A 107,659-nucleotide genomic window follows, 5' to 3' on the forward strand; every position below is an offset into this window, starting at 1 on the left:
TGCCTTTGCTCCCGCACAGCGCGCACTCAACTCCAGGATAGGCCGTTCTCTTAAAATACCTCATAGGCAACTGGAGGAAAAGCAGATGTCTCCTTTTTTTTTTTTTTTTTGGTCTAATTTAGGAGGAAGGATATGTTGAGTATTATATGTTCGCTTGCTTCTCCTCATTCGATTCTTTTTGCTTTTTTGGCTTTTGCAGACAGGCATGTCGTTTCTGCACTTTTACCCTGAGCAGGTTTAACAAAAATTAATTCAGAACTGAAAGTCACGTTGTCACCATCTATTTGTATAAGTTATCTTAATAGATACACAAATAGATTTTTTTTTATTTGTGTGTGTGTGTGTATTTATACATGTCTGTATGTTATACACTTATGGACATATACATGTACACAAACCTCATGTTTACACATATCTCCACACACTGATACATTTCTTGAAATGGTATGCAATGGACATTCATACTATTCCAGCAGTTTAAATGAATTTGTTGGCACTTTTTCGTCTACTTTCATGCTATAGACACACTCATTTCTTTCTACAGATTTCTTTCCATCATAATACCTAACTTGGAACCAAATTCTTTTATAAAATGTTTATAAATTCCCCTCAACTACCGAGTGAAGTTTACTTTAGCTGGCACAGATTCACCTGTTTCCATTGAATTTAATAGAGCTATATGTGCCAAAGAACATTAACTAAGAAGATGATGATTTGTTTATAGGAGGAAGTGCACATAGTTACTTGAGTTGTAAAATTTTTGTTAATTGCGTCTCTTTTTAAACGTACACGTAAGTACAGTCTCATTTAAAATAGGCAAAGGAATGTAGATGTTTCTAGCTACAGATTAGTAGACCACTTTTAAATGTGACAGTTTAACTCTGAGTGGTCCCAGAGTTTTGTACCTCGCAGTAAAGTCCTAGATTAGGAAGGCAGTGGTCTAGGAGTGGTCTGCTTAATCTTTTTTTTTTTTTTTTTCTCCCCTGGACAGCAACATCTGAAACCCAGTTGATAAGATTTGCTATTCAGGTATGAATTCAGGTCCTTCTTAAAGTGCAATTAGGAGGAGCTAAAACGATAGGATTATGGTATTTACTCCATAAAAACAACAATTGCAGTCATAAGAAAGGGATAGCAAGGGACAATTTTGCTGTTAGGATTCAGTTTTTAGGCTCTATGGCTAATTTATAAGAAATTAATAACATTGCTGGGTTCAGACAGATACTTCTCACCAGGTATTCTAAAGGGATAAAAATATGAAATTATTGAACCACTATCTTATTTAACCATTTCTGGCAGTTGTACCAGAAGACAGAAGACAACAAATGAGATAGCAGTCTTGCCCAATGCTCCAGGAGCACCAGCACAGCTTAGTTACTGGAAAGACATTCTTCACAAACCTAGTAGTCTCTAAAAAACTGTGTGAGAACAAGAATAAGGGTGATTTGGCTTATATAGTGCACCTGGTTTTCTAAAAAGCCTTACACAAGGTCCTCACTAAGAGCTTTCAGAGAAACTAAACAGTCGTGAAATGGCAAAAGAGGCTCTTTTGGATTAATAGCTACTAGCAAGGTCCATCAAGGACATAATTGTCCAGTTGAGATCTCTGTTCAGGAAATCTTTACAATGGCAATTGCTGTACTTGGGATGCAAAGCTATTGCTGCCTGCTTAACCCTTGTTTATGCTCTTTCCTGAAACATTTGCTATTTGCTTCTGTCAGGGGCATGATTTTGCACTGTAAGACTTTTGCTCTGACACAGTGCAGCCTTTCTGATATTCTCACCTAAGCATAAAATTATATACTGAGAAATTAAAAGTATCTTTACTTTCCTCCTTTTAATGGTAAACTGGCTCTTCCTCAGGTAGTATACTATTTTTTACTTACAAATAGCACAATTTCCACATCAATAGCTTCTTTTATGAAAGGTACCAAACTTATTAAAAAAGAAAAGAATCCTTGTTGCTCTTTTCTTTTAATTGTTGCAGAACAACATAGAGGCCAATGCAGAAATACATTTGTCTTACTGTTTTTAGAAGGCTCTGGGGAAGTGAACTTGCTTTCTGCAGTTTGATAGGTTTTGATGAGTGGTCTCCTCTGCAGCTGGCAACAACCCCTGAATCCAAGAGCTGCATTTATGTGGGTAAAACAAGAGGATTGAACATGAGGAAGCTTCGGACTTGAACTCTGCATCTCTAACAGCTCCTGTATGAGAGGGCAAAACTGTCCGAGCCAGCTTTTGTAAAGGCTCCTCAACAGCTTCTTTCCTTGCATGACCATATGAGCTAGTGGGAGATTCAGGTATAGAAGCAAGCAGTCCTATTCCTTAAACACACTTGTAAGGAGAAAAGATTTATGTCCCTGTACAAAATGTTCAAATTGATCTTTCAGTCTATTAAGCTGTCATTCATTATGATCTCTAGGGAAGTCGTAATGGTTCACTGCTATTTTTGGGGGGTGGAACAAATTGCCTGTGTCCAAATATGACCTAACAGTAAAATAAATCAGGGAGATACTGGTCAGTGCTTTCAAGGAAGTAAATATTCAGAATCCCTTGACTCAATATGTAGATGCCTAAACCAAATGTAAGTCCAATTTCATTAGCTTCACAAAACTTACTGATTCATTGGACCTCCAGCTATCAGACCATTGTGGCCACCCAGAAATCATGACTAATTTTAAGTCCCTACTTTCACGAAGTTTTGAGAAAAAAAGCTAAGAGCCATAATTAAATTTTAACAGTTGATTATTTGTGATGCCAGGCAACTTATCTTATGGAATCCAAGGCTAAACTGGGTTAGTACTCTGAAAGAAACCAGCCGCCCTGGACAACATAAATCTCCTCCTGCCTTTGTATGGCTCTTGCTTGACAGGCTGGCTTGAAGAACAGTATTTTGCTACTAAACCTAAGTTTCATCATTCAAGGCATTCTGCACTAGAGTAATGGTTTTGGAACACTCGCTTTATAAAAATGATGGAAAAGCCACTGATTGGAAGTGTTCAGAAGCATTAGTATTTCTAAGATTGCTTTCGAATGTTTTCAGCATTTATTTCTTCTTTATGCATACGAAAACAAGCACAACAACTTGGTTTTTTACATCTGATTCATTACACTGCATGTGAAAGTTTGTTATTGTGAATAACGCAGGAATCTCATCAATTTTCCTTTATTTTAACAGGCATTCTTTAAGTAGGGTCACAACTTATTTCACTGCATTTAAATACTACTGAGGGGTGAAAGCACAACCCTTCCCTTGGAATAGAGAGTCAACCGGACAGTTACAGGCAGGATCTCCAAGAAAGGTTCCACTTCCACAGATCTGAGCAAAAGCTCACAAGGGAACACAAGAACAATGTTTTTTTCAGGTACTAAATTGTGACCTACAACCACCCTTGACAGTCAAACATTGACCCAGAAGACATTACCACGAAAAGTAAGTACTAGCAGGTTTTGAGGTTAAATGCATTTGAGATATTTACTTCAATACAAATAAGCTGTAGTTCTTGACTCCCCGGTTGCAGAGTTTTCCTGGATAATATTCTGGCCAATCTACATCACTTTGAAACCTACCATTTTATTAAAAAGAAGGCTTTTATTTGCAGGGATAAACACTTTCTTATTTTTAAAATCATTTTAAGTTTTGTCTTCGGACTGTTGCTTTACATTTATTTGATTTTGTAACTGTGACAAATGATTCTTCCTCTCCTTGAAGCACTTATGGTAAAGACGGACATTGGTCACATATCCTATGGTGCTAGTGCTATCAGGAAGTGTTTATGCAGGGTGTTGTGAATTCAAAATGTCCCCTGTAATATTCGCTTTCTGCATGTAAAAATTCTGATCTCTGAAGACAAGGAAAGGGATTCTGACCATGCAGGAGTTTAGGTGAGGTCTATCTAGTCTACTACCATAAATATGGCAATAATTTTTATTCATTGCTACTAGCAGAAGCTGATATTTCTTTCTCATCCCGGTTGCAGATTGGTTTATTGTAACCTAAGGCAGGAGGGAGAATTACAGTGATTTTTATTTCTCTACCACCATCAATTGCTCTCCTTGTTTCAGACTAGTGCAATTGAAGTTCTGCTGTTTCATCTATCTCACATAAGTGAATTAGAAACATCGATTCTATAAGCCATTAGTGGCCTATTACAGAAATATTATCTGGTCTAGATTTGCCTTCTTAGGTTTCCTAAGTTTTCTCAGCGTGACACTATGGCAAATTTGCTTGATCTGTTCTGATATTTTATGTAAATACATTTATTTTGTACAGATATCCCTTCAGTTCCAAACTGAAAAGTATTTTTCTTATCTTGTCTCTTGACTTTCATGGCTGCTCAACTTTTACTATGTGCCATTGGCGATGTGTAGCAACTATATTGCAAATGTATTGATCTAAAGAAAATACTACCTAGTCTCTGGGACTTTAAAGCTCTAGCTTGAGGCGACTTGGAGCGCCTCATGCTCTCCAGAAAGAGCAGTAGGGAACAGGAGGGTGAGGAGGGCCCACTGCTAACGCCTCATTGTGCCCTCGTGCTAATGCCTTGTAGGGACAGCTTGTCCCTAGCAGCCAGACCATTCCATGCCTGTCTTGATATGAACCCGTTAGTGTTGAACAAGATTAACTCTTGCTTTGACCCCAGGGCATAGCTAAAGCTTAAGCAGTTAGACCTGAGTTGTGCTGTTTCCTGGGGATACTGGCACCAATGCTTCATGCTTTTCAGCAGACTCTAAGTGTTTCTGGAGTGTCCCCAACCAGCACTGTAAACAAAGTAATTTGGCACAGGTCAAGCAGGTTACACATAGCAGTTGTCTATCTTCATGTAGCAAACGTGTGTTCCATGGACAGTCAATGCCTTATAAAAGAGGCAGTGAGATTTCCTGCCAGCCCTGCTTGATGAGTCAGAGTTTAGAGACAAAGATGTTGTTCCTGCCTGCTATTCAGATGGGAAGAGTGTGCTCTAAGCTAGTCAACAACAGAGGCTGATTTCACTTTTTATCATCCAAGAAACAGAATAAAATGTAATTTTTCTTCTTTCCGAGGTGGTATATTTCAAATACTGGAAGTCCAAGGGGGCAGTTCTGAGGGACATCAGTGGAAATTTTATGGGATGAGAATGGTGACTGAGAAAGGTTCAAGCAGTGCTGAGGTGGGTGGGGAGAATGGCTGGGAAGAGTCAGAGCATTTCAAAGGTTGCTGCCTCTTTCTTCACCACACCTGCCTTCCTCCCACCCGCCTCAATAACTGCCGTTTTCTAAAGCCTATCTGGCCTTTTCAGAGTCCTATTTTCTACTTCCAGAATAGCATTCAGACTCCTGCTCTTCTTTTTCCTTCTATTCTCCTCTCCTTTCCCTGGCAGTTTTCCATGCAGTAATTTGAAGCTAGAGTAATTTTGGTCAGAAAGGCTGGTGGGGTCATCTGGTCCAACTCTCTGCTCAAAGCAGAGAGAACTTCAACATTACATTAGCTTGCTCAGGGTTGTGTCCAGAAAGGCTCTGCAATCTCCAAGGATGGATCCCTGGAGCATGGAACCTTCTCTGGGCACCTGCTTCTTTGTCTGACCATGCCCGTTGCAAATAATTTTCCCCTTTTATCTTGTCCAAATGTCCCTTGTTACAACTTGTGGCAGTTGTCTCGTGTGCTATCCCTGTGCATACCTGGGAAGAGCCTGGAGCTGTCTCCTCTATTCATACCCACTGCTCAGCGGGGGACAGCAGTTAGGTTTCTCCTCAGCTTCCCTTTCCCCTGGCTGAACAAACCCAGCTACCTCAGCCTCTTCTCGCATGTCCCGTTCTGGCCAGCAGGGCCACTCTCTGCACGTACAGCTCTCTCTCCACCATTTCCACATCTCCCCTCAGAGATGTCTTCCTGAACTCTCACTGAAGAGTCTTGCCAAAGCCCTTCCTCTGTGACATGGTGGTAGATGGCTCACACTAACAGTGATATCAGCTAAATTCTTCACTCTGGCTGAGTGATTAATGGGAACCTTTGGTAGAAAGGCTTTACATACTTGTAAAATAAAATTGCAACATCAGTACCCCTCACTTCCAGCTGCTGGAAGGAGCTATGTCATTTCTTTATTTTCACCTCCTATAAAAGAATCACTGGGGACAACAGTGGAGAGGATTTTTATGATATTATAAACATTACAGCTAGGGAGCTGTAACAAAGTGTATTTTATTTATATCAGACTTACCAATGTAGAAAGAACAAGTGGGAGCTGAAAGATGTATAAGGTTGGTCTTTCATTTTCCTTAACTGTATAGGATTTTTTTTTTTTTGCAGTGTGAGAAGTCATCTGGACTTTTGTCAGATGTTTCCTGTGTCCCGACCCTGAAAGAATAGTCCTCATGCTCTTAGTATGGGCCCAAATAGCAAAAGGCTTCCCTTCCTGTTGGTGTTCCTGTAGACAACAGAATCTACAGCTGCAGGCTTTTATAGTGTCATGAAGAGCAGGGGGAGAACACAGAATCAGGAAGAGAAACTTAATAGAAAGTCAATGAAGAGAGGAGGTGGCAGGACACTTCCCCAGGAAGCAGCTGTGGACTGCTCTTTTTCTGCTCTTCTCCTAATCTGCTGCCTGTGTCATGTGAAGGCATCAGCCTAGAGCAGGAGCAGCTTCAGATGCCTCAGACCTAAGGTGCCTGTTGCTGGTTTAACATATGCAGGTTCATCTCACCTGCTCTCCACTTCCATTTTTTATCCTTCCAGCTATGGTTCATACCCAGAAAGGAACTCACCCATCACCCATCAATGCAAGTTGGATCTATAATATTCTGTAGACTTGCTCTGTATATGTAAGTGCTGTATTAGTGCTTCTAATAAAGTTAAGCAGTCCTGTCTGTAATTCCTCTTTTTTTTTCTACCATAAATCTCTGATCATTCATTATTGTTCTTAGAGGTTCTCATTAATTTCATTGTCCTGAATTAAAAGTCACTATCCAGGGTCCATTCTCCTGCATACGTTAGGGGGCCAGAAACAAGTCATCTATCTCTTGCAATGTGCCAAAACAAAGACTATTGCAAAGCTTCCTTAATCCTTTCCTCCATGCTCTGCCTAAGATTACCACCTGCTTTCCTGAGCTCCCCTGCGTACTCAGCAAGAGGGTGGCAGTCATTCCACAGCGTAATCCCCACGGCGCCCAAGTTTTTTTCATTGGTAAAACATGGAGTGTGGGGGTGAATGGGATCTAACCTGCAGCACCTCAGTGCGAGGACTCCAAGCCTCAGGGAAGCTTTCGCTGTGTTGTGCTTCCGGAGATAGGTGAGCTCCTTGCTGTACCTGGGATCATGGGGAACAAAAGTTGGCAGCAGGTGGGATGACTCTTGCTTTGAACGTTGAAGTGGTTCCTCCTAATGAACCACTGTTCACTTTGAAGTGAGCATCCTAATCTGTAATAATCAGCAGCCTGCACAGACTGATACATTTTTTTTTGCATATCAATATATACCATATATTTATATATAAAATATAAGCATCAGGCCAATATAAATATGTTAAATCTATGATTCACGTTTTTATAATATTTTTATAAAAACAATTTACAATGTTACATCTGTTTAGTTATGGATAGACATCATTCTGGATCCCAAGTAATTTTTCAACATCCCATTTAGAAGAAAGTATTTTCCTGTGCAAGCAGGATAAACGCTGAACCTTGCTGAAAATAGTGCTTATAAATGGCACATCTTCTTAAAGAAAGGGCCACAGGTAGCCAAGCTAAAGAGGCTGAGAACCATTTTAAAGTTCATTCTGCCATTTTTGTGTCAGGACTTGATCTGTCATTACTAGAAAAACTGTTTTTAAACCTGAAAACAGAAAAGGAAAAAGGTTATTCCTCGAAACTTGCATGCTCTGGTGAATCAAAAGAACTATCCCCAGGGAGCAAACTATAGATCCTTTGTACTCCTATACTGGCACATCAATGACCACTGCATAGGGATTTTGTGGATGGGAGTCTTAGGGCAGTAATGCCTCCTTAATTTGCACTGTTTGATCTAGAAGGGAACAGAAACCTAGATGAAATAAGAATACGCGGTGAATATGGAGGAGAAATACCTACAAAAATGTATATCTGAACAGCTCAACATAAGCTGACTTCACTTAGTTTTTGCTGGGCCTGTTTCATACCAAATCTTTTATTTTAAGTTTCTGAGAGTTGTAGCATTGCCTTGTTACCCTCTTAATGTTTAATAGCAAAATAATTACAAGGTTAAAATACATTTATACCTCCTTAGAAATTCCTTAAAATGAAGGGAAAACAGTGGAAATTACATCTTGACATCAGCATTTTTAAGTTTTTGCTTTTTTGTTTGTTGTTTTTATGAATAAAAGGTTCTCATCCTTTCATTTAGAATATTGGTCTGTGCTCTAATATGTTCAAAAAACATTTTGGAAAGTATTTTTTTCTTTTATTAAAAGTTTGAACAAAAAGTACTTTATTTCTTGCTACCAATCTTTGTTTTTTTTTTTTTTTTGGCCTTTAGGTTTTCATTAAAAAACATAATATCCCCAAACTTATAATTTGTACATCATTTTCAGATTACCAAAAAAACATGAAAATCTTCAATGAAAGTAAATGTATGGGTTAAGGTTGTTATACTCTCTAGCTCATGGAAGCTGAAAAGGCAACAGTATAAAATATGAGAGTTGAATCTCTGCTTTTGTATGCTTTATTTATGCCTTTAACTTTTCCAGTATTTACACTCCATGGGACTCATTAAATCAGAATTCATGGAAAACCAGAAAAGGATTCATCGTGTAGCTGGTTGCAATCAGTAAAGTGTTCTCTAGCATTATATTTGAAACCATATTTCAACATTGCAGTAGCAGCTGTTGGAGTGTCTGCGGGTGTGCTCCCCATCCATTTCCATACACTGTGAAACCTGCAATGGTAGATCTTACTTCTCCAGAGGTAAAAAAATGTATTCTACTGACTAATTAGAGGAAATGTGTTTTAGGGATTATAGGAATGAAAAAAATCTCAGACTATCTTCTATATGATGATGACTTTCCCTTTGTGCACTCTACAATAAAGAAGGTCTATACTGTTGGTAGGTTATCGTGGCAGGATCTTCATATTAAATCTTAGTTATGGAGAGCCCGCAGGCATTATTCCTGCGGTGATCCACCTTTTGTGTCCTTTTCACAGCAGTGGAAAGAATGCACACAGCGATGCTGCTGTGGCACCATAAAAATCTGTGACTGAAGGAGAACACTCATTTGTTTTAACCTGGTTCTACGTAAGGATACGATTTCTAATTGGTATCATCTGACCACCTCCAGCTGTTATTTGAATACGACCTTTTTTTGAATTGTTTCCATGGTTTTGATTGGAAATTCCACACTCTCAGGCAAAGACATTTCATTTTTACTTCCTAAAAATTCATATCTTTTCCCAGCCCTTTCCTTATAGTCTTTCTGATGGCTAGTTCTTGCTCAAACTGCCTGTTTCTAAACTGAACACATCCCATTTAACCTCCACCATTAATCTCTACCCTGTCATCTCATTACCTGGTATAATGTTTTGCAGCTCCGAATCTACCATGATCATTCTCTTAATGATTTTCTCAATTATTAATATTCCCGTTTTACAGAAGCCCAAAGAGTTTCACACAAGGTTACTCAAGAGGGGCAACCCTTATCTTCTGATTCATAGTCTATACCCTAAACATGTTCTCTCTCATATTTTCTAAGCAAAAATCAAAACAAAACAAAAACACAAAAAACCCTCTAGTTTTCCCAGTATTTTCACATAATTATAAATCAGACTGAGACAATAAACACAAAGTTAAGAACTTTAATCTTCAATGCTGCTTAAATTAGAGATTAATTTTATAAAGAGATGAGGGTTATTTTGGAGAGGAAAAGATCTTTTTAAAGCTGAGATCACTTAATGAGGGAGCAAGAATAAGACTACAGGTGATCAGTCAAACTGCCTGACAACTGAATTATAAAGATTAATGATGCAATGATGTTGGCAAGACACTTTTGAGAAACTAATTCATAGATTCACTGAATGGTGAATACGTAGTAGCAGTCTGGTTGGTAAAGCTAACTTGATGCACTCCAAAGAGTTGATTAATTCTGAGAAGTTCTTTCATTGAACATTTTTTCAGTGCCTTTCTTTGAGACAAAATGTCCTTTCACCCTCTTCAGAACTGCCTTTTGCTGCTTGTGCCCTCTCCCTGGAGACTTCTCTACATCAGCCATGAAACAAATACCTCCCAGAAAGACAGGGAAAGTTTATTACTGCTTACATCACCCCACATTTAGTGGCCTCTCCATTTGAAATGGGAACCCAAATTCAAGTCCATTCAATTTTTTCAAATTTTGACTATCGATTAGTTACATTATTTGGAATATTTTTATTCCAAAATACTCATATTCTGAATAAAAATTAATAGAGTTAATAGAAATTACTTAATAGAAAATGGTGAGATTTGATGGTTGTTATAATTGCAATTCTCAAATTCCCTTATGATGTGCAGCTAACACAGTGTCCTAATGCTGGATAAAGCTGGACACCTTAGCACAGCATTCTTTTAGCTGGGACTGGTATTCTGAAAGTGTTAGCGTTCCAAAGTCCTGATAAGTTACAGTCAGTTGAAAAAGAAGGCATTACTTGTTTGGCTAATATATATACACACATATATGTATACATATGTGTGTACATATACATATATATATATATATATATATATATATATATAAAAATTTTATAACACAATTATAGAAGTATCAAAAAGATGAAAAGTTATGTTAGAAATAAGACCGGACAGAGACACCCCAGCAGCCTGTGTACTTGCCACGCAAACATATGGAAAGACTCTCCAGTTACTGGATCAGGAAATGTGCAGATCTGTGCTCTCGGGATTTTAAGAGAATTGGGCATTGTAGCTATTCTAGCCTCGCTGTTGCAGCTGGCTCTCTGCCTGACGAGCGCTCCTCACCACTGATGAAGTTAATCTGATGTCATGGGTGCTGGATGACTGTGCTTACTCTCAGACCGTGTTTGCTAGGTCTTAGGTTCCCATATATGCTTTCTGTAGGCAGGAATCCTGGAGATGCCCCAGTGCTACTTGCATTTCTGTAGCTTGAGCAGCATGTGCTTGTGACAGTCACGTCCTTTTAGCAGGTGGGCAGGTTTGAGGGAGAGGTCAAACATCCTTGGACAAAGGAAGTGCTCAAGGGGACAGGATGGATGTTGTGAATGCGTTGTGAGTTTCGAAATGAGAAAAATTGAGACTGTTCTTGGCATTGCAACTGTTGTTTCTCAGTTCTCTGCCCTGTTAACACATTTCCTCAGTAAGCACAACTCCTTCTCACCATCTGGTAGGGTTGCTTCCGATAGGACAATGTCCCAGCACCACATTTGCAGTTGGGTCAAGTAGTGTCTTCATTTCATATGATCAACAGCTAGCTCGGGACAAGTGAAAAATATTTAGACAGGAATTCATGCAGTGTGCAACACTGCTGCCACAGCCAGCGTTAGCAATTCTGAAAGGTGGAATGCCTTTAATCACAAGCACCTTGCAGACAACCATACAAGTAAATGGCTCCATCTTACTTGTACCTTGCCAATAGCATGAGGAAAAATAAATAAATAAAGATACATGTGAAAGGAACTGGACCATTCCAGGAGCTTTTGGAGCAAAATCTGATGCCCCAGAAATTAGGAATTGTGTATCTCTCAATAGAGTTGACTTGATAAATAATTTCCATCAACATAGGGCCTGGAGTCACTGAAAAAAATGAAATAATGTACACTGAAGTGTACTAAGTAATTATTTCACAAAACATTTTTTTTCTCACTGTTCAAAAACAAACAGTTTGCAATTTTCTGAGACCTGCATCATAACTTGCCTCATGCTGCAAAGCTCATCCATCAGGGGACATCTAATGGCCTTGCAGTTTTTCTGCACTGCTTCAGTTACCCTAGGAACTTGCAGTTGCACAGTGCAAGGAACCAGTGCTTTCACTTTAAATGCTAATGCAGAAGCTGCAAATTTCTTCCTGGTAAAGGGCTATGTCTGAACATACTTCTTCCTGTAATGTACAGCTCTGCACAGTCAACCCCAGCTCTAGAGGACTCTCCCTGTCACGTAAGTCAAGCCCATAGAGATGGCTGCAATACAGCAGAGCTTGACTGGAGCCCATGGTTTCATGATACTGCTGTGGAAATACTAACCAGTTTCTATGGCCCAGTCTTCCCCTCATTTGCTGCTCCAGTTAGTAGCCTAACTCCACAAGTGCTGGACAACTGAGGAGATCTGTGGAGCTGATCGGGATCATCTATGAGTGTGGGGCAGGGAGAGGAGGAGAGGGGCTGTAGAAACCCTTATGTCTGTGATGCTGCCAAAGCCTTCATACCATGAAATCATGGTCTCCACAGCCTACATTTCAGGTGCAACACTGTAGTAATACGATATTAGGAGTTGAATGGCACAAAATAGTTTTTCTTTTTTATGAGCCAGTATGGAATGTTGCTTCTTTTTAGAAGTCCATCAAGTTATTTCTGAGACTAGTCTCTGTCTTCCTTGCCTGCTTGGGAATGAACTTGGAGCTCTGTTGCTGTGGTGTATCATTCTGAACAAAAGTTTGGGTATTTACTGATCTGAGATAAAGATATCTCATCCCTGCCTTAAATGTGAGATATGGCAAAACATGGAAAGGAGCAGAGCTGGGAGAATAATAGTGAATACATTCCAGATCTCTGTATTTTTGAACTTTCTTTCACATTTTCATAGTTTCACCCCAGCTACTTCTAGGGTTAGGTTGTTTTTTTTGTTTGTTTGTTTTTGGTCTTTTTTAGTGATATTTCTTCGCATACTGCGTTGCTTTATGAAATAGTCAGCTAAGCATTAATCACCACTTACACTGTCATTTTGGCTATGGTTGACATGTATTAATGTGCACCTCAGGGTACACACATCTGGCGGTGACAGTCATTTCTTAATTGACTGTGACTTTTAACGAGCTACAAACCCAGCAGTCTATGCAAGGGTTTTACAAATAACTGCATTTGTTGCAAGTGTCTCTAATTTTTTGGTAGCAAGGATCAAACAAAAATGTGCTGACTTCGCAATAGCTGCTGCAGGTTGCAGGGCAGGACAAATTGTGCCAGTGAATCCCTGTGGGTTCCTCATTCACCAAAGTTATACCTTGAGTCGATAAATGCAACCTCCCAATTCCGAGTACTTTATAACCGCTCTCCAATGCATCATCTGCATGTGCCTATTCATCGCACTCCTGACGTACAAGATAAACCAGCTTGATTTGTCCTCTGTCTTCTCAGCAATTTTTAGAGAGGAATACCTTTGATGGCATCACCTCCGTGCTGTTGCTAAAGCTATGCGGGCACCTCCACGGAGAATGTGTAAGAATCGCTCACACTCACTTTGAAAGCGGGAAGAGACTTCAAAGGGAAGTGTGTGGCTGCACTATGAAGGAAATGAGGATGACCGAAATGATTAGGCACAAGTCAACTATATGCATATATGATACTCAAAAATGCAGCTTAACACTGTGGATGGACCTCTCCTGATTCTTTTGGTTCTGTTTCTAGCAAGTCTTTGTCTGCGAATGCTTGCTGAAGCAACGACCCTTTCTTTATTTTGCGTTCTGATTGCCATTGTTTACGTTTCTTTGCAAGTGTTGAAGATCTAACACAGAGCAGGATCGGGGACCCTGTGGAAATCAGTCATATAGAGAGAGGCTTGGCAAGAACAGTAATAGATGCAGAGGAAAATTGCGAGAAGGAAGCAAACAATCTAAATGAAGGCAACTTGCAATATGAATATCAAAAGCAAATTGGTTTGGAAATGGAAGTACAGCACACTTGGAATTAATATAGAGTCATTCTAGGCCTGGCATGATTCATACAGCGCCAACAGGCTCTACAGTTTGCATCAATATCTGTGTTTCAATACAGTTTTGTAATCAGGCTATTGAAATGCTCTGATCCTTTCATGACTGTGCGGCAGCACGGAGATGAGGAGAAGTGGGAGGCAAGAGCTGGAGGGCTGCAGGGCACATCTCACATGCAACCTGTCAGGGCCAACTGCAGACTGAAAAAAGCAACATCTCTGCTCAAGCTCCCGCTTTGTCATTCTGATACAAACACTCATTTTAGCTGCAGATCCTCTGGGCAGACATTTCTGAAGCTAGGCAATGTGATCTCCTCTCCTAAGAATGCTTGATTCAAAGCACATATATTGCTGTCAGTTGTGCTTCAGGTCACAGAGAGACGCGATGCGTGATGTTAGATCACAGAAGGCAGAACTCTTGGGTCTGGAAGTTGGCATGTATTTGGATGCATACCCAGAATCTCCAAAGCTTGGGGTTTTTTTGCTTCACACCAGCTTTAAACTTCAGTGGAAGCAGCACTCCTCTCGTGCTGGAGGCTGATATGGCTGGAGGCAATTCCCTGGTTTTGATCAACTTGGGGGTATGACAGTAACAAGAAAAAGATGTTACCACTTAGAATAGTCGTTCTGTACCAACTAGAAAATGCTTATGTTGTTAGTAATTTAATGAAAATGACTGCTAAATGAAAAAAAAAATCCCAATATTCATACTGAAAACTCTTTTCCCTGCTACATTCTCCCCTAGCTTTCTGAAGGTCTTCAAAGCCTGAGCTTTCCTCAAGGAAGTAGGTAGATTTCAGGCCATAGAAGGGTAGGGAGCTGGAATACCGGTGATAAACTTGAACTTGTTTTTCTGTTTCTGGAGCATATTACAAATGTTGTTGCTCTTTATCATTTATTAGAGACCCCAAGTTATGCATAATTGGAAATCTGTATTTTTTTGCACCATTGCACTTGATGGATTTTTCTTCATAAATTTGCATTTTGCACCTGTTTATGACTTTGGTCTCTACATACTTCTTTGACTGTGAGGAATAAACTGTTTAATAATGTTCTGCGTGGAAAAGTGACTGTTTTTTTTTTTTTTTTTTCATTCCACACCTCCTGTCAGAAAATTTCATTCAGTGCCCACTTTTCTGTGCTGTGAGGCAGAAATTGCATCTGGGCCATTTGATTTAAAATCCTTTCATAGGGTTTTTAAGTAGTTATTAACTTTTCTCATTACGAGATAGTTAGGTTTCTTTTTCAGTCTTTCCTAAAAGACCTTGCCAGAAGCATTAAGGATATTTAAAAAGATATCGGGTCGACTGGATCATTTATATATGAAGGAGCTTGATGAATCTTTCAGGGAGCTCCAGCAGACTGAGAGGCACGGTTTCCTTCCACAAACACTAGATTGATGTTTCCTTATTAGTTCATATGCCAACAAATAGTATTCTTTAGGATATTTTTACATAGATTTCCTCAGATACAAGTTCCTTGTGGAGCCCTTTTCAAAATTTTCTACCTTCCATTTCTATGCATTCAAAACTTATTTATATGAGAAGATTACACTACGGTGTAAACTTAGTAGATCAATATTTAAAATCTCACTTCCTTAGCAACTTCTGGATGCGTATGATTTATGAGATGAATTATGATTTGTGCCTGTTGATTTTATTATTCATTTTATTTGTTCAAGCTATTTTTTAAATTCCATCCATTCAAGGTGAGGTGATGCTTCAGGTCTTTATGCAGAAAGAGTGAGTAATGAACAGTGCATCAAAGACTTGAGTGAGCTTCTCTTTCATGACCTGCTTTGTGATCCTTTTACACCTCGATCATCTATCAGCTCTGCAAAGCTTCCTAGTTCTTAATATCTAATAAAAATTTTCAGTAGTAATTTTTATACTTGCCTATAGCAAGCTATTCCTCAAAACCTTTGTTTATAGTTTTAATTTCACCTTGTCTGTGTTTATGTTGCACTTGAGCTCCTTTGTTTAGGCACAACTTCCACTTTTTGAAAAATGCCTTTTTAAACTTCAAGTAATTTATTTTATTCTGTTCTTTAACTATATCGGCTTCTTTTTTTAGTCCTCCAAGAATCTTCTTTTCTGGTAAGATATATTCATTTATTCTGACCCTTTAAGATGATGTTTCTAGCAAGGGCAAAATGTCAGCTTTTAAAATCCACATTTTGAGACACAGAGAAAGAGTTCAGAAGCCTTTACCGAGGCAAGACTCTGAACTCAGTTTAAAAGACTGAAGGTTTTGATATGTCATGGCCTGTGGTTGGATCTCATGGCTCAGGAGCACGTGGGTGGTTTTGCACCGCTGTCCCATCGTTCCCAAGGGGGTTCCCTGTCCTCCATCCTCTGGATGCCACCAGCCCATGCCTGTCCCACCAGGGAAACACCACAGGCAGGCAGCAAAATAATCCTGACTTGCCTGTATGCAGTGCGGGTGCCTTCTGAGCTGGCTGATTGGAGAAATTGTACATGGAACAAGTGAGGGTCACAGGACCAGGAAGGATCAGGGCCTCTGAATCCACTCCCCTGCTTCAACAAGCAGCAGGAAAACACAACCCTTTTCTTAGGTTTAGCAAGTGGAATTTAAAAACAGTCATCTGAAGTGCTTTCCTCACTGGGTTGTTTCTTACGATAACAAGCCATGGCATTAGAAAATTGCTCGGGATTTAATCTTTCATTGTTTTCCACCAGAAAGATCCAACAGTATGTATGCTATAACATAAATTAAAAAAGGTTTGACATGAAAATATTATTAAAGTGCATTATGATTTTTTTTCCTAACCTTCCAGATGTCTAAAAATACAGAAATTGCTCAAAGTTACAGCATCAGAAGTTTCCCAGTGAGCAATAAAATCTGTTTTTCAAGTGGCATTGATTTTGCAACAGGGAGGGAAGTAAACTGAAAATAAATCAAAGAAATAACTGTGTATAATAAAGAAAAGGAAGAGAATCGCTGTTGGCAGCTCTTGGTGGAATGCTCCATGCTTTGGTTGAGACATGCCTACTGCAAAAAATAAGTTGATCCCAGCTGTTGGGAAAATAACCTTCCACTACTGAGTATCACGGATGTGCTGCTCTACGGAAAAGGCTTTTCTCTTAGGACAGTGGTGAGAACAACGCACATCCATTCGGAAGAAGACCTTGTTCTAGAGCGACCATCTCACCTATGGGCATCGATGTTTCTTCCAGGCACATGAGTGGAGTCTGGTCCAGAAGAGATGGCCAAAGTGCCTTACACCAAAAAATACACCTTAAACGCAGCCTCCGCGCAGCAGGCACTGGCTAGGGGAGGCAGGAGGCGAGACGTGTCCTGCACTGTCTTGGAAAATATATGGCCACTACAGATGTCTGAAGGTTGCTTGTAGGTTTAATGTAGGCTGGCTTTTCCTCACCCAGATGGGCTACGAAGATGTCAGGGCTTTCTGGTATTCTTAGTATGCTGAGTTCAGGAGTACGTTTTGGCACCATATCTGTAGTGGGGATATACACAGTGCTTGAGCATTTTCTTCTCTTTCCTCGTGTGTCGTCACAGGAACAACGCTCTGTAAGCAAAGAGCCTGCTGACGTCCAGTTCCAGGAGTTGAAGGACCTAAATCTACACAGGAATGTTACCTCCATGTAAGAGTCATTGCAGGTTCACTCTTCGGAATAATTTTTTTGGATAATCCTGATATGGGAAGACTTTTGCTATTTATTGCTATCATTAGACTGAAAATAGAGACCTTTTTTTTTTTTTTTTGTGAAATCAAACCATATGTCCAAATTATAAAATGTATGACAAAGAGTAAGTATTAAACAACGAGATACAATAAATCATATTCTAAGAAGAAATATTTTTGAAAGAATATTTTACAGCAATATTTTGTTTGGAGTGAGTCCAAACAAGAGTTCTATAATAAAAATGTAAAATGATCAACTACCTAAGCTATCCTCTGAGCTATTAGGTGTTTTAAGTTTCCATGGCAAAAACTGTAATACTATAGCTGAAATAGTCCTGACAGTAGACCTGAAGAATTCTACGTGATTCCAGAAAAAAATATTATGGTAAATAAAGACCTATTTTGGAAACATTGAAAAGTCCACGTGTGAGATCCAGTTTTAGATGAATCTGTCCAGTTCTCTGAATATTGGGTATAAACAGAAAAGTGCTTTTAATGTTCCCTTATCATTTGGTTATAGCCGGATCAGGTAAGTGGCAGTATGTCTCAGATAAACCAGTATCACTTGTAGTGAGCTTTTCAAATCAGTCTAAGGGTATTTCAAAGCAAATAGTCTAGAGTCCTGTTGATGCAGTGTAAAAAACAAACAAGCATACAAACCAAAACAGTCAAAAGTCAATGCCTGATGTTTCTGTATCTCATAGAAAGTTTTAAAAGAGCACGATACAATCCATCTGGTTTTACTACCCCAGGATGGCATTGGGCCTCCACACGCTCTGAGAGGCCAGAACTTAACTATAGTGTTTTCACTGAAATGCAACAATTAGACCCAGCACATCCTCTGTTGCTCACAGGGCATCATTTGAGGAGAAAACAAAACAAAACAAATCAAGCAAGCAAACAAACAAAACCAAAAAACCCCACAAGACCGTCTGATTTCAGGCCCTGGCTGAATTTCCAAGTCTCCGTGTAAAGGCCGTTCCGGGGGCGGCGGTGGCCAAGTTCTTCAGTCGTGTTTGTGCAGACGTCAGGGCTCGCAGCCAGCTGGGTGCCCCGCGGCTCCATCATCGGGTCTCCGGCCTCTCCCACTGCGTCACCCGCCGGGATTTGCCGGGGGCTCCTGGGATCAGGCGGGGGGATCCCCGGGCGCTATTTTCTTGCTGGAACGGCTGGACGGGGAGCAGAGGGGCAGGGACAGGGAGACAGCAACTGCAGCCGATTTTAAATAATATAAATAAGAAAGAAAAATAAGTGATAAAAATAAATAGGTACAAATATAAAAATAATAAAGTAAATAACAATATAAATAAATAAATAAACAAATGAAACAAGCAGGCAGAGGGGTGAAAGCTGAGGAGGAGCGGCCGGGAGGGGGCAGGACGCGGCGGGGGCCGCGCGCGCTGCGGGGCGGCGCGTGGGGCGGCGTCGCGCCCCGCCGCCCCCGCGTGGGCTCCGCGGGCGGCAGCGCCGCGAGAGGCGGCCCGGGGGGGTCTCGGCTCGGCTCGGCTCGGCCCGGCTCGGCTCAGCGCGCGGAGAGGCCGCCTCGCAGCGCGGAGGCCGCGGAGGCCGCGCCGCGGTGCTGCCCGCGCGTGTCCGCGGCGCCTGCTGGCAGGTAGGTCCGCGCGGCGACACGTCCGTGGGTAGCGCGGGGGCCCCGCGGAGCGCCCCGCGGCGCCGCTGGTGGATGCGGTTCCTGCGCGAAAGTTTAACACGTGCGCGGGGAAAGCGCCGGGAGAGCCGCCCGGGGCGCGAGGGCAGCGGGAGTCCCGCGGTGCGCGGAGGGGCGCGCGGGGCTGCCCCGGCCGCGGGCTCTCCGCTCCCGAATCGCGTCTCGGGTGTCGGTGGGTTGGGGGAACGGAGAGAACTGGCGAGCGGAGAAGACACAGCGGCCTGCGGCGTTCACCTGGCAGCGCTGCGCAGCGCCCCTGAAAGGAACCTCTGCAAAGTAAGTTACCTGCCTGAAGTCCTGCGTTAAAGTTGCATGGAAAGTGTAATAACCCTATATACTAACGTGTAGCTTATTGATGCAAAAGATGTTCCTGCAAAAAGCAGTTGAAAAACGTTGTAGAGTTTCATCTTGTCCTGATTGCAGGAAATGTCTTTATATTTCAGCCCCTCACAGGATAGAATCTTTTTTTTTTTTTTCTGGTGGCAGCAAAATGACAGGTAGTAGGAAAGACAGTCATTTTCCTAATTCGGCTATGATGGATACACCTCTGTCCTTGTTAAAAAGTTTCTTGTAGACTTAGAAAAGCAGGCAAGAAGTAAAACAGTGTTCAAAATACTCCTGAAATGATACTCAGAGTCGTCTACAGCCTGCTGTTTGCCTCATTAGTAGAGATCCACCCAATTTTTAGAGGTTTGGATTTTGAAAAACAGGGAGACATTAGTCATTCCTCCAGTCTCCTTTGCTGGTAGGTTTAATCCAAGAATTATGAATGTGAAAATATTCAGGGCATATTGACCTACACAGTATAACGTCATCACCTTTTGTAGCTGGTCAAAGCAGTTTGGCTGAAACGTTTAAACAGATCAGAGACCCTGAAAACAGCTGAAGTAAAGATCATGGTTTGCATCATTTATCTTTGTTTCCCGAAGATGTCTCAAGGATGAACGTGCTCTGTTGTTTGTCTGTTTGCTCCAGTTGGTAGCATTCCCTGTGAAAGTGAACGTCTTCACTGGATAGGTTGAATGCCTGTCCTGTGATGTCCATGAAATGTTGCTCGGTCATTGATAAAACCTGCTTTTATGAAAGTAAAATAAACTGAAGCTTCCTCAGGAATAACCAAAGAACTTCTAAAAGCAATGACTTGACTGAATGACAGCAAGGCTTGTTTAGTTCTATACATTAGTTTGGAATTGCACCCTGTGGGACCAGGGTATGTACCCAGAGGACTAGTCCACTTTATTTCAGTTTAGACATGTTACAACACTTACAAATTCAATCAAAGAAGCTTAATGTGCACCAGTCAGTATGCTGAAAATAAAAGGTTCAGAAAATTATGACAAATTTAAAAATACTGATACAAATTGTGAAACAGAGAGCTAGAAAGCAGGTCATGTTGTCAGTCTGCCAGGGAGTGCAAAATTATTCCCTTGTATCCATTTATTTATCTTTCCAGATTGCATTTTGAGTTAGTATAGTGAGTATCATTAACAAACCATTCATAACCCACCTGATTACTTTGATTATTATTCTTTTCTATGCCTGAGGAGAAAATCAGTGAGGAATTCTTGCTTTTCTTATATCCATCAACTCACAGCTCACTCTCACGGGAGACTGTACATTCCCTTAACAGGGCCCTACAGGGCTTTCTGCTGGGCATTACTGGTTTGTCCTTCTGCTCCAGGACCTAACTTAATGCTCTGGATATGGCTCCCTCTTGACTGGTTTTGGGGGAAAGTGAGGGAAATGTCCATGTCTTGATGGCCAGAGTCTTCACTCACTACAGAGTCTCCCTAAGACATTCCTTATTCTCTTTATTTAAGCAATCTTGTGAGTGCTGAAACAACTGGGGATTTAGAAGTGAGCAACAGAGTTAGCTTACAGGGAAATGAGTTATCAGTATATTATTTCAGATTTCTCAAATGCCAGTAATTATCACAGTATCACGGTGACTCAACTCTTTTGAATTATCTCTGGCCGTGACTTATCTTCAGAAGATGCATAATGAAACTGTGGCCTTCTGGGGAACAAGGCAGCACAAACGAGGATCAGACACGAGCAGTGTAATAATCAGCCTGCTTGCTGATAACTTGATTTATTCCAGTTTGCCATCTGGTTTAGTCATTGGGACCCATGGGATTGTTTTGTTCGTGGCATGGTTACCTGCACTGGAAGGGGAGAAGTTCGAAAATAAAGCCAGCCTGTCTTCTCTGGTACAAATATTGGAGTGGACAAACATCTGTGTTGCAATGAATGAAAATTGTGGCGTTTAGATTTTCACAAGGACATGGAGATCATTCAGATTTTCGGTATTGCCTACAAATATGGCTTAGTAAAAAAAAACCTAGAAAGTTAGGAACAATCTGTTTGTGAAAAGCTGCAAAATCTGGCTTTCTTCACATGAAACAATGTGTTTTGCACTTGACTCAATAATAATTCTGCTTTTAAAAATCTTTTTCCATTTGAAATTTCTGTCATTTCTTTCTTCCCCTCTTTCCTCACTACCTTATTTTTTGACCCATTTCCCATGGAGATGAAGCCTGAATATTCGTCCTGTCCGTCTGATAGCTCCCCTCCTTTTTAACTTTTTGCCCCAGGGGATCAATTTCAACTGATTTAAATAGAAGAGTGGAGATCGCAAAGCTCTGAAATTTGCACAGAGCTCACGGCTGCTGGCGGCCAAGGAGATGAGAGAGATGCTGTTGATGTCCCCACTGAGGGAGAGCTGTAGCAAGCATTCAGTTATTAGACATCAGAAAATCCATGCGGGTGCTCCATAGGGTGCCAAGCCTCATAGCTTCTGCTCCTCACAAGCTCCGTGATTATATTTTTCAATTGCTCTGCTCCTTGGGAGTGCAGTCTTGGAGGTTTTGATCATGCCTCTTCTCCCCAGAGTCAGCTCAAAATAAATTCTAATTTGTCAGAGGTGTTTCTGATAATGAGATATTATATAAACGCTGTTATGGCTCAGCTTTGCAAACTGACCTGCTGCTTTCCTAGCCCATAATTCAATACTTTGAGATACCAGGTGAGAGTTGACACCTGCAGTAGCCTTTTATATTTATATATATATATATATATATATATATATGCTCAGCACAAACACCTGGTATGTGGGGTCACTGTAAAATTTACATTTTTCTACAAATAATTTTTGAATTTTCTTTACAAGTTTGTTTTCAGCTGTCACTACAGCTGCCTTCCAGACTTTCTCTTCTGCTTTCTCTTCACAAATTAATGTAACTGCTGGGATAGGGGAAACAGGAAAATGTATTTTGAGTTTATCTAGCCTTTAAGTACGTTAGGTTTATTGTCTTTTAACCAATGATCATTATTCTTGGTATTTGTTCTGCTACAGAACTGAAGTTAAGAGCTGAATTTATGGTGTATTTACGGATAATTGTCTTGTCTTACTCTTTCCTTGCCCTTTGAACATGAATGCCAACACAGTACTTCCCTTTCTCTTCTCTTTCAGTACTTCCCTAGATAATGGCTTTGAATTATTTTCTTGGACTTTAAAAAAACACTTTAATAGTATAGTAAAGTGGCTTCCTAGTTTTCTCCTGTTATAGAAATCGTATCAGCTGCTCACTGGCTAGGCGTGATACATATATCTATTAAACCAGTTTACTCAAGTGTTTAGTGGTTAATGTTAATTAGTTTTTGTTCATCTGCATTAAAGTTAAGCTCTCCATATTTTAGATATGGTTTAAATATTAAAATCTGCCTTGTGCACTAAACATAGGGTGCTAGCCTTGCTTCTACAGGGATTAAATTTGAATTTATTCTCCTAGTTTATACTAGCAAGAGGAGGAATGAGACCCATAAAAATGATTTTTTTTAACTCCGTGAAGAAGAACAGATGCTCATGTAGCCTCTTGCACTTACATGGAGATGCACCACCTTCCTTCTCCTTCTCAAGGAGCCAGAGCTCTGCAGAGCTGCCCGCTCGAGCCGCACAGCGCTCCTCTCCGCTCGCCTTCTAAGCTGTGCCCAGACGTGCTGTTCCTGGTGCCTCTCAGCTGGGTTAAGCAGTCGCTGCCTGCAGCTGCGTTTCACCCTCCTCCCGTCACGCAGAAGTTACTGTGCCCTCCGAAACGCGTGCAAGCAGCCTGCTCCAGTCAAAATGGGGCTTGAAGGACATTACAGATCCCAGCCAGGAAAAGCAGTTAATTTGAGTCATTTTGACAGATGCGGTAGGGTGTGAAAACGCATGCAGTTCTGTTGGCAAGTTGGAGAGGGGCAGTAAGGTCTGGCGGAGAAAGGAAGACAGGCTGAGGGCAGGAGCCCCGTAGCTGGAGGCTGGGATGTGAAAGCAGCTGGCCTTGGCTTGGTCGGCTGCAGCCAGAGCGGCACATCTGCCCACGAGAACATATCAACGAGGGGAGACAACCATTTTACTAAACTGGTGAGATCTTCACTGTGCGTGGGAGAATATGTAACCCTGGGGCAATCTTTGCCTGTGAAGCTGCGTCAGAGGCGCCTGGATAAGGCATTTAGACAGGAGGTATCTGGGTAGAACAGTGCCAGCTAGTTTGCCCTAATGTTGTAAGTGCCTAGGCATTTTTTTCCATGTGTTTTCTTTAATATGTAGTGCAATTTTTTTTCCTTTCTGATCTCAGAGATACTGATAATGCTGTGCTAGGTCATGCTGCAAGGACACAGTTCTTAATTAATAAAAATCTATCATTTTGTTGTGCTGTGCTTATGAGAATCCCAGGGAAGCAATTACATATCAGGGAGTGCTTCCTTATTTGTTTCTTTTTTATCCTGATTAGCAGTATTGGCAGCATACCTAAAGCTAGCAACGCATAATGTTTTCTCTCTGTTGGCTGATACATTACCTTTCCCCTTTCTGCCCACATATTCCATGAAAGAAGTGAAGGTGAAGTAGGTTTGCATGACACAATAGTGTTTATGTTTGCAAATCTGAACACCTGCTAATGTAAAACAGATGAGCAATTTATGCTGCTTTCTAGCCTTCATAGGCAAATAGGCTGAGCTATCTTTTGTTGGCCTTTTCTTAATTACCTTTGAAAGCCATTTGACAGAAATCTGAGGAAACCACTGATTTGTCAACAGGCTCCCAAATAAACTGAAAATACATATAGAAATGCAAGTGTAGAGTTGTAGCATGCCCTTGGAAGAAATGCTGCTGCATTCAACTCCTTTTGAGTAAAGACAACCCCTTCTTGAGTCAAGATATCTGGTTAGGAGTCAGACTGGCTTAACAGAATTCAACTACGCTTGAAGAGAAACTAACAGGTCACTAGAAACGTGCATTAAAATGAACATTTCTAGAGAGGCAAAACCAAGTGTCTTTATGTCGTCAGATGGAGCAGGCTGAATTGTTAAAGGTTAGACCATTAAGGTGCTCTTCACAGTATATTTTTTGTTAATTATGAATTCAAAATGTTTAGCAGTGGCTGTGGGATAGGTCTTAAAAGAAAATGAACTCTCAACAATGAAAATGAGGAAGACCAGGAAGGAAGTTTCAGTTTGTGTATCTAGAACCTTGCCTAGTATTAGTTCTTTCCATTGTACCTTTGGGACCGTATGGCACTAAAGCATGCAGGTTTTTGCCATGACCTAATATAACATATACTGAGTAGGAAACCACCTGGAGTCATCATAGGGAGTATTTACTTGGAGTCTGCATGGATGAGACTATACGCATATATACGACAGAAAATAACCGAAGTGCGGTTATCTTGTGATTTCTGTGTGCAGTGACTGAAGCTGAGATACCAGGCAGGTGTAAATAAAATCCACATGACAGCACACTCTGGTCCAGCTTTTTGGTCCAGGCTTGACACTTCCTTTACATTAAATTCACTTTTACCTGGTTCTGAGTCATGTGGGTTTTGTGCAACTCTGAGAACCTCACCATTGATATTAGGGGTTCCTTCATTACAGAGCATCTGCCCAGGCAGAACCCCAGCTTCTTGCCTCTGTCACAAGTTTCATACTAAGGGAAGTGCTCTGCAACATCCAGGTGTGCAATGCCATAAAAGTTATCATTAGGGTGAGTATAACTCGCTACCTCTGCCCCATCAACAACAGCTCTAGCTCTTGGGCTGTATGTGCTTGGCAATTTGTATCTACAGAGCTGAATCTCAGAGTGTTTGTGTTAAAACCACTGTTGGTAAGATACGGCCTGTAAGTACATGGAGAGCTTAGAAGGTGTTTTCTGTCTCTTGTGGGTAGGTTTGGGTTTAATATGAGGAATAAAGGAAGCAGAAGAAAGAAAAATACCTAAAAAATCCATCCGAGGGGACAGGCAGTTCTGAAAATAGTATTTTGAAATGTAACTAGAAATACCCCTGTGGTACCAAGTGTGCCTAAAACCTGGGGCCTATCTCTGTATTTCTCAGGGCTTACCCAGCTGTGACTAGCTGTGTTAGATCTGGCAGATGATATGACAAGACATTAACATATGGTTCTTCAGATTAATTTAAAGCCAGCATTCAGTGGGAGTGCTGGAGCTTTCCAGCTCTATAAACTGTTCCATTTTTAGGGAAACCACTCTGGAACTGAGGAACAGAACGTAGCCCCGTGCTTCTGTTATCAGATCTTGCAGAGATTAAATGGGATGGCCTTATAGAGGATGAAAGATTTATTTGCTGAAAGGAACAGAACAGGATCTGAGCATCCGTGATACAGATGTTCGCTGTTCAGTAACTTCTGTGCCCAAAGCTCTGAATGGTTTATCTTTTGTTAGTTGTATTCAGCGAATTCTATCCCTTCCTCTATCTGTTACTTTGTTTTTGGTTAGGAAAGGTGTTTTGATGCATGAAATTAATTGACAGAACAACTTAGTTATGTGAATTAACAATTTTTTCCCTCATCTCTAATTAAGTCTGAGTTAAATGCAAGTGCAAAATCAAAACTGTAGCATTGCAAGCTAGAGTGAAACATGTCCAAAAATAAAAAAGACCCCTGGAGATCTTGATACCAGGAGACATGTTGCCCCCCGAGCTGAAAAGGGGAGTTGATTCCTGGAGCTCCTTTGATTCTGCATTTGACCGTGCTTGGTACCATATCATCCTTTATCAAATTAATTCCACTTAAAGAAATGAGAGGTGATTACTAACTAAAATACACCTATCATATTGAAAGGTTCAAACAAAATACTATCAAGTGAATAAGGTCCTAGTTTAGCACATTGTTTTTGTTTTCAAATAGAAAAGAAAGAAAAAAATCTCAAGAAGCTGTGTTTCTTTAAATCATGCAGGATCTAGAGATCTGTCCAGTCAATCCATTTTATAATCTGTAAAGTTTTGTCCAACTGTGAGATAAGGTGACACACTGGCTTAGCCACACTCCTGCCTGCAGAAGAGCCACACAGCAGTAAAGCTCCATCCCCGAAGAGCCCGGATGATGCTGTGGAGTTCACAAGGGGCGTCAGTTTGAGGCACCTTTTATCTCTTTTACAGGGAAAGCCCTGTAAAATAAAATGCAGTGTCCTCCAGAGCAAAAACCTCTAGAGTATCAAGATCAAGGGGTGGAGCTCTGGCCCTGTGTAGGGAGGGAGGCAGAAAGGCTGGGGCCTGACAGCCACGAGGAGAGACGGTGGCAGGAGCCTTCCCATAGCTATGGGCAAATGATCCCGGATGGGGGCCACACTCTTCTCGCGGGTGCCAGACAGAGAATAACTAAACTGAGCTAAAACAAGAGGTGTTTGAATGGGATGTGCGGACGAGCCTTGTCTCCACACAAGAACGGGCCAGCCGTGGAGCAATTGCTCTGAGAGACTAAAGCAAAGTCAGTGGCAGTACTTTTAATAATAAATAATACATATTTGCAACAGCATACTGGCTGGCCATCCCTGTCTTAAAAAAAATCTAATAGAATCTGTTTCAAATAGGGTTGCAAATTCATTAAAAAATCAGTTATGTAACATCATTTATAACCATGCTGCATGTGCTATGTTCCAGTCTTCCAGCCTGATTCAAATAGCTGCAGCTTTCGTTGACCTAAGAAAAGCTTTCTCCAAGGTGCAGTATAGTATTATAAATGTGTAGGGATTTCTGTAAACACCCGTTTCACTTCAGTGTTAGCACTTGTTCAGCATTGAAAATGAAAAGCTAATCCTATTGCTTTCTTGTACGCAGGCATCGTTTATAACGGTATGATGCTGAGGTTTTAAAGAAAAGGCCCTCCACAGGGATAGGCGTTCTTTAATGTCTCCTTTTGTTTTTCTTGGAAATCTCAACTATCAGAAATTCTGCACCACAGTTTTGATGTTCTCTTTAAATGTCTGTGGAGAAGAACTGGAGTGCAGTGAAACCTAATGATAATGAAGTCCCTGGAGAAGGCAGTCACGCACCAATTTGTTTATTAAGGCTGTAGGTTGCTCTTTTTTTTCTTCTTCCTGTCTTTGAAGTCAAATAAAAGCAATTGCTTCTAAAACAGAGAGGCTCTCGCTTAAGCAAACACCAAGCAAAAACCTCCTCTCGCTGTTGTCAGAGTTGTTTCCTAAGCAGTGATTAAACACTTTCTCTGGAGCAGTGTACGAGTGAGTTTGCATTAACATGGTGGTGCTTTCAGCCACCCCCTCACTCTTTCCCAACATTACTCAGAAACTGTCACTAAAGGTGCGTGCTGTTTACCTCAGGAGCGCTTAAAACTGCTTAAGAAAGATAAGAATGTGAGGGCTAGAGGAATGTATTTTTTCCCTTTCTTCTTGAACTTTAATTTGTTTGCTGGAAAGCTGGAGTTGTGAAATGAATTGAGCCGAATAATAAAACAAATCTCCCTCCTGCTTACGGTTGGAAACATTTTGTTATTGATGTGTCCTCCCTTGCATGTGCAGGACTCATCACGTGGAGGCAGAGTACTGCGCCTTTAGGGAGAGCGCTTGCTGGGACGAAGGAGACGGCTTTTGCTGCTATGAACCTGGTCGTTTTAGTTCTTTCTTTTGAAGAGACTGTATGCACTCCCCATGCAGTTCCGTCTATTAATGGATTAAGTCACTTTTATGTAACTTCTTTAGTTCCAGATTCTCACTGCTGTACGAAATAGCGCTTAAAGGTAAATAGAATAAATGGGATGACTGTTTCACAGATTTTCCAGTACAGTCAGTTTATGGTTTTGGAAGTTTCCTTTTTTAGCAAGTTTTGAAAGTAAAAGAAATAAATATTCATTACCTTTACTGATTATTAAAATCACTCCAAATGTTAAGCTACTTGTCATATTCTCATTTAAGTGGAGACAGTCACTTGTTTGGAGTGAACTCTAACAATTCATATGTCTTACCATGGAAATTACATCTTATTACAGAAACTTGGTTGTTTTGAATGGACCTCTTAAAACATTCAACTGTTTATCCACTGCATTAATTGACTAGTTAACAAGCCAGCCTTTGTAAAGAGTTAAATTATGTCATACAAAAGAGTGAACAAATGAATTTGGAGTGCCTCTTTAGAAAGAAGCAGTAATTGGTGCATCTAAAGAGTGCATCTAAAGCTGTCCTATTTTGCTAGTTTACAGTGAGTGATGTCTGTCATGTCTTCCTTGTGATTCTGAATTCCAAAAAGTATCAATTAAAAATTCACACTCTAATGATCTTAAAGGTTGCTTGCTCTTTAAATTTATAGAAATCGTAGAACTTGAAGTTTGATGGCTTAGAAATAAATAAAAAATTATATGCTGGGAAAACTGAAGGATGGGATTCAGAGATGTACGTCTTTTTTTTTTTTTTAAGGAATATTTTTAAAATAATTACTTGATCATTTCTTATTTCTTATTATTTCTTATTGTTCTAATATTTGAACTATAAGTTCCCTAAGCATATATTCTGAAATGAAATAGCCATGTATTCGTTTCTTTTTGTGTTTCATTTCTGTACTTTTTGTTAGAATTTTGCTGCCTAAAACTTAGGGGAAAAATGCGAGATTAGAGGTGGATCAAAGCGTATTTTTATAAAGGGTAATTGAGATATTGTATTGCACAGCTTCTCTGTTCCCCAGTGTAACTATGTCTTGGCTCCATTTGATTTAAACCACTAAAATGGAGAGATTTCCAAGCCAGACCCTTATGTAGGCCTGTTTTGAATAGGGTAGGGATTAATGCATTTGTTCTTGTACTATGCCTTGTATGAGAACTGGAAAACTGAGATAACAGGTGTTATTGTATTCTCTAAAATGAAGGACATTTCCTGAGACTTCAGTTTTCTTGCTAAGTCTTTCCAATGTCGTTATTTCATAAATCAGGACAAGTGGGACTGACAATTTCAGCTTCCATCTGATGTGAGACATTTGATGTATAAATGGCAGGTGATTATTTAATTGTATGTATAACAAATGAGGCACTCTAGCAGTTTAGGCTTAGAAAAAGAGGAGCCCATCAAAAATGAGACATAATTAACATTTGACATTAAATTCCCCCAAAATTGAGATATCTGTTCAAATATCTTACCAGGAACTGGTTCCAATCTATCATGTCCAAAGAACTCTTACTAAGTGCAAATAATACTGATACACTCCATTCTTCTGTTCTGTTGATGAGATGTAGTAAGACATTTGGAAAGGCTGTAAAATTGTATTTATATATCAGAATTCAGTGTATACAGAAATGGTGTTGAAATTTCCATCAGGTCTATTTACAAATAACACTGGACCTGAGCTGATAGATGGATTTTGTTCCTTTCAGTGCCATCCCAAAATGCTCCATAAGAAAATTAGCCAGTCTGGACAACTAAACAAAATATGCAGAGAATAAGATTGAGTTCTGATTTTCTGGTGTCCACATCAATCTTCTACATATTTTGGGGCAAAGCCTTGAAAGCAGACATGGAGTGTTTTTTTTTTTTTTTTGATAGTGACCTTTTAAAGGCATAATCTCATGAGAGAGAGGGTAGGGGTTCAAAATCACGAGTATAGATGCTTCACTGCTAAATGGAACGTGATAAGAGAGAAGATGCAAAACCACAGGCAGTATGGGGTCTAAAAAATGCCCCCTGTATTTGGAAAGGTGCTTGTGCAGTTTTGGCAGGAGAGCAACAGCCAGCACGGCAAGTACTCTTATCTTCTGAGGGTTCAGACCTGTTCTGGGATTGTTTGGAGGAGCAAATCTCTGGTGGGGGTACGTGGTTAAACTGAAGAAGGAATGAATATTACAGTGTGAAAGTCTGCTGTCAGTGTGTGAGCTTCAAAAATTATCAACAAAATACACATATGGAGCAGAGCATCTGCAAGGTACAGAGGCTTTTTTGAGTAAAGAACATAGCAGACACACTCTGTTCTCCAGTTTCCATCTCTTCGTCTTCTTTTCCATTTGTGTTTCTGAGTTTAGTAAGGATGGGTGAGGAGGAGGGGAAGCTCAGACAGTGACACTGGGACTTGAGAGAAGAGACCTGCACCATTTTGTTTGCAAATGGAAGCTGCAGATGAACAACAATAATGTGTTATATTAATTATGCAGTGTGGGTTAAATGAGTGGACAGTGAGGTGGATTGAGAACTGGCTGGATGGCAGAGCCCAGAGGGTTGTGATAAACGGGTCTGACTAGCTGCACATCTGTGGCCAGTGGTGTCTCCCACTGGGCCCAGTGCTGTTCAACTTGTCCATCAATGACTTGGACGAGGACACAGAGTGCACCCTGAGCAAGTTTGCAGATGACCAAACTGGGAGGAGTGGCTGACACTCCCGAGCGCTGTGCTGCCATTCAGAGAGACCTTGACAGGATGGAGAGTTGGGCAGAGAGGAACCTCATGAGGTTCAACAAGGACAAGTGCAGGGTCCTGCACGTGGGGAGGAATAACCCCAGGCACCAGTACAGATTAGGGGTTGACCTGCTGGAAACCAGCTCCGCGGAGAGGGATTGGGGAGTCCTGGCTGACAACAGGTTAACCATGAGTCAGCAATGTGCCCTCCTGGCCAAGAACGCCAATGGGATCCTGGCCTGCATCAGGAGGAGCGTTGCCAGCAGGTGGAGGGAGGGGATCCTGCCCCTCTCCTCAGCTCTGGTGAGGCCGCACCTGGAGTATTGGGTGCAGTTCTGGGCTCCCCAGTGCAAGAAGGACATTGAGCTTCTAGAGAGGGTCCATCGGAGAGCCACAAAGGTGATTAAGGGACTGGAGTAGCTATTGTATGAGGAAAGACTAAGCGAGCTGGGCCTGTTTAGCTTGGAGAAGAGAAGACTGAGAGTGAATCTTATCAAAATGTACAAATACCTGAGGGGAGAATGTAAAGAGGATGGGGCCAAACTCTTCTTGATGGTGGCCAGCAATAAGACATTGGTAATGGGTACAAATTGAAACACAGGAAATTCCATCTCCATGTGAGGAAGAACTTCTTTCCTATGAGGGTGACAGAGCCCTGGAACAGGCTGCCCAGAGAGGCTGTGGAGTCTCCTTCTCTGGAAATCTTCAAAATCTGCCTGGATGTCACCCTGTGCCACGTGCTGTAGGTGTCCCTGCTTGAGCAAGGCAATCCAGTCTCAACCCTTCCAATCTATCTCAACCATTCTGTGAGTCTGTAGTTATGGCGAGGGCTGACACTGCAGAGAAAGTCATTTCCAGAAACATCTTTGGAACTGTAGTTCCAAAGGGAAATGCCAGCCTGCATTAACCTGCTTCTTAGTATTTGTTGTTCAACTGTGACATCTGAAATGATATTTTTCTAGGCAAAAGCATAGCTTTTAACTCTGATAAACATTCAATAGTCAGTTGTTGAGGTTCCAAACTGTATGTTTAAACTGTGAACAAAGTATTGGACGGAAAAAAAAGTATCATTAGTTCTATGGCATTTGCTTTCCAGAGGAAATTGTACCCTCCTTTTTTTTTTTTTTTTTTTTTTCTTCCCTCAAATCATGCCGCATTCAGTAACAAATTGCTGCTGTGCTTTGTAGGATGTTCGGATTCTGGTGTGCTGAAAAGCATACAGCAAATGGACAGAATCTATCAGGATGGAAAACACCGTCACTGTGACAGGTCAGCAAAGATGCTCAGGAAAGAAGGCCTGAAGACCATGGGTAGGGCAGGAGAAATGTCCTCTGTGTTGCCTGAGAGCTTTGTACGATGGCTTGGACAACAGAAGTTCATCATGCAGAGCACAGAAGTGAAATAAAAGGTCAGTTAGCAAAGACTGGGTTTTGAAGAGAAGTCATTGTCAGCATGTGGAGGCCTAATGTCATCGAAGTTCTTTGCAATAGCAAAAGGCCCCCAAAATTCCACTTAGTCGTCTGAGGCCTGAGAAGGCATCTGCTTGTCACATTAATGTAATCATGTGTTTGGGGAGCCATGGCAAGTGTCTCCATGCAGGCTATTTCCTTCTTCAAGGTAGAGGACTTCCCTCTTCTCTGTTAAAAAAAAAATGTATGGATGCTATAAAAATACCAAGGTTAGAACATTTCCTCTGGCCATAAATTTCCCACAGAAAAATCCATCTTCAACAGTTTAGTGCTGAACTGATGCAATTGCTTGGATTTAATAAAGTTTATTAAAGTATCTTTAGAAGAAGACTGAGTAAAACTGCACTGGTATTTTGCACAATTTTGTACTGTAGATGTAGTACCAAACTGCACTGTATCAGGCTTCCTCTGTTTTGATAGTGAGCACTGTTAATCTCTTCCCCACGATTCAGGAATAACTTAAATGCTACAGAGTACCGTTTCTGGGCAGAATGTTTCATACAATGCTGTACCTGGAAAGTCAATCTGTATGACCAGAAAATAGTAAGCTAACATGGGAATCTGGAGGACAGGTAATTTCAGCTATCAGATGTACCTGCCTTTTCCTATCCACTAACTTGTTAAAGATCTAGCATGTCAAAAATTTGTCACTAAACTTTGCTCTGATTCAGCAATGCCTATTGAGATATGTTGGAACTGGTATAGAACTTAATATTGGGGAATGGTGCAGATTAAAAAATAGCAGATCAAAAGAGCTTTTTAACCACACGCTGATTACTTTTAATTCAGAAATTAATTTAAACCCTTCTTTCTCTCTATCACCACTTGATTTTTGGGCAGGCATTTTTCATATATCCACTAGATTTTTGGATCTGTGTATTTATATTTCTAAATTAGATTAGTGAGAGCAGCACTTAATTCAGAATGGGCTTCAACAAATCCTGTATGTAGTCTCTTTCTAACCAACATAGGCAGAACTTTTCTGCCCAGAATACCAGGCCTTGAATAGGGTGGGTGACCTGAATTACTCTCCAGGCCCAGTCTAATCAGAAGGGACCTGCTTACAATTTCTAACTCTTGTTCCTTTCATCCTTCCATCAGGTTACTTTCTTATGGTAACCCAAGTGATATTGTCTGTCTCTTCCTGTGAAGGATAAAAGATCTGCTGAGGAGCAGCCCTGAGGAAAGAGATGAGTTTAACTACCTTATCAATGCTGTCTTGGGGCACAGCGCGTGTCAGAGACCCACCTTTGACTTGTCACCTTTTGCCTGGCGTCCAGGTGGACGACGGGGAATAATTTCACCATGACACGTGGTTTATGGCAGCTGACACTCAGTGTGGCTGTGCTGTCTCCATGTATCCTCTCCCACTGCTCCACGAGGGCAGTCGCCGGCCTGGCTGGACCCAATGCTGAGGCATTTGGTGACAGAGGAGATTCCTTTGTCCCACACTCCCAGGCAGAGCCTTGCACCCACAGAAGCTTCTAGTTACTTAAAAATATCCAGATGTCACCTTGATACAGTAAAAAAAGAGCCTCATTTTCCACATCCAAGAGCATCGGACATGGGGAGCAAGGTCTGCAACTTTCTGTCTCCTGCTCATCCCATGTCACCTGTTGAGCATCCACACAGGTGACTTCAGCCTCACTCTCCCTCCTCAGCCTAGTGGTATCTCCAGCACTTAAGGCGCAGGCACTAGCCTTGCCTTGCTGCACCTGCCTTTGAACTGATCTCCAGCCTGCTGGTGAGCAGTGTCTGTCCTGTAAAGCAGACCACCAATGCGTGTATGTGCACACAATTCCGGGTTGACATCTATATCCTGTAGCATTTCTGAGAATCAAACAGGACAATGCTACCTTCTAAGCTGTGAAACTAAACTTTCAAAATGCAGAACACACAGCAGAGTCACCAAGAGAGCTTCCTGAAGAATCGAAGAATTTATTTTCTTTAAAGAGGCAAATGAGTGACATATTCTGGATGCAGTTGTGCCAAGCAGTGATAATGGAAAATCATTGTTTTGTGAAGAAGTTTATGATTCCAAAAACATTTTGTGGCACAGATGTAAAACATTTTGCACAATGCAAGTGTTCTGCCATCCCACTGACAGTGCTCCATTATTCACTTGATATATTTTTCCCTGCAGTTATTTCCATTGAACTATTTCAGGTCACTTTTAGTAAGCAACCTGAAACCACAATCTAATAAACACAGACCTGCTAGATATATAGGTTCAGCATCCTTTCTTGCTATATAAAGCCTCAAGAAGGCTAATGGTATATTCTGTATATTTGATTTTTATATATCTAGAGACATTCACAATTTAAAATATAATTTCTGCCTACATTGATTTAAAAAAAAGTGTTAATTTTCAATTCATTCATTGTCCTTTTACAAAGTTATTTTTTGTCCATGTCAGTTTTTGATATATAGTACCATTTATTCAGCCTCCAGTTCTGTAGTTGAGAGAGGGTTGCAGGTTACTGCAAATAGTTTATTTGCAGACGCTGCTTCTCTTTTCTTTATACAGATGCAATTTTCGTGTGTACATTTACATGCTCAGCTCCCAGATGTGTACAAAATGCTCATCTCTGCAGAAGCAAATATTAGCTTACAAAATTTGGCGAGCACAATGACGGAGTGGACAATATAAGACTGGCTGATTAATGCATTCTAAGATGAGCCTGTGTTAGAGGTAACCTCAGCAATAAGCACAACAGTTTGACCCATATTTGTCTTGTGGAAGAGTAGCTTTTGCATTTTTAGCAGGTATGGTACTACTGCTAAATACCTGTTGTCTCCTCTTCTTCACACTGCCCTAGGAATTCTCTGGAGAAATAAATATTTAATAAGGACAAATAGTGAAAGAAAGCTCAGCATCTCATACAAGAAATTGGCTGTACAGCTTTCACGCACTTAGTGGGAATAGGCCTGCTTGAATTGCTATGTATGAATAATTTTCTTCTGTTGAATAAAATCTCAAAAGGAACATCTGAATACAGAAGACTTTGAGTTCCTCCATTTATATGAGGTCTGTCCTGCTCTGTGCAGGAGTATTTCTATTAGCTTTTTATGCATTCCTTTGGAAGCAGTGCATCTTTTGAAGAATTTGTTAGCAGGTTTTTCAGGAACAGTTTTATGCCTCAAGAGATTCTTTTAGCCAGCTTAATCTCACAGTTCATCAAGGGTTAAGGCATGGACCACCCAGGATTTGAAGGTGAAGATTCATTTTGCTGCCTGTCTGCTTTTTTGAGCTTGAGCGTAGAAAAGGGCTTCTGCCATAATTCAGAGTATCATCTGCTCTAAATGGTGCCCAGGCACATTAGATTCCTAAATAGAGCACGGTGGTACACTGGCGCGGCCACTTCTTTGGTTATATTGCCCTCTGCATCAAGGGTGAATAGATGAAATATGTAGGTCTGCCTCTGTGTTTCTGCAAAGGTGCATGAGTCTCCCTCTTCAGTGTCTATCTCCAACGTATGCTTTCTGCCATGTGTAGGAATTGTATTTGCTTGTACTTAGGAGCATGCATTTCCCTTACGAGGCAAATCTGCATAGCATGTAGCACATGGGGTGACAAGAATGAACGTTCCAGCATTTATACGTGTCTTAGGGTCTTGCCATGCATGGTACAATTCGTAGATCACCTTGCTTGAAAGTAGAAGCTACCTGGTTACCCTTATGATCCTCACAAGAGTAAGCTTCAGCCGAAGCTCTTCCTCTTGTTCATTTGGAGAGTTCTTCAGCTGAGGAGATGCCCGGTGGACAAGGGTTCTGAAAGCCAAATGCCTTTAGGAATATCATAATCCCCAGGTCTCTCACTGCTTTGAAATCATATATATTATATGTAATATATACATTACATACAATATATACGGTCTGTGTGCGTGTATACATGCATACATATGCGTGTATATATATACATATAGTTTATTCAAAGACTTCTAGTCACTGCATAGTTTGTATTCAGTCCATTTTTTTCCCCTTGAGTAGCAGTAACCATAAATGAATATACCTTTTCCAAAAACGTACGTTTTTACTTCCTATTCTTCTTGTCAAGTAATCTTTCTTCAGGATACTCACTATCTCCTAAGGAGCTGAAAGGCAAATCTTTTCAGTGATTTTACTAGATGTTCTGACTGTCTTTCTGGTTGGTTCTATTATGAATAAAGTGGACTGTGCATAAACACATTCTTTCTTAAAGCTCCCAGTATGGTTGTTAATGCTCTGCATATGTAAGAGAGAGATGGACCAAGAAAAATAAATGGCGAATTAAAGCAGAGTTATGTTTGCTTATAGACTGCTTAAAAGCTTCCTAACTAGTCTGCCATCAGATGAACTGTATACATATAAGACAGAAAAGAGGGAATACCGTTATAAAGCCTGAGGTCAGGTTTCATAGTCCACTAAATCCAGGGATGATCCTTAATGATAACAAATGTGATATCCTCTGATACAAAGCATGCCAAGGCTTCCTCCCATCGTTTTATTCGGGTATTTGGGATTTGACTGTTGTGGAGTAGCATGTTGTCAGTCAACCCAACACAATAGGTTTTTGTGCCAACCACTTCAGGTGAGGTGAAGATGCAGTGATAAAGTGACATCAAATGTGAGAGGGGAAAAATCTTTATGCTTGAGACAAGGCAATATGTGGTGGATTCAGCAATGAATCTGCACACAGAACAGTAATTTTCAAACACACTTGGTTCTCTTCAGACTTATTATCAAAGTCATGGTTCTTCTGCCACTAACATCAGTGGCACTTAGTGCTTTTTTTTTTTTTTGTCTGCATGAAAATGTAAATACTGTTTTTATGAAGGAAGAGCTGAACAGTTACATGCCCCAACTGGTAGCAAGAAGAAGTCTTGCAGAAATTGGGCAGGAAGTTGCTTTAAACCTCTCGTAAAAAAGTCTCTTTTGTGGATGAAGCTTCATGGAGCATGCAGAGACTAAGCCAGGCTTAACAGCTCCTTCATTCTCTCACCTGGCCCTTGCAGCAATGCTCTTGCTCCAGGGACAGCCAAGGGCTCTCACCTGAGGGAAGCACCTGGGCTGCAGCTGAGTCTTGCCTGTATGCTGCAAAAGCAAAGATTAAAGAAGACTCCTTAACTCCTCTTCTGCTGCCTCCCCTACACATCCTTAAGGGGTCAGACATGCTTTATGGTCTGTCACTGGGACCTCCTTCTCCCTTGCCTGCCAGATGACACTGAGCCTTTGGCAAGCCCTGGTGTGTCAGCTACTTGTCTCAGCTGAATTTGCTAAGTGACCCCAAGCTGCTGTTAAATGGGCTTTGGCCTTTCTAATCATAGTTTTCTTAAAAAGGTATTTCGTTTTGGAAGTGCTGACTCAGCTCTCACACCATGCTGATAGCTTTATTTATGGCAGGTACAGCGTGTAAATTGTCATGTCTTGATGGCCCAATGTTGGTAGTGTCTCTATGGGCAGGAAAGCAGGTGGTGTTTCTTTGGGGCATTTGACTTTTAAATTTCCTCAGAATCACCTTGCTTTGAAGAGCTGCTTTGGGAATTGATTGCTCCTGGTGTTGCCCTTTCAGAAGGACAACCTGCAGGACTGCAGGGCTGTCCCTGCAGCCACCAGCAAGCTGCAGTGTTTCAGGGGTGATCAGGATGCAAAAAGCTGGATGATCATCTCTTCATACTTGGCAAAACTTTCCATTCTACTGCTCAAGCAGAGTTCAGCATAAGTGGAGAGGTCACACAATTTCAACAGGAACAAGAAATTGATAATCTTACGCTCTTTTACTGATTGAGCTTTTTCAATCTCTAGAGCTCTTTTTCATTCTCTAATGCTTCTTTGCAATCAAAAGCCTAACTGAATGAACAGTTAATAGAGTCCTTTCCCATTTTCACTTGAAAGCTGCAGTGTTTTATTAGCCCAAAATACTCTTGTACTTTTCCACTTCCAGATTCTGCTTTTTGCCTCACCAAAATCACCAGACCCATTTCACTTCTCTTTGCCACAGGAGGAACTTGTCCTTCCCCTCCAAAGGGGTTTGCTGTGGGGCTGGCTAGGGTGATCTTGTACACTCAGCTTCTGGAGAAGGAAATCAGAACTAATGCTTTATTTGACCTCTTCTCTTGTTTAGACGCTTGATGTTCTGCTTTGTCATAGCTCATAGCAGTAAACACCTCAAACTAGGCACCTCTGCATGCTGTGGTGTGCCACTCGTCAGCCGTCCAAGGAGGAACAGCTTTACCTAAATCAGTGTTGACTAAATGACTTGGACTGTGCTTTGGTGTGGAAGGGGAAGGAAGTTTTATGTTTGCTTTGAACTTACTTAGTGGCAATTTCATCTGTGGAGGGGATGTTACTTTTTTAAAAAAAATTAATTTGTCTTCCACAGTGTAAGAAGAGTTATACTGCGCCATAGGCAGCATCTTTGTGTTTAATAGCTCTTGATAGATTTTGCTTTTCTTATTTTTTCCATGACTTTCTTCACATTATGACTTCCTTCCTAGGCCCTTCAATTACTTTTGTATATTAAACCCAGTTCTTAGGTGCAGGGTGGATTTGTCACAGACATACAGAAATTGTTAGAAAATTGCTCCTTAAAGCCCCCTGCATAACATAAGCAAGTTTGGTCTTGAAAAACTGTCATGATTTGTTGCTTACTGATTCTGGGGCACACTGGAAGGGCTAGGATAATGTGTAGTGGAATGCAAAACCTGATTTGAGCATGCATAGGGATTTGCAGGCATTTGTGACAGAGATCCTGGCCAAGGGAAGTATAATGACATCTGGAAGGGCAGCCCCAGGCTTTCTGAGGCTAAACCTCGTTGCTGCTATGTTCTTCCTTCCCTGGCCTTGCAAGTGCTACCTCCTCATCACCTCTGCCAGCTTCAAAATGGGTCTGTCTGCCTGTTTGTCCCTGCCCCAGCTGTAGCCATTGCCTTCCCCTTTGCTCCAGGCAAGAGGGACACAGCAGGGTACACAGCCCCGATAGCAAGAGCATTGCTCATGGGGCTGTCATCTCACAGAGCAGTGGTTAAGTGAGGTAGGGGGTTATGTGCAGGGAACGCCTTTCAAATCACCCAGATACCCTTTTGATTTCAGCAGGTATATCTATAGATATCACAGAGAAAATAAAAACTGCAAGATGCAGCACCAGAAGAAACAAGTTGGTTTTTAAGTTCCATTGAGAGAAATACAGAAATCCTTAATATGTTGTCTGAAGATTGGAAGAAAACAGATATTCACAAAATCTCCTGACCTTGTATAATTAAAATTAAAACATAATCAATGAAGGTGATTTCTACACTGTGTCATTCAGCTTGAGTTCTCAGAGCCAACTCATATTTCAGAACTGGATATTCACCAGTCCTGGAAATCAATAAGTAATTCTGCAGGCACTTACAGCGACAATTTTGAAGGGAAGGACTTTTACTTAGGACACCTTAATGCAGTCTGACTTGTTTTTAAAAATCAGTTTCCTTTGCTGAAGGAAGGTTCTTTGGAGCGCTCATTCCTGAATGTTTGGAGCAGATTTTAAATATTCCAAGAATTTAAGGTATTTATCCATATGCAGTAATAACCCTGGGTATTAAAAGGGGAGGGTTTTCTCTGTGTTTTCTCTCTTCCTTGATTTTTTTTCTTGAAAGTAGTAAAACAGTCCTACACAAGTTGGCTTACACAAGTTATTGGTAGAAGAAAGCACTACATCCATAAGTAGATACATCTTAAGCATAAGGTTAACTTGCCAATTAGCTATAGACCACTTTTTAAATTTGATAAAAGTAGAACTCATGAAATGTCATTTTTATTTATTTCACTGCAGATAATGCTTGCCACAGGTTATGTAGCTTAATCATTTACAACATGGAATCAGAAATAAAATTAACCTCCTCATGTATCTCTGTGTCTGGGTACGCTAAAATGTGCAAATTGATGAGGTGCATACATTTTTGAAAGATATATGTCTTGAAGGCATGTTTTCAATGTGGAAATCAAGCCTGCCAGTATCCTTCAAGCTCAGCATGACCTATATAAGGAGGATTAAGTGCTCATACATCCTCTCAGAGCTCAGAGTTGTCTTACTGAAGGCTGAGTTATTCCCTAGTAGTCCAGCTCTATAAAAATTAGACCCCAAGTCCTAACCAGCATCTAAGATCATGGCAAGTCTCCCGCTGACTTCAGGCTAAGTTGGTTCAATACTCAACCCATGTTCAATTCACATCTTTATTTTTTAACCAGAACACCTATTTTTACTCCAATTATGAGTGCCTTTCCATATATAAAGCACATTATTAGCACTGTCATAGGCTACGTGTTTCTGTGTGTGATGGGACAGAGCTGTGTCCTCTGAATGGCTTTTCTGCAGTCCGTACTACAGACAAGAAACAGATGCTGGGTGATAAATGTCTGGAGATGGTTCCCCCATTACCCAAAAATGTGTGGGAGCTGGTGGTTATTATGCCTTAGTCAGGATTCTGATGTGCTCTGAAACAGGAACATGAACAAAAGTCAGAGGAACAGCCATAATATGACATTTCTTTCTTTTTGTTGATATGTCAGTAACCTTTTATAGTTATGTTAAGAATGGCTGGGAAAGACAAGTCTACCTTGGTAAACAGTAGCAGATGAGTGTCTGGAGAATATACTGATATTTGGCATGACTTTTCTGTGATACATAAATCAAACATCTGGGTCCTTAAATCCTTAAAGTATTTGTCATTAGACAGCTTTCAGTAGAAGTCACATTCAAATCCCCTGGAAGTTTCATTTTACTTCGAATAGGTCAAATCATTTGAGAAAGGACAACAGTCAGCATGGGGGATGGAGGAGGGCTCCTGAGCTGTGTACACCGAAGGTCTAAAGAAGGAAACCGGCTGTATGAAGAGGGCTGTCCCTACCACCTTAGAGTGGGTAAAGCAAAGGGGCCCATTTGCCTCCTCCTGTTTTGGAAAGAAAGCTGCTGTCAGGGATAAATTGCTGAAATACTTTGCTGGTGCAGGACAGTATTAGGCAGTAGTGGTTGCTTTTGCATTTCACAGCTAGTAAGTAGTGGCCATTCAGGCTAAATTCCAGATCAACGAGTAACATAAATTTTCTCTTAGGAGACATGTGTGTTTCCAGTTGTTTTTGAGTGGTTGCATTTGAACAACCTCAGGCTGTGCCAGAGCAATGGACTAAGTCTGTGCTCTTCTTCCTCACTGCTGAAGAATGTTGTTTTTGATGTTTTCAAGTTTGATTAAAAACAAACACACCAAAATTGCAGTACAGCATCAACCTCATCTATCACAGTATGAAGACAAAATCTGTTAGAGAATCCAGGCGTTATCTTTGCTTTTTGCTCTTTTCTGAGGTGCAGAAAGAGGAGGGGAAAAGCTATCCAATGCTTTTAGGAGTCAGTACTGAGAGACTTGAGTTGTTCTGGGCTAGGGAGATGAAATCTTTAACAGGTATCAGGGATGCCATTTTGAATCTGAAAGAGTATAACTCAGAAGACAGACTTTCTAACTTGTTTTTCTTGTTTGTTCTGCTGTTCTGTGTTTGATTTTATGAGCCAAAGTTTTGTCATTCTATTTTCATTTCTTTTATAGGCTTACCAGAGTCACCACAATTTCGCAGAAGTACAAAAGGAAGCTGTGTTTTAAAGCACAGTGTTTTTGTATTCATTGTTGTATAAATAAATCTTTAGACTGCTATTCATTACAGTTGCTTATACTCCACAGGGTCTGGGGATAGCAAATGATTCACAGTGTACAAGTGCTTGCATAACGAATGTATTCCTGAAGGAACACGCTTCCCAGAAGGCACATGTGATGCTCACTCTGGTAGTTGGTATCTCAGGCTCATGTACATAAGGACAGTAAAGGCAGGCAGCCAACAAATATCTTTTGCACACATTTCTAAACCACAGTGCTAACAACTTCTCCAGCTCTGCCACTTCAACTGCCCAAGGGTGAAAGGCACCTGTGATTGCAATGTCAGCAAAAGCCCAGGAATGTCTGCTAGGGAAGCTAGTGAGAATATTCATAAGTTTTTTGACCTTGATACCATGACCCTTGCTCTATGAATGAATATGGAAAACAAATGAACCATCACCCTGATGAGTGTGATGCAGTACTATATTGCAGTGCTGTATGCCCTGACCAGGGTTTCCCTGGTAAAGATGCCTTCCAGAATGAACTGCACATTAAGTAGTGATTTATGGCAAAACTTGTCCAGGGCAAGGGTGGACTATCTTTGTGTGTCTCACCACATCTGGTATGTTGCTGCCTTTAAAGTAATCATTTGGGAAGTGTGGGTTTTGTTTTAGTTCTTTCTCGCAGATTGGTAAAAGCACAGGAGGCCATTTAGTAACTTTTGAATCATTAAATTGCCATTACTGGAGTCCATTCCCCTGTCAAGCCAATCTTTAATGCCATTTAATGGGAAATATTTGTTGGAGATGCAGCTGAACTAATCTAACTTCCATATTCTTGTAAAGTAGGTTTAAAGTCCAGCTTTCGTTATCCAACTCCATGACCACTATTTATAACACCAGAAGTGTTATCAATAGCACAAACACCTGTTATAGTTGTTAGGAGGTGTGACAGCATCGTGGAGGAGCCATTGCAAAGCTTCATTTGTGCAAAAGAACTGCTGTGATGATAGCTTTGCACCAAATTGGCATTTCGTCTTTAAAAATGTGTTACATTTTCTGCCACAAATGTTTACATATAATCAATTCCATTTACTTTTCTAAATTCAAAACAGCATGCATCTTAGTTCTCTTCATATTCCAACTTTTGCTTCTGGAACATACTGCAAGACAGAGGCCAATATTACACTAAAGTAAGACGGAATCAACATTTATATTTATCCAGGCAAAACAAATATTCTTTCTCTTTTATGATTTGAATTTTTCACTGGTGATATTAGATGCAAAACAATACTATCAGCTGTCTTAAATGAGTCATAATCACCAGTTACTGCACTTCCTTTATTACAAGACTTCATCATAACATTCTTCTTGAAATGAAGGGAGTACTAAGGTTCTTGGTACTTGGTTCCAGTCGCTATCTAAGTGATCATCGAAGATTTAAGAAGTTATTTGGTCTTGGATATGGCAAGTTTTCTGGCAATAAACTGGGGAAGCATATTCTTGCTGTATCCCAGGGTACAGTCGTTCAGCTTAGCTCAGTTTAGGTGCACCTGAGCACTTTAATGAGTTTACAAAACATGGTGTCATTGCCTCCTTAGACTGATACGGTATCTACTCCTGTTGTTTTCCTCTCCATGATGCTCAAAGAATTTCCAAGCAAATGTTCATTGTCATGATGGCAGTTGTATATCCAGCTATTGTCAGTCTATGTAATCAAAACAGAATTTGCAAATTCAGTGGTTCTCCTGTTCTGAAATCCTCTTTAATAAATGAGAGATTCTGAAATTGTCAGAATGAACAGTCTATAGTTATGACTTATTTGAAAAATAAAACAAAACAAATGTAGATGTAATAGAAGATGACAAAGACAGAAACCACTTGAGCAGAAGCAGTCATTTTCAAGGAAAAATTAAGTGGTAGAAATTGAAATAGTGAAAGCAGTGATAATTTGGGATACGATCAAGTAGGCAATACTGAAACTATCTTGGAAATAGTTGTGTGTCTGTTAAACCCTGTAGTGGGGGTTATACAAGTACAGCAGCAGGCCCAGCACAGAGAGCCCACAGGCTGCTCAGATGAAGCTGAAGAAATGAACTGAGCTGAAAAAAACCCTCAAAACCCAGAGACTTCCTCAACTGTTCAACTGCTCGGTGTGTCGGGAGGGTGCGTGGCAGGTTTTACTTTTGAAGATGGGGTGTATAGGAAGGGCAGGCTTCCCTCAAAAGGAAGTGCAAAAATCAATTCCTTAACCATACTCTTCTCCATTTTTTTTTCCACATGTAAAGAAATGCAACTCCAATCAAATTTGTCTGAAGATTGGGAAAAAAACATATAGTGAAAGAGATAGCCAAACTTCTAATTTTTTTAACATTTGAGAGGAAATCTGGTGTCCTGGGTAGATGCAAAGGCATGGAGGTGGGAAGTTTTATTTTTTATTTCAGCAGTCAACCATGATTATATTCTCAGAAGTTATGCTTAATGCTGTGGGGAAAAAAGCAGGGCATCCTTTACATGCCAGCTTTACTTTATTGTCTGCCACTTTTCTTTATTTTCTTACTTTTCTTTATTTTCCATCAAATTTTAAACTGTAGTGTTTAAAAGTAGAAGAATAGGATTATATGGAGAGAATTTAAAGTGAGAAGATTATAATGTGCAATTTCCATTTTTGCTATAAGGAAGAATTTTCTTCGTAGCAAAGAGAAACCTCTTTTCTCTTTGGGATATGGGATGGATATGGGAGCCATCTGCAGTTTTTCAGCCTGCCGCTTCTTTAAAAAGATGTTTTCCAGATGGATTGGTATCAGGTGTGCAGTGCCATGTGATTTAGGTGTTGCTATGGCAACAACTCCTTTTAGATAGGATGACAGAGACTATAATTACACTTAAAAAATGCTGTGCCCAGTGTGATAACCTTCAGGAAATAAGCCATAGCCTCACTCAGACCTAGGTCTATCTGTGTGGCTTCCCAGGATGGTTGCTGCAAGCCGCACATTACACACGGCTGCTGGAGGAAGATTTTCCTGCCCTGTCCCATTCAGTGTGACACATAGACTTAGATCAGCTCTACCAGCGTAGGCGGACAGACTAGATCCTTTCTCCTGCCCTCCCTGCCCAGCAACTTTCTCATGTAACAGCAAAACAGGAGAGCTACTGAAGGCCCACGTAGTCGAGTTCCAGCTGCCCTAGCTAGAACGAGAGGCACATTGGGAGCCCAACTTAAATGCCTCTATGTACACGCACGCAGCGTGGGGAATAAACAAGGGAACTGGAGATGTGTGTGCAGTTGCAGGGCCATGATCTCACTGCAATTACTGAGACATGGTGGGACAGCTGTAATGACTGGAACGTGGCCATGGATGGCTTTAGGCTTTTTAGGAAGGGCTGGCCTGGCAGGCAAGGTGGTGGAGTTGCTCTTTATGTGAGACAGCAACTGGAATGTATGGAGCTCAGCATAGGGGAGGACGAAGCGCAAACCAAGAGCCGGTGGGTGAGGATTCAAGGGCAGGCCAACTGGGGCAACACTGTGGTGGGTGTTTACTACAGGCCTCCTGACCAGGGAGAGGAAGTGGATGAGGCCTTCTACAGGCAGCTGCAAGTAGCCTCATCATCACAGGCCCTGGTCCTTCTAGGAGACTTCCACCATGCTGATGTCTGCTGCGCTGACCACACAGCTAGGAGCAGACAGTCCAGGAGGTCCCTGCAGAACATTGCAGATAGCTTCCTGATGCAGGTGGTTGATGAGCCAACAAGAGGAGGGGCGCTGCTAGACCTGATACTAACCAACAGAGATGGTCAGTGGGAAGTGTGAAGACCAGGGGCAGTCTTGGCTGCAGTGACCATGAGACGCTGGAGTTCACAATCCTGTGTGGAGGAAGCTGGACAAAAGTAGGATTGCAGCCCTGGACTTCAAGAGAGATAACTTTGACCTCTTCAGGGAGCTCCTTAGAGGAGGGGGCAGGGTCCTAGAAGGAAAGGAGGTCCAGGAGAGTTGGCTAATATTCAAACACCGCTTTCTCCAAGCTCAGGATCGGTGCATTCCTACAAGGAGTCGAGCAAGGCGGGCAGAAGACCTGCGTGAATGAGCAAGGAGCTGTTGGGTAAACTTAAAGAGAAAAAGAGCACATAGATAATGTGGAAGAAGGGCCAGACCACATAGGAACATTGTCAAGAGAAGGCAGAGTCACCTTTTTTGCTTCTTTCTTTACTGCTGAGCCTGTTCCCCATGAACTACAGAGCCCAGACACAAGAGAGAAAACCGAGAGAGGAAGACTTTCCACTGGTCAAGGGGGATTGCTTAGGCAAACTGGACACCTATAAATCTATTGCCTGTGAACAGCAATGTTTGCTTTGCTTCTGGACCAGCATCTTTGTGATCAGCCTATGGACAATGGCACACCCCAGCCTTTGTCTCTACCTTCCACAAATCTCACAGCAGTATTTAAAATGAAATGACTTAAAATTCAAAGTGCTGCTTGCTCAATTTTTGTATTTCACCAATCCTAACACTGCAACTGCATATTTATCTTTTCACAGTGCAGACAGTAACAACATTACATTTGCTCCTGTGCTTTTGCAGAATTAGGCCCACCAATTAGCTGATGCTCTGCTCAATGATGCTTATGTTGTTTGACCTTTTGTCTATCACAGTCTGTAGATTCCTGGGGTTTTGCCTCAGACCAAGTAATTTCGCAGTTGACATGAAGAATAATAAGTTCTGCAAAATGTATTAGCGTGAGGTCTGCATTGGTAAGGAAAGAGGAGGTTTGCTGAGGAGCTGGGGAATGATGACATGGGTTCAAGGTCAAAAGGGACGGGGCCAAAGCAGCAGCACCTTTCTGCCCCAATTCCTCTGTTGTAGTTAAAGCTTCGGAGGAGGAGGAAGGAGCCCCACACTCAGTCCTCCTAGGCAGTCCGTAGGCAGGATAGTGGTATGAGTAGCAAAGTGAATCCTGTTTTGTCACAGCTTGCTGTGTCTTTACTCTTTCAGACCCCTCAGAGGTTCTGGGCTCTAGGCCATGTTTGCGGAACATACCCGCAGGAACAGAAACTAGTGTATCAGGTAGTTAGAGGAGGTCAGATAGCAAAGAAATGTCTAGTGTTTGTTAGAGAAAATGTTAATGGAGTTTGATAAAGGAAGTAAAACCTTCTAAGTACCTTAGATCTTGCAAATTTCTACTGTTTAGTGGCTCTTGATCTTTTAAGTTGCTAAATCCATAGAAGTCAAAAATACTCGACGCATTTTGGCGTTTAGTCTGGAAACCTGACTATTTCGACCTGTAATGTACTGGTGGTCTCTCTTAAGCCTTCAAGTGATATTTTGAAAAATTAAATTAGAAAATAAGATTGAATAATCTATAATGGACTCAGTTTTAAAGAGTGTCTAAGTATGTGCATGCAGCTATAAAAATTAAACACTTGACTGATCATTCTGATAAACTGGAGCTATGTGGTGTAATGGTTGATAGTGCTGCAGTTTTGGAGTTCAAGCATCGCTTGATTGTATAGTGCAGTGCATGTATTGATTTGCCATTATCCACTATTGTATTGGAGATGTTCTTTACTAGGTAGAAGGCGGGCTCTACTACAATAAATAAATGTTAAATAATTAAAAGTGAGTAAAATTAGTAGTCTTTCAACTCAGTTTTGGTATGTCCTCAGTCTGTTAAGTATGTGCCCATCTTCTGTGTTCAGAAGCCAGGACTGGAGGACTGCAGCAGTCAAATTCTCAAAATGATTTTTCTCCCATTGACTCTGAATGATGCTTGCCAATGAATTTGCAGGCAGTGAGCTGTAAGGAACATTTCAAAATATGGAAACAAAACGATGTGTAATACAGGAATCAAATAGTTTGAAAAATTCCATATCAAAACTAGAAATCAGATTTCTTCATGCAATGCAGCGAAGAGCACAAACACTGATATGAAGAATGATTGAAATCTGAGGAATGGTAAATAAGAGCAAAAACTCTATTTGATAAAAGGATGTCAAGGATGTCAATTGGTTGCTTTGCATCTACCTGTGTTAAAGAGACTGGAAAATACCAGCTAAGGCTACTACAGATAGGAAAGTCAAACGCTGTATTGTTTGGCTTAAAAGTGCAATTTTCCTTACATGAGAAAACTGTGTCACAGAAAGTCATTTAACTTACTAATTATTGCATAATTCTTTGCATATCTACTCCCGATATCTTGATTTCTTGCTCCTCTACAGGAAAAGGATTTTCTTTCTGCTTTCCCTGTATTCCTCTAAGCAATAGAAGCACAGGACCAAAAAAAAAATCTGAAAACCAAATTCAGCGCCAGCCCCATTCAGAGTAACAAGGTTAATCTTTCTGATGCCTAACTTAAGTACCACATACTTTATCTCTCTGCATATCTCATAACCTAACAGGAATCTACGACTATGCCCAGTTTCAAAAAAATAGACATTCTCTGAATACCGAGTCCTGCTGGTTCAGACACTTGAAGGCTCCTCACCTTCTTTTACACTCATTGGAGTGTTTGGAAGGGTATATACCTGGAAACACCAGGTAATTCACCTTCTCACCCTGCTTTGTGCATTGCCACATGAAGTTAAACATGGCTTAGCAGAGTGTGCTGGCAGCAAGAAAGGCCAAGGGGATACTGGGCTGTGGTTTTTTGACTGCATCTGGAAGTTTGTGTCCAGTGTTGCTGTCCCTAGCCCGCTTCGCCACCCCCTTACCCTGCATTTCAAGAAGGATCTTGATAAATTAGAGCAGGAGAGCCTCCAACAGTTGGGGCTGGAGTTTTGTCAAATGAGGAGAGGCTGAGGGGCTGGGGCTTGATCAGCTTGGGTAAGTATTTGGGGGCCCTCAAAGCAGGTTTTTCATGGTTTGTCATGGTTCTCAAAGTTACAGGACAGTGTACTCTGTGTAACCAACTTTATTTGCACAAGCTCATTAGGTAAAAAACAAACAAGGGCTTTGTCTCTTCTTGGTAGACCAGCATAAATTGTTAATTCTCTAATGACTTAATTTATTCATTTGCTAATTCATGTACTTATGAGCAAAACAACTACCTAAGGAGCAGTGAAACTGCTCACCCTTCCTCCTCCATCACAATGTGGACGTCCCCTGAATTATGCCCGGAAGCACAAGGGCCTCAGCAATCCAGGTGGATCCTCTTCAAAGGCTATTGGGGAGAATCACAGGATGGTTCTGTTTGGAAGGGAGCAGATGTATTTGCACCTTCCAGCTCAGACATTTGGTCTATACCATCCCTATTGGTTACTTCTTACTGGGTAAGAACTTTCTTAAATCTGGAGAGCTTGGGTTTTATCAGGTCTTAAAAGCAGTTACATATAAACTGCAAGGGTCGCAGATGTGGTTCTTTCTGTTCTTGAATATCTGGCATTCATGTTGCTCTAGCTTTGCCTAATGGTTCGGCTCCCAGCATAAACTAGGTCTGCATGAGGCGTGTTACATTCAACTCCTGAGCAGGAGTTGAGTAAACAGCCACACCTATCCACACCTAGGAAAGGTGACTGAGAAGAGGGAGCCAGGAGGACAAGAGATAATGGTCATAAACTGGAGCATGACAGGGCAGTTTTAGACTTGGCATAAAGAAAAGCTTTTTCCCCACGAAACAGGTTGTCCAGGGAGCTAGTGGAATCTCCATCCATGGAGATATTGAAAATCCATCTGGAAAAAGCCTTGAGCAGCCTGGGAAGAATTCAGTGTTAACCTTGCTTTGAGCAGGAGTTTGGAGAAGATGACCTCCTGAGAAACCTTCCAACCTGAATTATTCTATGATTTTATATCACCAGGTTTTCAGTCTTACTTCATCCTATGCTTGTAGCTCTATCCCAGACACCTCTCCTGGCTGGATATCCTGTGCCATCCTTGCAGACCTATGAGTAGCGCACAATATCATTGCTGTTCTTCACCAAGAGAGCCTTGCCATGATGGAAAGCATGGCCTTTTTGAGATGTTAAAGACTATTTGGGAAAAAATGACCTTGTTTTCATTATGGAGTTCCTTAACCAGGATTTGTAGGCTGTCCAAACAAGAAAATATTTGCTTTCCTTTTATGCTGCCACCTGTTTTCTTTAGCATGGCATTCTGTTGTTTTGAACATTGCTACAAATCTGGAAGCTAGCTTTAACTTCTTGTAATGACAGCTAGCAAGAAGCCAGAGTGATAATTAGCAGGAAGGCAGAACTGCATTCCAAAAAACATCTACATTTCCCTGGATTGGTTTAGTATAAGAAAAAAAAAAGTTTTATTTCTGCTATGACAAGTGAAGAAATGATATCATCTAGTTTTATAGCCTCAAATTTGTACAAAAAACTTGTACACAGCCCAAAATAAATTGGAACAATTTCTGAGAGCAGAAACAGGAAATCCGCCAAAGATGATGAATGCATGTTTGTTTTTACAAAAAAAAAGAAAAAAAAAAGAAGGAAAAAAAAAACATATTGAAAGAAACTTTTAAGCCTCATAGACCAAAAACTGTAGCCACTGGAAAGATCAATCTGTGTAAAATCCTGCCTCAATAGAGAAGCCCTTGATAAAGTAAAAAAAGTGTTTCTTGTTTCTTGCCCAGCCGCCACTTCTACAGATTGTCCACCGGTGTTCATAGCGACACACTCTGTGGCCTTGTAAATCTGTAATTTACAGTTTACACTGTGTGTCTGGAAGATGATTTTGACCCATGCTAGAAGTGTAAATTATTGGTTTCCACATCCTTGCCTCTTCCATTTACTCCTATCTGAACAAAACTCATTTTGTTGACCTGTTTTCCCTATTAGATGGGTGCTTGCTTCTTTCCTAGGAGACTGACATTTGGAAGCAAGTATCAGCAGATCATGGCCTGCTGAAGAGAGTATCTACCAGAGTCTGCTTCCCTGCAGACCTTTCTTGGTGTCTTATCTGTTTGTTAAGCATTTGGCAAGGTCAAATAAGAGACTTTGCTTTGTTTTAATTAGACTTTTGATTTGTCCCAGAAGAAGTGACCCTAATTCATTTTGATATGCTGAACTCTTTTTGGAACACTAGACAGGAACTAGTTTGAACTTGTTAGTTGGACTAGTTTTTCCTAATTATATTACTTCTTCACTTCCCCTCCTCAGCTGACTTCAAGAAAAAAGTCAGAAAACTTATGCCTAACTTTCTGTGGCAAGGGAGTCAGAATCCATGTAGAATGGGGAGACACAATGACAGCATAAGAAGGACCCATGAATAGTCTGAAATAATGATTTGATTAATAAAATAATGTGAAATAAAGTTAGGAAAATTGCGAATTTCTTTCTTTTTCTAAAAGGGACAAAAAGGTCAGATTTATAATGTGGACTGGTGTCATATAAAGCTTCTAAAATCGTGATGAAGTTGATTAAGTATGTACCAAAGAGACTGTCTTAAGGCCAATGTTAAATCTTTGATAATGCTTCTTTTTGTATAAAATGTTAATTTTGGAACTAAAATTTGGTAGATTCTTCTAGAATAAGGAGAACGAGGAGTTCCTCCCTGGAAATACAAAGACCTCAACTTGGAAATGGGGAAGAATCATCAGTCTCTTCAATCAAAAGCCTCTTTTTATAATCCACTTATATGTGCATTGAGAAATGTTAATCAAGTCATTGCTGTTTTCTTAGAAATTGCTAAGACCTGACCAATTTAAATTTCAGTGATTAACTTGGAATTGAGAATTTCACTCCAAAAAGTCACATGAACAAGCATTTGTAGGGGTTGGGTAAATAGAGTTTCTGTCGATTAAGAGATGGACCTTCTTTGATGCATGAAAAAGTACTTGTGGGCATCAGTTTAGACTTTGTAGTGTGCTGATCCAGCTCTTAAAGTCTGTGCCACTTGTCAGTTTGGGAATAGAGATATGAGATACAGGTGACAGAGAAATGCTAAACACAGAAAATAATGCTCAGAATTTACAAAGGTAAGTACCTAGTTATCCTCTATTTATTTATTTTAGACATGTAAGTGATCAGTTTTTCTGCATTTCAGTGTTTCTAACAGCCTAACCTCTTACATTTTTTCCTAGGACTCTGATTCCAATGATCCTGACAGATGCGTGTAGAGCATTTGAAATTCACTGAAGGCTGGCATGACATTTTCCTGGGTTTAGTTGCATAAGAACCATCTAAAAATTCTTCCGGAGTAACTAATCACTGTCTGACAAATCCAAATAATATGTGTAATTGAAAACTGACTCTTCAGCTTCCTTTTAATCCTATTCCTTTATTTGCAGTAACTCTTCACAAGCACGGGCATATTCTAATAAACAATACCTTAGGGAGACGAGAAAAATGGAATTGCAAGTTATAGTGAGACAATAAGTAGCAAGTAGAGGCAATGATACCTGTCCTTAGTATGTGTTGGTCTTGGTGTCCTTAGTATGTGTTGGCTGTGTTGTGATTGATCTCATCTGCTTTCGCTTACAGAAGTAGGTAGATATGTAAGTTTTGTTGCAACTGTTGTCCCTAAGACATCTAGACAGCTCACTGAGATCCTCTTCAGTATCAGTATCTCGCTAATGTAATATTTGCAAAGCAAGGAAAAATGTCTTTCAGAGAAATAATCAGCAGTTTCTTGAAGCACGGTCAATGCTTCTAGTGTCAAGTCAGACTTAAATAAACATCTAGTGCTTCATTTAATTCCATTTTGGGTTTAATTGTGTTTGTTTTAGCCCTGACAGCTCAGTGCTGTGAATGTTTGTTAACCAATTAGTTGGAAGTTGATTAGACAAGAGGGCAGGCGAGAATTCAAGGTTTGTGGGAACAAAGTGGGCACTGCCATTAAGGTAGTCATTTGGAAATGTGGAAGTTGTGAATGTTGGACTGTCTTCAAAGGCTTTTCTTCATTTACATGAAATAATTATTGCCTATATTACAGAAGTAATCTTTCAATTTTGAGCATAGTATTTTTCCTCCAGATTTCAAGTGTGGCATGACTGATGCCAGTCCTGCCCCCAGCTCCAGTGATTTCTTTTATTTATTTCCTCAAAGAGCACATTGCGTTAGAGACTTAAGTATAGCAAACTTAGGTTGACCTCAGTAAGGGTAGAATTTCAGTTACAATACTTCCATTCTCTCCTGCACAATGGAAGGTGCTGTTGCTCTGCTTTATCTCTTTCTTAGCGGTCAGAGCACTCTGCCAGGAGATAGCAGCTCAAGGCAGCTTTTCTGCAGTTGGTAGGTGTTCCCCTCTGGACATGTTTTCAAAAGGAGGGCTGAGTGCTGCTTTGTGGCTTGAAGGAATCATGGCAGAGGAGATGATTTCTTCATCTGCTGGAATGAGAGGTGAGTAGCTGGAGGCACTTCCTGGCAATCCAGAGCAAGGAAAAGATTCTACCTGTGGGTAGGATCCTTAGCCATGCCCTTCTCCTAAGTATTATCTTTTTAGATACTTCCAGATGGCTCCTCTTTCATATATGAGATCTAGTGGTTGAACCAATTTTCTGGAGCATTAAACTTGGTAGAGGGTGCTTTGGCATCTACTACTGCAGTTTGGATTCTTTCTGTTTTTCAGGACTTGTACCTAAACTGAGGGTGTCCTGTCACCCATCTTACATGTATGTGTGCCCTTGGCTGGGGAGGGAAGAAGAATCCTATCCCAGGTGCTATGAAGTGCAGGTATGTGAAACAAGAGGCCACATGATCTCCAGGGACAGTAGTATACCATCATCATGACAGTCTACTCAACGCTTAACTTTCCACATAGCTGCTCACAGTAACCTTGAATCCGTCTCTATTCACTTTAGAGAGAAGGAATTTTGCATGAGCCTTAGTGTGAACCTGAACAGTTCCATATCTAGTGGCAACCTCAGAAGTTTTCAACCCTTATGCTGTAGCTTTAATAACTATGATAACAGTATTTAGAGATTAGAAGGAAAGAATCTTGATGACATATATCCTCAGACACCCGTGAGGGATCTTGATCTCCGCAGAAGTATCCACAACTAATAATACATAAAATAAATTAAAAAGGTCCTGAAACGTGAAATATGTAAGCATTTCATTTATAAAACTGTGTTGTGGACATTAATGCAATATTTCCTGGTATAATTCAATTAAAAGCTTTGCACAAAATGACTTGGTTCACCCGAAAAAAAAAATTAGTTTGGACCAGAAGTTGAAATTCAAAATTCTCCATGTAGCTGAGATTACTAATTTCAGTGAACTCAATTTGAGAAAACCTTTTTTTATATAGTAAAAAAGATAAATAAATAGAACTTTTTACTATAAAATTCATTGAGGAAAGGTCTCAGCATTAATATTATTTGAGAAATAAATTTAATAAAATGAGAAATTGTTTCTGAATGACATGTCAGAATAGGCTTTCCACAACGTAAACATTACATTGCTAGGAGCAGTAAATGCTCTCACTGCTGCAAGATCAGTGAAGTTTTTCTGAGTTTACAGATAATAATCTGTACTGGGCAAACTTTCTCTGAAACATCATGCTGCATATTAGGAAGCTGTTAGATCAGTAGCTCATCAGGCACCAAGCCACTTGTCCAAAGTGTGAAAATGTGGCTGCTGAGTCACGCTTTTAGAGGCTGCAATTACAGCTCAGAAGATCTATCCTTTAGCTGGCGCAAACAGAAACCCTGGGGAGCTGCAAGGATGTATTTTATATATATACTTTTTGAACTTTAAATTAAAAAAGAGAGAACTGATCAGCAGACCTTTTGTATGTGCATGTTGTTTTCTGCCTCTCCTCAGCACTTCGGTACCTATAAAGCAGCTAAAATAAAGACACAAAATGTCAGGTTTGAAAGGGCATGTGTGAGAAAGCATTTTGGGCTAAGGATGTGGTTCAGAGCACTGACTGTGCCAGAAGTTTGTCCAGTAATATATCAGCCGAGGCAAAACAACATGATTCTTTGGACTTTAGAGGCGAGCAGCAGATTCTGAATGAGAGAAGATTTGCAATTTTGTGCTGCCCTAATGATGTCGGGCATGATTTATTGAAGGGAGAGGAAAAAGAAGGAATGAAAAGAGGCTGGAAAGGCGAATGAGGCTGTAGCCATTACGTTAACCCATGCGCCTTGTGTGAGTGCATCCACATGATTGAGCCACGTGCTTCCCTTTCCTGCCTCTGCATCACAGCTGTGTGAGACCCTGATAACGTTTGCTCTCTCCCTGCGCTTGCACTAGTCTCTTCAGATGCTGATTCTTAATTAGGCTCCCCTTCTGCTTCAACTTTCCCAACTCTACTTGTAGAATAAATGAAGCATATCTTGTAACCAGTAGCCAAGGATTGCTCTGCCCTTGAAGTTTTCTGGGTTATGTTAATTAAATACAACCAATAAAATAGGCATAATCAACAAGCACAAGAAGAAAACTAATTTTACAAAACCCTAAAAGCTTCAGGGAAGGTTGCAGTTTCTTTCCTGTAAAATTATGCATTTTTTATTGTATCAGTTACCATTTGAAAAATGTTGAGGATGAAGGTTGAGAAATGGCACTATTAACTTGACAGCATTTTGAAATCCAGTGGTCTCTCCATAATGAGCTGACATTTACTTCAAAATGCTGATCTTTGTTTTATTATCCTACTAACTTTATGGAGAGTAATTGTCTCTAACTAGTGTGTGTTGAACAGCTGGGTGATTTCTGAGTCCTTTGCAAAATTCATGCTATGTTTCATGAAGTATTGCATAAACGTACAGAGGAGAGAGTGTTCATCCAAGAGAAAATATGGGGAAGAGAACATTATATGGGACAGGCATTGAACTGTTGGATAGGTCAGCATAGACTTTAGCATGGTTTCATACTATACCCAAGCAAGTACATAGATGATTTCAAAATTAAACTAATAAAAATTACTTAAACAAGTTATTTAATTTTTTTCCTCTTCTTTTTATGTCTAGCTTAAACATTTGAAATAGAGATGACAGTGCAAAAAAGGACGATATATCTAGGCAAGATATATTCTGCTAACTGACTTTTTGATTCCGCTGACTTCCACTAAAATGTCCCATTTTACACAAGCTCCTTTCACTTCAGTAACAAAATAACTGGATGGCGTGAACAGCATGTGAGCTGTGATCTCAGCTGTCCTGGTGTACGTGCAGAGGAACTTGACTCTTGTGACACTGCTCTGGATTTACAACAGTAAGATTTTGCTCAGCTTGAGTCCTCTGTGTTTGAAGAAACCTATCCAATGGCAAATAAAAACACTTCTTTCTCCCAGCCCTCTACTTGTGGATGACTGGTCCTTGAAAAATGTCAAGTAGAGGCTTTCTTGAGCTTGTACAAAACATTTGAGTTACTTCCTTGACTAAGAAGATCATTTTTCTTCAGTGTTCTTTTTTTCTTTTTTTTTTCCTGCTGACGTAGTTTGCACAGAAAGGCCTTTTTTATTTGTATAGTTTCAAGTTGTTTGTTTCAGCTTTGTAGATTTTTAAAAGCAGAAAGGATTTTCTGGTAGAAGTTTGCTTTTCTAATAGTAGTGTGTCTGCAAGTTATTTTTGAGGAGATGTTGGGAGCCAGAGCTGCCGTTACCTTCCTGGACGTTCCTCTCTGCTAACAGCTCCAGAAGCAGCTTTCTCATTGAGTTCACATCCAGAAAGACCATGCAGTGGGACCAAAAGCACCTGCCTGAACCAATGAACTTTTACGTACCCCTCATGTAGGAGAGGGAGGGACAAAAATGGGCCAAACTGGCCAACTGGCTGCAGTAGGTGACACACTTTCCTGCAGGCCCGTCCGTTCTCCATGCAAAACAGCTGAACGCTAATACAAAATGAAACAGCATGGTTATTTCCAGGTTACCTTCTTGACTGCTGAACAACTCAGTATGTATAGATGCTCAAATATTAGGTGTGTTGTAAAGATGTTCTGCAAGTTGAGTGGGAAATATTTTTTATCTCATGCAAATGTGAAAGCACTTTTTTATGCAATAGTGTCATCATGATTGGTTATGGACAGGTTCTGTGTTACAGCTTCTGGTAGCAGAACAGCCCCTGCCTTTGGATAGCCCCAGCTTGCTTTCTTACCCAGGGTCCTGCAACCTCTGTGGTGACTGTAGCAGCACAGCTCACACAGAGAGTCCTTCTGCTTTGCTAGGGAGAGTTCACTCTAAGGCACTGTTGTTAAGGACTGAGGCCACAAAGCTTGTTTTTATACCAGAAATGCCCTAAATGGAAACACTGAAGTACAGGAATCTGCCTGTGGGACTTGTGCTTCTGTATGTGAATGCATAGTTTATTTAGCTGTTGGAAATGTGCTCAAGTTTTGTTTCTGTTGTGGCAACAATTCAGCTTTCCTGTGGCATTTTGCTGTGGTCAGCTGAAAGACAGACATTGAGATCATATTCCAGTTGCTTTTCCATATCTCTAGTACTCCTCAACCTCCTTTTGCTGTCTTGTAAGTGGTTTTTTTCTTAGGCTCTTACTCATCTGCTATATTCTACCAATTGTGCTATTCAGTTTAGGGTGTTGTTTAAACTATCTTACAAGATTTCATAATCACGTTTCATTTCCCATGAACTTTAAAGTTAAGCATGTCTGCACACTGCTCTCAACAAACAAAGCAAAACGAAAAACATTCTTTTATTTAAAGGTATTCTTTGCCTTGCTGACCTTATCCTGTTTGCTGGGCTTTCGCACGCTCAGAAGTTGTCTTTGCTTTTCTAGGCCATCTGAAACACTAGAGTAAGAAATTTCATGGTTTAATAAATTAGGTTAGATAGTTGTTTTTTGGGTTTTTTTTTAATTACCTGGAGCGTATATGTTCAAACTTGGTCTTTTGGCTGCAACTGTTGGCTCTTCACCAGAAGACTGGCCTCTGCCCTGTGCGTGCAGAGTCGGGTGCAGTTTCTCTGCAGGTTGCATCTTCCTTCTGCAGAGAGGAAGCGTGATTCACGGGGCGAAATGGGGCAGAGCCACTCTTCATGGGGACCTTCAAATGCAGAGTGCCAAGCCTGCATTTGGAAATAAATGCAGCATACATACAGCTTGGTGAAAGGTTGGATCTTTTGGACTGCTTCTAAGAAAATTCAGAATAATTTCTGCATTTTTGAGAAAAGAAAAAGAGGTAGGAATAAAGCAAACCTTTCAATAGGTTATTTTTAAAGTGAACTATAAAAATGTAATAAAAAAGATCACAGAAAAATGTTTCCTATGGACACTATGGTGTCAGGAGTTGTTTTAGAAAAAAGTGATCATCTGCAGAAAGATCTGCCACCATCCGCTATTGCAGATTAATGGGACACTCAAAAGAGGAAGTGCAGGGGGATTTGCTCTGTTCCAATGTTAAGTGGAGTTTAGAAGAGAAAAGTATATCTCTCTAAAGATAGCCTTTCAATAGGAAAGCATGGCAAGCATCATTCGTATTTTTGTTTTTGACCTTTCAAGGATACAGGTCTTAATGCAGAAATAAGTGGCAGCATATAAAAAAAAGTAAAATTTTTGAGTACTATAACAGTATTAACAGGATCCCCATAGATTTTTAAGTGTAACTTAGGGTAATTTCCAGGGTTTTGTTTTGAAAAGCTCAGCCCAATACTTAAGCAACAAAAACTCCCATGGAATTTCCATTAAGTAGTGCAATTTGGTTTGTGTGTTTGTGGGGAAGATGTAGCTTTGTAGAATGTCCTCCAGAAATGCTTTTATGCTGGTTCCAGCCTGTCTAAAAGCAGGAATATCAGTCTACAAAAAGATTGGCTCACTGATAATGGCTATCTATTTTCCTCCTCTTCCTGTCTGTGGTTTATAAGACAGAATGGGGAAATATCCACTTGTGAGAGATTTGCATGAAAAAAAAAGGAGAGAGATTAATTTACATTGCTGGGTGTCAGGATGTAATATGATTATGCTGGCAAAGCTAAAAAAGAAAATCTTCAGAGCTCATAGAAATTTTAGAGGAGGTCATGAGCTTTAGAGGAGGTCATTGCAGATGGAGAAAAAAAAAATGTTTCTGAGCGCTGAGCAGTTCCTGAACTCACATTTTAACACAGGTATACATTTAACACAGGTATACATGCTGGCCAAAGCATGTGGAGGCTACAAATATTAAGAGTAGCTTGTGGTGGTAGTTTAATATAAAAGGTTGTGCATAGAGGAATAAAAACTTCGAAAAATTATTCTTAGCCTCAACCCTAAATTGGTTTTTGCAAGAGCCTCTTTCCTCAGCACCGAGGTGCCGTCAGCACAGGGATGGGGAAGGCAGTTGTTGTGGTCTGGGATATTAGGACAGAAGAGGTAAAAAAAGAGGAGAGAAAGTCCTTGGCACAGGATTCTAGGAAGAGGGGATGCAGGGCTGACATTGCATCCCTTGGGAAGCAAGGAGGGAATTGATTTGGGAGGATTCCCGCTCTCCTGCACAGCCTCTGTGGCTGGCAGGTCAGACCAGCTTGGCCAAAGCGCAAAGTGGAAACGCAGAGGAACCTGTCTGGGATAGAGACGAGCAAGACCTGGGGTGTCCCGGTCTCCTAACGCTTTAGGAAATATCTTGCTTGTTCCTTTTGCTGCTCCTTGTGAAATAATTGCTGAGTTTGATAGGGCAAAATTAAGCTCATCTCTAATTCAGAATATAGCAGCCAAAACTGCTAAAAATAAAAAGCCAATGAAATAGAAAGCTTATTGTTAAACTTTTAAACCAAGGAAGCAAGTGCCTGTCAACTAATGTTATTTGTAGGACAGGACATTAGTCTTACTGTCAGTGTCATAAAATGAGACGTGACTGTTCCTTCTCTCTCTTACATGCTGTTCCCCACCCCTCCACCTTTCCTTAAGCTTCGATGGCCCACGTCGACTAAGCGAGTTAAACAGAAGTACTGCGCTTGGTTGCATTCCAGCTAAAAAAATAGCTTCAAGGATTTTGTTGTACTTGAATCAAGGCATTTATGAAAAAGAAACTTTTTTTTCTTTTCTCCTTTTCCTCTTATAAATGATGCTGTTTGCACTGGTTGTTTTCACAGCCTTATCATCATTTGAGATATATATTTTTTCTTGGTTCTTTTTTAGAGCATTTACTGAGGTGTTTTGATAGTAGGGAATGTTTACTGGAGGATCATTTACCCAAATGGAAAAGGCTCTTTGAAAGTAATCTACATTAATGAGGGCTATTTATAATTGAATTAATTACAAATACACTAGTAATTCAACTACGTGGAGATTATTTGACTGTCAGCCGAGTACATGGCTTGGAAATGACTGTTTAGTTTGTAGGTGGCTGTGCTTGGACAACAGGACATGTTTGGAGGTAGGGATTTGTTTTCAACTTTTACAAAGTCAACAAAGGTGACTTTTTGTGAGTTATTTTCCCCCCTTGCCTAGTAGGCACAGGGAAACAATAAAATCGTTACTTAAGTATATTTTACCAGCATTTTGACTGAAATACATCTATTTTACTAAAATAATCTATGACTGAAGCTTTAAGATCAAAAAGCTGTTTAATGTTCTCAAGTAAGAGCACTGGGAGGTAATAGAAATGATTCATACCTTCATAAAATGGAAGTATATTGAAAAGTTAAAGAAATTAAACCAAAAAAAATGCCAGGTATAATTCCACTGACTTGTTCGGGCTTAGAAATGGTATGATTTTTGCCTATTAGGCCTATTAGGCCTAGGGAAAAAGAGAGAGACTCTGAGATGGTACAAAAGTCAGGAAGGTTTATAAATTACTCTGATCAATTGTATTGATTCAGCAAAGACAGAGGAAACAAATGGAGTCATCTAAAAACAGGAAGGCAGGAGCAAGTAGAATACTGCAGTTAAACCCTTCAACTAAAGGATGAAATACATCCAGAAAAGGTTATGGGGACGAAGTTCTTAGTGTGTAACGTGGCTAATCATGTAGTGTATTTGTTTCTGTCACTAGTCCTCTAGAGATTGTGAGTTCATGGGTATTTTTTTTATTTATTTGAAATTCTGTTTCATGTGTGCTATTCAGTGGAGCAGGGTAGATCAGACCTATTTCCAGAAAAATTAGGGACGTGGTGCTCTAAATATTTGTGCTCCTGTATTCTCTATCATGTGGAAAATTTAGATACATTTTTCTCACAATTTTTAAATGTTCTGGCAGATAAGTAAATCTGAGAGTTGTCTTATTCTGATATTTCGCATCTGCACACATGCATAAACCCCGTGAGATGTCTCTATTAAAATTCAGCCATTTGTTTCTAGTGCAGGCAAAGAACCAAGGAATTGTGCTGGCGGATGTCTGATCCACGGGAGACAATCCTCATCTCCAGGTCTGAGTGGGACAAATCTGACTCAGTGATCACTAAAGAGTCAACACTAAGTGAACACCAGAAAGCACATTTCTAGTTCTATCTCCTTTCTTTATTAGCAAACTTGAATGGAAGGAAGAAGCCTTTCAATTATAGCTTGATTCAAACAGGTTTTGCATGTGATTGTTAAACATGTGCATAGCATTCACTCCTGAGAGTGAAGCCCATTCACTCATCTAGGTAAAGTTATATATATGCATAACTGCAGGTTCAAAATCTGAATTTACCGTATCGGTATATTTCAGTGGGTTGTAATTGATTGAATTAGTTTTTTTACTTGTAATGTAAAATATTCTGCATATATAATTGCAAAGCCTTGTGAATCAAGGTCATTATTTAGTATAAATTATAAGGCTTAAAGGAAGACCCATTTCTAAAATCTCAGTCTGTTTTCTTGTGTGAGTAGATGAGGCAGATTTTTCTATTTGTAATTTCATTAACATCAAGATTGAACACGTATGCTTCAGGGAGTATGAGCAGAGTGGAATTGTATTAGAATAAACATGATGAATGTAGGAAAACAAAATGAAAAAATGATTAATTTCATATTCATGTTGAAAAACTTTTGTATGTATGTGAAGCAAAAATATGTGCTATAAAATATATATTTGCATATATAAAAAGTATATATTCAACATGCAGAGCAGAAGAAGGAGGATGGGGTTGAGGGATCCAGCTGTAAAAGATAAGTTTAGAACACAATGCAGAAAAGTAGTAGAACATAAATTCCACAAATGCAGCCTTATGTCCTCCTTATTTTTCCTTTTTGTCAGTGTTGAAGTCACCAAGATGCCAAGCACAGCAGTAGGAAACTTTGGTAGCTCATAAAGGGATGATTCAGTGCAACACAGTGACTTGCAGTCCGGAGTTAGTTGAACTTACATTATATTAGAATATACGTGTCAAATAGCTGTTTTTTGTTGGGACTCACTTGGAAGTTGTCAGACTGCTGTGAAAATCCCAGTGAGAATCCCTCTGAGAAAAGGCTGAGCCGAAATGATTTTGTAGAACTTTCCAGCGCCTTTGAGACTAAAGACATGGTGAAGACAATGGTTTTAGAGAAAATATCTTCTAATAGTTAGAAAAATGTAATTGGAAAAAAAATGGACAAACTTTTGAGTATACCAACTCTGCTCCAGGTTAACATAGCTTTATAGGATTGTTCCCCAATAGCTCACTTTCATATTTGCAAAATCAAAGACCTTTTACTGCACTTGAGCTAATAGAATAATATTTTATTAACTAACTAAACATTTATTGCATCCTGCAAACACGGTTTGCATTCCAACATCCTATCCACTGAGTAATGCCAAACAAAGTATTTTCTTTTATATTTCCAGAAGCATTTGTGAGTGAGCTAGAAGATTAGTTCAGGAAAACTGGATCATTTGGAGGGTAATAGAAGCAACTGAAGCAAGACATGGAATAAATAATTATGGAGGGAAATAACTGGGCAGAGACGTCACAACAAAACAAAGATCTTGTGTTGCCTGAAACCATGGGAAACCTTTAAATAGGGGAGAGTTTTGGGTGAAATGCTGGAGGATGGTGGCAGAATCTCCTAGCACCTATCAGGCTGGTAGTTGCCTAGTGCGAATAGGGTAGAATAGGTACTTGCAACAACAGTAGACATTATTCATGTGTTCAAAGTTGTCAACAGCTTTGCTTTTCAAGCTGGTTATTAGGGAAGCCAGTCAAATAATACAGAGCTGAGGAGTGTTAGATTTAGAAACTCTCTTATGACAGTGACAAGCAGGCTTTGCTGCAGCTTGCTGGCCTAAAGAAAATAAAATTAACCATGTACTTTGATTGCTCAGTGAGGGTAGGGGATTTATTTGACTTGGTTTTAAAAGCTATATTCAGACCTGCATGAGTAATTAGTAATGAGCTGCTAATTTTCACTTCATTTTTAGGTGTTTAGGTTTGTTTGTTTTCTTTAGGACTGGTTGCTGTGAGTAATTCTTGGTCTACAGATAGAGATGTTTCTTGCATGTGTTTGGCAGGATGCAAACCAGAATATAGAAGAAGAAAAAAAAAGTTTTGCTCCAACTTAAAAGAGAGAATTGGTTTTTGGATGTGGTTACACTTTATCTCTTCTGAATGGTTCAGCAGACATTAAACAGCAAAACAGGAGAGACTATTCTCTCCTGTTTTACAGCAAAGAAACACTAGGAATTTGACTGCACAATTAGCTAAGCAATAGGGTTTCCATATCACTAAAGTGCAATTGAGTCTGCCCCTTAAGAGAATCTGAAAGCCTGCATAGAGCAAGCAAGGCTCTTTGGGAGCGATTCAGGACAATCTGGGGTTGATTCTAGCACATTGTATATTCACCAGTGTACGTTAAACTGTGTTTAAGCCAATATGAATCTGCCAAAAGAAATTTCCCTGAGTTTCACTAGAAAACAAAGAGCTAAATTTCACTTTATCTATTTTTAAGTGCTTATAAACCAATTAAATCAGTTCTTCATATTTTTGCTGTTATTTTTCAAAAAGTTAAAAATACAGCTAAAATACAGGAAGGAGAATCATACAAATAAGATGTAATATCTTAAAAATATAATTATGGAATATTATCTGGCCATGACAAAGATAATAAAATCAAAAATCAGCTTTCATTTACTTAGCTAAAACAATAGAGTGCTTCCGAGAGCTTCTCCGTGTTTCTTAATTAGATGGTCGGATATTTTAAGGACTGAGGGACTTGGGAAGGTGCCTGGTGCCGGTGACACGTGGCTGCTGCTGGCTGCCAGGCTGCTGTCACCTACCGGCGTGAGCTGCTGCGGGGCCTGCGGGCCTCGCGCTGGCGATGGAGCCCGTTCTCCAAGGCTCCCTGCGCCCCTGGGAGGCTGCCGGAGGCCTGGAGCAGGGCTCTGCTGCCTCAGGAGCTGCGGGCAGGGAGGGGTGAGGCCCGTCGGGGCAGGAGCTCGTGCTGCACCCGCTCGTTCCCTGCGGAGCCACGCGCGGTTCTGTAGGAGTCCGTCTGTGCTCCGGCACAAAGGCTGGGCGCAGTTCAACAAGGCTTGGCTGCTAATCCAATCCCAATCTACTGGGAGAGGTCCGCAGTGCCCCTTCACTCTGCCCATCCAAATTGGTCTCCTGAGATGGTCCCCAAAATTTATCATGGCTCTCCCTCTCTGCCTCCCACTTGCTGTCCAAATAAGCTCCTTTTTATGTGATTCCTTTCTGTTGTCTCAATAAGGTTCCAGAGCTCTCTTTTTCTCCGGGATCTTTCTTCCTCTGGGGCAGACCCTCAGTTAGTCTCGTCTTCTCTTTGCCTAGAAGCAGTTTCAGACCCCAGTGCCTCTCCCCTTGCACTCCCTGACTTGCAGTTCTTCGTGCCAACACATTCCCGCTGGGTGCCCTTGGTGACTCCTGCTCTTCTCTAGGAATTCCCAGGCGGATCTCAGCTCCTAGGGACCTCCCTGTCCATCCTGGTGTGCTCTGATTCACTCTGGCTTTGGTGGAAATGTTCCTCAGTCATCTCAGTAAGGTCACGAGTAGACTAGGGCATTCTCCATTAAGAGAATTTGGGTGCATATGTGTGCTTATTATGTGCTTAGGATCATCCTATTCTTAGATACATGTGCTAAATTATAAACGAAACTTCTCTCAGTTGCCTTTTATACTGCACTGCACTAAGTGCCTTATTGGAGTGCATAATGTGAGTGGACTAAAACATGTCACAAGCAGTTTGCTCTCTCAGCCTCTTCCTCTTTCTTCCTCTGCAGAAGTATTTTTTTTCTGCAGAAAGAGCAAGCAGAGATCTAAATTACTGTCAGACTCCACTGAAGGATACGGTAATGACATAAGCGTATACCAGATTGCATAGCTATTTATTTATCCAGGAAATGTTCCTGGGATTCTGGAGCAACATGTATCAAAGGAGAGAGAAAAAAAAAAGCATTTTCATTCTTGCTTCTTGCTCAAATAATTCACAACACAGAGAGGACAAGGATATTGGAGAGCACGAAGTAAAGAGCCTGTGGTAAATTAGCTAGATAGAAAGAAATAATTCCTAAATTACTCCTCAAGCATCTTCCTGCGGGTAGGCAAGCTTCTCTTGGACATCAGCCTGGACATAATTTTCATTGGAAGAGTGGGGCTTTGTGGCTGAACTTAAAGCATACTGCATATATGTGGGAACAGCAGATACCTACACACCAATATACCACAGCAAGTGAAAACTCTGCGAGGATGAATGGCCAAAATATAGGAGGAGGAATTTGGTTTGACTTTTTTCCATGGAGCTTCAATTCTTATTCCATAGTAGGGGACAAATATGATTTCTTTCCAGCATAGTTGATGCATCAGACTTTTCTTGATGCTGCAGTGCATTTCCTGTGGAGGAAGCTTGTGGCTATCGCTGCTCTTGTCAGCTGGAGGCGCTGGAATGTGACTTGCTTTCTTGCCGGGTATTGACTGCCTTCAACTGGTGGCACTTCATTTATTACTTGCTGCAGATAACTTCTGATTCAGTCGTCTGTATCATGACCTTTTCCTTTCTTTCCCTTCTTTTCTTTCACAGTTGGAAATCTGTATCATTACTTGGTACCGTTATTAGTTTTGTAATATCTTCTTCTGTGAATCAGAGCACTGTATGTACTTGCTGTCAAACACAGCTCACAGTAGACTTGTTTTGTTCTGTATATCAATAAACCTCTTAAATAATGCCACTCTTACAGACCACTCTTAAAGAATGCAAGGACAAGATTTATCTAGAAATTCTGTTGCATCAAGGACTCAAACTGACCCTTCCAGGTTGTATTCTACAGCTTTGCCCAGCTTTTGGATTCTCTGCCTCAAACTGTTGAGCATCTGGGCAACATGATCAAGGTCTTGGACTTCGTTCAATGCTTCTGAGATCTCCAAGGCAGGGAATAGAGGAATGGTGCAGTCATGGTATCCCAAGTTGACCAATTTGGGACTAAGTGATAAAAAGTACTGAAAATTGTGTAGGAAAGTCATTTTTGCATCTAGTGATTTTACCAGTGAGGCAAAGGTAAAGTGGGTCACATACCCAGAGCAGAAGAACAAAGTAAGGAAATAGATACTTGCCGACGTTGGGAAGAAACAAACTTTCAAATGTCATCCCAAGAACATCACATGATATATGTACTATAGCATCCCAGGCTGAGACAGAATGTATAGAAGGACTCAGACATGCTCCTGCATTGTAGATTCCCTAAGACAGGATGTGTGGGGAAACAGCTCAGGAATTGCTGAACCAACTTGAGGTGGAGAGACCATCTCACTAGCTGCTGGAAAACCAAATGATCTTTCTGATATGAAAAAGGATTTCATATTCAACTTTAGAAATGTATCAGAAACAGTAAAGCTGGGGAATCTGTTTTTTTCCTGAGTACTTCTCTTTTAACTTTCATTAGCTGTATTGCTTGGCAATTACTATGAAATGTGTGGTCCTGTATATTAAGTGCAAACACAGTAAAATCTCCTGTATTTGATTATAAAATTGGCATAGACCACTTGCTTATGTTTCTGTGTGATTCCCGGTACTAGGCTTATAAGTATGTTACAAATTTTATTCATATGTAATGCGTAACAGTGATTTTCTCACAAAAACTGTTGTGCAAGTGCCCAACGTAGGGTTAGTCTCTGCAGCAGTCTCTGGAATGCATTCCTTAAAGACATGAACATGTGCGTTTTTTTTCCTTTTAAGTGGTCCAGGACCATTTCAGAAGAAAACACGAGGATTATGTAAGCCTGTATAATGAGAATGTTATAATTCTAGCTGGCATTTTTAGGAAGAGGAAGCAAAGGCATCGGGAAGTAGCTGCAGCATAAGAGGATATGAAAGCACAGCAACTGCAAGGAGATGTGGTTTTCACTGCAGTTGCACTGTGGGAAGCATCTCATAAAGTAAGTTGTCAGATGACATTACTTGGAAACTTGTAGGCTTTTGGGGGGAAAAGAGCTTGAAGAGCACTGTTACTGCTTACAAATGAAAAAAGATTTTTTTTTTCTGAATAAAGATGTTTAAATTAAGTTGACAATACAGTAACAGACCATCAAGACACAAATTCAGTCTGTCTGGTTGGAACAGTCTCATTTTGCCATTCTGTTTTTCCAGTGTTTGTGAGAGGTGCATTATTTAGTTTGTTCTTACTAATGGGCCTTCAGAAGAAAACTGGGTTTGGAAAGTGTAAGTTTCTCGCTGATAGTGCAGACACAGGCTATTCATAAGAGCTAAGAGAGAACTTTCTGAAAGGACAGAAGTATCTTGAGCAGCAAGGAGTGATGTGTTTGGTCTTTCCACCTTCTGCACGGAGTGGCAGCAATACTAGTGTCAGGAACCTCTTGACATTTCCTGAGGAAATGTTTGTCCTTCCAAGCAGAACAACAGCAGTATTTTGTCTCTGTATACGACAGAAAAAAGACCAGAAGAAAAAAGAGATTTCACAAATACGTACAGTGGTGATTTATATACTTCCTAATAGATCGGGGAAGGGAGAGACAGCACTGACATTTAGTGTGGACTGTGGCAGCAGTTACAGCTGAGAGCTGTGAAACACTCTTCTTCCCAATCCTCAGCAAAACCATCGTGCTAGTTTCCAGAGCCTTATTTGTTCTCTGCCTTTGTCATTTACTTTAAATAATTTTTTATCAGCTGTATGACTCATTTTCTCCCAAGAGGCAAAAAACAGTAGCTTGTATGTCGTTGTTTTGTCTGAAGACACTTCTTTAAATGTCACATAGATACACTAATCGCTTTTTATTTTTGGTTGGAACTGACTGTTTCCTTCTCCCTCATATATGGGGGGCAGGATCTGTTGTGCAGTCCTTGGTCCAACAGCATTTCCAGGTGGCTGTATGACATAAACTTAGTACCCCCCACCACCACTGAGCACCATGTCATGGCCCAGTAGTGGGGTACAAAACCAGCCTGTTCCTATGGAGTAGCCATGCAGTAGTATTTGGGCTACCTTTTGTAATTTATCACACCTGTCAAAGTCTTTGGTCTCGTGTTTTAGTAGGAGAGGTTTTTGTGGGAAGTTCATCTGTCTTCCTACTGCTGACCCTCTGCAAGAGTCTTCTTCCTCACCTGACCCCATTTCTTACCTGGTCCTCCCCTCTCTTGCCTTTGGGCTGCCTGCTTTTTGCTACTGAAAAAGAAACAGGGAAGTAGGGAGTCTTCTGCTTGAGAAATCTGTCACTCTTCTTTTAGAACTATGTACTGTCTCCAGTCTGATGAGCAGTGATGAGGGAAGAAAATGACAACAATAATTTGGGAAGTTGAGAGAGGCAACTACATGCTGGCACTGGCAAGATGTAACCCTCTTTAACTTGGATAAGTCTTAAGTGAAATATGTTCAGTGAAGCTGACGGAGATGTTGCCAGCAGGAGGACTGGAACTGGGAAAACAGATGCTATGAGCACTGTGATTATTATTTAGTCTGTAAGAAAGCATGAAAAATGCTAGACATAAAACATGTGAGAAGATGCCAGCCTCAAAAAAAGATATCTATTTGCTGATAGAAATGATTAAAAAAAATAAAGCTAGAAAACAGATGAAGAGTGCAGGAGCTCTGCACCCTTACCTGGGTAGAGGCCTTAGAAATACTATTGCAAGACAGAACAGACTTCTTACAACATTAAAGAAATAAGTATGTTTTATATATAGTACAGTAATGACTTATTCTGAATATGGACTGTCATATGTTGGAGGGAAGGAATAGTTCCAAAATGGACTTAAGTTTTGATATGTAATGTCATTTCTAAGCCTGCTGGAATAACCCCTCTTCTTTCAAATAATCCTAGAGAACATCCTATGTCCCCCCCACTTAAAAAGTGTCCTAGCTCAGCGGCTGGCACGTAACTTTGAACTCAGTGCTCAGCCTCAGTTATCAACACAAAGATGAAAAGGTAATGGCAACTACTAAATATAAAAGAATAGCATCTACTCAGTATAAAAGGATAGTGCCCTTTTATTATTTTTAGATAGTACATTTGACTTGTGGCTACCGGATTGATGGCTAATGGCGGGGTGATTTCCTCTCTGACAAATGTCCCATGATTTGTCTCTGCACAATCTCTTAATCAAATACGTAACTCGGGATTCAAGTACATGAAAGCATGCCCGACTGTGTCCTTCACTGTCTTTCAAAGTGGCCTAATATTATGCAGTGAAGGGAGATTACATCATGGGGGAAAGAAATGGGCTAGAGAGAAAGGTCCTCAGCTTCGCACAAGTCTTTGGTGGGTTGTGATACCAGGGTCTGTTCGTTGTAGACCTTTACATGAGTAAGAGTCAGGTCAGAACAGGATTGTCCCACTGAACTGCAGAACCCCAAAATGCAGCAACTTCAACAGTGCTGGGAGCAGGGGCTGGCAGCTGCACCAAGCAGAGGAAGGCCCTGGGTAGTTTCTGTTCTGTTCAGTAGAATATACAGTCTTTTTACGTGCTCTTGTGTTAATGTAGGGAACTATACTTAGCACAACTACAACGAATACAAACACCCACAAAACGCTATGGGCCAGGGTCTGTACATTTTGATTCATTCCGCTTATTTTTGGTATATCCTGTCACCTATTTTAATGAATACATTATAGAATGCTATATCTAAACTGGAATATCAGAACTCATCTTGTATATTTTCTCAGAAGTGGAATTTTCTAGAATGTCCACTTACAGTTTTTACAGTTCTACTGCTTATGGAAAAGGTTTCTTTTGACTTGGTCTGACTGCTTTCATGTGGGGTTGAAACCAGGTCCTTAGGTCAGAACTTTCAGTTACTGATTTCAGTTTAAAAAAGTGCTTTATTTACATGTTCAAGTCATCCTTCAGACTTGCAGATTTTATTCATGCTTTTGTTTCCTGGCAAGAAACGTTAGTGCATTTAGAGATATAAAGAAGATTTAAGATTATTTCAGCTGGAACGAGACAGTGGGTAGTAAGTTTAAGAGAGAAAAGAAGAATGTTCTTTTTGGTTGAAACACATGGTCAGCATCACAGTCAAAGCTCTGCCCAAGAAATAAGAGCACTAATATTTCTGTATCTTGTAAACATTCCATAAAGATGATTGTATGGCATTTTGCTTCATAAATGAAGAAAACTAAAATAATTGAGGCTTTTCTTAACATGTCTTCTTTGAAGTATGGCCACTTATCAATCACCAGCTGATAGTCTATCAGATGAATTTCCAGCCCTGTCTCTGTCCCTTCCTGTGTAAAGTACTGACCTCTTTTACACGAAGGAACAGCACTTGGGTTCTCACGTTAAGACCCACACACATACATGGCAGGAAAATATTTTTAATTGAGCAATTCATGTCTAATTACTGGAAATGACTCTTTTAACTACCAGAAATTATTATGTATAATTCTTCTAGGACTTTTTTTTTTGTGATTCTTAATAACACAGTCACTAATTGCAGTTTTCCCAGATTATCTGTGTGGCTTCATGCAGCCAAGCACTACTACTGCCTCCTCCTACAGGTGTTCTCATTTCAGCTGCTGCCCTGGGGTGTGAATCCCGCACACACACCTGTGTCTCATCCAAAAACCATTTTAGTCTGCTTGGGTCTTACCATTCAATTCAGTGGGCTTTGCAACAGGCATAGAGTGAATTGAGTACTGTTGGTTCTGTTATTTCTGGGATTAAATTATTTATTAGGGAAAAAAAGTCGCATGCACAAGCTGAGGGTAAGATAAGCCAACAAGGTATTTCTGTAAGAATAGAGGAAGAAGATGACTTCCTATTTTCAGGATAAAGAAGTGTTATGGAGATTTTTGTTCTTAGTTATCTGAGAAGACTCTTTTGCATAATTTACTCCCCTGTGGAAGGATTTTGTTTCAGCCTAAACAAGCTTCATAGTAAAGAAAATGTGCTACTTCTCAGAGACAAGGTGATCAAGTTTCAGTTCCCATCCAAGTGATTATCTGGCACAAGCCTTTAAAATGAGCGAGGAAGGGTCAGGTCAAAAAAGACGTACAAGTGTCTGTTAGAAAGGTCCGTGGCTGACTATTTACAGGCTTCTTGTAGGCAAAGAGCAATTCACGCTGTTAGTCAGTGTTTGTGCTGGCATGCAGGTGCAGATGGAAACATAAGAAATGCAGAAGGATTCTTTTTTGCTTTTTTTTTTTTTTCTTTCCTGGAGCAGAGATGAAGCTTTGGCTCCCCATAGTGCACTATGTGACATTTACCAATAAAAGACCTACTGGGCAAAGCCCATGGCTGCTGTATTGTGGAGCAGGTGATTAGCATAGCTCTTGAAGAAGCACTTCATGTTTCATGCCAGGCTACAGCTGTTTGCTTTTTATCTTTGTTCTGTATGCAGATGCTGCTATGAGGAAAGAAGTCAGCAATGACTGATGTGGAGCCTGTGGTCACAGATTTTGCAGCCTCGGGAAGGGCAGGACGCCGGAACGCCCTGCCGGATATTCTGGGCTCTCCTGCTGGTGCAGGGACTTCAGACCTGCCGCACAAGCTGGCCGAGCTCTCCGTTTCAGAAGGTAACGCCTGCGTGCTCGTCAGCCAGACATTCCTATGCAATCATCCTTTGCTTTCTGCTTAAGACGTGGACAACTGATGACAATGCTAATATTTCTCATCCAGGTTAAATTCAACATTCCAAAGCAGCTATCACACGTACATCTTAATGAGACATGGTAGTTTTATCCCAGACCGAGTCTGTTGTGCCCACCCTCACATTCAGCGTTGAGGAGGCTGGAGAACGTGTGTTGGGAACTGAATTCCAGTTGCAATGAACAAGCAGCTGCAGTGTTACCCTGATGGGCAGCTGGTTAAGCCATCACTCTAACAATAAAGTAGAGTCTTCTTAGCACAAAACAGCAAGCTCTGTTGTTAATCCCATTCCAGCTGCCATCCCAGCTCAGGTATATAAATTAAGAGTATCCTAGAGGCTGTGCTGACTTAACCCGCTATTAGGCTTCCAACAGGGCAGCTGAGGGCCGTGTTGTATTTCACCATGCCCAGGTCTCTATATTAGTCCAGTAATGGGTTGTGGTTATTGACTTAGGTCCAGTCAACACTAGGTTTACACTGAGTTCTTTTAACTTTCAAGGGCATTTTAGATATGACTCTTTCCACTGCTCAAATGAAGTGGATCAAAAAAAATCTGATCTCTAATGCCTATGAAATGGGAATTATAGGCCGACCCTTCATATGTGTTGCCCCCCACTTTCAGGTTCTGATTTGTAAATAACTTTCTCTCTTGTGCTGTCGCTGTTGCTGCTCTGATGAATCTCACTGCGACCGATCTCCCACTTCCAACAGCAGCAGTGATGTGAGGGTGGTGCCGTGGGGGAGGCAGAGAGGATGACCCAGGCATCTGAGCTGGAAGTAGGTTATAGAAGAGATTCCCAGGCTGCAAAGGTGCATATCCTGTTCGCATGTGGGTCCGCTGCAGATCAGTTACTTGATGCAGTTAGAGGATGTGGAGTGTAGCTTCCTAAAGCACCATAAATGTTGAGAGGGATTGCGTATTGCTTAGACTACAAGCTAGTGGAAGAGAGCAGGCAGCAGCAGCGCATCCAGGAGGAGTGACAGATTCACTACCTGCTGGCCTGAACCCAAGAAAGAGAGGAAAAAACAAGAATCAGAAAGGGTACTGGGAGGAGGCAATATTGTTGCCCAGGAGAAGGGCAACAACGTAGGAAGGAGAGAAGAGGGCAGAGGGAGATACAAAGTGAAAATGAGAAAGATAGCATGGATGGTCTAATCTGCTTGGGCATGGAACTGCTGAGCCGTAGGAAGGGTGACTGGAAATCTGGGAGGACAAGCGCCGTGCCCGAGTCCCTGCAAGGCAGTGCTCAGCCCTGGGAGTCCAGAGGCAATGAAGCCAAGTTCATCCATCTTGGCTTTGAAGGGGACATTCTCCTTAGGAACTTGGAAAGTTTATCCCTGCAGGTCCGCTCATTCTTGTGCATGTGACTGGAGCACTGAAAATCCACTCCAATTATAGAGAATCACTTACATTTAATGTTTTTATTTCCGTTTCCAAACAGCTCTTTCACCTGGCACAGCTTGTACACAGTGACCAAGGGTCAGATTCCAGCAGGAGAGAACTGCTTCCTTTCCAAAAGGGGGAGGCAGGCTGGAACCGAGAATGTTATTAGTATCAAGGACTGTGGAAATAAAGCTCTTAAATTAACCGCTCCGACCCATTGAAACATTAGTTTCTGTATTACATAAAACTAACCTTCATATTGTTTAAAGCAGTGAACCTTGAGGGAGACGCACATAACCATGTTAAACAAAGCACAACAGATAAAACAGCTGTTGATAAGTTTTTCATGTTTGTTTCATTTTGACCTCTGGAAAGTTTAGTTGAAAAGAATATAGCTTTCAGTGCATGGAAAATTTCTGTCTTCAATCTCTTTTTCCCCCCCAGATAAAAATAAACATGGAAGAGTTGAAAGAAATGTTACGGCACAGCATAAAATACGTACTTAGCCTTCCAGACAGAATAACCCTCCTCTCCTGGTGCCTATTCAGTGCCTTATGAGGAAGAAATAAAACACAGCTACAACAGTTTGAGAAAAATGTACTTTTTTAACAAATATAAAGACCAGCATTGGATTTGAAGAGCAATATAGAGCATGGAATTATCCTTTGCTTTTGTCAAGGGCAAATAGCTGTACCAGGGCATGTCTAGAAGGAGCAGTTTCTGTTACCAGCAATTCCCAGCAGTCATAATAGGAAGCGTATAGAGGATGCAGGTCAGCCCACTGTGACTACTGGGCACCTGAGCAGCAACTCAGGTGTTTTGGTTGGGAATGGGGAATTTCACAAGTATCAAATGGGGATCAAAAGTATCATAGCTCCATCTTGTTGTAAGTTAAATTGTCAATGAGACAGCAACCGAATCTTCAACAAACTGGAAGGAAAGTCTGGAGACTTAAATACTGTAACTGTGAAACAGTTTGTGAAATATTTGTTATTTTAACAGGTAAGTTTTTTTTTTCTGTTCATGGTTGTAACAATAAGTCATTAAAAAAAAAAGGAAAAAAAAAAGTTGTTTCCAACCAATGAGTTTGGAGGTTGGATAAATGAGAAAAATGAAGGAAGAAAGAAATGTAGTGAATGTAGTTCTATAAAGCATGCCTGATACTGTTCTGTTCTCAGGGATCTAGCTAAGGTTGTGGGAAATGCTGTGGAGGACTCTTCCCATCTTGGTTCAGACTTAACTAATGGTCATTGGGTCATACATTTCCCTTCTTGCGGAGATGTCCCTGTCCTAGTGAAAGGCTTGGAACAGGATGTGCTAATATCTTCTGTCTGGCATGAAAGAGGAGACTGCATATATTCTTTATTAATATACACAGATCTTAGCTCTGTGATATAAATTGCTATGTACTATAAAAGTCACGCCAAATTAATGTTCTCACTGTGAGGTACAGGAGGGATTTTGGCACTAGCTATTTATCTCAGAGCCTAAATTCAAAATTAAGACCTTGGGGGTCCTGTCTGCATCCACTGATGTCTAAATTTTAAAGGCCTGAAACTTTTCAAATGTGATCCTGTGGGATGCTTTATAGAGGAGCCACACTGAACTGTTGGTCTTGCTGGTGATCAGAAGGTTAAAGAGGAGTCTGCAAAAAGTTTGTCAGCAGAAAGAGTTGGTCACACTGGCCTCCCACTACCACCAGTGGATGTGGTAATCCACTGTTAATCAGCTGTTCTGTCGATTAAATTCTGTTATTGCCTGGACTTTTCTGAATAACTGCATCTTTCCAGATCTTGATACACTCAGCAGTTTGGTACTTGTGGCGCATGTATGCACTATCAAGTGTGAGGTTACATTTCCTCTAACAAACTATGTTTTCCTCTATCCTGTCTCCAAAGCTCCCGTTATATTAGACCAAGATACATAATTCTTTTGCCTGTTCATGGTGTTTTATGGCAAGACCCTGGGAAAAAAAGTGTTGAAAAAGTGCCCCTTAGAGTATGAATAGTAAGGTGGATAAGACCTGAAGGACAGCATAACTGGATGCACTGAGCAAACCTTTTCTTGCCACCAGAAGACACAGACTGTCACACTTTGGTACAGAAAATGTTCTGGTAGCATTGGTAATGCCATGTGGGACTGGAAGATATTGTGAAAATGATTATTTCACTCACTAGTCCTGCGAACATTCCAGTCCAATCTGTGGAAGAGTGAACTTCCAAAGAAGAACAAAAAAAAAAAAAAAAAAACCCTTCAACTTGTGAAGACAAGGTGAATTCTCCTAGGCATTTCATGGCCAAGAAGGACAATGCACCTGAAACAGAGCAATGCATAAAACTGAATATAATAATAGAAAGTTTTCTCCCATCTGATTCCACTACCAAATGCTCATTGATCAGTATGTGCAAGGAGCACACAAATCAGCACCAACAGGACATGGCTTTTGGAAGATGTTTGTGCAAGTTCTTTATCTTTTAGTTTAAAAGCACTTTCCAAAGCACTTATTGTAGCAATAAAGAGCTGATCCAAACAGTAATCATTAGTAAACCTAAATATTTAGCTGCAATTAGAATGCTGTGAGAATTTTTGTGGTATATATATTTTATTCTGTCTTTTTTAGATGAAGGAGCAGAGGGTGGAGAGGTATCGCCATCCAAAGCATCGCTGGAAAGTCAAGAGTCAGGAGGAAAGAGCAGTGATTCCTAACACCTAAGGACTTGCTGGATTAATGAAACCCATCAACAGACTTTCTAGAGTTTCTCCGTATCACCAGTTCTGAAGTGTGGTAGCAACACAGAAAACATTTTACATCATACTTGTATCTAGATGACATTAACATGGAACTAATGATTTTTTTTCTACAGTAGTCCATCATAAACAATGTTCTACAAATCTAAATGCAATGAGAACTAAAGAATGTATCTGTTGTTTGGGTTTTTTTTTAATAGTTGTAATACTCATCCTAAACAGTCTTCTTTGGTAGTTTCAAAGAGTATAGTTAGCAGATGTGCCAAGTAATGGCTGCTTCAGAATAAAATTTCTATTTCGTAATTTTCCAAAGCAACTTTTTTCTCTCTAACACATAGGTATATTCACTCTTCACCTTAAGATGATATTAAGTATGTATTAAATTACAGAAAACCATCTGTAATTTATTTCTTGAGATTTTTGTTCTCTTTAGGGATATATAGATAGGGTAAAGAAATAAAATATCTTTTTTTTTCTCTCAACTCCTGATTGCAAAAGGTTTTGTATTACTACTTAATCCAGCAGTGTATGTTTTTAACCTCTCTTGCATTTATTCAATTATGCAGACCATCTCAGTTCTCCCATTCCCAGCAGTCTTGCTGCTTCCATCATTTCTGTTCTCAAGCTTAATATTGTAGCTGTTTATGTGTATCTAAAATAAAAGTCACATTTATAAATGACTAAAATTGTTTAATCTCACAGTGGGAAATAAACAGCTATCCTCTTTTCTGCCTTCTGTTGAATCTTTGATGTCTCTCCTTTATGACAAGACTCAAAGCCCTGTAGTTTATAAGTGTATTTCACCTGGTTTGGGTTTATTGTTTGCTCCTGATGGAAACATTTCAGTCACTGTGTTTTTTACAAAGATGTTTTTAAACAAAGCGTCTTTTCCCTCTGCTAAAGACCTTGATTTGTTACAGTGGTCATGCTGCTGAGAGTGCTCAGCATTCATCCCTCGGGTGCGGGAGACCTAGGGTTCACGTGCAGATCTGGCCCTTCACAGCAGCCTGAGGCAGCAGCTTCCTGAAACTTAACCAACATTGGCAGGGTGGTCTTTTCACTTGACCACTCAGTCTCTCCACTGGATTGTAGCCAGCTGGAGGAAGCATCTCTCATAGTTATGTTCCCTGTAGTCCATCTGTAAAGAACTTGTGCATTTATAGCTTGAGGAGAGCTTGTAAGAGGCTACCATTAATACTGTGCATTTATACATGGGTTGTTTTTTACGGACTATTCAGTAAAGATTTCATCCAACTGTTCTCACCTCTTATCTTTACTCATGCAACATGTGCAACATCCCAGACTTACTTCCAAGTTTAAAAAGGTCAAATAGCCTCTTCTACTGGAACAAAACAGGTGGCTTAGGAGGACTGAGGGACTGAACTAACTCACATGGGAGGACCGGGGTTGAAAACCACAGTGGAGAGGTATTCAGTGTATCTACACTACACATTCTTGTGGGTGCAGTCCTATTGCCAGTCCTTTGTTGAACCTTGGTGCATAAATCATAGAATCATTATGGCTGGAAAAGACCTTCAAGAGCATCAAGTTCAACTCTTAAGCCCTTCAACACCCTGCCTGCTAAACCATGTCCCTAAGCACTTCATCTACACATTTCTTAACACTGCCAGGGATGGTGATTCCACCTCTTCCCTGGGCACCTGTTCTTCCAATGCCTGGACATTCTTTCTGTGTAGAGGTATTTTCCTAATATCTAACTTGCATCTCCCCTGGCGCAATTTGAGACCATTTCTTCTTACACTAATCGGGAGGTATTCGGGAAAAGAGATCAACCCCACGCCTCACCACAACCTCCTTTCAGATAATTATAGAGTGATAAGGTCTCCCCTCTCTTCTCCAGACTAAATAATCCCAGCTCCCTCAGAAGCTCTGCATAAAGTAGATCCTTATATAAGCCTGATACAAGCCAGGAGGCCGTTGGTCCTCTAGGCCGCCTAGTCACACTGCTGGCTCATGTTCGGCCAGATGTTGACCAACACCCCCAGATCCTTTTCTGCCACACAGCTCTCCAGCCGCTCTGCTGAGCCACTCTCTGAGAAGTTGTGGAGTCTCCTCTGGAGATCTTCAAAACCTGCCTGGATGCTACCCTGTGCCACGTGCTCTAGGTGTCCCTGCTTGAGCAGAGGCGTTGAACTAGATGATCTCTAGAGGTCTCTTCCAGTCTCAACCATTCTGTGATTAAAGAGGATCAGCCCTAACACCACATAGCCCTCTGGGGAACACTGCTCATGACTGGTCACCAGCTGGATTTAACTCCATTCACCACCACTCTTTGGGCTCGGCCATCCAGCCTTTTCTTCACCCAGCAGAGTATACCTGTGTAAGCCATGAGCTGCCAGCTTCTCCAGGAGAAGGCAGTGGGAGATGGCGTCAAAGGCCTTACTGAAGTATAAGTAGACCACGTTCACAGCCTTTTTCCTCATGCAGTAGGTGGGTCACCTGGTCAAAGAAGGACATCAGGTTGGTCAGGGAGGCAGTCCCCTGGTTGGTGATTGCCTTCCAGATGATCTGCTCCATAACTTTCCTCCATATCAAGCACAGGCTGACAGGCCTGGAAAAGAAGCTTCCTTGATCAGAAATTGAACCCAGGCCTCAGCGGTGAGAACACTGAATCCTGACCACCAGGAATCTCCATATGTTTCTAAATTGGGCCTAGCAGTTAAAAAAAAGATTATATGGATATATGTTATATGGACAAAAAGCCAAAAGTTCTTCATGTTTACCATACAGTCCAGAATACCTTGAAACATAATTTAAAAGAAATTGGTATTGTTATACTAACTATATATGGATGTAGTAAATGCATGATAATAAATGACAGGCCATTTGCCATTACTGATGCACCATCCATTTCAGCATTTGAGGTTCACAGTTTGTATAGAGACCATTTATTTAAATAATACTTGGCTACTGCTATAGAAGAATCATGTATCAAACTATTATCTGATGCTTTTGCTATTTTCAGTTTTCACTCCAGCATATTCATAGTTGTGTCGTGATAACCTACTGTCTGACATCAGAGACAGGGAATGCTATATCCTTCATTATCACACCTATATTGTGAGAAGTCATACAGTCACAACTCAGCTAGTAAATATGACAATAATCGAAGTCATAACCTTCAGGACATTAGTTAGGAACAACACAACTGTGGCTAGAAGATTTTTAAATTATACTTTGTGCATCACACACAGAAAGAAGAGTACTGCAAGATTTAGAAAATTATTTAGGATTGCTGTGTTGCATCAGCTGCTGCGCTGTGTTTGATAAAACCCATGAAAAGGAATATAGAGAAGTGCCAGTAAGCGCCAGATGTTTCTCCATCAGTTTGGCACAGGCCATGTTTGCTGTGCTCGGGAAGCATGAACCCCAGACCCAGTGTGCATTCGTCTGGGTCCACACACCCCTCAGAGCTACACAGACCAACAGGGCTGCAGTTACTTGCCCCAAAGTAGCTTGGGTAGAAATACTAAGCGCTTAACTGTCCTGCCACCTAGTGGGATCTTCAGCGTGCCGGGAAGCTCATGAAAAAGCATAAAGGGCATCAGTTGTTTAACATATCTCATCAGCCTAAGAGCAAAAGCAAAGAGGGTGACAGTTGACGCTTCTAGCACAAGACCATTTGTAGCTCACATGAGACCCTTGCTTCAAGGCTTTTGCTAAGGGTCCAGTTACGGCACTAGCTGTGCTGTACCTCAGCGGCTCTGTAAAATCAGAAAGTTAGGGGATCACAAACAAAATGAAGCTCCAGTGATTTATGTATGCTTGAGAAAATAATCCCAGCTACAAATTCCCAGCTGCATAGTGCTGTTATCAGTAGGTACACAGCTCTCCTTCCCACTCTCTCTCCTTCTGCACATTGGCCTCATTGTTTTCTTGCATAGTCAGCAAGAGTGCATGACATTTCCAGTTCAAGGGCGTGAAAACTCACCGCAGCTGTATGTGCAAAGGAAGGATACTGAGTTTATGAGTACCACAGGGGCAGTCCTGACTTGTAAACTCTCTTAGAAACCAGGTGTCTTAAGTCTAGATTGCAGTGCATTCAAGTTTAAATCCCTGCTCTGCAGTCTGGATTACGGTGTCAATACCACAATAAATGACTGGTTTGTTTGTTTTGGGGGGGGGGGGAGGGTTGTATTTTGTTTTGTTGTTTTTGCATTCTCACAGCTTCACCTTCCCCAGTTGAAGCTTTGAAGCTGTGCTGCTCTGCAAAATAACTAGCACTACCTTTGAGATTTTACTTTGGTTTTGCTTTCCCCCTTCTGTCTGGTGGGGGCCAGCGAGTGTCCCAAAACGATCAGGGAGTGCCTGAAGACACCTAGCAACGCCCACGGTCTCTCCTGTGCTTGTCCTGCGCCACTGCAGAGCTGTAGATCTCTGGCTTTTAAAGACAAGTCTTACATTTTCTGACTGGTTATACAAAGCATGCGTACTGTATTTTTTTTTTCCTTTGGATTAAACGCATACTCCGCAATTTCCTGCCATTTCCAGGGCAGGAGCGGCTGCCGGGCACAAGATGGCGCCCGCGCCCGGCCAACGGTCGCGCCCTGCGCGCGTCCTCTCGCCCCGTGCCGCGCAGCGCCTTCAGTTACAGCAACTTCGGGCTCCCTTCGGCGACGAAGCGAAACGCAGCGCGGCGGCGAGGAAGCCGGGGCAGGAACGGCCCGGCTCCCGCCGAGGCCGAGGAGCCGCTCTCGGCCCGCAGGGGTGGGAGTCAGCGCGCCGCCCGCCCGCCCTTGCTAGTTAAAACGGGAAGCCATCACCCAAACGCATTTTAAGCCGGGAAGATTTCCCTGCGTTTGCAAAGCAGAGCCGTGGCGGTGGTGGGCAGGTGGAGGGTTGTGATGTGCTGCCCACCCATTCCTGCCCAGCAGCCCACAGTAGCTTAGTGCTTTAAGTGTCTAATGCAGGAAACTAACCTCTGATTGCCGCCACGCTCAGTGAAATGAGGGGGCAGAAGGGCAACCGTGCACCCACTGAAAGGGCCACAGAAACCCATGAAGAGGATGGCGTGCCACTGCATGCCACAGCTGTGTCTCCTAAGTCCTGGGAGTGGAAAAGAAGAAAGGAACAGCATGTGACCAGGCAATTAAAGATGGTGTTGCAACCTAAAGTGCAGAAACAAATTTCTTCCAGGCATGTTCTTTTGACTGCCCTTTGAACTCTTGGCTTTGCAGCTTCTTTTTCTTTCATATTTGGACTGTCTTTAGTGGGAATTCCTAGGTGTGTTATAAAGGAAAAATTAAAATGCTGATGTTTAAGGAAGAGTGTGAGGATGGGGAAGATGAAGAACAGTGAGAAGGGGTTGTGTCGCATGTTTCCTCTGCACAGCCCTGGGTAATTTTACCATGACAGCAGAGCTAGTGTCAGCAAAAAGAAGTGACCCTCCTGCCTGCTCAGCTGCTTCTGCCCCTTTGCTGGCTGCAGCACACGTCTCCTGTGACACTGCGTTTCAAAGGTGCTTTTAGAGGCCTTGTTTAACTATTACGAGATTAGATAAGGACTTTGCAATAAGTAATAACAATAATCCTTGCTCTGGATTATGTTTACCACCTCCACGTTTAAGGGAAAGTCTTTTGAAACATGGGCACACATGGATGGATGGAATTAAAGGAATAGTGGTTGCCTCTATACTTTCTCGCTAGCACTTGTTACAGTTCAGTCCAGGATGTGAATCCAGTGGCTGTCCAGACAGGAACTACATCCCTACTCTCTTTTCCTTATATACCTGCATCTTTTGCCAGAGTGGAGTCTGGATTTAACAAAAACATGAAGCCACACTCAAGAAGTTGGATATATTTTCAGGTTTCCCAGTTTAGACTTGCCTGTTGTGACTGTCTCATGTGATTTCTTGCCTAATACGGGATATGGAACTTCTCTGAATTACTTCCTGCATCTTGTCTAATAGCTTGTGGTTGTTTAGTGTATTTTACAATTTGCAGGAACAAAAAGTCTACTAAGGCACACTGAAAATTGTTCTAGCAATTAAGTCTCCTCACAGCTAATGCACACTTCATTTTTAATATAAACTTCTCTAGGCTTAACTTCTAGTCGGGAGAGTTTTCATATCTTCATATCTGGACTGGTGAGTCCACTCTGATTTCTCCTTCTCACTGATTGTCCAAAGAGCAGAGGTGACTGAAGTTGTCCCCAAGCTTATCTTGTTACTATTTAAAGCTGGTAATGCACTATCTTAGCCCTACAAAGAGATAAATTGCTCTACAATTATGCGTTCCAGGACATATATGCATTTAGACTCACGAAGACTCAGAAGTGACTCAACACTTTTTCGCACACCACGTGCACAGGAAGGGTGTGATTATGGCTGCACTCTGTGAATGGCCTGACAAGCTAGGTGTGTAATTCCAGATCATCCAGCATGAGGTGGCATTTCAAAAGCATCTCTGCCTAATCTGCGTGAGACATCTTTCCATTAGCAGTAAGATCCTAAATTCATAACCTAACTAAAACACTAATCAAGAGTGTGGAATGCAGAAATGTCCAAGGGGTGCGTGAGCGCTTCCTCGCACCCCTTGCGAGTTTAGGAGTTTGTGAAAAGGGAATTGCACCAGGCACGAGATTCCAGTTCAGAGGAGACAAATCCCACATGAACACATTTCAAGTGTCATGTGAGGACACAGTTTGGATTTTAGTGAGCTGTGATTCTGTCCTATCAGCCCTTAGCTGGACGGAGCAGACAGGGACTCAGAATTTGTTCAAATGCAGGTTGTTAATGGGGCCGATTATTGCTTTGTGTCTGTTTTCCAAATTTAGTAATTACTCGCTTAAATTTTTAATTCAGTCAAAAATTATTTTGCTTTTTTTATCTAAATCTCAGCTGATTCTGGTTGTGATTGCAGGGTATTAAGCAAATAAGAAACTTCACTGTGGACAAACAAATGTACATTGAGTTATTCTAAAAATTTCTTAAATGCGACCCCTCAGAACTGTATTTTGTTATACTGCAAGGATCTAGTTTGAGAGTGATTACGCTGAAGACGAAATAGTCTCACTTAGTAATTCTTATACAGCCTCCATAGCATATTTTAGGATAATCAAAGGAGAAAAGGACATTTAGACATCACTTGGATCTTTAATACTGTGCAAGTTCTGATTGATGGTGATAAAAATCTCCCCTTTTGTTATAACCTAAAATCCTTGTGCCCTGTAGTACTAACACTCTAATTACACTGCTCTGAACACCAAATCTACACAAATCTTCCAGAATCAGTTGCAAGACATCTGATCTCCGTAAACCTATGTGCTATTTATTCTTCTCTTTATGTACATAAAGATTGTTTTAACTTGATGTGCTCAGCTTATTTATATGCCAAGTTTCTGTCAGAGTTATTATTGCCCAGAAAATAGTTGGTTATTTGAAGACTATTTCTTTCTTTCTCAGTGTGTGACTACATTTGCCAAGGTGAAATTCTGAGAGTCTGGAGAGCTGTTGTCTTGATTGATTTTACAATTACTGCACAGCCATTGTAAGTGATACTTAATATTATGTAAAATGTAACACTTCTGTTACTTTTTTTTTTTTTTTTTTGAGTACAAAAGAAAATAAAGGCAAACATTAAAATAACTAAAGGACTAATAGTACAAAGTTAAAATGATTGCATCTTCAGTAAGTAGAGCTGGCAACCAGGAAAGTAGCTGGCCAGGAAAGCAGTGCAGCCTAATTCTTAAAGACGAGCCTCAGACTTTGGAGTCCTTGAAAGAGTAGCTATAGTAACAATAGATCATAACAACTGCCAAAATACCTTAAGAAGCAGAGAAGACCCTGGAGGTATTTAGTAGCATTTGCTTCCTTCTTTAACGCATTGTAGTCCAGCTTTCCTAGCGGCTTGTCTGATCACAATAAAGGTCTGCTAGTTCGGATTTGTCTTCGTATTCATATTAGGAGGGCAGTCAGGACCCTCCTAATCTCGCATCGCACCGATTTGTAACCTAAGGGAGAGTCTGCAGGAATGAAGGGCACAGTAACAGACCACTCTGTTTTCACTAGTTATCAAGAGGCACCAGAATTAAATTTTAACTAATGCTCTGACATTAGCAAGTCCTGGTCTAAGGTATGCCTTGCTCTTAGAAGGCTCTGGTGTGAATGTGCCCCCTCTGCTCCTGCCTGCACTACCTCACAGGGGTGACTACCTGTCACAGGGTCTTCAGCTCCAGCAAAGCCTCTCCCGTGGCACTGAGGCAGCCCAAACTTCATCTGCACCACTGCTACCTAGGTAGGACCACTCCACACCACTCGTGCACCCGCACCAGTGCTTTCTCCCTGAGATACTCATCACCTTTGCTTAAACTAGGATTTTTAAACAGCAGCCTGTCAATAGACTAAACCTATTATTTTCTACAACTCACCAAGAATACTGAAATAGTTTATTAGTGGGTTTGACAAATGTCTTGGATAACTAGAGGACATTTTACATGTAATTTTAGTCGAGGACTTTCTACTGACTTTTTTGAAATTAGATTTTTCTGCAACACCAAGAAATCACAGCCCTAAAATAACATCATCCCATCTAACACAATAGCAACCAAAATCTGGCCATTTCTGTATTACATTGAGCTGCACTGAGATTTACAGCAGGGATGCAAAACTGGTTAAAATGTCCTGAGAATACCATAGTCTGTTGTCCGTAATGGAGGAAATGTCTTTTCAGCTACACATTATTTTTAGGTTAGTTAATTCAAAAGTAATGTGTGTTGCATGTTTCAATATACAATGAGAATCTTAACAGATTGTATTTTCAAAAGTCACATGGGTAAAATTTCCAGTGTGCCTTCAGGACCCTGAATCACTTTTGGTCTTTCAGCAGGGTTTAATATCTAAAATGCTTTTGAGTGAAATCAGGAAATTAGACTTTGGTGTCACTTCAATTCTTCGTCACATACATGGGTGCAGGATGCTCTGCATTTGTACAGTTTAGGTTTTCTATTGATCCATCTTCAGTTTTGTATGAGTAATGGTTGCTGAAGTAACAGTGTAACCATGTTCCTAATCCCCATTAGCATCCTGTGTTGATATCTCACTGATATTACCCCCGTTAAAGCAGCATACTCTGTATTTTTTTCTGAAGAGCCCAATTATAGAAGGTGTGCTTGAAGTCTTGCATAGCAGAAAGAAATCTGAAATGGATATTGACAAAGACAAAAGGAGAGACAAAGTGTGTGCCACTGTCCTGAATGCACTGTATTTTAATCTAATTTGAAGCATATTTTTTTTTTGTCCCAGGATTCCTTATTTAGTCCTATAACTTGTTATAGTCCTTGTTAATCAGGAACAGATGTTACACAAGAAAAATGGAGTTAGTTTTACTTAAACAATAGAAACATTTGAATAATGGAGTTATCACTAAATTATATGATAGTATAGTATCCACTTAGCTAGTGATCAATCTCTACAAAAGCTAATATTTTATTTCTGGATGGGTTTAATTGAAGGGCAAATGTGCCCATCCTGCTCTGGATCTACAGAGGTACACAGTAGAATGATAAATCTGACTTCAAACACCAGTCTCACCAATTTCACTGCATTTGCATAAGTAAAGTATTAAGCCCTCGGTGACGGGCCATACTGATTAGATTCTCATCAGTTCCCAACATTGATTATGAGTAATCCGCATGAGAGAGTTTCTTGGTCAATATGACAGGAGGCTAGGAGCCATTTTGTGCTGCCCAAGTCTTTCACAAATGCATTATTTTTTCAAAGAGTGACACGTAAAAAGAATGGAAAAAAGCCTGAGGCCAAGAGCCTTGTTGTCTGTATGCCGGAGGGCATGAGAAGGCAGGAATATAATGGGTGGGAAAATGTAACTAAAAGCAACTTTGTGTTTTGTATTCAAAAGCAGAAGGCTAGAGCAGACCCACATGCACCCTGGATGGCCTTTGGAAGCAAGAATTATCTATTACACTGTGCTGTCTTGCCACAGCCAAAACTCAAGCTCATCTCTGAGCAGCAAACTAAAATTCTTGCCAGACACTGCTATCACACTGCTGTTCTGGTGAGCAAAGCATTTGCATAGCTCAAAAAGATGATTTGTACTAGCTGCTGACGTTAGCACAGCTCTCACATAAGGAGCAAATACAGGCCATGAGATGCAGTGGAAACCATTGCTGTCACCTACAAAGGTGTTGGCAATGGAGCACTTCCTAGTGCTCATTTATCCTGCTCCCAATTCATCACTAACAGAGAAAGCTGGGAGCTCACCATCATAAAACCTGGTGTGATGACCAGGGCAGTCTAAGCAGCAGAAGGAACATGGTCAGCCCGTTTTACATCCAAAGCATGGTGTAAAGTGTTAGGGAGTATATTTTGTTTAAGATTATGTACCTCTGCTAACTAGGTATGTTCAGAAATCCAGGTAGAATTAAGCCATAAATGTAGGCGTGAAGGCTTAAATTGTGAAAAATCCTGAAGCAGCTACCTCCCAAGGCCAGGCTAGAAGAAGGTGTAAGACAGACATGTCTTTAAGGAATCCAGCTCCCAGCAGTGAAGTTAATTCAGGAGTTTGACCACACAAAGTCCATGAAGCTGGTACTAAGTAATATGACCCACTGAGTGCAGAGAGCAAAGAGCTCTCCCAGCACTGTGTGCCCACATGAGGATCTGCACCAGGAGGATCAGCAGAGGCTCCAGGATACCCACAGATAATATTTATATAAATAGTGAATTAACTCCATGCTGTCCATACTGGGCCATAAGACATGGACAGTTCAGGAAGATATTGGTAAAACCATTTAGGAATGGTGCATAGCAGGGGAACTAGATGAGTGTGTAGGTCAGTTTGCCTGTACTCAGCTGCCTGGATGGCAGTGGTGAAGCTCTGCAAGGCCATGACTGCAGTGGCGAACGTGCCTACCAGTGGTGAACATCGTTAACTTCTCGAGAATGTAGCTGTGTTGAGAAAACACAGTTTCCAAACTGAACTGGGGTCACTAGTAGTATCTGTGCACAATGTCAGTTCCATATGCATATTTTGGAGATGATCCATGAATGGATATTTTGAAGGCATGGCATTTATTTTTACTGGGAAAAAAAAAAAAAAAAAGACTTGTTTCCTTCCAGACTTATGAAAAAAACATTGGGGGGCTGCTATTTCAAGTGGTCTCCTGGATTTCTGAGCACTAGACAAGGTCTCTCAGAAATACAGATCAGAAAAGCAGCTTGACATAAATGGAGCAGCTGCAGGAGGGCACAGACGACCATCAACATTTTATGTGTTTGTCTGCACTTCAAAGACTGTGGATGGCAAGTGAGGTTAAAGAGAAATAGGTGCATTAGTCCATATCCCTAGTTAGGTTACCAAAGCTATGTTGAGAAGAATGAAATTATATCCTTGGCAGGAAAGAGCGGTTAGGTCTTTCTGAGGAAAAATCAAAGGGTAGCCTATTAAAATAATAACCAAGCAGAAGCATTCATTGCTCTACACTCAAAGAGAGTGATATACTGAAAGGGCCTGAAGGAAATGCAAATGACAGTCAAACTCAACTAAAAACATTAAGCAAATTATTTACACTTCTATTTATAGATAGACCAGGTAGAAAAATTGCTGAGGTTTGCTCCTAAGTTACAGAAAACCCTTTTTACTCAGTTCCTGAGCTTTGCTGTGAGAGCTGAAGAGCCAGATTGGTGCTTATGGAATCTGTCCAAGCCTTGGGTCTGGTAGAGCTGACATTGAGGCTTGAGACAGAGCCGGGCTGCTTTCCGAAAAACACTCAAGAGACAAGGTCACTACCTTGAGTCTTGAATGAATTTCAAAGAACAATGTAACAAAAACGTGCCCCCTCTGTCAGAAATAAAAAAAAATCATATAGCTGAAATAGTTTTTAGGCTCTTTATCTTTTCTGAGTTTCTGAATGCTGCCTGTTTTGGAGGCAAGAGCTAATCTGCAGTCAGCAACAGCACATGGGAAATCCAGGCAGCGTTGGGATAAATGCCATGGGATGGCAGGGGAGTGTGAGCTCCTCCAGTACCAAACTGTTCGCAGAGGTCTTCACGGGAAAGCATTTAGAGAAGGCTCACGTGCTTGGCCGCCGTGGTGGGACCCTGCATCTTTATTCAGTTATTTCGTGCTTGGTATCTGCGTTAGTGGCCGCCTCGTGGGGGGCAGCGCGGCCCGCGGGGTGTCAGAGCTGGGGCTCCCGTGAAGGCAACGTGCTCCGTTTCCCTTCTCCCTCGGCGCGGGGAGCGGGAGCCCCATGGGGCAGCGGTGCCCCCTCCACGCTGGGCTCTGTGCGGGCGGGATGCCGGGCCCCGTGGGGCAGCGGTGCCCCCTTCGCGCTGGGCTCTGTGCGGGCGGGATGCCGGGCCCCGTGGGGCAGCGGTGCCCCCTCCGCGCTGGGCTCTGTGCGGGCGGGATGCCAGGCCCCGTGGGGCAGCGGTGCCCCCTCCGCGCTGGGCTCTGTGCGGGCGGGATGCCAGGCCCCGTGGGGCAGCGGTGCCCCCTTCGCGCTGGGCTCTGTGCGAGCGGGATGCCGGGCCCCGTGGGGCAGCGGTGCCCCCTTCGCGCTGGGCTCTGTGCGAGCGGGATGCCAGGCCCCATGGGGCAGCGGTGCCCCCTCCGCGCTGGGCTCTGTGCGGGCGGGATGCCAGGCCCCATGGGGCAGCGGTGTCCCCTCCGCGCTGGGCTCTGTGCGGGCGGGACGCCCCATGGGGCAGCGGTGCCCCCTCCGCGCTGGGCTCTGTGTGGGCGGGATGCCAGGCCCCATGGGGCAGCGGTGCCCCTCCGCGCTGGGCTCTGTGTGGGCGGGATGCCGGGCCCCGCAGCGCAGCGCGGCCTCCCCTCGCCAGCCGCGTCCCCGGCGCGCGGGAGCGGCGCCCCCCGCGCCTGCCGAGGCCCCGCCGCGCGCGGAGGCCGCGCGGGGGCAGCGGCGCTGGCGCGGCGCCCTCGCCGTTCCCGCCGCCCCCGGGCCGGCCCCGGGGCGGGTCCGCGCGGCCGCGGGCTGCCCCCCCCCCCCCCCCCCCCCCCCCCCCCGCCTATATCTGGGGCCGAGCGGCGGCGGCGCGGCGTTCCCGGCACCTGCAGCCCGCGGCGCGATGGTGGAGGCTTTCTGCGCCACGTGGAAGCTGGTGGACAGCCAGAACTTCGATGAGTACATGAAGGCGCTGGGTAGGGGCGGCGAGGCTGGCAGAGCGCGCGGGCGGCAGCTCGCGCGCACCCGCGCGTACGCGCACCCGCGTGGTTATGCCGGCATCTCTCGGCGTCGCGGGGGAGGCGCAGCGCGCGCCCCGGCTGCGCGGGACAGCGCAAGGTGCGCGCGGCCCCGCGGGGGTCTGCGAGGCCGCCGGGGGATGCGCGGCCCGGCGCGCAGCGGGCGCTGCTGCCAAAGGGCCCGGCCGGAGCAGGAGAGGCAGCTCCGGGGCCGTGTTTGGGCGTGAGGAGCTCGAGGGAGGGCGCGGGGAGGCGGCGGAGGTGCAGGGGGACAGGGATGCAGCGAGTATGCGGTGGAAATGCTGGGGTTAGGGAAAAGAGTGAAGCAGAAAGTAGCTCTTTGCTGTGGTATGTTCAAGTAAGAACTTTCTGTACCACAAAAATGGTAAAGATATATATATATATGTATATAAACAATACCTGATGGCTTTCCTGTGTTGGTTTAGGAGTTGGGTTTGCAACCCGGCAGGTGGGGAATGTGACCAAACCCACTGTGATCATCAGCACCGAGGGGGACAAAGTCATGATCAGGACTCAGAGCACTTTTAAAAACACAGAAATCGGCTTTAAGCTTGGCGAGGAGTTTGATGAAACTACCCCGGATGACAGAAACTGCAAAGTAAGTGAGCTTCCAGGCTGCCCTTGTGTCTTCCCCTTTTTTCCCTTTCATCCCCGGCTCTGTCTCTGAAGGTCTTATCTCAGCATGGCAGGGTCAGATGAAGAGAATATAACTTCTGCTGTCCTGCTCTGAAGGACAGGGGAAAACTTAAAGACAAGACTGCATCTTAACTGCCTCCGTGCATAGCACCTTGTCTGCAGCAGAGTGTTATGTCCACAGCTCCCTTTCTGCCTTCCAGGGCAGAGGAATTCTCCTGGCTCTTCATTTATATTTGTACCAAGTAACTTAAATCTAAAGCTCGTTGGGCATAACTTTCTTCCCCCTGCTGAAATGAAGGAAGTGAAGGAATGCCTTCTCCCTGCACCTCGGGGAGAGTGCTATCCCAAAGCACATCTGAGAGGATGGTGCACGTGGTGCTGGAACTTGCAGAAAATAGCTCATTTCATCCTTGGATGCAGACAAGAACTGTATGGAGCTCTTGTTGAAAACAAGGACGATTCATGGCTTTGGTTTTAAAATGCTTAGGACTACTTTATGATTCCAGCTCCACATGCCTCTATTGAGGAGAATTCAGTAGAATACTGCATGCTTCATATGTGAGTAGAATCTCGAATGCTCCAAATAAATGAGTGTCTTTGTGGTTTTTTTTTTTTTTTTTTTTTTTTTTTGATATCTCACAGTCAGTAGTCACCCTGGACGGAGACAAGCTAGTGCATGTACAGAAATGGGATGGCAAAGAGACAAACTTTGTTAGAGAAATAAAGGATGGCAAAATGGTTATGGTGAGTATAAAAATCACTGAGCACTTACATACACTGCTAACATTCCTCATTTGCATTTATGTCCAGCTTTTTGGACAGATAGTGTTACTTGAACAAAACTTGAAAGTGACTGTTGAGGAAAGCTGGCAGAGGCTTTTCAAATGTTTATTTGCTTTGCTTTGCATTTTGTTTTGACAACTGGAAAAAAATACTGATGGTTTTAGCTAGGCCAGGTTTTTGATTTCCAAGGGGTTAACCACCCTTTCTAGGATTTATGTAAACGCTCAAGCAAAACAACATACAGTTCTGGTGAACTGGAAAATATATAAGATTCTTGCTTATATAGGCAATAATCCATTTTGGATCAGTGCTAATTTAGATTTAAGACTTGCTTTATATATGCATGTGTAAATAGTATTTAATTACCTAGAGTAAGTATTTCTTCAGGATAACATAACTTAAATATGATATGAGGTAATAGCATTCTCACATTTAATAATAAAGGGATTATTCTTTCCAGCTTATTTAAAAATTATGACTAAAATAGCAATTTTGTGTTAAGAATAACCCTTCTTACTTTAAATTCACATCCTCCTCCTGACCTTTCAGGAACAGGAGTATGGTGTAGAAGCAATGGCGTAGAAGTTGCTAAATGTAGTGTCCAGACTTTCTTATACTTATTTTTGACATAGAGATGTGATTTCCAAAAATAAAATCTCTTCAGCCATATTAGTCTATGTGATTTGACTGCTGGAAAAAAAGTTTTATTTTCGAAATGTTTTGGTGAGGGTCTCTATTTTTTTTACAACCCTCTTTGTTTTTAATTATTTGAGCTTCCAAATAATTAAAACCTTAAAGCATACTGTCAGTGCAACACAATATAGCAGGTCATTTAAGGAAAAAATGTGTTTTGTTTTGGAAAATGTCTATATAAACACACTGAAAACCATTCCCTGTGGAAGTCCAATAGTGAGATGCAATATTTCACCTCAAAAAATAGCTCTGAAGTTCACACACTGTAGGTACTGCTTTTAAACATCTGTAGTAACTAAAATGCTCGATAGTCAAATGCATTTATTCTAATGTGATATTCTCCTTAATGCCTAAGCATTGTTGTACAGAATATGAACACAGAGGCTTTGAATCTTGGATTGCACAATTTGCAATGTGATCGGCTTTGAGAAAAAGAAAGTTACAGCTGTGTTACAGCTGTATTACATCAATGCTAAGTTTTAGAAGTTACATTCACAAAGGTAGAAAAATTAAATGGTCACTTAGTTGACTTCTAGAATGTATATTGTGTAGTTTTAAAGTAACAAGGAGAAAGTGCTGTTATGGGATCCAAACTTTGAGTTTTTGCCTCGTGTTCATTTAAAATATCAATAATACAAACCAACTTGTTTTTGTGTAAATTACATAATGTCTTGTCCTACTACGGACTTCTTAGCATTATATACATATGGAAAATGGTTCAGCATCTAACGTATCTGTTTTCCTTGGACTTGCAGACTCTCACTTTTGGTGATGTGGTTGCTGTTCGCCACTATGAGAAAGCGTAGAGCTTACCTGACCTCTATCCATATGGTACTTCTGCTGGATGGATTAATGTACTGTCCGTAACTGAACGTAGCTAAAATGCACACTTCTGGCATGGAAGGTTAATGGGGCAATGGGCTGAGGGGTGGGTGTTTTTTAGAAAATACTTTTTTATGCCATCAAATAGGCAAGCATGTTTTGTGAAGTGCAACAGGTTAAACTTTGCATTAAATGTCTGAAACAATTGCCTCTTTTTTTTTTTCTGTTTTAATAAATGGATCATATTTGATTTGTTTTGACATGGAGATCAAAAGAATTAAAATGTTTTCTAAATCTGTGATCATTTTGCATTTAATGGACTGTATTTTAGTGCTTTGGAGATGTTTTCTGCTCTTTTTCTCAGAAAAAAAAAATTAGGACATGTTAATGCTCTGGTGTATCCACATTTGATAGAGTACACAGGAAATTAATACTTGCCTTTGTTCTATTTAAGTAGTTGCTTTTTGCTAGAGAAATCTACAGCCCTTCTTTTTTAATATCTCTAAACAGATAGATGAGAGGACACATAAGCACTGCTTTCCCCATTCAACAACTCGCTTCTCCTCACTTGGGACTTTATCCAGGGTCTGTTGAACTCCCTTCAGTTTCAGTGGTGTTCTTATATTTTTGTTTTTGAGTTATGAGAGTTTGGGTGTGTGTGTTTTTGTTTGTTTTTTATTTGGTAATATGCAAAAGATTGAAATAAATTGTGGAGGTGGAAGTGATTCACAAGATGGGAGGAAAGTACAAATACAATAGGAGAGAACCAGGGCAACCTCAAGTACAGAGCTTGTCTTCCATTGATCACTAGAGATGTGAGAGGAATACACAGGAAAAATAGTACAAGACAAACTCTGAGCTTCATCTCCTCTAGCTGTATGTTTCAGAGCCTAATCTGTACTGGAGGTCAAAATTTGCACAGTGAGCTATATAAAATTGTGCTTAAGAGAGATCAAAAAGAGGGAAGGGGGAGGAAAAAAAAACTATTCATGAGAAACCTTAAAATAGAAGTGGAAGGAAAAAATGCCCTATGCTTCAGTTTGGTTCTTAAAGCAAGACAAAATTAAAACAGGTTGCTGGCATTCTGGAAGGAAATGTTTAGAAGGTCGCATGTTCCTTGCTGGGACACTGACCCAGTGGACCATACCACTACACTAAGACCTTTTAAGCAAAGATGCAGAGTTTAGCTGGTTGATACTGTGGCAGTGTGACTCCAGAGGGAGGCAGGGAAGGGGATTCTGCTGACTTTGCGAGGTGTAATACTTCACTGTCCTAATTAAGGAAACTGTTTTCTCAAAGATCTATAGCATTTCCCAAAAGAGAAAAGGGATGGGGATGTTTCTTTCAGGCAGCCTCTGTGTGAAAAAAGTAAACCTAATATGAATTATCTCATACTCGTGTTGCTTAGCTGGGTCTCAACTTTCATCAGATGAGCAAGATAAGCCATCCATATTATCCTACCCCTTAGAGGAGAAAACTATTCAAGAAAGCCGGAGTAACTTCCCATTTTACCTAGTTTTCCATCAGAGCAGTGAAAAGTACAACTTTGCTTCAGTGGTGCATGGGACTGGATTCTGCGCATTCAGCCTCTGTTGTAGCAGTATGTTTGAACAGTCTCTTCTCTCCTTAGCTTTCATAAGCTCATTTAAGTACTAATTTCAGTGCCTAATACAGGCTGCATCTGTCTCCCCTCTATTATAGCTTATTCCCCTCTATTAATCATATAACTATTTCCCAACCACTGCTTCCCACAAATCTGGGAACACACACTTTCCTTAATTGCCAGGAAAAGCACACTTGGGTCTCCATTATGGCGTTAATTTTCATGAAAAGTGATTAACAGGGCCATGAAGGAGAAAAATAAGGTTTTTATTAAACATAGAGAAAGCAGTGATAGATTGACAGGATGTGGCTGGAACATCATATAATGAAGGGTAAATATTTTACATTACAATGGCTTTTAAGCCATTCCTTTTCCAATATGCATTGGAAACGCATAAAACCACCAGAAAAGCGGAGACTTTTACCATCCCAAAGAGAAACAGTATTAATGTCAAAACCGAAGGAGGGATAAGAAAAGCAGCCCTTTGGGGAGATCCCAGACACCTAAATAATAATAACAAAATTTAAAAAGCGCCCACCCGCCCGGGCGGCCCCCTGCGCCGCCGCAACGGCTCTAACGGCCGCTCCGCTCCCCGCCCCCTGAGGCGCCGCAACCGCCGCCCGGGCGGCCCCGGCCCCGCCGCGGAGTGGGCCCCGCCGCGGCGCGGGCGGGGCGGCGGCGGGAGGCGGCGCGGGGCCGGGGCTGTGCCGGGCCGGGCCGGGCCGGGCCCGTTCCGTTCCCTCCTCGCCGGGGCGGTGCCGTGGGCCGCAGGAGGCTCCTGCCGCCGCCATGGAGCCGCGGGGGGTCCGCGCCGCCCGGCTGGCCCTCGGCCTGGCGCTGCTCTGCTGCTGGCTGGCGGCGGCCGCGGCGGCGCCGGCGGGCCCGCAGCGCCGCTCCGCAGTGGGTGAGTCCGCCTGCGGGCCGCCCCGCTCGTGCCCGCGCTGGGGGCGGCCCGGGTGCCCGCGCTCCCGGCTTGCCCGCCCTGTCACCGGCTGCCCCAGCCGGGGGTCTTTCCCCTCGGCTCTTCCTCCTCTTTCTAACTCTTGCCCTGCTTGTTTATTCCGCGCCTCGCCCAGCTTCAGCCGCAAGCGGCTCCTGGGTGCGCGCGGCGCTGCTGTCCCAGGGCTGAGCAGGGCTTGCGCTTAGCCCGCAGGCAGGGCAGGTGGGAAGAGCCCTGCCGTGCCTTGGGCGCAGCCAAGGCGCCCTGCGGACCCCGCTCTGGCTCCTGCGCCGCCTGCCCAGGCCGCAGGGCGGCTGCTGCGGCGCGGAGCGTGCGCAGGTGCGCGCGGGGCGTTATTTTCAGCTGGGATGTTCGGCCGCGCTGACTCACGCGCGTCCCGAAGCCGAGGCGGTGCAGCTCTTGCAGGGAGCTGCCATGTCCTGTGTTCGCAGATGGGAGCGGAGCCATCGCGCTCGGCTTCCTGGAATAAATTCCAGCAAGAGTCCAGTCACATGTTGTTGCCTGCCCTGCCGCAGAGTGAGCATGTGACCTTGGGAAAACCAATTTGTATCCGTCCCAGCTTCACAACAGATACACCAGATACACATGTTCATCTTCCAGATGCTTCAAATCTGACAAAGACGAATCCCTTGTTTGTCTCATACCAACTCAGCTGATTTTGTCCTGCATATTCCTGTACTTGACAGTTCTTTTTCTGTTCAGTACTAAATAACAGTGGCTGAGAATGCATCAGCACACACAAGCCTGAAATGTCCTGGGGAGGTCAGGCACAGATTGGCATCTCTTTGGTATCACTCTGGATAGAATAAGAAGAAGAAGAGCTTTTTTTTTTTTTTTTTTTTTTTTCTCTCTTTTCCTCACATGCCGTTTCTTGTCATCTTCTATAGTAGCTTCCAGCTAGGGAAGGTCTGGAAAAATAATCAAAATTGCAACTCCCTCTCTTTTCAGGTGGTGCAATGGAGAAGTGCCCTTGTCTTCTCCTCTACTTTCTGGATTTCCATAAATAAGGAGCTCCATTTTCCAGCCCCCACCAACCTTCATGTTGGGATCTTTTTCTGCTGGCTAGCTGAAGTCTGTGCTTCTGTTTGCAGTTGTTCTAAGCAGATTTTTTGAATGGCTTTTGCCAAGAATACACCATTTATCAGACAGGCTGATCAGAAGCTAATCAAAATTTCAAAGAGAATGCAGCAGGTTCAGAATTACACCAGCACATTCAGTTCATACATGCAAGCTATAACCAAAAAGTCAGAAACATTTGTTTTTGTTGTTGTTGCTAAGTGGAAGACTGGCCTTCTTCAGGAATTGATGGCTGAGATTCCTGGGCAGCTTTGGTTTCTGCTGATAAATAGTTTTTTTTATTATAATTGTTTTCTTTTTTTCCATGCTATGCAAGGAGTGAGATTCTTAACAGGTTGGTGGAAAATAATGTGTTTCTGTTAATCTTTGTTTTCTGAAAACAGGGCAGTTCTGGCATATATCTGACTTGCATTTAGACCCTACTTACCACATCAACCCAGACCGCACCAAAGTTTGTTCTTCTTCCAAAGGAGTCAATGCTTCTGACCCAGGCCCTTTTGGAGACTTTTTGTGTGATTCGCCATATCAACTCATTTTGTCAGCATTTGCATTCATGAAGGATTCTGAGCAACAAGTTTCATTCATGATTTGGACAGGGTAAATGTTCAAGTCACTGTGCAGTGAAAGCTTTTAACAGCTAAATAATGTTATTACGCAGTAATTCGTAAACTTACATTCGCACTAACACATCTGAGCTTAAAATCTCCTAGAGTCTACTTCTAAATAATCTCTTTAGAGGTCTGAATGACTAAAAAGTGGAACACTGTGGATAGCTGTTTCACTGGGGTATTTTTACCACATGACTATATTACCATAGCTTAACTGAAGTCGTGTGGGGAGTATCAGAAGTGGGAAAAACAAAAGGGAAGGTCAGAGGAATTCCTGACTCTTTGGAACTAATCATGATGGGAGATGTTGGATTTTCTAGACCTTGAGGTCATTAAATCAAGAGTTGCTACCACTTTAGAAGATACCCTTTAATTTAAACATTAGGTGTTGGGCTCTATAAGAGATTGGCTAGGATAAAGCAATATGGCAGCTGTGACTTCTGATGTTAAAATTTGTGAATCAGTTGAATCTGTTTTTTTTAAAATTATAGAAGGCAACAGTAATTCTTGTAGGGATTCTATATTAGGGGCTAACAGAGGGGATAATACAATGAATTCTGTTTTTGTTTCCATTTCTATCACTCTTAGCTGCACATGCTCATGATGAAATTATTGTGGTCCCTTGCTGCAATATTCAGGATGTGTGAAGTCTTGTCTTGCGAAAGACATTTTCTTCTGTGCCTGTGTCTCAAGTTATTAAAGGGGCATGATAGTATTGCCTTTCTTACACATCTGTGGCAAGGCTTTTTGATGGTCATTCCATGCCACTGTGCTGGGAAAAGAGTGTCAAGAAATACGAATTTGTAAAAATATGGGGTTAAATGTAATTTTCTCAAATTCATTTTCAATAAATGTTGTTGGAAGAGGAAAAATAAACTTCCAAGTCTGTATAGATGTTAAAAAATGCATCACCCAAGCTGCACAGTAAGGGATCAAGTTCATTTAATTAAATAAAATGTCTTAATAGTGCTAAAGGTGAATCATATAATAAACATGAGGCTATTTGCAAAAAGAAATGACTTTGTAGGCAACCTTTCAGAGACTGCAATATTTTATTTAAGTGATCTACAGGAATATTACAGGACAAAATTTAAGTGTATTTGCAGTGTTTTGTGCTTTTCCTTGTTTTGCTAAGAAGCCTTTGCGAATAAGGTTGTCTCTTTTTTCCAGAGATAGTCCTCCTCATGTTCCAGTGAGAGAACTCTCTACAAAGATGGTCATCAACATCATTGGCAATATGAGTTCTACAATACGTCATTTCTTTCCAGAAATTCAGGTTTTTCCAGCACTGGGCAATCATGACTACTGGCCACAGGTAAAACCAGTTCTTAGAAATTTGTTTCTGTACCAGACCAAGTGGGCTTCCAAGCCCTCAGATAGCAAGTGTGAAACAGAAACAAGACTGAAATTTTCATAATCGCTGTTCTGGACAGTGTGTTCTATAATTCTCAGGTTAGCATCTAAACTGTAAACAGTTCCAGTCAAGAACACAAAGTACATCTCTCCCTGTGTTAAGGTACCCAAGTGAATGCTGGTGAGGGATGGAATCTGCACATTGCCTGAGGTTACAAATTTAGTGTGAATCTTCTCTCATGGTGTAGAACTACCAATTCTTACCATAGTTGATTTTTTTTCTTGCCTGTGTAAGTTACACATTTGCGCACAAGAGCTTGGTTGAACAGAAATTATATTTTTAGTGACTCTATTAGTGTATGGTAAGATTCAAAGCCCACTGAAAAACCTATTGGGAATCTGTCCATTCACATCACTGGATTTTTAATTTTTTTATCAGACCTGTGGCAGAATTTTTGTAATGTTCCCATACTTTCACAAACATGATTATAATGATTTTTTTTTCTTCTTTCCTTTCCTCGTTGGGCATGTATTCCCAATGATGATTTACTAGATACCGAGGCCATTGCAGCTTCTTTTACTTTCAGTGTTCTGCAAATATTGTTTTTGGCATGGCTCAAAAATAAACAGTTGCTGCATGTGGCTTTTTGGATGCATCACAAGTTGATCTAGCAGTTCATGGGGCTCAGAACCAAATTCCATTACTGAATTTGAGGGGATCAGAAGGGATGTGGAGCAGGTCAACTTTTTTGAAGTTTTATTTTGTTTGAAATGGGTAATGAAAATTCAATGACACCCCCTTCAAACTCTCAAAGGTTTTTAGTCCAGAATAGCTTTCTATGGCATTCGTTAGTCTTACTGTGGAATAAATACTCGGGTAGAGTAGATGGCCTTGTTCTCTGTAATACATTGAAGTTGATGATTCTAAAATCAGGGAATAGTCGAGTTACTCAGAGTGAGGAAAGAGGAATGTGAGAAGGAAAACAAGGGCTGATTATGTAGCATATCTTGAAGCTGTAAGTGAACAAACAAAGCTGGGAACTTAGTCTTGTGTTTTTATTCTGGTAGTAAAGCTTTTGTTACATGCGTTGGCAAGGGGCCAGCTTGTTCCATTAGAAGCCACTGCTAAAATATTTTTGAATACCACCTAAACAGAAGTCTAACTCAGGGCATTGTTTTTATTTTGTTTCTTAGAAAGCCTTAACAGATAGTAGTTGTCCTTTGATATGCGGGATTAGAAACAATCTCCTTAGGTATACAGAGGAAAATCTGTATTCAGCAAACCTGTAGACAGCAGTGGAAATCCACATGATGTTATCCCACTGACATTTTAATGTAGCATCTTTTTCCATAAACATCAGTTTTGTCCATGAAATTGAATTCAAAAATAAAACAGTGGTCAGCTGGGACAAAGGAACAGCAGATAGCATTTTGAAGTGCATTGGAGTAAATACCTCTCTCCACACAAAAATACACATATGTTTAGTTTGATATTTTGTTTGAAATGGCTGATTTCCCCAATGGACAGAAATAACTTATTTTCCACTTACTGATTGCAAAAGACCATGGGATCAGAAATTGGCCACCCTTAGGTCATTTCAGGTTGCTTCCCCCTCCCCCACACACCTTGATGACTGGATGACTCTTCTCTTTTTCTTGTGGCCATGTGTTATACCATAGACCCCGTGTGATGTGCAGGAAGCCACACATCCCTGTAGGCTGTCCCAGAGTAACTGTGAAGGCTGTGTGCCTACTATGCACCAAATAATTTTATTGCTCTGTTTTGTCCTGACTTTCCATCATAACAATGTAATGATCTTTGGTGATTTTTTCTTGCAGAGGCTGTGAAAAATGCTATTCAGGTTAATGAAGCATTGGGACATCTTTCAGATTGTATGTTGTGACCTTGGTTTTTCGGACTAGACCTGTTTTACATCCTTGCCCCTGCTTAAAACAAATCCCAGCTGCTGTCTAATCCAAAGATTCACAGAGCACTAACTTACCTTTTAGAGCCTGGGTCCCAACCACCTTTGGTCCATAACATGGCCTCTTAAGTAAGATAGATTTTGTGCTGTTAGTGAATGTTATCTCTGGCTGAGCTGGTTTGCCTGAAAGCTTTCTTAGCAACTAGTATCTGTGCGTCGCAAGCAATAAATGCCTGAACTGACTTGTGCTTGCCCTGCTTCTAGACAGAGACTTAGTACTTAAGCCTCTGATAAAGTAGGTTTAGTTTCAAAGACCTTAGAAAGGTTTTGTGTTTAAGAAAGCATTCACAGAACTATAATACTGCTTCTTTTTTGCCCTCTGTTCACTCTCTCTATTTTTTTTTTCCTAGCACTAAAAATCCATGCAGATATTTTAGGAAAGGTGAGGAGAGGCTGAATCTTCCTATCAGGGTTAGATGAGAGCATGACTCTAATCACATTCTGGCACTTGGACATCGCTTTGCTCAGACGGAAAGTGCTAGAATCCTAATTAAAGCTGCTGATTGGAGAAAACATTGAGAAAACTTTAAGTTTTAAATATGTTGTCATTAGAGCTGCAGGATATCATGGAGGCATTTCAGAATTTTATCAAAATGTTTCTTAGGGCGGAAGTGAAACTTTAGGAAGCTAATATGAATCCCATCTAGCTGGAAAAAGTCGCTTGCTGTATAAGAAACCCAGGTTCATGCCTCTCTTCCAAGCAACTTTATTTTCAGAATGTAAACAGACTTTGAATACTTGAATACTTATCTATTTGTTAAGTAATTTTTTTTCTGCTGTCTCTGTGTCTCTCTGATGTAACTTAGGCAGGTTTTGTTCCTTTGCAGGATCAGCTTCCTGTAACTACCAGTGAAGTTTACAATGCTGTAGCAGATTTCTGGAAACCTTGGCTAACTGATGATGCAATCAGTACATTCAAAAAAGGTAAAATATAGCAGTAATATGTTGTACAGCTAGGGCTTAGAGAGCTAATGTTTCTGTAGATTTATTCCTTTATTTAGCTGAGTCTCATAGGATGAAGCAGCACAATAGATTACCTGAAATAGTTCTCCTGGAAGAAGTTATTTATCTTTAGGAACAGCAGTGCTTATCTTCAGGGTATGTTTGTTCTCCTCTGATGCAATAGTTATTACTCTTCCTTGTAGCACGTACAATGTTGTTGACGTGGTAAAAATATGTATAAAGTACAATAACTCATAATAAAAATACTTCTTTGATAAATGTGTGTGGTGCACAAAAATTAAATTTGATTATAAGGAAATGAAATAGTATCGCTGAGGTTTATTCAAAGCAAATTGAATAGGTACATACTTGTGAAAAGTATAGTAGCAAATAGGTATGGTGATTATATACTGTTAAATATGTCATATTTGCATCCAATTTACTAAATTAAGAAACTAAGTTATATACCAATTTAAATTTTCCTTTTTGGTCTGAAAAGCTCTGCCCAATTTCAAATCCTCAGATGTTATGGATTTGAAACTTAATCTGTGTTTTGCATCCTGAATGAGAAAGATATTTGGGGTAAGGAAGAGGAAAAATTATTAATAGTAAAATAAAAGTCAAAGGGGCAGATCTTAAGCTAAGGAATATAGCTATAGCTCTGTTTTCCTTATTCTTATGGCTTCCCGATCTTTGAAATTGCATCCATAGAAAAACTAGGTATCCCATGGAGGATTTTAGGAGCTTAGATTCATAGAAAAACATGTTATTTTAATTTTATAACAAAAATAACTTTATAGTCTGAAGTTAAATAGTCTTCAAAGTATAAGGCAAAACAAATAGTTCTCAAATAGCTCTTTCTGGAGGAACTTTCCATAAGAAATGTGAACTTTCAAGAATTGCTGTATCTCTGTGTGCAAGTAGTGATACAGGACATTTCTTGCTCATGAATTGGATAACTGCATTTGAAAACTGTCAAATAAACTCTGAAGCAGTTAGAGGCAAAAGAGTCAACTTCTTATACCAAAATGTTGCTGAAAACAGCTAAGGTACATTTTGAACAATGTGTACATTTTGAATAAATAGGTCATATTCCAACATACTCGAAGGAGTAAGGCTGGAAATTTTGTCAGGCCTGTGCTTTCATTCTGAAGTTGTGCTTTTAAGACTTTTTTCAGATCATGTTGGTCTTTCTTCACAGGTGGCTTCTACACACAACTATTCAAATCCAATGTTAGCTCTCAGCCGCTGAGGATAATCAGTTTGAACACAAATTTATATTACAGCCCCAACAGCGTAACTGTGAATATCACTGACCCAGCCAACCAGTTAGCCTGGCTGGAGGGAGTTCTAGAAACCTCGTCACAAAAGAAGGAAAAGGTAAGGGCCATAAACAGAATGCATTGGCCTTGTTTGTTTAAACTCTGAAAAGAGAAAAGGTATCAGCAAGTAGAGGAAAAAAAAAGTGATTCCAAAAGAATGCTAATGTTGCCGAGGATACTGCAAAGCCAAAGCTTCATGCGTATATTAATGGGAAGAAATAACAATACAAATTATGTACATTATGTACAATTTAATGAAATTATTTAATAATATTTATCAAATCATAATTTGGAGGAAAACAGCATTTTTTTCTACAGTGTAAAATGTGCTAGAAGACAGAATGAGAATAAGGATCTTTTGTTTCTTAGAAGGGACTACATCTTTCTACTCGTAAGCGTTGAATAAAAAACGGACTCAGTCTGAGACAAAAGCTAAAAAAAAGTCTTAGTGTTTTTGAGTATCAAAATAGAAAGGAGTTTGTAAAATCTTGCACTGATTAGTCAGCATTTGTGGTTGGAACTCAGTTTCTGTTTCAGTCAGTTTTAGCTTTTTAGCCCTTTTTTCTGTTTCTGGTAAATGTCTGACCACACAGGCACTATGATATTTTAACATAAGCTTTTCTCACTCTGCCTTTGAGATGCTAAATCTTAGTTCTTCCCCTGATAGCATATGTTTTTGTTTGAAGTGATTCATCAGTTTTCCTTTGGCCTAAAATTAGGTGTAGATATATCAGAACTTTTTTTTTTCTGAATTAACTAAAAAGTACCCATTCATCTCTTTTGTTACGATCTTAAACATGCTACTGCTTGTATTGTGTCAGCAAAACTGCTGATTAATAGCTTTAACAATGGCCTTTCAGAGGTAGCATTCGTATGGAATTATATTAACCATTTCTAAGCTTTTAACTAAAAGTGTTTTTAGTTTCAAATGCAGGTACTAATTGGCTTTCTGTATCTAATCCCTTAGGTATATATAATAGGACACGTACCAGTAGGATACTTGCCATATGCAAGGAATACGACGGCTATCAGGGAATATTACAATGAAAGGCTGATAAAGATTTTTCGCAAATACAGTGATGTTATTGCTGGGCAGTTTTTTGGACACACACACAGAGATAGTATCATGGTCCTCTTGGATGAAAAAGGTAATGATGCTTGCTCTTTCTTCTTGGTTAATAACAAAGTAATATTTTCTTGCATGTTGCTACCAATCAGCCTCTATAAATACTGTAAAAAGGAAATTGGGAACATTACCTATAAGAGTTCAAGCCACACACATGCTCCTAGATTTTTTTCAGTGACCCTTGCCAGGCAGACTGTCCCTTTCACTGAGGTCAGAAGAGACTTCCCAAGCTTCCTATTTTTTAATGACTGCTTATGCCTAAGCAAGAATTTCTAGTCTTTCCTCTTTACTTTTTCAGTGACATGGGCAAATTATACTAGCCAGCTGCTATTGTGCGATGTGTCAAAGGGAATGTTCTCAGGCCAACTAGACATGCTCTGTGTTCTTGTGTTTCCTGCATCATTACTGTGCCTCTCTGCTGAGTTCCCTGCTGCTTCAAAGTTAATTAAGATAAGGGGAAGCAGGAGGTAGGGGCAAGAAAATCTCTGCCTGTTGCATCTCTTAGATCAGCTAATTTCCCTTCAAGAAAAGCACCCAGCTTTGAAAATTCCGTTTATTGCTTGGAAATCCCTTAATTTTAAGCATAGTTATGGCTGTATGAAACACTTTAAGATCTGTAATGGAAGCTTCCTAGCAAAAATAACCAGAAATGGTTAAGTATTTGTGGCTGTGCAATAAAATCACGAGTGGTCCACTGCCTTAGCTTATGTAAAGTATCTAAATATCAATTGGCCCCTTATTTATGTTTGCTTTGTATAGACCTACAAAAGCAGTATCTGAAATGCTAGCTGGGGTAATAATGTTCTAAAAGGTTTACGTTTTCCTGTGGTGTTCTCATGGAACTGGTCTCTGGAAAAAAGAAATCAATCCAAGAAAGAACTCTTTTCTTTTTTTTTAAGATATTCAAGTAAGTAAACCTATAGGTTTTTGTATTGTGTTCCCTGTGTCTGATAATAGCCTGATCTTGATGTCTTGTGATTAGTTTACGGTGTGCAAGTAACTATGCTCCCAATTTTTGTTCTGTATTTTTGGTAACATTTAAACAGTGAGCATTTCATGTAACTAGCTTCAGTTTTAGGCTGTCTTCTACTCATGTTCCTTTTTTTTACCTTGACAAAATCCCAGATAATTCAAGATACGTATGAATCTATAGCCAGCATTCACGTGTTGAAATACAGAGCTTCATTTTATCTCCTTCACAAAAAAATTGTCTGATTTTCAAGCTTTCTAAGCTTCTGCTCATTTGTGGATAGTGACCTTGTGATTTCTCTGCTGTGGTGCTGGCAGAGAAAGAAATAGATTTTTTTTTTTTCCACAGAGACCCTTTAAATGTATTTACTTGCATTTTTTGTCTATTAAAACCCATTTATGTGCTTATATTTCAGTTGCCTTAAAGTTCAGTGTTGTCATAATATACTGGACTAGCCTAGCTGTGTGAAGCTCAGGATCAATTAATAATATTCTATTGTTTCTAATAATACCAAAAAATACATAAAGCAAAAAATGTGTAAAGAAACATGGAAAAGAAAGCATGGAAACAGCAACTCAAAGTTTTATTTATTTAGCAGAAATATGCAAAATAAAGAGACCTTACATCTAGGCAAGACTATTTTGCATTAAGGTAGTTAAAGTTGTGGGAAGCCTGAGCATGGATCACAGTGATATAGGTATTTTGGGGGAAAAAAGGTTAATTTACAAAGCCAGTCACTGCTTCTAGCAAGGTTAGTTCTCCAAGAGCATTTATTTTAGAAAATTAATGAAAGCAAACTGTTTCCCCACCTCCCTCTTCCTACAGAACAACCAGTAAATTCCTTGTTTGTGGCACCTGCTGTAACCCCAGTGAAGAATGTGTGGCAAATGGAGTCCAATAACCCTGGTGTCAGATTGTATCAATATGATCTGCTTGATTATAGCTTGCTGGTAAGTACTTTAAAGCATTACTTAAGGGTTAAATATTTAAATATAGCTTATTTTGAAGTTACAGCAAGATGTCAGCTTCTGTAGTGTTATGGTTATTGCTGGAACTGTGGCCTTCGTTCTTATTTTTCTTTGTAGGCAAAGAAACAGACATCTAAGAGAGAGCCCAGTCAGTTTTTCTGTGGCTCAAGGCTACAAGTGCAAGACTACCACAAAATACTGTGGGCTTTTTAATAATCAAAGGAATATTCTTAAAATGTAGAATTAAAGAGAGTCTGAAAATAGGACAGCATCCTAAAAGTATTTGTGGGGGGCTCTGCAAGAGTGAGAAATGTTCATGTAAATCCTGGGTTTGTTTATACACCCACGTTATTTGGTGATTTTCTGAGCTTTGGGAGGCAGTATATGAAATGTTTCTGCATGATGTAGAAGAGCAGATGAGGAAAAGCACTTTCAAACATGTGATGCTTTTCATAATTATGCACCTCTCTATATAGAGTTTGTTTTTTATAGGCATCTGTAAATAAATCCAGAAAGAAAAATGGAAACTACTACTAAACTTGTAGAGAAAGTAAATCCTGCATAGCTATTTTGGTTTGGAATGACTCAGATATTCTCCCTGTAATTCAGAGTAAAATTTTGCTCTTGCTGAAGTCAGTGACAACACATGTGGTGGTTTGACTGGGATTTCTGTCTGGAGAGCTGCATTAACTTCTCATGCTTCTTCCTTGCACAGTTTTCACTCTGTCTTCAACTCTCCCTTTCCTCTGAGTTTTTCCCTGGCTTTGTCCATTCTTCCTTTCAAAGAGTGCCCATAGAAAAGAAAATCTGGGCTTTCACCCTTTTGCCCCATGCCTATGCTAGACATGAGCATAGCGGAGCTTGATTTGTAGTTTGGACAGGAAAAAAAAAACCCTCTAGCAGCGCAATTTCTGCTGCTTGTCCCTCCTTTTTGCCCTTCTCCCATCCCCCCTCCATTACGAAGTACCAGCTTTGGGTGGGAGCCCAACTCTTGGGGTGGGACATGACCTTCTATTCAGTTGTGAATAACGAGGAGTGACAGCTTCTTAATCAATATATCACTCTAGAGGCTTAATGAAGCAGGGAAGAAAGCAATACAGCCATGCCTTTTTCTTTCCTTTTGCTGTAGGATCTTTGGCAGTTTTACTTGGACCTCAGAGACGCCAACAAGAAAAATGAATCAAACTGGAAATTAGAATACATCTTGACTAAAGCTTACGGCGTTGAAGACTTGAAGCCGCAAAGCTTATATGAAATAGCCAAGCAGTTGTCTGTGCCACACAGCAGGCTGTTTGAGCAGTATTACAGTAACTTCATTGTGAGCTATGACACAACCATTGTCTGTGAAGGGGGATGCAAAGCCTGCCAGATATGTGCTATCCAATATTTGGATTATTCTTCGTACACAGATTGTATCAACCAGGAAGCAATGTGGAGATGAAGTCTCCAGTGCAGTCTGTGCTGATGGTAACTTCAGCCTGTGATTTTAAAAAATCTGCTCATCCTCTCAGGCACCAATGTGCTGCCTCAGAGCCTGTGATTTTAAAATATCTGCTCATTCTCTCAGGTACCAATGTGCTGCCTCAGAGCCTGTGGATGTTCACTGAATTTCAGGGGAACAATAAGTCTTCCTATTTTCTTTTTCTGTCTTGTAAACATATTTTCCTTCCACATCTAAATAAAAGCTGATTGACTATGTAATGAAATGAGAGCCAGATATTTTGCTGTTGTTGAAGGTTCCTCTGCCCTCTGTATCAGGCATCGCAGTATGGGGGAACAGTAGTTGCTCAGTTCTTTGGAAATCCAGGTCTGTTATCAGAGCATATCAAGGTAAGTGATGTAACCTGTTTCAGGCATGGGATTCAGCCATCTCCTGTCAACAATTACAAACTGAAACCTGAAAAACCCATGTGCTGAGACTGGAGCACACAATGTTAATGCAATACCAGTATTAGGCATCTTCCTACCATGTTTCCTTTTCCCTTTTAACCACCTAAATCCATGTTTGCATGGGGGTATATTCTGCTGAATGTGGCTTAATGAATCACAGATCTTCATCCTGTAAATACTAATGTACTTTCAGAATGTGTATGATTGCCCAGCACTAAGCACTGCTTTTTTATAATAAAGATATGCATGTTGGTACTGCTATCAAATTTATATTCCTTTAATATACTTCAATAATAACGCAATCTTCAGTTAACAGATTTTGCAGTAGATCACAAGTCAGGTTTAAATTGGTTAACGTCTCAGATAGCCTGTACATTTTGATACAATACGGGGAAACATACACTTGTGCTGAGGTTTCTCAGGGTTTTTTTGTTTTTTGTATCTGTTTGTCAAGGGAAAGCAAATATGCTTGTAGATAATGTAAGAGCAGTTGAGGTGATAGGATAGCTGAGGTTGCTGCAGTTTTCAAAACAGCTTTGTTCAGGTCTTTGATCAACTGTTTTTTTTTTTTTTTTTTCTTCCCGTACTGGTTTGCTTCTGTGGCACAAACCATCACAGAAAATGTTGTAAAAATTGCCAAATTGTATTCTCCTACTGTGGCATTTTTTGTTGCTGAATTTAGGAAGAGCTGAAATGTGTGGCAGATTAATAGCCACAGAACTCCTTAGGAAAACTAGTTTATTGCTGATGAGTTCTCGGCTTTCTCGGTTCCCAGATGTCTTTTCCCCCTCTCCCCCATGGTTCATTTTATTTTTTCTTTACAGTAGATGTTATTTAGAGAGCATGAATTAATAACTGCCTAAACATTTTCAGAGTGTTACACTGT

At 41.2% G+C, this 107,659-nt stretch overlaps 3 protein-coding genes across 5 annotated transcripts; all 3 read left to right on the plus strand.

The window, feature by feature from the left end:
• Nucleotides 1-19,048: 19,048 nt before the first annotated feature.
• Nucleotides 19,049-76,232, plus strand: PKIB (cAMP-dependent protein kinase inhibitor beta). Of its 3 annotated transcripts, none has more exons than XM_088521982.1 (3): nt 19,049-19,149; nt 71,453-71,627; nt 75,705-76,232. In XM_088521982.1, the coding sequence occupies exons 2-3, from the start codon at nt 71,480-71,482 to the stop codon at nt 75,788-75,790; spliced, it is 234 nt and encodes a 77-aa protein (XP_088378108.1). In that variant the 5' UTR covers nt 19,049-19,149; nt 71,453-71,479; the 3' UTR covers nt 75,791-76,232. The 3 variants fall into 3 exon arrangements, with proteins under 3 accessions (XP_088378108.1, XP_088378109.1, XP_010224720.1); XM_088521983.1 differs by lacking the exon at nt 19,049-19,149 and adding an exon at nt 70,518-70,736; XM_010226418.2 differs by lacking the exon at nt 19,049-19,149 and having other exon boundaries at nt 71,243-71,627.
• A 12,609-nt stretch (nt 76,233-88,841) lies between these two features.
• FABP7 (fatty acid binding protein 7) lies at nt 88,842-92,266 on the plus strand. The gene is made up of 4 exons (XM_088521981.1): nt 88,842-88,971; nt 89,460-89,632; nt 90,313-90,414; nt 91,902-92,266. The coding sequence occupies exons 1-4, from the start codon at nt 88,899-88,901 to the stop codon at nt 91,950-91,952; spliced, it is 399 nt and encodes a 132-aa protein (XP_088378107.1). The 5' UTR covers nt 88,842-88,898; the 3' UTR covers nt 91,953-92,266.
• A 2,094-nt stretch (nt 92,267-94,360) lies between these two features.
• On the plus strand, nt 94,361-106,381 carry SMPDL3A (sphingomyelin phosphodiesterase acid like 3A). The gene is made up of 8 exons (XM_088521978.1): nt 94,361-94,475; nt 95,993-96,206; nt 97,388-97,532; nt 100,383-100,479; nt 101,699-101,877; nt 102,787-102,967; nt 104,741-104,865; nt 106,013-106,381. The coding sequence occupies exons 1-8, from the start codon at nt 94,361-94,363 to the stop codon at nt 106,322-106,324; spliced, it is 1,368 nt and encodes a 455-aa protein (XP_088378104.1). The 3' UTR covers nt 106,325-106,381.
• The last annotated feature ends 1,278 nt before the right edge of the window (nt 106,382-107,659 follow it).

Source organism: Tinamus guttatus, unplaced genomic scaffold (assembly GCF_059628265.1).
Source record: "Tinamus guttatus ecotype Peru unplaced genomic scaffold, ASM5962826v1 Tinamus_guttatus_pri_ptg000141l, whole genome shotgun sequence".
In the NCBI taxonomy this organism is placed as follows: domain Eukaryota; kingdom Metazoa; phylum Chordata; class Aves; order Tinamiformes; family Tinamidae; genus Tinamus; species Tinamus guttatus.

Bases quoted from the DNA above. Each gene is read 5' to 3' on its own strand.
- PKIB (XM_088521982.1), top strand. From the start codon at position 71,480: ATGACTGATGTGGAGCCTGTGGTCACAGATTTTGCAGCCTCGGGAAGG. The intron at 71,628-75,704 runs GTAACGCCTGCG...TGTCTTTTTTAG, and splicing joins CGAGCTCTCCGTTTCAGAAG to ATGAAGGAGCAGAGGGTGGA.
- FABP7 (XM_088521981.1), top strand. From the start codon at position 88,899: ATGGTGGAGGCTTTCTGCGCCACGTGGAAGCTGGTGGACAGCCAGAAC. The intron at 89,633-90,312 runs GTAAGTGAGCTT...GATATCTCACAG, and splicing joins CGGATGACAGAAACTGCAAA to TCAGTAGTCACCCTGGACGG. The intron at 90,415-91,901 runs GTGAGTATAAAA...TTGGACTTGCAG, and splicing joins AGGATGGCAAAATGGTTATG to ACTCTCACTTTTGGTGATGT.
- SMPDL3A (XM_088521978.1), top strand. From the start codon at position 94,361: ATGGAGCCGCGGGGGGTCCGCGCCGCCCGGCTGGCCCTCGGCCTGGCG. The intron at 100,480-101,698 runs GTAAAATATAGC...CTTTCTTCACAG, and splicing joins AATCAGTACATTCAAAAAAG to GTGGCTTCTACACACAACTA. The intron at 104,866-106,012 runs GTAAGTACTTTA...CTTTTGCTGTAG, and splicing joins TGCTTGATTATAGCTTGCTG to GATCTTTGGCAGTTTTACTT.